This window comes from Furipterus horrens, unplaced genomic scaffold (assembly GCF_987537825.1).
Source record: "Furipterus horrens unplaced genomic scaffold, mFurHor1.1.pri manual_scaffold_3, whole genome shotgun sequence".
In the NCBI taxonomy this organism is placed as follows: Eukaryota; Metazoa; Chordata; class Mammalia; order Chiroptera; family Furipteridae; genus Furipterus; species Furipterus horrens.
In genome coordinates, this window is record NW_028327173.1 from 800,353 (window position 1) to 935,943 (window position 135,591).

The 135,591-nt window shown below is 64.3% G+C and overlaps 3 protein-coding genes across 4 annotated transcripts in view; 2 read left to right on the forward strand and 1 right to left on the reverse strand.

Moving 5' to 3' along the window:
• Positions 1–2,523: 2,523 nt before the first annotated feature.
• PRKCZ (protein kinase C zeta) lies at positions 2,524–68,857 on the forward strand. Of its 2 annotated transcripts, XM_090268472.1 has the most exons (18): positions 2,524–2,689; positions 6,474–6,595; positions 7,409–7,498; positions 8,772–8,822; positions 42,486–42,571; positions 45,411–45,542; positions 46,435–46,516; positions 47,346–47,398; positions 50,153–50,341; positions 52,314–52,411; positions 58,451–58,537; positions 59,758–59,893; positions 59,980–60,067; positions 61,039–61,158; positions 61,551–61,630; positions 61,992–62,081; positions 67,834–67,949; positions 68,065–68,857. In XM_090268472.1, the coding sequence occupies exons 1-18, from the start codon at positions 2,619–2,621 to the stop codon at positions 68,150–68,152; spliced, it is 1,779 nt and encodes a 592-aa protein (XP_090124598.1). In that variant the 5' UTR covers positions 2,524–2,618; the 3' UTR covers positions 68,153–68,857. The 2 variants fall into 2 exon arrangements, with proteins under 2 accessions (XP_090124598.1, XP_090124597.1); XM_090268471.1 differs by lacking the exons at positions 2,524–2,689; positions 6,474–6,595; positions 7,409–7,498; positions 8,772–8,822 and adding an exon at positions 15,020–15,040.
• A 2,155-nt stretch (positions 68,858–71,012) lies between these two features.
• On the reverse strand, positions 71,013–73,936 carry FAAP20 (FA core complex associated protein 20). Its single transcript, XM_090271439.1, has 4 exons — positions 73,850–73,936; positions 73,483–73,624; positions 73,103–73,392; positions 71,013–71,116 (listed from the first exon to the last, which is right to left on the reverse strand). Exons 1-4 carry the CDS (start codon positions 73,909–73,911, stop codon positions 71,044–71,046), a joined length of 567 nt encoding a protein of 188 aa, XP_090127565.1. The 5' UTR covers positions 73,912–73,936; the 3' UTR covers positions 71,013–71,043.
• A 20,105-nt stretch (positions 73,937–94,041) lies between these two features.
• The window catches only part of SKI (SKI proto-oncogene), a 54,960-nt gene continuing 13,410 nt past the window's right edge, over positions 94,042–135,591 (forward strand). Inside the window, 3 exon segments of the mRNA XM_090268473.1 lie at positions 94,042–94,116; positions 94,119–94,538; positions 94,540–95,250. Coding sequence (XP_090124599.1) covers positions 94,042–94,116; positions 94,119–94,538; positions 94,540–95,250 — 1,206 coding nt within the window.

Below are 135,591 nucleotides of genomic sequence, written 5' to 3' on the forward strand. Positions count from 1 at the left end.
CCGCCGGCGGGCGGCCATGGAGCCGTGTGTGCCCCTTGCGGAGGGACAGAGCCGTCACCTACGGGGCGGGGCAGGTGAGCAGGTGGCCCGAGTGGAGTGAGCCAGGATGCGGATGGGGGTAGATGAGGGCAGAAAGAAATGGGGTCCCACGCCCTTTAGGGCCTGTGGACTTTTCCTGAGAATGATGGGCATCATTGGGGGTTTAAACACCAGACAGACAAACACAGACTGACTCATGTTTTAAGGAGATTGGAGGTTGTGGCAAAAATCCCTATGCAGAGGGCGGGGCTGGGACCAGGTGGTCACTGTAGAGGTGGCAGCACACGGCTGGAATCTGGAAGTGTGCCCGTGGGTGCATCTCCCCAGATTTGCAGCTGGAGGGGGAGCAAGGTGTCAGGGGAGGAGGCAAGGGGGCTCCAAGGTTTTCAAGTTGACACCTGGGCAGGTAGGGTTAGCACAACAGAGCTGGAGAAGTGCATGGCAGAGGGAGGGAGGTTAGGGTGAGGGGTGTGTGGGATGGGGACCAGGTGCCGGGGAGCAGTCCGGGCTTGGGCTGGCGTCTGGAGTCAAGCCTGGCTGGAGGAAGCAGATGGGGGGCGGGGCGCAAAGGAGGGCGGAAGAGAGCAGCATTCTAGGGTGAGAGTTTCTAAGGGTGCCTGGCGAAGGTCCATTAAGAAAAAGTCATAGGATTGACCGCTATATTTTCTTATTTATTTATATTAGAGAGAGAAAGACAGACAGAGACATAGAGAGAGACTGAGAGACACAGAGAACCGCTGATTTGTTGTTCCACTTATTCATGCATCATTGGTTGCTTCCTGTCTGTGCCCTGACGCGGGTCGAACCGGCAACCTTGGTGTATCTGGACAACGTTCCAACCCACTGCGCACCTGGCCAGGACGACCCTTGTATTTAAAACACAGCAGTCTGGTGGCGGGGGCGGGGGCTCAGAGGAAGCGGCGGGAGAGGGAGGGTGGAGGCAGGAATGCCGAGGGCTCCTGGGAGGAATTCTGCGGGGAAGAGGAGCCGGATATGGGTGGGGTGGGGGGTGCGGAGCACAGAGGTTATTTTTTTTTAAGAAGGGAGACTCCCCAGCACCTTAAGTAGGTGAGAGGTGGGCTGTCATCAGGTTTCTCTGCGGCCGTCTCTAGGAAGCACGTGGGTTCCAGGACCACGGAGTGTCCAGTCCCTCCAGCGCCTGGCACTCAGGAGGCGCCAGGAAGCGTCTGTGGAATGAAGAGCGAGTGTACGGGCAGTGCTTAAAATTGGCCCGGTGAGGAGGGGTGAAGTCTTGGCAGGGGGTGGAGTCTGGGGTCAGAGGTTGCCAACAGGGTGGGGTAGGGCAGGGGCAGGAGGCGGCAGGGGAATGGTCCAGGGTGGGGGACGGGGTTAGGCAGGTGTGGCAGAGATGAGGGGGCTGCAGACCTGGGTCCCCGTGGCTGCAACCAGGAAGGGGTGGGTTCCTCAGGGACACCCAATCCCACATATGAGCGGAGGGCGCCGAAGATGCAGGTCCCTGGAGGAGGCAGGTGTTCAAAGGCGACTGTCCAGATCAACGCCAAGAAGGACGTGGTGGACTCAGAAATGAAGGTCATGGGCGACCCGGGCAAATGCAGCCAGCCCAGAGGGGGCCGGCCAGCGAGGGTGCACAAGCCTTGCCTGCCGTGGGCCGCTGGGCGGGGACAACCAGCGGAGCCTGAACCCTCTCCGCCGGGGCCTTGGCCGGGGGTCTCTGCTCCCCGAAGCCTCGGTCTCCGCATCTGTAAACTGGCCGGAAAGGGAACGCGCAGTGGTAGCGCTTTGGGGATCGGAGGTCGGAGTTCCTGACCGCACTCGTCCTCAGCGGAGGCTGAGCTCCCTCTGTCCGCCCCTACCCCGGACCGCAGGTCACGAGCGACCCCTCCCCGCTGTCCCCTGGATCGGCCCTCGCCCTGGAATCGCCCGGCTCTGGTTAGCAAAGACGGCTGGAGTTTCGATTCAGTGTATCCGGGCCGGAGAGCTGGCATTTCCACGTCCCCGGGGCACTGCAGCGCGGGAACCCCACTTAGGAACCGCGGGCCCCGGAGCGAACTGCACCGAGTGACCACTAGCAGGCGGGCGGCCCCCTAGTCACCGGACGCCGAGCCGCCGGGGGTTGCCGGGCAGAGCCGGGCCGCACGCGCTCCCATTGGCCGCAGGTGGGCCGCGCCCCGCCCGACAGGTAGTGTCCCCGCGCCGTGCCATTGGGCCTCGGGCGCGGGGTCCCCCGGGGATTGGCCCAGGTGGCGGCCCCGCCTCACCCTCATTGGCCGCAGGTGCCACCGCCCCCGCCCCGGGACCGCCCGCCCCGCCGATTGGCCGCCGGCTGGGTCGGCCATGTTCGGACACCCCCCCCTCCCCTGCGGACCTGACGCCGGACTCCGCGCCCCTGCCCGCCGCGCCCCCGCCGCGCCCCCGCCCTGTCCCGCGCGCCGCTCAAGTTCCGCGCGCGGAGTTGGCCGGGCCGACGCCCCGGGAACCCCGCGCCGCGCGCTGCCTTCCGCGTTCCGCCGCCCGCCCCACCTGGCGCCGGCCGCTCGGGGCTCCGCGCCATGGCCGGAGCGCCCGGGGCGCGGCGCTGACTGCGCCCGGAGCGCGCCATGCCCAGCAGGACGGGCCCCAAGATGGACGGGAGCGGCGGCCGCGTCCGCCTCAAGGCGCACTACGGCGGGTGAGCGGGACGGGGCGGGGTGGCCGCACCACGCCGGCCGTCGGGGACCGTGTCGCCGCTACTGCGGCGGCCACGAGCTCGGGTCTCGGCCGCAGCGCGGAAGCGAGGGGCCAGCGAGGCCCACTCGGGCCTGGGGGCGTCCCGGGAGGTCCTGGCGCACCAGCGCCGAGGGGCGGCCCCGCGAGGGCTCCCTGCGCTCGGCGTGCGCGGGCGCAGCCCCGGGAGTTGTGCTGACACTTTCCCTGGAAAGCGAGCGGGAACCTGCGGGACCCAGCCCTGCAAAGACTGAACTTTTTGCCCGATTATGAAAACTGCAGGCCGACTTCGAAAGGTCCGGCTTTCCCGAAATTCCCCCACGTACCCGGCCGGCGTTCTCCGTTTGAGAAAAGTTGAATGAGCGAGGCGAAGGCCCGGCGTGGGGGCGTGCGGGGCGGGCGCCGGGAGGGCTCGGGCGCGGCACGCCTGCGGCCGGACCTTTCGGACGCGGTGCGCCCGGCGCCGTAGCCTCGACCCGCCGGGCGGTGAAGTGGGGCGGGGGGCGCCGGACGCTGGGCCGCCGCGAAGCCCTGGTGGGGATGGAGGGGCGGGGGACCACGCGCGGTGTCGACACGCTCGAGGGGGGACCACGCGCCTTGGCTGCCCTTCCGTCCACGGTGTTAGTCTCCGGGAGCCCCGAAGTCGGACCTGGCAGCTGCCAGGGGCGCCCCTGCCCGGCGGTGGAGTCGGGGGGAGCGGAACCCCGTCCTGCGGGCGAACGTGCGGGTCTCGCTGTAGCGGGGGTCCGCGAGGGGCGCCCCGGGGCGGCCTCGGGCTCCTGACGTCCTGGGCGTGTCTCGTTTGGGGTCTCTGGTCAGGCCTCTCGTGCCCCGCTGCCATCCTCAGCCGAATGGGCGTTGCTAGGGGGGTGCTGGTGGCCGAGCGGAGGGAGGGAGTGTTTCCGGGGGGACTGGCCAGCGCACCTGCGGAGGTCGGGGGCGCGCTTTCTGGCCTGGAGGGTGGGCGGCGGGTAGAGCTGGCAGGGCCTCAGCCCGACCCTGGGTCCCTGACCCCTCCGAGCGCCGGCGCATCTTGGTTTGCCGCTGGGCAAACTGTGCAGCAGCTACGAGGTCTCGGAGCGGAGTAACCAGGGGCTTTGTAAACATCAGCAGTGACTCTCAGCGAGAGGACGTCCGCACGCAGAGCCGCCTGGGGCGGGCGGGGGCCCGACCGTATGCCGGCGGGCGAAGGAGAGGTCCCCAGGCACTGAGCTCGGGTCCCGACGGGGCTGCAGGCGGGGCGCGGGGGAAGCTCAGCGGACCCCCGGGAGCTGGGGCGAGCCGCCGCCCACCCGTGCCCGCCCTGGCTTTGGCCCCAGGCTTTGGTTACCAGGAGTAACGTGACCTGTTGAGTCTGGTTTCCTCGCGCATGGGGCCACGCCCGCGCGCTTCTCTTGCTTCCCTTCCGACCTCTGCTCTTCCTCCCTGACCTCCCCTCCCGCTTCCGTCTTCCTCTTCCTCCTCTCACACTCCTCCTCTCCCTCCTGATGTCCTCCTTCCTGCCTGGGCTGCCTTGGTTCCGTCCCAGGCGCAGCTCCTCCCTCTCCTCCGTGCCCACTCTCCTGGTTTTGCTCAGGCCTCTCCCAGGGGCCCGAGTGGGGAGACCTAGTCCTCGGAGCATGGCCGTGGCGCTGGACTGGAAAGCAGCCCCCAAGGCCTGCGCCCACTTGTCCAAACCCCGCGGGTCCACGTGAGATTCTGTCTCTGGATGAGCGGGTGCTGGTGCTTCCTCCTTGAAGGAGGCAGTTTGGGGCAGCAGGGCCGGGGGTGAGGGTCAGACACACTGAAGACGCTTAGAAAGGGGTTCTTCAGCTGCCCCCACTGGTGATGGCTTCTTCTGGTTGTCCTTTCCCCTCCCCTAGGGTCTCCCTTCCGCTCCCTGCCCCCTCCCCCCTCCGAGGGCCCGTGACCTCTGGAGCCTGAGTGGGGTCTGCAGCACCTGGGGTGATGCTCGGGGGGTGTGGAACCCTGCTTTGCCGGGCCGAGCTCAGACACCTGCTTTTATAAGGTCATAGAAGGGGCTGCTGGCTCGTCCCTCCTGCTCCAGAGCCTCCATTACCCGGACCTGCTGTGTGTGACCAGCCTGCGCGTCCGGGGAGGGGCGTCCGCAGGCTGCTGGGTGCCGACTCCCCGTCCCCTGCCCCGGGCTCTGTCTTGCTCAGGGGGCCTGCTCGATTCAGGACGGGGGAGAGATTAGGGGGGTGGTCAGGGGTCTCATGTTGGGGGTGGCGGGTGGCGCTGCCCCAGGATGCTGAAGTCGTGCCTGGCTGGGCCAGGGGATGAGGACACCTGGGTGGTCCAGCCTGGCGTTGGTGCCTCTGCAGTGCTGGGGTTTCCGGGGGCAGGCGCCGGCTTCTGCTTGGAGGCAGGACGCAAGGGACGGTCCTGGGCAGGGGGAGGTCCAGAGGGAGGGGCGGCAGACCCTGACTTCCAGAGTTCTTGGGGGCAGGAGGATGGTGGGCACCGGGTCAGATGCCGCGTGTGCCCGGTGCCAGGCCTGGACGGCCCCAGGAAGATGGAGTAGGTAGGGGTGGGGCTTCGCCTCTGGAGCCCCCACCAATGGGCCACGTGCCCCCCGGCGTCTCAGTCTTCTGTCTGCTGAGACGCTGCAGGCTGTGGTGGCGAAGGGCGGGCTAGTCCTGGGGAGTGCAGGGGTTCCTGGGGGCACGTGGTGAGGGTCTCTGCCCCGACGGTGGTGAATTCCAGTGGAAGGGTGGGCAGCTGGCGGCCCTCGGAGTGAGGGAGGCCCTGGGCTGCCTTGCTGAGCCTGGCTGTTGTCTGGGCAGGTCCTGGGTCCTCGTGGCCTGCGGTGTCTTGTCCTGCGGCCAGAGACTGTATAAACCCGTGTTTGGTGGCATTTGGCAGCCAGCAGTGCTGACACCAAGCAGACCCTGCATTTCTGCGGGTTGACGTGTTTCAGAGCCCGATTTCTGGTTTTAGGTTCTGCACTGTCGTGATGTCACATGTGGGTGACTCTTCCCACAGCGTCGGCCTGTGCTCTGGGGCTGTACTTCCCCCTCGGTTCAGGGAAGGTGCGCCCCACCTGAGTCAGCGCCTCCCCTCCCCTCTGGGTCTGGGGGGCAGGACCGGCACTTGGTCCAGGACATGGGGAGAGCGGGAATGTGCCCCTCCCTCCTATCCCTGGGGGTGCCCCCCTGTGCAGGCCAGCCCTGCGCGTGAGCTGGCGTCCCTGAGCCTTCTCCAGCCACCCAGCATCAGCGTCCTGCTTCTGGATAGAAAGATAAAAGGCAGTAGCGTGCTGTGACTTGCTTTTCCAAAAGTAAACGTGCAGGGAGGCAGTGAATGGCCCCTGCTGGGCACCCTTGGGTCCTTACGTTACCCCATTCTACCCCTCCCCGCCAGTCACCACCCCCAGTTTTTCCCCCAGTGCCCCCTTCCGCCTCCGCCCTCCCGAGGGCCTTAGTCCTTTGGACGTGCACTGTCCAGGCTTGGGGACCGTTTGAGGAAGATTGTGTGCTTGACCTTTTGGGCAGGAAGGACAGGCCCCTGGTCCCCGAGCCACTGCTGCCCAGCTTCTGGCAGGGGCGCTTCCCGCTGCTCCCCGCGCCTCCACAATGGGCTCATCCGGGCGCCCGGGCGCAGGGGCCTCTGTGGTGCTCGTTTAACAAAGCCGCGGTGGGTGGTTCTGGGAAACTTCAGTCATTTCGTCAGTGATTTGGCTCATCCATACTCCATGTTGAGTCTGATTCACACGCACCGTGGTGACCGTCCACACCCTCTTTGCCCAGGGACATGCTGATCACCAGCCTGGACGCGGCGACCACCTTCGAAGAGCTCTGCGCGGAAGTGAGAGAGATGTGCAGCCTGCGGCAGGCGCAGCCGCTCACCCTCAAGTGGGTGGACAGCGAAGGTAGCCTGGGTCCCGCCTTGGCCCGTCCGTCCCCGTCTGGGCGTCTGGGTGTCTGGGCTGGCCCGCCCTCCATCCTCCATGGGCAGCTGTGAAGCCAGCACAGCTGCCCCCCGCAGCGGGGGCCGGACGTCTGTCCTGGAAAGAGGCTGGCCACCCGCGGGAGGGGGCCTGGGTGGGTGGGTAGGAGCACTGCAGGGGTCGCAGCCCCCTGGGCCTGTCCTCACCGCCTTGCCTGACTGTCCTTTCTGTTCTTGGAGGTTCTTCCTGGGGGTGGTTAGGAAGCTCCCTCCATCTTCTCAGGGAAAGCGGGCAGGGGCAGTGCAGCTAGGGCCCCCCGCTCCGCTCTGCTCTCTCTGCCTCGGTCTCCGGCTCCCTCCCTGCTTCCTTTCTCTGTCATTCCCACATCCCGGAGAGACCCTCTTCTCCGGGTGACTGTGACTGCAGCTGTCAGCCAAGGATGCAGGGAGCTCCTTCCCATTGGACAGGGACGGGGCCATGTGGCCACTGGGTCTGGGCATGTCTGTGTCCCCTGTCCAGTGATGGACCACTGGGGCCTTTCACTGTGGGCTGGGACTGACCTAGGAAGAACACTTTGGATCTCGCCCAAGCCCGGAAGTTAGCGAGGCTGAGCTCTGCACGCCGCTGTCTCGGGCTGTGGGTGAACTCACCTCCCTTCTGGGGGTGGACTGGTTTCGACACGGGGCCCTGGGCTGGCTGTTCTGGGGCCTCCCCCTGCTCTGGGGGAGTGCACATCGTGTGGACCCCTTTTTCTTAGGCCTGCAGTGGCCTCAGCGATGTGTCTTGCCCACCTAGGTGACCCCTGCACTGTGTCCTCCCAGATGGAGCTGGAGGAGGCTTTCCGCCTGTCCTGTCAGCGCAGGGACGACGGGCTCATCATTCATGGTCAGTGCCACCAGCGGGGCAGGCGGGGTGGGGCGGGGCGGGCAGCAGGGTCCTCCACAGTGGCCCTCTGCGCCCCGGGACGTGGCGTCTTGGCCAGACCAGCCGGGGGATGGGGAGCCACACTGAGGGTGCCGTGTAAGATCATGGGTAGCGGAGAATTTAAGGATGTCGAGTGTAGTGCAGTTTAGATTTTTCTCTCTTGCGTGTTATTAACCCCAATAAACACTGTTTGCCGGTGCGGCTCAGTGGGGAGTGCCGGCCGGCGAACCAAAAAAGGGTTGCCGGTTCCATTCCCGGTCAGGGTGCTTGCCTGGGTTGCGGGCAAAAAACAATACAGCACGTCTTATTAAAAAATAAAACAAAACAAAAGAACAGTAAGGCGCCTTCTCTCTGACAGCAGAAGCCTGGGCTTGCTCAGGCTGGCTCCACTCTCCCGGCCGAGCAGGCAGAGGGGGCCCGTCCACCGCACGGCTCAGGGACTGGCCAGACCGCTGCCCCCGCCCCAGGGCTTCCCAGGTTCGCGGCTCCTCAGCCTGCTGGGCTCAGAGCTGAGGTGTGGGTTCAAACAGTCATCCCAGCACAGTCTTTAACTGGGGGTTTTCACTCCGCGCTCCCCCACCGCCAGGGCTCCGCAGGGCGTCTGGGGCCTCCGGCGCAGCTCCGGAAGCTGTGGCCGACCAGCCACGTGGTGGCCCAGAGTGCGAGACCGGTCAGTGTCTTCTGTCACTTGGCCATTCACGCTGACGCTGGGCTCGGAGTTGGTTAAAACGTCCTGTTTGTGTAGCTCTGTATGGAAACGTGGTCTAGGTCTGAATGCTGACCCCACGCCCTTTATTACTGGGGCGTAAGCACTTTTATGGTGCCTCCCGCAGCCACGGCCACGGAGCTTAAAAATTAACTACTTTCCAGATGAAGGGAAGATTGCTTTATTTTAGTTTTCATACTTCCTAAGCTTCTATTTTAATAGTTTACCGTGGAAGCCCTGGGTGTGTGTGACTCTCCAGTTGTGCGCCCCGAGTACCGAGACAGGGCCAGTGAGCTTCAGGCCTGGGGCCCCAGGGGGACTGTGGGTCTCCCCTCCGTGTGACAACTACTCAGTGCCCTCCGACGGCTTTCCGGGCGTCCCTGTGCCTTCCAAGTCCCGAGCCTGGACCTTCCTGAGCACGTCCCACACGGGTGCACATGCGTGGTCAGCCCCACCCGCCGCCTTCCCGGGACACTGCTCCCGGCGCCAGGCGCACGGCGCTAACGCACGTTCTCTCTCTCCGTGCAGTTTTCCCGAGCATCCCGGAGCAGCCTGGCATGCCTTGCCCCGGAGAGGACAGTGAGTACCGCCCTTCCCTCCGCCTCCTGGCACGTGGCGCGTGGTGTGTGCTGCGACTTGAACTTGGATGTGTTTACTGCGAGGGGAAGGCGGCGTTTTGGGTGGCCTGTGGCGTAGAGCTGTTGACCCCATGAAGACTTAGTGGGCATGAGCAGATGATGGGGCCTCCTCTGGGGTTTCCCCGGGGTGGTGTCCCCGCTTTTTTCTGCATGTCTGTCCTGGTGAGCACGCGGGGCCGCTGGGGAGGGCTGGTGCAGGAGGTCCTGGAAACGCCTGATCTTCCCCAGGAGGGAAGGGCCTAGGTGGGAGCACAGTGTGAGTCATGCACTGGCTGGCAGGGACCATGGGAGCCCCCTCAGCCGCCCCAGCGGGAGTCAGGTGACAAGTGAGACACACGTGTGTCACAGGGTGATGATGAAGCAGAGGTGGGGGAGGGGCAGGGTGCAGCTTGGGATCCGGAGGCTGGGGACCCACACTGAGAAGGCAGTGGCCGGCCGGAGTGGGGCCGTCCGGGGCACACACCTGGCCTGGGAGGAGCAGCTGACATGTGTGTCATTCTCCTGCGAGTGGGACTCGGAGCTGCCAGGAGTCAGGTGAGGGCAGGAGGTTGTGAGGTGGACCTGCACTGGGTTTCTGGAGAGACTCAGGGCAGTGCCGGGTGGCGACCCTGTGACATGGGACCCTTCCTGCTGGAGCCCCAGGTGGCCAGAGGGGGCCTATCGGGTGGCCTCGGAGGCCGGTGGCCGGCACAGGGGTCTCAGGGCCCTCGTCTTCCCCGGGACTGCCCAAGGCCCATGGAAAGGGGCAGGCACCCTGAAATGCAGTGTCACACTGGACAGTTGAAGTGTCTTTTGGTCACATGAAAAGATAAAATGAGAGGGACGCTCCTGCTGGGGGGGGCGAGGTCGTCCCCTCCACTGTGTTCTCTGGGAGGGCGTCCTGTTATTTGCCACCTTCTAGATGGCTTTGACGGTGTGACAGGCTGTCTTCGTGTCCCTGTTCAGAGATGTCTCCAGCAGCCAGTGTAGCCTGGGCGTGGGCCTCGGTACTATCCAGCGTCCTGGAAGCTGGAGCTGGCCGTTAGCTTGGCCCCGGGCCCGGGCCATGCTGGCCCCACCGTCTGCGGCCTGCCCTTCTGTCCTGGCCCTGGCACCGTCCTGCTTTCCCTGTGGCGTCGCTGCCCTGTCCTGGGTCACACGCACACCGGTCTCCTGTGGGGAAGGGTCGTTGGGGTGCGCTCAGGCTCTACTCTGCTGGGGACATGGGGGCCACGGGACGCCAAGGACTTGGGTCACTGCCAGGGTAGAAGTGGGGGTGACTCTCATGCAGGCACAGGAGCCGGGCCATGAGACGCGCAGGGTGGCTTGTAGGCTTCGGCGCGCTGGGCTTTGTGGGACGTGCCCCAGCACCGGCGGGTGGAGGGAGCCGGGGGCTGCCAGCCCGGGAGCGGAGGTGGCTCTCCTGGGAAGGTGTGGCTGCCGCCTGTGTGTGTGTGTGCGTGTGTGTGTCTGGAAATCAGGCGTGGGTTGGGCAGTGGCTGTGGCTCTGCCAATAGGACCGACGTTTTCATCACCCTTAAGCGAGTGACAGGCTGTTCAGTGATGCCTTTCCATGCCCGTGAAGTAGACACAGTGGGTGCACAACACAGCGCTTGTGGAAACGCTGAGGACCAGGCCTCCCACCGAGCGGGCGGTTGTTCCTTGTGTCTTGGAGGACAAGGAGTGCATTAAAGGACGCTCTTCTGTCACCTGGGCTGTCCCCATGTGTGGTGAGTGGCTCTGAAGGCCGGAGCTCCTCATGCCAGCCCCTCTGCATTCACCCTGGGGGGTCTTCCTGGAGGAGGAGGAGGCAGCGGCTGGCTGGGTGGCAGGGCCTGTCACATGGAGTTGGATGCTGACGCTGCAGGCACCAGAAGCCATCCCTCTGTGGGCACTTCTGCCATCGTTCCAGCCCAGACATTCCTCAGGGACTCCTGGTGAGTGGCCACGGGCCTGGGCAGCATGCAGCTGGGCAGGACACCCAAGGGACAGAGGAGTCCTGTCAGCCGGTTCGCTGCCCCCGGCCAGGCCTGTTGGCCTCGCTGTGGTGGAGACGTGGGGTGACTGCCCAGGAAGGGCTGGAAGGAGAATACAAGCCATGGGTCTCGTGGCAGCAGATTCCACCCAAAAGCGTGTGGAGCCCCGCAAGTCACTGGAGCCTGGTGTGGCAGCTCTTGTGTGTTTTGTGTGGTTGGACCTGGCCTGTCTATAGATTGAGCGACAGCGGTGTCCCTGGACTGGGGTTGCCAGGGTTAGACTGGACCCCTGCCTCTGTCCAGAAGGAGGAGCTGTGCAGTGGGTTTGGGTCGGGGCTGGCCAGGGATGGCCATGGGTTGTCGCGGCGGGTCGAGGAGGAAGGGGTCCTCTCCAGGGGCTTGGGGAGACAAGGGCTCACACTGGGCCATAGCAGGGTCCCCAGCCCGGCCCGGCCCGGCCCCAGGCGCCTCACCAGCCTGCCACCTCCACCTTGCTCACGCCCCACCCGCTGGGCCTGGGGCTGCGGCTCTGAAGCTTTGTGTGGTCCCTAGACACGGGCTGGGCTCCAGCCCAGAGAGCAGAGCTGGGTGGGGCAGGGCCTCAGCCAAGGGAACCCACAGGGGCAGCCAGGTGTCGGCTCTGTGCAGCCGTGGTGGCACCAGGGGACAGGCCTGTGAGAGCGTGGCAGGTGGCCGTGTGACGTTCAAGTGGATGCTGCTGCGCTGCTGGGGCCGTGCACCTCTGGGCAGGTGGGCGTGGCTCCCCGTGCCTCAGTTCCCGCTCTGCAAAAGCAGGCTGTGGTCACAGCCGCCTGGTGGGCTGTGTGCGTGGGAACCAAGTTTGGAAGGATCAGGAACGTGCGAAAGGCTTAGTAAGGCCAGCTCGCCACCAGCCACCCCACCCCCAGCTCGGTGACCCAGCGGGAAGCAGGGTACCCCGTCAGGTGCGTTCAGGCCCCCGTCCTCGGCAGTGAGAGGAATAAGCCAAGTGCAGGGGGGCGTGGGGCTCGGGGGGACCAGCTGGTGGAGCAGGGAGCCTGGGACCTGGGGGCTGCGGCCGCCGGGAGCACCTCCCCGCATGGTCCCCTGGTGGTGGAGGGGTGCCTGTCGTCGTACTAAACATCCAGTTTCATTCAGCGCTGTCCCAGATTATTTGCAACTAAGTGGGAAGCTAGTTTCCCACCTACCGTGGGCTCCCTGTAACGTTAGCGACCTGCGGGTGCCGCCTGGGCTCTCTCGCGTCCTGCAGAACCGCGTTTTCGATGGATCGGCGCGTGGGTGGGGGGACAGTGGTTGTGGTGTGAGGCCCGTCCCGTGCGGCTGTTCACGCTGCTTCCTGGGGAAGCCTTGTATGGTCGTGGGGGCACTGTTGTCGCGTGATGGCACAGACTGAGGCGGGGTTGTCGTGTGATGGCACAGACTTAGGCGGGGTTGTCGTGTGATGGCACAGACTTAGGCGGGGTTGTCGTGTGATGGCACAGACTTAGGCGGGGTTGTCGTGTGATGGCACAGACTTAGGCGGGGTTGTCGCGTGATGGCACAGACTGAGGCGGGGTTGTCGCATGATGGCACAGACTTAGGCGGGGTTGTCACGTGATGGCACAGACTTAGGCGGGGTTGTCGTGTGATGGCACAGACTTAGGCGGGGTTGTCGTGTGATGGCACAGACTTAGGCGGGGTTGTCACGTGATGGCACAGACTTAGGCGGGGTTGTCGTGTGATGGCACAGACTTAGGCGGGGTTGTCGTGTGATGGCACAGACTTAGGCGGGGTTGTCGTGTGATGGTACAGACTTAGGCGGGGTTGTCGCGTGATGGCACAGACTGAGGTGGGGTTGTCACGTGATGGCACAGACTGAGGTGGGATTGTCATGTGATGGCACAGACTGAGGTGGGGTTGTCACGTGATGGCACAGACTGAGGTGGGATTGTCATGTGATGGCACAGACTGAGGTGGGATTGTCATGTGATGGCACAGACTGAGGTGGGGTTGTCACGTGATGGCACAGACTGAGGTGGGGTTGTCACGTGATGGTACAGACTGAGGCGGGGTTGTCACATGATGGCACAGACTGGCGGGCTGTTGCTGGCTTTCCTGCAATGGCCCGGACAGTGCACGTCAGGCTCTGTAGGCCGTTGCATCTGTCATGGCCCCTGGGCTGCCGCCACGGTGTGAGAGCGGCCACCACGGAACATAGATGGCGCGCACAGCTGCGCCACATGGGCACGTCACTCGCGAACACTGACGTCGGGTTTTCGTGGTGTTTTCACGTGTCTTGAAACGTTACTATTTTGATTTTATTCAGCAATCAGAACTGTGAAAGCAGTCTTAGCTGTGGGCTGGGAAACCCGTCTGCCTGCGTTTCCGGCAGAGGACACGTGGGGGTCTGCCCCGTGAGCGGGGCCTCTCAGGGTTGCGTGTAGTTTTGTGACTGACAGGCTGTCGCACGCCCAGCCGCTCGCAGGCGAGCTCCCGAGTGACACCTCAGGCCCCACGGTGAGCGTCTGAGGAGCCGGAACCGCACCCGCGCGTGGCCCCGCTCTGCTTAATCTCGGAGGACGCAGGTCTGCGGGCCTGATGCCTGCTCCTCCCCGGTGGGGGCTGGAGGCTCCAGCAGGGACCTCTGCCCATGGTGGTGGCAGGTGTTGGCAGAGGGAGGGGCACAGAGTGCCCTGTCACCCCCCACGCCCCCAGGATGCAGCTGCCATGCTTTGCTGCGTGTGTTCCTGGTTTGAGGAACAGGGGCTGGGTCTCCGGTGCTGCGTGAGGCCTGGGGCCTGGGTTTGGGGGGACACAGCCTGGGTGCAGGGGTCAGGCTGTCCATCGTGGCTGGGGTCTGCTCTGGCTACCTCAGGGTGCGACACAGGTGGTGTGTGAGGCCCTGCGTGGGGTCACAGGGGCCCCTCCCACCCATTCACCCCGTTCTCACCTCTTCTTGTGGGGGGGCGGAGTCCCCCTGGCTGCCCTTCCCGGTGCCCCCCAGAGCAGCAACAACCTCAAAAGGCCCCCTGACCCATCGGTTGGCCAGCTTTTGGCTGGACCCATGGCTTCTGCCCTCCACCTCACGCCCCCCCCCCCACGGCCAAGGCACCTGGCTCAGGCCCTGGAGCATTCTGTCGGGTCGTTCGCGGCCGCTGGAGGCAGGTCAGAGGTCGCTTGCACGTGGGTGGCCGTCCCGGCCGGAGGGCCCCGGCCAGCTGGACCGCGCGCCGCCCTCGCTGGGGCTGAGCTGCCTGCTGTCGGCCGCTGCCGGATCGCAGGACCGGCTGGCCGCGGGGATGCCTGTTTTCACGTGACGTCACCTCCCCGGCATCCAGGCCGTGTTTTAGTTGGTGCCTCAGCTGCCGCTCCAGCTTCCCAGGGGAGCCGGGTACCACCCGGGCCTGAGACATGAGGAGGCAGGGATGTGAGAGGCGGGGGGCTGCCGGCCAGCCTGCCTTCCCATAGCGAGCCCTGCCTGGGAGCCCACCCGCCCATCGTGGGGCCAGGGGCCGAGGGTGCCCGGGGCGTGCGAGGGCAGGAAGATGCCTGTCTGCACTCCCGCGCCCCGTAGAGCATAAAGGCGCCTGTGCGGAGGCGGCGGCGGGGGAGGCGGAGGGGAGGCGGAGAGGACGACGACGGGTGAGTACGGTGCGTCGCTGCCCTGCAGGCCGTGTGCTCACGGGCTGAGCTCTGCCCCAGCCTCCCCGCCGCACAGATGTTTCCAGCACAGACGCGGAGCCGGCCGTGCGGGGGAGAGTGGGGGGGCCCTTGTTTCCGAGGGTGACGGAGGAGCCCAGAGAGCCAGCGACAGAGGCTGGGGCGGGGGGGGGGGCAGCGTGTCTCCCCAGGCAGGGGCTGCGCCGAGGCCTGTCCGCAGGGCTGCCGGCAGGGGATGACCGCATCCTTGTCCGAGCCCCGCAGGGGCCTGGGGGCGGCCCTGCTGTCAGTGGCGGGCCGGGGGCGGGTGCGGGGCCGGCTCCTCGCCCTGCAGTGCTGCGGGTGGCGCGTCCCCGGCCACAGCGTGGAGCGTGCAGCCCAGCGAGGCGGCACCTGCTCCCCCGGCCCAGCCCGCCCCTGGCTCCCATTCCCGCCGCCCCAGCCGGTCCTGGCTCCGGTTTGCATTGACGACAGCGGCGCGGCCGGGGTTGACGTGTGTGGGCTCGCGGGGTCCTCGTAGGCGAAGCGCGCAGGGGCGCCGGGCTCCGCTCTGTGATGGTGGGAGGTAGGCTGCGCGGCGCGGGGCCGGGGCTGGGGCTGCATTGGGGCAGGAGGGGCTGGTGCTTTTCCAGCGTCTGTTCTGCAAGATGTTCCTGTAAAAACACAAACCGCGGCCGGCCACCCCCTCCGGTGGCAGGGGCCGCGCAGACCGGGGTGCTGGGTCCGCTCGGGGCGCAGGGGTACCCTCGTAGCGGGGTGCGCCCCCCCCCCCAGCAGCAGGAGGGCCTGCTCCGAAGCCTGCTGGGTCACAGGGCAGCTCGCTTGTTTGGGGTCCTTGAATTGTGAGATGTGGGCTGTGCTGGGGGCCGTCGGGAGGGGGCAGGGTGGTGGCTGACACGCGTGCTTGCTGGTGGGCAGAGATTCGCTGTGTCATGGTTTCCCCAGGACGTCTTGGCCTCCTCCCTTTTGGGTGATCACGCGCTGGTTGTGTGGGGCTGATGTGAACCTTCTGAGCACAGATACGCTGCCGGGGGCCCAGAGCTGGGACGGGGGACCCAGAGCCTGGACGGGGGACCCAGAGCCGGGATGAGGGACCCAGAGCCTGGATGGGGGACCCAGAGCCGGGACAGGGGACCCAGAGCCAGGACAGGGGACCCAGAGCCTGGACGGGGGACCCAGAGCCGGGACAGGGGACCCAGAGCCGGGACAGGGGACCCAGAACGGGGCCTTGGCTGGGTCTAGTCAGAGCTGTGAACACAGGGCGGGTTGGAGCAGCACCCCCACAAAATACCACCCCCTTCTGCGTTGATGCTGGCAGAGGGGCTGTGGCTTCCTGCGCCCATGTCCTGGTGAAACGCATGTGGATTCACTGCAATCCTGTCCCAGCTCCCAGCCACCAAACAGGCACCTTCACGAGCGCTGCGCTGCCGGCAGCCACCTACGGGGTTGGGCGCTGTCGGCCCGACTGCACGCTTGGGCTGACCCTCCGGACTTTGCCTCTGCGGCCTCCAGGCTGCCTCCGTGGGGGGCAGCAGAGACCCGGTCAGTCCGAACAGGGCGCGCGGTGCGTGATGCCCCTGGCCACCCTGCCATCCAGCGCTGGTCTGCTGGGGCCCCCGCCTGGGTTGTCTGTGGCCCAGTGGAGACCCCCGTTCCCTGAGCTCCCTGCAACGTGGTCGAGGTGAGGCCCTGACCTCCCCGGAGGACCCGCAGACCCGGGTAGTGGCTGTCTCCGTTACCAACTTAGAGCGAGGACACACTGGGCTGGGGCTGTCCGGGAGAGGAGGGACGCTCCAGAATGGCCGCTCCCCAGAGCACCACGCCTGGCCCACGGAGAAGCCTGCGTCCTAGGTCTGTCTCTGGTGTTCACACCTGAAGGACAGAGATGGCCTCCTCCCTCGGCTTTGTGGGAAGGACGTGTCAGAGGCCTGGCCAGTGGATCTGCGCCACGCGCTTGATCACCGGCGTCCTGGGTCTTTGCACGTGCTGTTCCCGCCGCGGCACCCCAGGGCCTGGACACAGCAGGCCACCGTGTTTGCTGCTTGATGGAGGCGGAGATAAAGCTTTGTTCAAAACAACCTGCCTGCCCCTGTTACTCGTCCCACGTTGGTTTTGGTGATGAAGTGAGGGCTATGCCCTGCAGTGTGTTTGGTCACAGCGGTTTGTCTTCAGGACCCTCGTAAATTTGCTGACCCAGGGCACCACATTTAGGGCCGGCTTCTCCTCCCTTTGGTGTCCCGGAGGCCTCAGGCCGATACAGCCCTGTCGTGACCCCGCGGGAGGCCGACCTGGGAGCTGGCGGGTCTGCTGTGCTGATAACAAGTTCCCTCTTCTTTTTGAGTGTGTTCTGCTTTGCGTCACACAGAAGTGACTCCTGACGGGTTTCCCTCACTTTGTGGTTGTATTCTTAGTTTTTAAAGATTGAGAGAGAGCGAGGGAGGGACAGAGGCAGTGACCAGGGCTCAGACCCGCCACCTGGGCGTTTCGGGACAACGCTCTAACCCACCGAGCCACCCGGCCGGGGCCACCAGCCCCTTCTTGGTACTTGTGTCAAAGGTGCTGTCACTGGGGTCTGACAGCCAGGGAGGCCGGCCCAGCTTTGTTTTGTTCCTCAGTCACTGGGCGAACGAGAGCTGCACTCACGAAGCCCGTAGGTGGAGGGACCCGGATTTTGTATGTTACTGTCTTATTTGGTGGTTTGAATGGGTCTGGTCTCTGTAGAGTTTGCTTTTTATAAAGTCTCTCATGTGGGAAGTTCAGAAGGGTTTCATTTGCAGCAGGATGGAGCCTGCCGTGGGCGTGAGGTGGAGGCCTTGCCGAGAGCGGCCCGGCACAGCCCTGGGGGCCCCCGGCCGCCCGCCCCTGTCCGCTCACCTGCGGAGTGGGACTGTCCTAGGCCAGGTGCGGTCCTGTGAGTGCGGGGGCTGGGCTGTTACTGCCAAGTGCTCGCGTGTAGTTTCGTATTTTGAATGTGATTTTGAGTTTGACGTATTTCTCTCTTAAGGTGCTGAGTCACTGCGCGTGGTTTGGAAGAGAACAGGTGTCCCCTCTGTCCCCCCCAGAGGGGCTCACTTCCAGTCGTAGCAGGTTCTTGGTATTTATTTCCAGATTTCTGAACAACGCACTCATGCTGCCCGTTTCTAGGCTTCTCGTCTGCAGTGTTTCTTGGTCCCCTCGTCTCTGGAACATGTTGCTGGCCCTTCCTCTGGCCTCTGCAGGGTCAGGTTGCTGCTCTCTGTTCACTTGCGAAGCGTTTACATTACTGTGGTTTTCTTTCTCAGGGTTTTCTAGAAGGCTTGTTTTAAATTTGCCTGTAATTTTCCCACCAGATGGGCAGCCCCCTCTGTGCTGATGAAATGTCCCTCCTGGTGATGTGGGCCCTCCCCGCGCCGTCCCCCAGGGTCCCCCGCGTCTCCTGGGCCTGCGCCCGCCACCCCTGGCTCCTGCGCCCCTTTCTCGGCTTAATCTCCGGTTAACACACCGCCGGCACGCCTGAGACAGGAGAGTGCCTTAGGTCCGGCCGCGGGCTTGGTGACGGTGAGCGGGCGCGGCAGCTCGGACGAGAAAAGGTTCGCCTCGGCTTCCAGTCGGGTGGGGAAGTCAGAAGACGTTTCGGTTTGTGTGTGCTTCTCCTCCTGCAGGTGCCGCGTACAGCCTTCGGTGCCCCGCGACGGGGCCGGCTGCCTCGGTGCGGTTCCGGCAGCTCCGTCCAGCTGGGGCCTCTTGTCTGTTTCCCATCCCAGTGCTCGTCATTTTCCAGGGCGTAGCTTCAGTTTTCTGTGCAGACCGTTTACTAAGCGTGTGGTCTTGTCGACACTTAGTTTCCGGGAGTTCTCGTGCCTCCAGCCCTTTCACAGTGGAGCCTGCTCCTGCCTCCGAAGCGGAGGCCACACCTTCTAGTTGAGGCGGTTAATTATGGCGCGCGGCCCAGACCAGTAACGTAGTTCCGTAAGTTGTTGAGTACACCTGTGGCTTTAAGGCTTTACGTGTGCAACCCTCCCCTTCCCCACAAGGTGCGTGCGCTGTGGGCTCCACTCTGTGGCGCGATCGGCCCCCCACGGCACAGAGAGGTCATGTCCTTGCCCCAGGCACACGCCCGTGTGCGGCCGCCCCGTCCCAGCGCTCCGCCTGGGTGGCAGGCCCCTGCTCGGCCGCTTGCCAGCCTGTGACCTGGTCCCAGCACGGTCCGCCCTGTGGCTCACACCCTTGTGAACGGAGCGGCCATCGCACATGAGGACTAGTAGGTCAGTGGGGCGCAGCGCCCACCTGCCCCACAGCCAGGACTCAGAGAGGTGTGGACGCCTAACGGGGGCCCGGGGGCATGTGGAGCGGCCTGGTCTCCCCTAATGGTTCTTTGGCCCTTACACAGCTGTTTCCAGTGAGGTCCCCCGCTTCTCGGTTGGTTATGGCCTGGGAGGCTTTCCGCAGCCCAGTGGCCCCGGGTTATGTGTGCACGGGGACAGGCGGGCCCGGGAGCCTGCTGGACGTCCCCGGCCCGGGATCCCTCCTGGCGGCTGGTCCGAGTGCCCCCCAGGCTGAGCCCTCATTCTGCCAGCTGCTTGGGGTAAGGACAGGGATCTTCTCTGTAGAGGTGTGTGGCCCCAACTTCTTGGTCCCCAGAGCCTTTGGGGTCTGGCTCTGCTCAGAGTCCTGGCGACTGGTCGCCCGTTGTCCGGTGACGGAAGTGGTGCAGCCCCTCCTGTTGTGGCCGCTGCTGTGGGTTTGTCAGCGTGTTGTCCTCCGACTGGTCTGGGGAGGAAGCGAGGTAACTGATGCGTCCGTGTTCCCGCTCTGCTCACTAGACACCGAGGCCCCGCTCCGCGGGGGGCTGGTCCCGGGACAGGGCTGCACGGCGGCGCCGGCTCTGCGGGGACCTCGTGGACCAGCATGTCCCGAGGGTGCCTGTCAGCGGGGCCTGAGCACCAGGGCAGAGGCTTGTGTGCCTGACAACGGCGGGGGCTCCGCACGGAGGCCGGTCCTCACACCCCCCCCCCCCCCGTGGGGACGGAGCTGCGGGCCCACGGGCGCTTCCGTAACGCAGGTGTGTGCGCTGTGTTTTAATACGCTGCGTTGTGGAGCGCCGTTGGCTCTGCAGGAACACGGAAAAGACGCTGGGGCCCACGAGTTCCGGCTGTTGATGCCGCGGGTCGGCGTCGGGGCTCATTGGAGTGAACGAGGGGACGTGGGTGTGTCTCTGGCAGCTCAGGGTCTCGCTCTCTCCAGATTTCGTTGGTTTTCCCCTCACGTCCTCGTCATGGGCAGGGCGCAGCGGCCGCGCGGGTCCTCGGGCCCAGAACGGCCCGCTCTCACCCGGACCAGGCTTGCCCTCTGTGCCTCGGCCGCAGCTTTCCTTAGCTGGAGGCGAGGGCAGGGCAGTCAGCCTTCCCGGCAGTTCTGTGCTGGTCGGCGCCCGTCTGTGGACGCGTCCACACTTTTGTGGCCATGACATTCAGGCTGGCGGCCCGGCATGGTGGGTCTGGTTGGTGCTCCAGACCGGATGCCCAGGGCTGCCGGGAGGGTCTCCATGGACGCCTCTGCCTGCTCCGCAGCTGTGTCTGCGCAGAGGGACCCCGTGTGGCGCGTCACAAGGTGTCGTCACACGGGATGTGGGGCTGCCGGTGGCGGCCAGGACAGGCTGGATGAAGTGCGTTTCCAGGCGGCCACTCGGGCAGAGGCAGTGAGTGGGACGGGTGTTCTTCACCTGGGCTGGGAGGAGGGCGGGTGTGCATGGACTGTCACTGACTGTGTGAGAGGCACTGGTTGCTGGGAACGTCCACCACCTGGCTAGCCGGGGAAAGAAAGGAAACCCTGGGCCAGGGACAACATGATGTCCCCAAAGGCAGCATTGGGGACAGAAGCTCAGGAGGGCTCGAGAGATGGCACCGCCCTCCCACTGTCCTCTGGAGATGGGCTCCTCCGTTGGAGAAGGAGGTGACACGGACACCAGGTTCTGGTCAGTTCATCGCTGCAGCTCAGAAGACGCTCTTCCCGGGAGGCTCTGGCTGTCTCCTTCCAAGTGGCGCCTGTGGCGTTCGGTACGGGGCACCTGAGCCAGGTGACAAGCAGCTTTGGGGAAGCAGACAGGAGACGCAGGTGAAGGGACAGTGTCCCCTCCCCGATGGCGCTGCCCCTGCTGCCCCTGCCGTCTGCCCGCCCTCCCCTCCTGTCTCCTCTCCTGTGTCCTGACGGCCGGCGGTGAAGCTCCATCTCAGGTTGTCACACTGCGGGGGCCAGGGCTACGTGCTCTCTCCCCGGGCAGCCTGGAAGCGTGGGTCTGGGCGGGACCCGTGTCGGGCGCCCTTCGAGGACAGAGACTCCAAGCGCAGGTGTGGCGGCTCTGCGTGGCTGTGCAGGCCGGGGCGCCCGCCCCTCCTGCTCCGGGGCAGCCGCCCGGCCCCGTGGCAGCCCATCTGACGGCTCAGGGTTGCCCCAGACTCATGATGATGCCAAAGAGCTTTTTGCACAGGTGGGCTTAACCTGTCAGTATTTCCTGTATTTCACGTTGGAAATAAGAAATATTTATTAGTTTATTCACTTAAAGTTTTAACCCTGTCGCCCTGGCCGAGTGGCGCAGTTGTTTTGGAGTGCCGTCCCGTACACCAGAAGGTGGCGTGTTCGATCCCGGGTCGCGGGCCTACGGGAGGCAGCTGATCGATGTCCCTCTCTCTCCCCGCTCCCCTTCCTCTCTCTCAAACCTACAAACACATCCTTAGGTGAGGATTTTAAAAAATTTTAAGCTAATTACGTGTTACCGTACATAACATCTTTTTAACGAAATGTGACGGTTCTCCAAAATAAAGAAATCGCTGAGTGAGAGGGCGGGGGCGTCTCGGCAGAGCTGTCAGCGGTGGGGCGGGGCGGGCCAGCACCGTCCGCTCTGCCACTGTCGGCAACAGTGCCGGTCCCGACTCCCATGTCCGAGGGCCGTCTAGCATTTTGAAAAGCTTGGCGCATGTTAAGTCTTTCCAGGTAAATGCGGACATTCCTCTTGCATGTTTCTCTAAAACGCGACAAGTGGCCTTTTTTTTTCCTCATTCAAGGACATGCTTATTGATTTTAGAGAGGAAGGAAGAGACAGAGAGAGAGAGAGACACACACACACACACACACATCGATGTGAGAGAGGAATATCCATTGATTGCCTCTCTCGTGGGCTTCAGCTGAGCACTGAACCTGCAGCCCAGGCCTGTGCCCTGACCGGGGTTCAAACCCATAACCTTTTGGTGCGCAGGACGATGCTGCAACCCACTTGGCCACCCAGCCATGGCTGGTGGTCCTTCCGGAAAGGTCTGTGGAACCTGAAACCGTATCAGGGACGTTTTCAGGCTCTGGCTGTACAGTCTCAGCTCGCTGAGCGCGGTGAAACCGTCCGCCCAGCTGGCGGGAGAGAAGGTGCTGGCTCCTCCCTGTGGTGGGAGTGGCTTGCCCTCGCGGCTCCGCTGCAGGGGTCCCCAGACCTCACTGGGCTCGGCCAGTTATACCCGCCCTGTTGTTTTCAGGGGCCCACCTGCCCGCTCTCTGAGCTGGGGAACCTGGACGTGGACGCGAGGGGTCATGGTTGTACTCCGTCACCAAGGGGAGGTCTGGTGGGCCAGGCACTGGAGACAGGATGAGTTTCACAGGTGGCCTGTCTGCGCCCCGAAGTGACCCATGTGAGTCTGCCACCCCCGCTGCCCGTCTCAGTTGTTTGGAGCGCCGTCCCATACAGCGGGGCAGGGGCGGCCGGGTGAGCGCACAGAGGCCCTTCCCGGGGTGTCTGAGCCAGCTTGGGGGGCCCTGGGGCAGGAGGGGAACAGCGTGGCCAGAGGGCAGGAACAGACTCACGGGGTGTGGTGAGCTCGGAGTCGTCAGAGCAGGGCCGGGGGTACGAGGCATCGGGAGAGGCCCCGGGGGTCTGCTGTGGCGTCAGGCCCGCCCTGGCCGTCAGTCAGCCGCACAGCGCGCGTGGCATGCCGTTCATCTCAGGGTCCTGCGCGCGTATGTGGAGGGGAGATGAGGCTGTGTGGCCTCCCGCCCCCGTGGTTTGTGTTGGCCTCCGGGCGGGGTGCGTCCACGCACAGGCTGGAGCGTGACGCGCCTGCAGAAAGCCCGAGTGATGGGACTCTGGGAGCATTTGTGCCGGCAGCTGGCACGCCGCCGAGGAGTGACAGTCCAGTCCCACCTGCGGTCCTCACGCTGGCCAGTGACGGAGCCAGAAGCCCAGCCTTCCGCCACGGCGCCCGGAGCCTCCCCTCCGCCAAACATGTGTTTGTTCATTGTACTTTTTCAGAACACTTTGTTATCTGGAGACGCGCGAGGCCGGCGCCGGCAGAGATGTTGCTCCGGCCGCAGAGCCATTGGGAGGTCAGAGGCCGCTGCTGCCCACGTGCCCTCCCCAGCGTCCTGCAGCCCTGGGGGGTTGTGCCAGGTCCTTGTTGCACCAGCGTGGCTGAGGCGGGTTCTGTCACGTCTGTGCCCATCTTAGCGGGCACGTGCTGTGAGGAGGGGCTGCCCCGCCTTGCGTCTGAAGGCCCTAACGCCGCTGTGGGCTGCGGGCTCTGCGCCGGGTTTGCTGAAATCCATTCCTTCTGCTCCTGGTCCTGAGGCTCGTGTTCTCTCCTGTGTGGCCGGCGGAGCCTTTTTAAGTTGCTCCCTTGTGTGTGTGGTTTTTAAGTTTTTTTATTGACTTTGTGGGGGCGACACTGGTGAGTGAAGTTCCGTGGGTCTGGAGTGGCAGTCCCGTGCTGCACCGTCTGCGTGTTGCGTCCCACGCACTTCTGATGCCTCCCGTCCTGGGAGTGTCCCCCGCTTTCTGGCAGTGGCCTCTAGGACGGTGGGGCCACTCTGATCCCCTGGGACAGGTGTCTCTCCCCGGAGCTACTTTCTTTGGGGGGAAGGAACTTGGAAAGTGGGGTCTGGGGCACCTGCACTCCCAGTCCCGCTCGGCCAGCCTCCCAGGCCCCCCATCTCGTCTTCCTCCTCCCCATCTGGGTGCCCCCAGCCCGCCTGCCGGCTCGCAGGCTGTCCCTGCAGCCCGGACGGAGCAGGTTCAGAGCTGCTGCGCAGGGATAGCAGGGTCCCTCCGGTGGCTTTGTCCTCGGGCACGACTGCGCAGGAAAAGTGGGTGTGGTGGCCAGGTACCAACAGGGGTGCCGTCCTCATGGGGGTCACATGCTGGCCTCGCAGTCGCTCGGGAGCATTCATTTCTGTTTACACTTGGTTTCTGGGGATTTTAATTTAATTTTATTTATGGGTTGTGTAAAATATTTACATAATTCAAAAATAACGACACGGGAGATTCCTGTTCGTGCACCTCCGACCCCACGTGCCCCCTTTCGGCTGGCTTTGGGGCTGATCCCTTCTTCGTTTCTTTCTGTCTCTAAATGTGTGTGTGTGTTTACGTTCTTATTCCTGGATTACCCTTTGCTACTTTCTTACACTCACCTTTTTTAAGGCAGGAATGTGGATATTTACAATGGGAATACAAGCCAAATAAATGGTAAATTCTCAAAGACCAAAGGCATCTCGAAATCCAGGAAAGTAACAATGAAACTCATCACTCAGCAACCCTGTAACACTTTCTCCCCGATACTTCCGGCCGCAAACTCTTTGCCTTCTCATAGGACAGTGTTGCAATATTTTCTGTCGAGAAACCTCAAAGATAATTACGTCAGTCTTCCATATAATACAGTTGTCAAATTTTACTTTTTGGCCATTTAGAAAAGTGTTTTCAGCCTCACAAATGATTGTTGTAGGGTCACATACATTTTTAGGGTTGTTTTTCAAATTTGGGAAGAACCTCTGCTTTGTATCTGGAGGTTGGTGACTGGTGATTGTCATACAAAGCATTTTAGCAGATCAGTAAGACTTTTAAGTGACAGTCACACACCTTTTAATAAGGGTACATTCTGAGAAATTTGTCATTAGCTGATTTCATCGTTGTGCATACATCACAGAGACACACACCTCACCCAAATGGTGCGGCCCCCGCGCACCTGGGCTGCAAACCTGTTCAGCCCATTCGTCACTGCGCCGAATCCTCTAGGCAGTTTGAGGACGGTGGTATTTGCGTATCTGAACGTAGGAAAGCTATGGGGGAAATGCGGTATAAAAAACAGTCCGCCGTCAGTGGAGCCTCCAACTGCACGTGGCTCTGTGAGCCGGTGTGTGACCCCCAGAGGACTCCTTAAAAACAGGAGTGAGTGGTAGCTTGGAGCACTGTTGTCTCCGCGGCCAAGGCTTTGTCCTGGGCTCCATGTCAGAGGTGGGGAGGGCCCAGCACACTGAGAGCTGTCACGTCAGCCCCGTGGACGTGTCCTGAGACGCGAGGTGGGTTCTGCAGCTTCTGTGCCACTCAGGTGACACCCGTGCTGGGAGGGACCCTAACGACACCTTGTGTTTGCGGAAGTTACTTTGGTCTTGTCCCACCATCCACAAAAGTCTGGGGTCACATCACCAAAGGACTGTAACGTGGCCTGTGAGCACGTGTGTCACATCACCTGGACGGTTTATTGTGGAAGGAGCAGGTGAATGACTCAGATGGTTTCCTTCTGAATCCGGCACTCTGGTAAGGGGGGGCTCACCCCCTTCTGTCTGCGGTGGGGGAGCGTCGCCGGGAAGGACCGGCTAAGGAAACAGGCCTTGGCAACAGCTGCGCCAGGAGCCCGCCGGGCCCATCCTGGTCCCTCGGGGCTGAGGGTCTCCGCTGGGAAGGCTGGGCTCGAGGGGGCCGCGCCCGGGCCTGAGGGGCAGGCTGCTGGTGACTGGCACGTGCTGGTGGCCTGGACACAGGGTGTGAAGGCGTCCTTTGTTCTGAGGAGCTGGGCTGTTTGAATAGCAGCTTTCTCCCGCCCGCTGTGTGGTGCAGTGTGTGGTGGGGACGGGACCCTTCTGCAGCTCCGTCGCATCGCTAGGCTGCGTCCTCATCTCCCGGGCCCAGAGTCCGCCTCCCGTGCCTGGTGACCCCGCCCTGCAGGCTGAAGGGGCCTGTCAACAGCCCCCCTGCCACACCCCCATACCTCCCCCCGCTGCTGCTCCCACCCCTCCCCCCACTCATCCCCCGACTTCTCGTGGGTCTGCAGACCCCTCACTGCGCAGCCCTGCCTCTGCGAGGACAGCTCAGGTCAGGGTCCGTGGGCTCCCCTCCCATCCCTGCCACCCCCCCTGAAGGCTCACCCCCTGCACCTTCTCCGCAGCTCCCAGGCTGTGTGACGCCTGTCCCCCGGTGTGGCTTCTACGAGGGTGGGGCCATCTGCTTTGACCTCAGTGTGTCCTCACCGGGTGTTTGCTGGACATCCGTGTGACAGGTGCTGGACGCCTGGCTCCTCACCCCGGCTGCCCCCAGAGGCCCTGGGGCGACCTTGCCGGGTGGCTGTCCCCAGCTATCTGGGTCAGGCCGCACAGCCTTGCGCCGGCCCCAGGTGTCACGTGTGCCGCTTGGCGCCCAGAAGCCGCCATGGCTGCAGCGCCGTCAGCCACTCAGCGTCCCGGGGAGGGGACAGTGGGGACGCCACCTGGGGCGAAGGCAGCACCAGAAAGAAAAGGCTTTGCGCTTTGTAGTTAAAGCAGCATTTCTGGTTGTAAAAGCGACACGTGTGAACCACAGGACATGTGAGACGCGCAGGAACGGTCAGGGACAGGTGTTAGTTGCCCGTGTGGTGCTCCCTGGAGAGCGGCCGTTTTCAAAAGGGCTCTGGCCGCCCACGCTTAGTTAACGCTCCGGGAACATCCACCGGGAGCAGGATGGCATTCCTTCCGGTCATCAGCTGATGGATCCGCATCCTCCCCAGGGCCGGCTGTCCCCTCGCCAGCCCTGTAGACACCCTTCCTGGGAGGAAGTCCTGAGCCCCGTTTACTTCCCTGGTGCAGAACCCCAGAACGATGGTCAAGGGAGAGAAATAAGTAATTTTTATCATTTAAAAATGTCTGAAATAGGTGTGGGGTAGTTATCTGCTGGGAAACGGTATCACATGAAGCTCTGAACTCACTTCTCAATTTAGGATTTAAAGTGGATGGTGTGTGAGTCACCAAAGAGAAGCCTGCCAACTGAGGGGCACAGCCTGAGCGCCGCGCGCCAGGGCCCTGTGTCCAGCATCCAGAGCGTCCCATCTTCCCAGCCGGAAGCTCTGTCCCCGCTGAACACTTAACTCCTCATGCTCCGCCCCTCCCCCAGCCCTGGCACCCAGCCTCCACTTCCTGCCTCTGGGTCTGATCCCCCAGGGACCCCACGTGCGTGGACTCTCACAGCGCATGTCCTCCCGTGTCTGGTCTGACCGGTGTCGCTCAGCAGGACGGCCTCCGGGTGCACCCGCGTTGTAGTGGGTGTCAGAGCTTCCTTTTTAAGGCTGGGGGTGTTCCTTGTCTGTACACACATCAGAGTGTTTACCCATTTGTCCGCTGATGACGCTGGGGGGTTCCCCCTTGGGCTGGGAGTGATGCTACTGTGAACGCGGGGGTGCCCATATCTTTGGGTCCCTGCTTCCGGTTCTGGGGACCCGCCCAGAAGTGGAGCTGCTGGATTACGTGGTTTGTCCTGTTTTCTTTGAGCGGCCGCCACGCCGTTGTCCTCCCTGCCAGCGCCCCTCCGTCCTGCCAGCAGCGCCCCGGGTCCCCGTCTGTCCGAGGCCTCGCGGACGCTGCGGATTCCCAGTAGCAGCCGACCTCGTCGGTGGGAGGGGGCGTCTCCCGGTGGCTCAGGCTGTGCTTTCTTGGGGACCGTGACACTGAGTGGCCTGTGCTGTGCTCACTGGCCACATGCGCATCTTCCGTGGAGAAGGGGCTGGTCACCTACTTTCCTGTTGGGGGGCTGTCCTGGTTGGTGGGAGTGGCGGGCGCATGCTGTGCGCGTGATGTCCTCTCCCAGGCATGGACTCCGGGGTGGCGGGCGACGAGCATTGCGGTGTCGCATGGAGTGCGAGCGAGTGTTTCTTCCTTTTTCGTCTGATATTATCCAAGCCTGTGATCAGGTCGTTTTCATGAAAACGCGCCGATAAGGAGGAGACCTGTCCTGCCAGGAGACGCCTGGAACGCGTGAGGGCCGCTCTGTCCCAGCAGCGGGGCTGTCCCTCCTCGCCCGGCACCTGTCCTGCGGGTCTGCCGGCAGCCGCCCCCAGTACTTCCTCACCCGCCTGTGTCCCACCTCCCCCGGTTCGCTTGGCCATTTTAACGTGGGGCCCCCGCCCCCATGTTTTCCTATGGGAGGCAAATCCCCTTCAGAACAGAACAAGGTAGAGCCATGGGGACAGGACAGCCCGGGCCTCGTGGGGACACAAGAGAAGCCCCAGCTCAGCATGAAGTGGGGAGGCCACCGTCCCCAGGGGGTGCAGGCTGGACACCCACGGGAACAAAGCGCCCACCGCCTGCTCGGCACAGCACCCTGAGGCTTCCGGGGCACACCTGCTGCAGCCCCGGCGAAGGCCACAGGTAAATGGAAACCGGGGCGGGGCGGTGGCAGGCACACTTGAGGCTTTGTGGGTGATTTAGGGTGTAACTTCCCGAGCTTCACAAGGATGCTCTTGCAGGCGAACAAAACCAGCATAATTTATTCGTGGAGCTTAGCTGGTCTGTTTTTTGTTCAAAGGGAGCTTTTATATTTAATTATTTTTAGGCATTAAAGGATGGTTCCTCTGAGGAAGCAGAGGCTGCGCCGTCAAGGTGAGCAGGCAACGGGGCTGCGAGGAGGCCTCCCCCACGCAGAGCGAAGGCGTGCCTGCCCGACTCCTGGCTCTTCCTCCAGCAGACGCCAAGGGGGTGGGCACGGAGGGGTGCACGCGGACCTCCGTCACTGCTGATCCTCAGCCCGGGGGTCCTCTGACTGGCGCTCCTGGGAGGGGCGCAGACCCGGGAGCCCGGACTTGTGCCAGGACAGGCTTGGCTTGTTCGCTGTTCTCGGGGCGCCTTCGGTGCCGGCAGCCCTCCTTGCACTTGGCATGCGTTTCACAGCGTTCAGGCGAAGAACAGTCAGAAAGGCGCTTTAGCTGATACGCATGCAGAGCTTGTGTGTGTGTGTCATCGCCACAGAGGGGGCACTAACAGGGTTTGTCACCGAGCACATCCTTGACGTCACCCAGTGGTATCTGGACTGAGGGACAGGGCACCAGTGTGCACTGAGGGGCTGTGTCTGCAGCCCGTCGCAGTGGCTGGGGGAGCCGGCCTCGGGGCCCGGCCCACGGGCAGCAGCGGAGCGGAGCGGGGCTGCGGAGCGAGGGCTCTGCCCGCCAGGCCTCAGTGGTTCCTGCTCCCGTTCGTCCTGACCGAGGTCTGCTCTCCGCGCTGATGCCCATGCCTCCCCTGGGCCCACCTCGACAGATTGTGTGGAAGGGGCGTGGTGTCCTGGGACCTGGGTGGAGTGGGGTGCAGCCTGCACCCTGGGGCTGCTGCTGCCTGTGAGGAGGTTGTCAGGTGGACATCCGGGAGGTGGCAGAGCCTACAGCACTGGCTGTCCCCTCTTCAGGAGCTGGTGGTCTTAAGAAAGTTCATGCCCCATGGCCCTGATTCCAGCTCATTCTGGGAGGGGCAGAGACCCAGCAACAGCCTGCGAGTAAAGCCCCAGGGGCCAGGCAGGGCCAGGAAGGGCTGAGTCAAGTTTGTCCTGGTGCGGCTGTGGGTTTTCTGGGCCGATGGAGGCTGCCGAAGGTGTAGCAGGTTCCCCTCTCTGCCTCCAGAGTCCCCAGGGAGAAGATGGAGCTACTGGAAGCTGGGCAGGTCCCTCCCTTGCCCTGGGGATCCAGGGTCCAGAGAGGGGCTTCTCATGGAGATGCAGGGCTGGGATGTGTGGGCCTTCAGACCGGTTCCCCAAACTTAGGAGAAGCTTCACGTAAAGAGAAACCCCTCTGCGAAACTGGAAATGTAAGGTGTGCTAAGTGTCAACCCTGGAACCTTCTCTGTGTAGGGAGGGGTGGTGTGCTGACCTGGCTGTGGGGGTGGGGGACAGGTAGGTGTGCACGGTAGAACATGTGTGCACAGTGGGGCGGGTGTGCACAGTGGAGCAGGTGTGCATTGGGGCGGGTGTGCATAGAGCAGGTGTGCACAGTGGGGCAGGTGTGCACGGTGGGGCAGGTGTGCATTGGGGCGGGTGTGTATGGTGGAGCAGGTGTGCACCGGGAAGGTGTGCACAGAGGGGCCAGTGTGCACAGCGGAGCAGGTGTGCATGGCGGGGCAGGTGTGCACGGCGGAGCAGGTGTGCATAGAGCAGGTGTGCATGGCAGGGCAGGTGTGCACGGTGGGGCAGGTGTGCACAGCGGGGCAGGTGTACACAGTGGAGGTGTGCATGGGGGCGGGTGTGCATGGTGGAGCAGGTGTGCACCAGGAAGGTGTGCATGTGGGGCAGGTGTGCACGGCGGAGCAGGTGTGCATAGAGCAGGTGTGCACGCGGAGCAGACGTGGGGGGGCGGGCATGCCTGTTCCTGGAGGTGGTGAGCGGGGCTGTGGGAGCCGGCCGCCGCCTAAGCCTTTCCGAGGGGATAGATGCACTGTGGCCGCGAGGTGGTCAGTGACTCTGCTGACACCAGCCTCCACCCCTGCCCTGAGCGCACTGGTCAGTTTACTACTGAGTCGGGTTTTTCAGCTCCCAACCATCCGGGCAGAACCCAAACGACTGGTTCTGAGACCAGTGACAGAAACCACAGCTGTCCTCTGGCTCCCGGGAAGGCTCCTGGTTCCAGCAGCCTCAAGGACAGGCGGCGGTGCTTTGAACCTAATGACACAGCGCCTTTGTCTGGGCTGCGCCGTGGGCTCTGGGAGGGGCTCTGTCGGAGGAGACGCTCCTGGAGCCACACAGCTCTGGGTGACGTGGAAGCTCTTCATCTCCTGTCACAGAACAAGCATGACCCCCTCCCCCGCCCCGGAGTCGCTGCGACAGGAAATTAGGGAATTACTGCCACATTGTAGCCAGAGGAGGCTCGTGAAGGGCCTGCTGTTTCACTGTCTGAAGTTTTTCTGAAAGTTCTTCCCCGAGCCCTGCTCTCCGGGCGCCGCCGGGCTGGGCGGCTGCCGAGGGAGCGGGACCCCTTGTTCACGAGCAGACGTGCACAGGCAGGTACTTACAGTCCCACGTCGTAATTAATGTCAGTGGCCGGCAGAGCGGAGCCGAGACAGAAACACTGGTTGGGGCGGGTGTGTCTGCTCCCAGGGCCCAGGAGGGCTGGGGGCGGGGCGGCGGGGCTGTGAGGTGCAGCCGCGCAGACGGGGTGACCTGGCTGTGGAAGGTGGGGGCGCAGCTTGTGCCGAGGCCCTGGCGGGTGCGGCCGGGCTGCTTAGAGGCGAGGCTGAGGCCCGGGGGCTGCTCCGGAGCCTCGGTCTGTCGTTGTGCATTTTGTGAGCCTTTGCGCTCATTCGGTGACCTGTTTCCTGGTCCCATCAAGTTCAACGTCAGTTGTCTGTGTCTAGCTAAGTCAGTTTTTGTGCGAGGAGCAGGAATACCCTGAAATACATTTGCAAGACACTGGGTTCAGGACGCCGCGCTGTGTGGGAGGCCCGAGCTCGGGACCGGCGGGCCCAGGGAGCCGTGCCTCCTGGGCGGGACGCAAAGGGCCTGCAGGAACCAGCCTCTTAAACCCGTGAGGTAGGTCTCGTCTTCTCAGCCTTCATCCAGTTAGACACCCCAGTGTCTCCCTAACACTTCAGTAAGGATTGGGGTGGCACAAAAGTTCATTCAGTTTTTTCCGTACGACGGCTCTGGTAGCGCTTAGTTGTCTTTAACTTCATTTGAAACAATTTTGTTAGATTGTTTTGTGACAGCTGCCTTATCAGCGTGCATTTAAAAAAACATCAAAACTGGCGAGTTTCTGTGTAGGCATCTTAATATTGAAGATGGAAGAAAATGTGCGATATCTTCAGCATTTTACGCTTTATTCTTTCAAGAAAGGTAAACATGCAACTGAAACACAAAAATATTTGTTCAGTGTGTGGAGAAGGGGCTGAGACGGATCAAACGCGCGAGAAGGGGTCTGCGAGGTTTCACACTGGAGATAGTTCCCTGGACGACGCTCCTCGGTCGGGTAGGCCCGTCGAAGTTGATCGCGATCAGACCAAGACATTAATCGAGAACAATCAATGCGATACCACACAGGAGAGCCGATAGACTCAAAGTATCCAACTCAATAAAGTTATTGGTGAAAATAAAAAACGTACCTTTTATTTTACGGAAAAAAAAAAAAAACGGACTTTTTGGCCGGCCCGACACAGTAGCTCCTCACATCCTGGCCCCAAAGCAGCAGAGAGACACCCTCGCCCGTGGCTGACCCGTCAGTCCCAGCGCACCTGGCTGTCTTGCTGGGTTTGGCTTGGTTTTGCAGCCGTAGAGGTAGTTTTGCTAAAATTATTACAAAATCTGCCACCTGGAAAACATGCACGTCAAGGGACCGTCTGCAGTAACTGGGGATTCCACGCAGGCAGCACTTCTGTGCTCGCATGACGCTGTCACCCTGCTCACCCGAGGGTCACCAGCTGCCTCTGTCCCCGCCCCCGGCCCCCGACCCGCCGCCCTTCCCTGCTGGCTGTCTCCCTGATCTTCCGGTTTTGCTCCCGGGGCTTTGCCTCTGGGTCTACATACCAGTCCTGTCCTCTCTGAGGACAGCCTCGTCTGGACACTGGCTTCTTGTGTCAGCCCCCGAGGACAAGGATGTGGGTGACAGGGAACTCAGGGGCTGTTTGTAAGCTGACTCCCTCAGGAGCAATAAGCAGGGAAAGCGTGGCCATTGCTCCGGGGACGCGCCGTGGACAGGACTTCTCCCAGCTCAGAGCTCGGGCACCACTGGGGTGAAAAGTGGGCCCTCCTAGGGAGGTGAGTCGGAAAGGTGGGGGGACAGGCACCTCCTCACTGGCCCTGGGAGTGGCCAGGGCGCGCTCCAGGTGGTTCCTTTCAGTTTCAGGGGGACATGAGAGGCTGTCCCCAAGGCGCCATCTGCTTCCTGGAGGCCGAGGGCCCCTGCACGTGCGCCTCACTTCCTGTGTCTGACGTTCTTAAACGAGTGGGACGGTGCGAGGTCACTTGAGTTCATAAAAGACGTTAAAATGCTGCTGCTTTGTGGAGCGACCCCGAGGGGCTCCGGGGCCTGCCCTGCCCCTCCCAGCTGGAGTGCCAGCGTTCCCGGCCTGACTTCCCTGTGGCACCACGGTCACCCTGAGTCTGACTTCAGTGGTGACAGCCAGGGGCTTCCCCGTCCAGCCTAGCCTTAAAAACTCGGGAGGCTTAATTTAGAAGAGGAGCAGGCCCCCTTTTGGTGCTTAATCACTGAAGCTGTTCTGAATCTCAAACGTGATTTATGAAATCTAAAGAGCAAACACCTGGCTAGTCCTCTAACTGGGCGAGGCCGGGCCGCCCTTCCTGCTCTCTCTTCCAGGTGGGACACGCCGACACCCCTCCCCCTGCTCTCCTCGGACCTTGTCCTGAAACCCCTGTGGTGACCTCCCATGGGGGCGCTGACTCGGGCCTCCCCTGCGCCCATCGCTCCGCTTTGACCCAGATTTCTTTCTTAATTTACATTTTTCCTCAGAGCCTGGTGTGGGTTTTTCGAGGCCTGCTGCAAGTGTTCGTTGTGTTTTGTTTGTTTGAGGCAGCCGCAGATTCCTACGAGTGTGGTGTATTATTTTTTTCTTTATTTCAGCTTCGCAGAAGTCTGAATATGCAGCCCCTCCCTGCCTCACTACAGGGCCCAGAAGCAAAGGCGCTTGGCCAGGCGTGGGGCGAGCGCCCCTTCTGGCTGCCCCGGCGCTCAGTCTGCACCGAGAAGGCGGCAGCACTTTAGGCCAGCGGATGACCAGGGGCGAGGCCCTGTAGTGGCTGTGAGGACGGCGTGGAGGGAGCGTGCCCAGGCTCACCTAAAGCAGGACTCTTCCCCCCCACCCCGGTCCCTGGGAGTGAAGTGCGTGCAGGGGTCAGCTCTTCTGGGGTCCCGTTCGGTCTTTTTAGATGAAGTCTTAGCAGAAGGGATTTGGGGTGGGTAGTCATGTGGCCGAGGGCTGGCCAGACCCCTGGGTTCGTCTGGGTGCTGCTTCGGGGCGATGACTGGGTGACGTCAGGAGGGTTTCTTTGAGACACCAAGCAGCCGTGAACAAAATTTCTTCCTCTGGGGTGGACCTGGCTGTGTCCAAGGAGCGGGAGGAGTCCTGAGGGGGACCCTGCACGGCCCCGCGCAGCCCAGGAAGCCAGCGGGGTGAGGGCGGAGGCCCCGTCCCAGCATCCCTCTCTCCGTCTTTTCTGCACTTGGCTCGTTTCTGAGGTTAGAGGGCCAGGCGGTCCCCCACCCGTGGGTGCGTGGCCTGAGGGGCTAGCTTCCCGGCTCAGGTGGTGTGAAAGCCAAAGGGCGGAAATCAGTTTCTTGTTCTTTTAAAGACATTTTTTAATTATGGGATTCGGAGCATCTACCAAAGCAGAGAATTGTGTGGAGCAGCCTCACCCATTCCACCCTTAAGCTCTCGACAGCCCGCGGCCCCTCCCCCAGCGCCACGTCCCCGACAGCATAGCCCCCACAGACGTCCCGGCAGGGCCGCTAGAGGACACGCATCCTGCCTCGCCAAAACAGAAACGAAACTGTTCATCGTCTTGTTTAATGTCACCCAGTAGGTAGCGAGTATTCGTTTCCCCGACTCTCAGTTTGTTAAAAACCAGGTTTGCTTCTGAATCCACAGAGATGAGGCCCTACCAGCAGCTGGCGGTTGCCGGGAGGCCGGAGTCTGGCGCCCTGTCCCTCAGCTCCCGGGGGCTCCGCCGCGGGGCCGGGCACAGTGTCAGCGCTGGCGAGGAGCCGCTGAGCGTGTGCCCTGTCATTGCGTCCCGTGTGTGGCCCATCGAGGCGTGGAGTGCTCCAGCACACAGGACCTCCCGCTGCTGCCCTTCTGGTCCCGCCAGCCCTGCCCCCGCCTCCCCTGACCCCTGCCAGCGGCCCACCTGCTCTCCGTCCCTGAGCGGCTCTGCCACTGGCACCCTCAGGAGGGAGCTCCAGCTCTGCCCCCCATCGGGCGCCTGCGTGGGGCCCCGCTGCCGTTGGTCACACCTGGCGCAGGGGTCCCACCAGCCCCTTGGTGCCCTCGGACCATCAGGAGCAGCGCAGGGAGGGAGGGGTGAAGGAGAGGGTCTGGAGGTGCGTGGCGGCTGCTGCAGGGGCGTCTCAGGAGCTCAGACACGGCCTCCTGGGTCTGTCACCCCAGCCGTCCTGTGAGATGACCGCAGCCCTGCGCCCTGAGGGCAGCCCCCAGCTGCAGGGGTGGGGGGCGGCCCCCATGGGCATGCCCTGAGTGGACGGGGGAGCCCGCGTGCCGGAGCAGCCCCCGTGCTGGGCATGGGCAGACCTGCCGCCATGGCCCATCAAGGTGGGCGGCTGGGGAGCAGGCACCCACAAACGTGCACAGCAGGCAGCATTGCCACAGACCGCAGGAGCAAGGGGGTGATCGGCTGTGCAGGGGGCCTGGCATCTGGGGACATGGGTCAGTGGGTCAGAGCAAAAGGTGGGCATACGTGTCCCCAAGCCGGTTGGGCAGGGGCGGCCGCGTTGACAGCAGAGCCGCCGGGACGCGTGGGTGGGGTGTGGGGTGTGGAGTGCAGATCAGAAGCGGCTGAGATGGCTGTGGCCCGGGAGGTGGCTCTGTCGGCTCAGCCGCCATAGCAGGCCCCGCGGGCCGGTGGCTCCAACGGCAGCCGGTCACTCCTCAGCCCCGTGCAGCGGGGCCCATGCTTGCCGGACCCTCTGACTCCTGACCCGGGGGGTCCAGACCTTTCCCCAAACCTGTTTCCGAGGGTTTATAAACATTTGGCACGTGTGTGTGTCCAGCCTCCTGTCCTGCCATCTGTCCATCTGGAAGTTCCCAAATTTCCACCCAAGTGGAAAAACCCCGTATGGGGCAAAGGACAGGGCGGCCTCCTTTTGGGGCAGCCGGGCGCCCCCTCCACCCACCGGATGTGCCTCTCACTCTGGCGCCGCGGGGGCCGCTGTGTCCGCAGGTGTGTGCGTCCCAGCACCACTGGCCGCAGTTTTCCCTTCTTAGTGGCGCATCAAGCAGGGGTGTCCCTGGCAGTCAGTGAGTGGTCCCTGAGGCTCCATGACGGCCCAGGAGGGTGGCTGGCCTCGGGCGGCGGCACGGTGGGGTACAGACACGTAAACGCACGCGTGTGGCCCTTGCAGCATGCGCCATGTGTGCCGGGGAGTGAGAGGCGGATGGCGGCCACGGAGCCTCTGGACGAGGATGTCCGGGCTGGGAGGACGCGGATGCACTGGGGCTGCCCGGCCAGCTTGTGCCTGAGCGTCCGTGCATGAGGAGCATGTGGCGTAAGAAATGCCTGACTCACCGGACAGAAGTGGGCCTGGCGGATGTTCATTCCTTTCAGAAGCAGGTTTGAAAAACGACATGTAAGAATGATCATGTAGCAGATTACCTTTTTTTTTTAAAAGATTTTATTAATTTTTAGAGAGAGGGGAAGGGAGGGAGGAAGAGGGAGAGAAACATCAATCTGTTCCCTCTCATACACCCCGAGCTGGGACCTGGCCCCCAACCCAGACACGTGCCCTGACGGGGCATCGAACCTGCGACCTTTCAGTTTGCAGGCTGGTGCTCAGTCCACTGAGCCACCCCAGCCAGAGCGCAGGTTTAGCTTTTGAGTGTGGGCCCCAAAAGTTCATCGTAGGGAGCAAATAGAAGAAGCAACGGTGATGGAAAAATAAAAATTTAAAAATAAAAAAAAATTTAAGAATAGAGCAAGTTGGGGCATCAGCTTCCCTCTGTGGAGGCGACCTTACCACGTGGGCCCCTCCATTCCCTGATCCCCTTTCTCGCTTTTTTCTAACTGAAGCGAAGCGTTCCATCAGACGTAGACCCTTTGTCCTGTTGTGGGGTTTCCCGTCCCCCGTCCCTCCCAGCGCCGGGTCCTGGGACGCTCCTCATTTTGGCCGGCGGGGCAGGTGTGCATGGCTTGCCTTCCCTCGCTGACGGCCACGTGGGGCCCGCGTCTGCAGGGCCGCCCAGGCCTCGGCCCGGCCTCAGGTGGGCTGTCGCACAGCGGGGGATCTGGGCCGGTCACCCTTGCGGCTGACGCGCAGCACCCCCTCCGTGCCGGGCTGCGTGCCGCCCGCCCCCGGCCGCGTCCTTCTCACTCTCCAGGGCAGAGCGGGAAGGGTTGCAGTGAGAGCTCTCCGTCCCACTGAAGAAGTGTCCCCTTAACGCAGGCCCTGCTCTCGTGCCCGGGGGGGAGCCTGGCTGTGAGCTGGGTGTCATGGGAGGGAGGGGCACGGTCCTTGTCCCCCTGCGAGCGCCAGGGGCCGCCTCTGTGGTTTCCCGCTGCATCTCAGCGGCCCCCGTCCCACAGAGGAGGGGCCTTCTGCGGGGCCCATGGGGCAGCCGTGCCGCTGTACCCGCAGCAGCGCCACCGTCACCGTCCAGCTTCGCGGGACCTGCTAGCGCCCTGCACCGGAAGCCGTCCCGTTCTGTTTCCCATCTGCTTATGGACGTGGGTGGGAGCAGCGTCCCACGGCGCTCGCTCCTTCCTGCCTGCGTGACCACGCTACCCAGGCGCTGCCCGCAGCACAGACCGGCCTGTCCGGCTCTCCGGGCCTGGGGCATAAGGTCCCCGCCTCTTTTGCAGAAGGCCAGCCGGCACCTTTCCGACCCTGCCTGGGCTCGCCGCCGGGCTCCCAGCCCGTGTCCGCGTCCTTGCACCGCCTCCCAGCTGCCGCGTGTCTGTTTCCCTCTGCGCGTCCCTCCTGCCGCCGTCGCCCATCCCGTCCGCCCGCGCGTGAATCTGCCTCTGGAAGTACTCGCTTCAGTTAGCGAGCCCTCCACACGCAGGGCTCCTATGACTCCTGGGAGGGCTGGAACCTGATTCTTTTCTAAGTGTAGCCCGGTCACTGGTGACTTCCTCTCATTTATCTCTTTTCACATACAGGGACACCTGGGTCCCTCGTGAGCCCGTCGCTCCTGACTGCTCAGTCACACGCACTCATTTCTCGATTGGGTATCAGAGGTGATGTTTGAAAATGGCGGGGCCTGAGTGCTGTGACTGTCCTCGTGAAAAGAATCGGTTTTACTCTGGTGGGTGGCGTGTGAACAGATCACCTGACCCGGCGAAAGCTGGCCTGCCTCTCGTCCCCTCTCTCTGTGACGGAAGCGCCTGCGGGGCTGGGTCGCTGAGCCCGTCTGTGCTTGAGCAGCTGCCCTGCTGGGTCTCCTGGCCTCTCGCCCTGAAGGCTGCCTGCAACCTGGGACTCAGCAGGGCTCTCCCAGGGAAGCCCCGCCCTGGATTTGGGGTCCACCCTCCATGCCCCCTTTCCTGCAGGACCTGGGGAGAGCCCGTAAGCCAGCTGTGGGCTTGCGGGTGCCTGACCTCTCCTCCCTCCAAGGACGGGGCGTCAGCCTAGGCCTGTCCCCACACTGTATCACTTGTCCACTTCCACAGGCTCAGGTGGGGGGTTCGCCTCAGGACGGACACCCCGAGTTTCACTCTTTCTGTTTATCTGTCAATGCGACTCGCACGTTAGGATGTCAGGTGCTGTCGGGGTGAATGACCGTGTTGTGCATGTGAGGCAGACACGGATTTGGGGGGAGTGCTACAGACTGGATGTCTGTATCCCCCCAAACCCTGTATTGACATGATAACCCCCCAGTGGGACGTGTTGGGAGGTGGGGCCTTTGGAATGAGTGTCCATGTAAAGAGAGACCCCAGGCAGCTCCCTGCCAGGACGACAGCGAGAGGGTGCCATCTGCTCCCTGCATTCCCCTGACCTTGCGCCCCAGCCCACAGCACCGTGAACTGTGGGAAGTAACCAGTCGTTCAGGCCCCAGTGGGGACCTTCCTTAGGCCCGGATCTTGGGTCCCCTCAGCTTCTAGACCTTTTTCCTGTGTGGCCCCCAGGAATCAGCAAACATCCAGGGACACGTGGTGGCCCAGCGACATGTCCCTCCCTGGCACCTTCTGTCCTAACTGGCGCCTGGCCTGTGATGCCCCGATGCTGGAGCCCGTCGGTGCGCGGGTGACTTGGCCCGCGTGTCTGTTCCTCGGTGCGTGGCCCGGGACACGTGGTCTGTGACACGTGGTCTGTCCAGGCGGGAGTGGTATGCAGTTTGGAGCACCTCTGTTTGTGCGTGTAAGCGAATCCGTAAAGGGCACAGTGTGGGTTTATTTACGACGAAGTACGTGGAAGTTGCAGTACGTTGCCCCGCAGAATCTTCGTGAAATGTTGGCCAGACAGTTCATTGGCGCGTAACCCGCATTGTGACAGCTCGGTTTCTCTGCGGTAACAATTAGGAAGTCAAACTGTTAGAAACAGCCCCTGCCTCTGAAAACTTCAGGTAGGAATGGCCTTCCTAATGGTCGCTGACAGTCCTGGGTGGCGAGGGGACAGGTGTGAGGAGCCCGTGGGGGCCGGCCGCCCTCCTCCTCTTGCCCCACCCAGGCCCCTTCGTGGCTGGCGGCCCGACAGCTTGGCCTGGAAACACCGTCTCCTTCATCATTGCCACTTTGGTCAAGTGTTTGCCTCGAACGATGCGCCGGTGTTGCACTGTGTCCTGGGGCCACCTGGCGGGAAAGGCAGGCGGCCCCGCCCTCCTGGGGCGCAGGATCCAGCAGCAGCCGCTCCCGGGAGGAAGCTGCCTGGGACCATGCCGGCCCCGTGTGGCAGCAGCACCCTTGCCCGGGGCCCCTGGGGCTCCTCGCCGCCCCATGGCCCTGCTGGGCACTCCCTGTGCGCCGTGTCCCCACCTGTGCGGGGCTGGGCTGGGCTGGGCTGGTCACTGGCAGTGGTCCCTGTCCAGTGACAAGGGAGCCTCGACCGCCGTCCCAGCCCCTCCGACGGTGGCACAGCAGGTGCGTCCCCAGGTCTGGGTGATGCACGGTTTGCCTGGCAGCCTGTTGCTCTCGGCTCAGTTTTTTAAATGTATTTCTTTGCCTGTCAGAGACATCAAGATGCCAGATTGCCATGGAAACGGCTGGTTAAAATTCCCTGCAGCGTCCTAATTATAGTTCCAGCCGAGCAAGGAGCTGCGCAGCGGAGGCTGGGAGGGGAGCCGGTGCGCCCGCAGCCGCCAGGCCTCTGCCGCCGTCCGTGAGCCCCGCGCGGAGTCCGGCCAGCGGGCGGCACGTGTGCTCCCGGGCCCATGGGCACGCGCCTTTGAGCAGATCACTCCGGAGTGACGCTTGGGGCCACATGGACCCAGCGGGCGGGGGGGGGTGTGCAGGGCATGGCCGGGCCACAGGGGCCACAGCGGAGCGGCTGTGCCCACGGCCTGTCCCCGGGAGGCCCTTCCCGCTCACTCACCTGCACAGAGAGCAGTCCAGCCCAGCACCCAGCCACCTGGCGCGCCCACCCCAGGACACCTGCCCCTCGAAAATGCTCCACACTGTCCTTCCTTTTAACTGGGGCTGTCACGTCAGGTCAGGAGAAGGGCTGTGGCTTTCTGAGCAGAAAACCAGCTGCTGAAAATGTGACGGCTGTTGAGCCGATAGCCCGGCAGGCAGGTGGCGCTGTCCGTGGGGCCTTGTGGTTGCGCCCGGTGCGGGGTCAGGGGGGCGGCTGCGGCCAGGACGACCCTGCGTCGGGGGTCTTATTGCAGAACCTGAAGTCTGACTTGTCTTGGGGTTTGTTCGCTGCCAGTGGTGGGGGGGTGACCCACATCCTGCAAGCTGTCAAGGTCCTCAAAGCCAGGGACGTCTGAGAAGCTGTCACACATGCCCCAGAGGAGCCTGAGCGGGGGCGTGACTAAGCAGCATGGCATCCTGGGAGGCCGGTGGGTGAGGAAGAGGACGGCGGGGAAGGCCAAGGAGGTGGGGGTCAGGCGTGGGCGTGGGTGATGGCAGCATGCTGGTCTCGGTGCGTCAGCTGCGACAGGTGCACCTGACACTAAGGTGCCCGAGGCAGGACAGCAGTGCAGCCGGGTGTCTTCCGTCTCCGCCATTTCACGGACAGACGGTGCGCTCTGGGGTCTTAGCAACCCCAGCACGGGGCTGTTGTCCTTCTTAAGTGGAGAACTTTCTCCTCTCACTCGCAGGATGCCCGCCACGGCTCCTCTCGGCGCGTCCGAGCGGCCAGCATGGGGACGTTCGGGGATGGCCAGGGCGACTGGACACGGCGCTGAGATGCTGTGGCAGGGCCTCTGGCCACCGAGGCTTCGGGCCTCCGGGAGTAAAACGCCTTAAACTCTGAGGTTCCCCCTCGGATGACTAACGTCTGCGCTTCCTCCTCAGATGTGCTGTCATTTTGCCTCTCGTGCTGAAGTCCTTATTTTTCGAGGGGACAGATTGACGTGAGGCCGGTGTCTCAGGCAGCTCGGCTGCCATAATGCCCTGGACTTGGCGGTGACACGACGGCCACTCCCTCCTGTCGGCTCCGGAGGCGGGGGCCGTGGTCATGGCGCCAGGGTCTCCTCCCACGCGCAGGCCCCACCTTCCCTGCCCCACGTGTCCTCGGTGGTGGAGGGTGAGGCCCTCCTGTTCTCACGAGGACCCTGTCCCCTCACAGCCCGTCCTCCTGACCTGAGGGGCCCCGTCTCCAAATGCAGCCGCGCGCAGGCCCGGGGCGTCCCCGTGTGAGCGCAGGGGACGCAGACGCTCGGCCCTCACAGCAGGGACCCAGGTTTCGTGGTCATGGACACCGGGGCTCACTGTCGTGCCTGTTGCCCGTCACCCGTGTTCCCTGCTGCCCTGTCCCCTCGCCTTGTCCAGCCTGCTGTGGGCTCCCTAGCGCCCCTTGGCCTCCTCCAGGAAGGCTTTGGGTCTCTGTTTCGGGTGGCTTCCGCCCCACGGGAGGGCTGTTCGGGGGGCGTACGTTTGGACTTTGGCGCGTTGTGGGCTCTGGCGTGTCCCCATTCAGCCAGCCCCGTGTGCTCCGTCGGCCTCTGTCGCTCCACGCCTTCTCCCTCCCTCTGCGGGCACGGTCACTCCTGTGCATGTCAGCAGGGACCCGCCATGGGCCCGGCTTCCCCCAGAACAAGCCAGGGGATGCCCTCTGCCCCCTGGACAGAGGCTCTGGGGGTCACCAGGACTCCTGAGGGTTGAGGGGCAGGTGGACCAGGTGCTGCTACTCCCAGGGGCCTTTGCCTCCGTGGGCCTCAGGCCGGGCCCAGGGACTGAGCCCCCAGGTGCGTGGGGGGCGGCCACCCTGGCTGCTGTCCCTGGGTGTGAACCCTCAAGGGCTGGCCAGGCCACAGGAGCCCTTGCTCCGAGGAGCCGGGCTGGTGGCTTCTGACTCAGGCTCCTGTGAAAGGGGGAGAAGCAGCTTTTGTCAGCGCTGTGACCTGATTCCGGCAGGTTCCAGCCTGAGCCGGTCATTTGCTTGTTTCAAAAACCTTCCCTTACGGTTTCCACATTCGTGTCTCCGGCCCGTCCGCGCCCGAGAGCCGCCACACGGGGCTCCATAAAGGCACAAAGCTGCCCTGTGTCCCGAGGCGCTGCTTTCACACACGCCCGGTTCGGGGGGTTCCGAGACCAAAGCCGGCAGTTCCAGCTCTGGCTTCAGCTCTGGGAGAGGGGCTGTCTCCCGCCTCCCTGGGACTTGAGTGGCTGCGTGCGTGTCCTGAGAGTGGCGTTGGGGACGGGATCCAACATCAGCATTCAGTCTGTTTGCCTTCCTCCTGCCCCCAGATTTGCAGGGCCGGGGGCCTCGGGGGCTCTCGTGTCGGGGACGGGCTGGCAGGACCCATGCGGCAGCCGCTGCCCCTCAGGGAACAGCGAGCTCACGGGTCATCTGCCCCGGGTCCCCAGGTGCAGAGGTGCCTGGTGTCCGTGCCCAATGGACAGGTACCCAGGATGAGTGGGAGAACACGGCGGGTGTAGATGCTCCCAAAGCCAGACCCCGGCAGGCAGGTGGCCGTCCCTGTGGCTGTCCTGGCTGCTGACTGGGGCTCCCCCGTCTGTCCTCTTCATCGAGGCTGTAAGTGGGGCACCATGTAAGGAAAGGCAAATAGGGGGGCAGTGGGGAGCTATGCCCCGAGCCCCTGCCTCTGAGGCCCTGGCCACCCGCCGGGAGCAGCCGTCCTGAAGGCGCTGCGTGTGGGGAGCATGGTCGCAGGCCCTGTGCTGGTTCTTCATGGCTCTCCCGTCTCCCTTCCAGAGTCCATCTACCGCCGCGGTGCCAGAAGATGGAGGAAGCTGTACCGCGCCAACGGCCACCTCTTCCAAGCCAAGCGCTTTAACAGGGTGAGCGTGGCCCCCCTTGGGATGCGGACTCATGGCTAAGTGCTGTGTGCTGAGCGCTGGGTGCTGAGTGCTGGGTGCCGAGTGCTAAGTGCTATGTGCTGGGTGCTGGGTGCCAAGTACTCTGTCCTGAGGGCTGAGTACTCAGTGCTGTGTGCTAAGTGCCCTGTGCTGTGTTCTAAGTGCTGAGGGCTGTGTAATGAGTGCCGTGTGCCAAGTGCTGTGTGCTGAGTGCTGAGTGCCATGTGCCGAGTGCCATGTGCCGAATGCCCAGTGCCGTGTGCCCTGTGCCAAGTGTTCTGTGCCGAGTGCTGTGCCGAGTGCCCTGTGCCGAGTGCTCTGTGCCGAGTGCTGTGCCGAGTGCCCTGTGCCGAGTGCTCTGTGCCAAGTGCCATGTGCCGAGTGCCCTGTGCCGTGTGCCGAGTGCTCTGTGCTGAGTGCCCTGTGCCAAGTGCTGAGTGCCGAGTGCCCTGTGCCGAGTGCCGAGTGCTGAGTGCCCTGTGCTGAGTGTTCTGTGCCGAATGCTCTGTGCCGAGTGCTGTGTGCTGAGTGCCATGTGCCGAGTGCCGTGTGCCGAGTGCCCTGTGCCCTGTGCCGAGTGCTGAGTGCCGTGTGCCGAGTGCCCTGTGCCGAGTGCAGTGTGCCGAGTGCAGTGTGCCGAGTGCTGTGTGCCGAGTGCAGTGTGCCACTTTAAAAGCAAAGAGAAAGGTGAAATGAGCAAGCTGGGCCCTGCTCAGCTCACAGCAGAGAGGCCGTCCTGGCTGGCTTAGAGATGCACTCTCTCCCCGTCACGAATGGGCGTTACAAGGCTTCCGGAGCCATGCGCCCCGTTCCGGCCTTTTCTGGGCGCTGTGCGTGATGAGGGCAGTCTGTGCCTCGGGCACGCTCGGCTGCCGGTCACGTCATCCTTGGTCGAGGTGCTGTCGCTCTGCAGTCCAGCCTGCTTGCACCCTGAAGCAGGACACCAGGATCGTGGTGTGTGCATGGGGTCCCCTAGGCAGGGAGGGTGTCCTGCAGCCCGGGGGCCCCAGGCAGCCCCCGTCGGGGCCACACAAATGGCCCTTCAGCCCAGCATCCACCGCGTCTGGAAGCACGTGGCCTGCGTGGCTCTGTGACCGCCCCGTTCCACAGCGGGAGGGAGGTGCATGCAGGGCCCTCGACGGCCAAGGACCCCAGTGTCCTGGGGCTGCTGGAAAAAGCACCACAAACCAGGGATGTAAAAACAAACTCATCCTCTCAGAGTCTGGAGGCTGGACGCCCACATCAGGGCCGCTCCTCTGATGCCCCGGGGGCTGCTGCCAACCCCTCTGCTCCTGGGCTGTGGCTGCCGCCCCGGCTGTCGTCTGGCCTCTGTCTTGAGCCCCCTTTTCCTCCACATCGGTGTCTGCTCCCGTAAGGACACCAGTCATGATTGGGGCCCATGCCGTCCTGTCTGGCCTCGCTCTGACCGTGCCCACAGATATACTTTATCCAAATAAGGCTGCGTTCTGAGGTTCTGGGTGGACGTGAATTTGGGGGACCCCTTGGGACTGAGTACAGCAACCAGCGTGCTCGCCTGTGGGCCTTTGCCTGTGCTGAGCGCCCTGCCGGCCCCCACGTCCTCGGAGCTCGAGCTCCCTTGTGCGTCCTGTCCCAGCTCTGACAGCCCTTCCCTCAGGAGGCCAGAGGAAGGGTTCGGAGCTCAGCGCCCCACGCTGGCTCTCAGTGAGACGCCGTTTTCTGCCTCGTGGGTCCGAGATGCAGCCCACAGCAAGGCAGGCCGGGGAGGGCCCAGCAGCACGGGCGGCCCAGCCGTTCCCACCTGCAGGTTTTAGGAAGAAAACCCCTTTCTCTGACTGCAGGAAACAGACCCCGATGCTCTTCCTGCCGCCTGCCCACCCGTCCAGCCCTGCTCCCCAGAATCGGCGGACAGAGCGTTTTCCTCCCTACGGAGAAATGGGGACTTGGCAGCAGTGCCCACGCAGCCCGTCCCCTCCCTGATGAGAACCGGGCCCCTCGGTGCAGCTGGCCCCAGCACCACACGGTGTGGGATCGGACCGGTTTTTTCTTAAATGCGCTCAGTCCCGGCCACGGGGGCAGGTGCACCCTTTTCATGCGTCCCCCAGGAGCCGTTTGAGATCTTTCAAGAGAAAGAACGTTGCTAACAACGGCAGAGGAGAGCTGAGGCGTGTAGTGCGTTGCGGCTGGAGAGCAGCCCAGCTGGGCACCGGGCACACGGCAGGAGTGCCCCGCAGCTGAGACGCCGGCTCTGCCCAGGCTGCCGGCCGGTCCTCCTCCCGCACTTGGGGACACTTCACGGTCAGGGCCCGTAGACAGGCTGGCCGGTACCATCCATGTCTAGTTCAGAGCCGTGAGAACAAAGGTGGACCGTTTCCATCTTTAAAAATGCTGAAACGTGCCGCGGTGGTGGCTTGTTGCCCAATAGCAATTCAAAGTGACAGGTCAGGAGGCTCTGCAGGGTCCGTTTCTCCCTCATCGCCATGTGGGTGAGGTGTTTGCATGGGTTCAGGGGCTCCGCACGCCCCTCTTAGCCAGGCTCCCAAGGTCCCCACGGCTGTTGCACACACAGCCTGGCAGGAGCTACGACCGCCCCTCCTCCCTGCAAGCAAGGGGGGTCCTTGTCATCCTTGCCCGGTGCGCTTCCGCTTTGCCCCCCATGCAGAACAGGGCCCCACCCCCTCGTCAGGGATGGACCTGAGAGGGAGCTGCTGAGCTCAGGCGGGGCCTGGTGCCCGGATGTGACCGGGTGACCGGGCCACCTCCTGCCCCAGCTCCATGTCGTCTTCGGAGGGCATCAGTGACGGGGTGTCTGGGCCTCTCACGGCGGCTGTTGTCTCCGCAGAGAGCGTACTGTGGCCAGTGCAGCGAAAGGATATGGGGCCTCGCGAGGCAGGGCTACCGGTGCATCAACTGCAAACTGCTGGTCCATAAGCGCTGCCACGTCCTCGTCCCCCTGACCTGCAAGAGGCATATGGTGAGTGGGGGCCGTCCGCCCGTCGGCTGCGCGCCCGGTGAGCCTGGTCCTCTCGTCCCGGCGGGGTCTGGGCCCCTCTGACGGACGAGACGGGGGTGCCTGTGGGCTGCAGAGTGACGGCCCCGGTCAGCAGGCTGGGGCGGGACCCCTCTTCCCTGGGGGCCCCGTGCCCTCGGCTGCTCCGGGCGAGCTGGGGTTCGTGCTGCCCAGCTGTGGGGGCTGCGGAGGCGAAGACCAGCCCGCGTGCTGTGTGTCGTCGCCACCAGCAGCCTGGCCCTCTGGGGCGCTGTTGGCAGGCGTTTCCTGCGCTGTCCCAGTGTGGGTGGGAAGGACACCTCCGAGTCCGGGTCTCCCCCGACGTTGCTGGAGCACAGGACTGTGAGGGCCCCACACAGACTGGTGCTGGGGTTCCTTTCACGCGTGGCTGGCAAAAACCACAAAGGCATACACACCCTGGGACCCCTGCGTCCACGTGAGCCTCAGAAACAAGGCCAGCCCCATGGCCCAGTTAGTCCCGGGCTGAGGGACACCCACACTGGAGCCCCGGTGACCCCCAGTAGGGAGTGGCCTCCGTTATGACGTCAGCACATGGTACCCCGTGAGCCGGGAGATGGGACTCAGAGTCTGCCTGGCTGCTGGCTGAAGATGCTGCGGTGGGGGGCTGGGGAGGTGATCAGCATCATGTACAAAAGGGCCCCCACCTGAGGCGCTGAGTGGGCACCTGCCTGTGGCATCGCGTAACTTCAGTGCAACAAGGCAGTTTGTATAACGTGCACTCAGATACGTGGAACAACATACGTGTTCTCATAGGTGACTCCTAGCGTCTCCCAGTGTCTCCAGAAGCTGCACTGTAACCCCCTCCGGTCACTCTGTGACGCCCGTCTCTCTGCAGGATTCTGTCATGCCTTCCCAAGAGCCTGCAGTGGATGACAAGGACGACGATGCAGACCTTCCTTCCGAGGAGGCCGATGGCAGTAAGGGCTGCTCCCTCCCGCCTGCTCCCTCCGGGGTTGCTGTCAGCGGGTGCCGCCATGAGTGGGGCAGGGGACCCACTCCGCAGGGCTTCCCCAAGCCCCGGGCAGAGAAGGGCGGGCGGGTGGCCCTGCTGCCATGGCAGCGGGGCCGGGGCTCCTCTGCCAACGTGGGGTGCTCTGCGGGTGTCGGTGACGTAGCCCCCATGCCGGCCCCTTCCGGAGACGGCTGCTGTGCACAGGGCAGGCCGCCGTGTGGCTCTGGGGCTTTTGTGGGATTTGTCTCCGTGGCGGTAGTCTGTTTTTAGTGCTAAGAGGCACTTGGGGGCAGATTTTGATGGCCCAGCTCTGAACTCCCAGTTTGTGGACTAGTACAAGGCCCAGCCTTGAGGTGACAAACAGGAGTTTCGTCCCAGGAGCCCCTGGAGGATGCAATGGGGCCCGGGCCCCTGAGGCTCCTAGCAGAGCCCCTCATACAAAGGAGACGCCTGACAAGTACCCACCCGTCACCCAGCCTCCACCGTCCCCCAGCTCCCCAGCTCACTCACCTCCCCATTAACTTCTGCCCCCCCCATCCGTCTGTCCGTCTGTTCAAGAACAAAGGCTGGAAGGGTAAACACCAAAATCTTACGTGAACAGTTTCGTCTAGATGACTCTGTGGGGAAACCTGTCTCAGACGTAGTCATGGGCGGGGCCCGGGAAGCTGCACTTTCTCGGGCCTGGTTGAGCCAGCGGGGCTGCTGCGTGTGAGCGCCGAGTGCTGCTCTTAGTCCCCGTGTCTGGGGACAGATTCCCGACAACGCCCGTGACGCCCTTTCTTTCTCTTCGTTAGTTCCTTACATTTCCTCCTCCCGGAAGCGCGACAGCGTTAAAGACGATTCGGAGGTGAGTGTGCGGGACGGCTCGTTGGGATTTCCAGTGTCCTTTTCAGAAGTTCAGGGGCTCGGTTCTGGGGATTTTAACATGAGCTGGCGGTTGGGGCCGCTGCTCATCTGGGACGGGGCGGGTGTTGTGGGCACCCAGGCGGCACGTGCAGGCCGGCAGGGCGCACGTCTGCGGAGTCCCTCAGCGGCCTGGCGCAGAGGTCGTCCCTGCCGGCTCAGAGGATGGCGCGAGTGGACGTGGCCAAATGCGAGCCGCTGCTGAGCCTCGGGCTGAGGGCGCGGTGCTCGGGGCATCGTCCCAGCGCTGCAGCCGGGTGAGCGGCCGCCAGCTGAGGCTGTGGGGGCCCGGGTGGCAGGCCTGGGGCGGGGCCTCTCTGACCCGGCTCGCTGCCGCGCAGTGTGGAGACGATCACGCCTTTTCATGAGGATAAACACGTCAAACGTGGGGGTGGGGGCTGGCGCAGGGCTCCAGAAGCACACAGGACCTCCAGACCTCCCCCCAAGACTCCGAAACCCCGGCTCAGGTGCTCTGAGAAGGAGGGAAGGCTGGCCCTGGGGGGAGGGGCTCCCTGGCCTTTCTGTTGTCGGTGGGGCCGGCACCGTGTGTGGTCCCCGGGACAGAGCAGACTGAGGTGCTCCTGGAGTTCACCTGTCCCTGGTTCTCTCAACCCCTGAGTCCACATTCTCAGAGTTCCGGGACCGTCTGCAGCCTGTGACAGGGGTGCCCATCGCTGGGACATGGTGCCTTATGGAGCCACGAGGCCTTGGCGGCCACAGGCACCTCTCCCGTGGGGCCCAGGGCCCTCTGTCTCCGGGGACAAGTGTGTGTGGTGGAGTCGGTCTGTGGGGGCCGTGAGGAGGGGCACCCAGGGTCGTTGCCCCCCACAGCCGGGCCTCACTTGGGGCCCGTCCTTTGTGAGTCCCCCGAGGCTGCTGACCTACGGCCCTCTGGGGTCTGGATCCCCTTTGTGGGTGCTGTCTCCCCGGCACCCTCCTCACCCAGAGGACGGAGCAGGCCCTGGGCCGTTTTCTGAGCTGGACTCTGTCGGGTTGTTTCTTTTGTCTGGCCCTTTAGCCTTTATTTTTTCCGCTGTGTGTTTCCCACACCACCAAGCAGCTCTCCAGTTCTCAGCAGACACTGGCCAGGGTCCCCCAGTCTCACCCAGTTCTGACGCCCACCTGGAGCTAGCGCCAAGCCCCACCTCCGGTGCCAGCTGCCCGTCCAGCTTGTCCCCTGTGCTGTGGCCAATGGACTCCAGGTCGAAGGATCGACGGCCCCCCCTTGGGTTTGACTAACCTGCCGGAGCGGCTCTCGGGCTGAGGCAGTGCACTTGCTGGGTGGCCCGTGTGAAAGGCCCGGCCCCTGGAGGAGCTGCACAGGGTGTGGGGCCGGGTGAGGGGACCCCAGGCGCTCTCCGGGCGTCACTCTCCCCAAATCTCCACACGTTTGTCCACCGCAAGGCCTCTGGGCCCTGTGCTTTTGGGGTATTATTGGGGCTCCCGTCCACAGGCAGGACTGATTCCACTGCTGAGCCCCTCTGTCTCCGCCCCCTGGAGCTTGGGGGCGGGACTGAAGTTCCAGCCCTCCTATCCTGTGGTTCATTTTCCTGGCGACCAGCCCCCATCTTAGGGGATATAGGGGCTTTTCAAAAGTCACCTTATTAGCATAACAAAAGGCGCCTTCTGGCACTTAGGAAATTGCGAGGGTTTTGGGAGCTGTGTTCTGGGACTGGAGGAGGCCACGTGTGTAACGCTCCATAAACCAGTGTCATGGCGTGGTCCTTCCTGCCGGGCGGACCCCCTGCCCCCCACTCTGCTCTTCCCCAGCTCTGGCCAGGAGGTTCAGTGTGGCCTCTGTGGAAGCTCCCGGTGGTAGGGGCCCAGTCACGTGGTACCCCGTGAGCAAGGAGAGGCCACACAGCGGTGTTTTCCGCCTCTGTCCCCAAGACCAGAGACGACAGCTCCACCCGCGCGCTGGCCACAGCTTCCCAAAGTAATCGACAGGCGTCGCATGTAGATTTTCCTCCCTGGTGGCTCCGTCTGCGGGGAGCCGGGCCCACGTAGTTCCCGCCTCTGCCCACCGCCCGTGCCCTTGCCAGGGTAGTTTGCAGGGCAGAAGCGAAGTGTGTTTCAGATCGGGTTGCCCTTCTTCTCCACGTCTGTCCAGTAGCGCCTGTTTCGTCAGCCACGAGCCAGCGATGCCCTGGGGTGCGCACGCCTGTGGCTGCCTCTTCAGCCGCCCTAATGAGGCCGTCCACAGGCGTCCTTACGCCGGGGCTGTGGCCTGTGGACATAAGTAGCTTTCGGGTTTCTGGCTCCTTCCATCAAAAGCTGCACAGTCCTGCCCTGGCTAGTGTGCCTGAGTAGGTTGGGCATTGTCCCGCAAGTCAGAAGGTCGCCGGTTCGATTCCCACTCGGGGCACATGCCGGGTTGTGGGCCAGGTCCCCGGTCGGGGGTGCGCGAGAGGCAGCTGTTTCTCACATGGATGTCTCTCCCTCTCTCTGTCCCTCCCTTTCCCTCTCTCTAGAGATAAAATAAATAAAATTTTTTCATTTTTAAAGCTGGATGGTCCTTCTTGGCTTTACTTCCTGGGTGGGGTGGGGGGCCTTTAAGACGTGGCGTGACGACTTGCAAGCAGACCGGGGTGCGCAGGTGCTCGCCGAGTCCGCCAGCGCCCGCTTCTCAGGCTGGCGGGGCTGCCGCACAGTGTCTGAATCCCGGCCGTTTCCCCCGTCCCCTCTGCCGCCCCCCCAGGACCTCAAGCCGGTCATCGACGGGATGGATGGAATCAAGATTTCTCAGGGGCTGGGGCTGCAGGACTTCGACCTCATCAGGGTCATCGGGCGCGGGAGCTACGCCAAGGTGCTGCTGGTGCGGCTCAAGAAGAACGACCAGGTCTACGCCATGAAGGTGGTGAAGAAGGAGCTGGTGCACGACGACGAGGTGAGCCGCCACGCGGGGGCGGGGGACACGGGGGGCTGTCCCGGGAGTCAGCACCACGGGGGCGCCATGAGAGCGTGTGTCACAGTTCTTCCCGTGGGTCTTGGTTCTGGCCTCACGGGCTTTGTTCCCTCCGTTGAGGTGAGACACGCAAACTGCCCCTGACGGTTTGGAAGCGGTCGCTGCAGTGGCACTCAGCACGTCCCCAGTGTTGTGGCTCTCGCCCCCTCCGGTGCCAGGACGTTTTCATCCCCCAGAAGGAGCCCCGCCCCCTTGTGCATCACAGCACTGCCTGCGTCAGAGCCCCGTTCTCGGCCGAGCAGCGTGGTCACGCCTGTTGATGGACATTTGGGTCGGTTCCACCTTTCGGCCGTTTGTTGTGCGTGGGCTGCTGTGAGCGTACGTGGTCAGGTGTCTGTCTGAGTCCGTTTGTAGTTCTTCCGGGTCTTCGCTCGGGTGGAATCGCTGGCTTGTCAGGTAGCCCCATGTGTGACTCCCTGAGGAGCCACCAGACCGCCTTCCTTCCGCAGCAGCAGCTGAGCCCTCCGGGTTCCCGCCAGCCACGGGCAGGGGTCCCTCTCCCCAGGCATCCTGTCCAGTACCTGGTTTTCGGTTTGGATGAGCGCCGCCCTGGTGGCTGTGAGGCAGCATTGCACTGTGGTTTGGGTTGCGTTGCCATAGTGACTGGTGAGGCTGAGCATCTCTCCAGGAGCTTGTTGGGTTCGCGTACTTGGATCTCTTTCCTTTGCACCCAGATGCAGTTCTGTCCAGAAGCAGAGAAAGGACTGGCGCCCACAGGGCAGTGGCCCTGTGTTGTTAGGCCGCCGCGGGCATGGGCAGAGCGGGGCTGAGCCCGCGTGGCTGCGGGCACAGATGGCCATCTGGTGTCCACGCCGCCGTGCAGCTGGGGACGCGGAGGCCCTGGCAGGGGCGGGCGCTGCCAGTATCCTCGCTCCCAGCCCGCATGTACGTATCAGGTTCTAGACCCCTTCCCTGGGCAGTGGCCAGTGGCAGCGTTAACAGGTTGCATCAGGCCAAGGTTGTGGAACCCCGAGAGCAAAGGCACTCGGGAGAGGGGCTGCTTTGGCTCATCCTGGCGTCCTCATGTCGCCCACTGTGGACAGGAAGTGGGGGTCGGGCTCAGGCGGTCTCTGGAGAAGAGCGCGGCCCTCGGAGGTGGTGAGCAGGCGCTGAGTGTGTGCTTGTGTGCGTGTACGAGAGACTGGCGCCCCGCGGCCGTGGGCCTGGGCCATCAAGGCCACCGGAGGAGCAGTGTCTGGAGGCCCCAAGGAGGTTTGTTCACATCCGAATCCCAGAGCCCAGGACTCAGTCTGGCAGGCAGGATGAGGCCGCTGCATCCGGCGAGAGAGCTGGGCTTGATCTCCACCTGGGAGGGGCGGAGGCGTTGTGGCCACAAGCATCTGGGTGACCGGCTGCCTTTGTGGGACCAACCGCGGGGCCTGGTCAGGAGCCCTGTTGGAGGCCGGCTGGCAGGGCGAGGTGTCGAGCAGAGCTGCCCGGCAGCCCTGCACGAGCAAGGCTGGAGCTGGGGGTCCTCTGCGTGGACAGATGTGGTGGGAACCATTCCACCCCGGGGTCTCCTGGCAGACAGAAGAGCTTTTCCGCAAGTCCAGCTTGGACGGGGGCAGCGCTGGGGGAGTGGAGGGGCTGGGGAGATGTGTGTGGGGCTCGGCGGAATCTGCTTACCCTCCACCCCGGTCTCCTCGTGTCTTAAGAGGGGTACCAACCTCCCACGGTGGCCGTGGGAGCCCTGGAGTAGCACGTGGGGGCTGCAGGCGGGCACACAGCGGCGACAGCGGTGGACACAGCGATGGAGCTGATGGTGGTGAAGGGCGTGTGTTTCTAACTGGCTCTTTCCTTCTCTGCGTGGCCTCCCCGCAGTGGGGGTGCGGCGTCTCCCCCAGGACGCCGAGGAGAGGCCCAGGAGCCTCGGTAACGCTGGTTTCTGCTGCAGGATATCGACTGGGTGCAGACGGAGAAGCACGTGTTCGAGCAAGCCTCCAGCAACCCCTTCCTGGTCGGCCTGCACTCCTGCTTCCAGACGACGAGCAGGTGAGCGAGGGGCTCCTGGCGCTCCGCTGGCGGCCGGCCCGCGCGGCGTGGAAGCTGGGCTGGCGAGCACCGTAGGCCGCCCCCCGTGCGCACATGGGACTTTCGGTGCGTCTGGCCGGCTTCGTTCTCGTTGGCTGGTGTCACGGTAGGTGGATTCCCCGCGTCTGAACCTAAATTATTTACCTCCACTTACAAAACGTGCTGAAAGCATCCCGTGAGTGCCGGCGTTGGGTCGGGTCCCGGGCTGACCCGTGACAGGAGGCGGGTCTGTGCCGTGGGTCTCCTGATTTGTGGAACAGGGCAGTACACCCCGGCGTCTCCGCAGCGCCACGTGCGGCCAAGCTCGGCTGCTCTGAGAAGGTTGGCAACCCCTGGTCCAGGATGTTTCCCACACACTCTGTGCAGAATGTTTTGGCCAGTTTGTTTATTTGAAAAGCTATGGACTGTGTTCTGGGGAGGGTCCTGGAGGGTCTGCCAGGACACCCAGGGGCCGGCGTGTCCTTGTGCTCAGGGCTGACTGTCCCTGAGCAGTTCCACCTCCACGCAGGAAGCCGCTTCCCGCCACGGGAGAGCCCAGCCGTGGGTCAGGCTCACGGCTCGCCCCCGTTTCCCCGGTACTGGCTGGCCCCCGGCATGTCCAACACACCCGGCATTCGCTGGCCTCTCCCCCGAGTCTGTGGTTATCCCCTCCCTGGATCTCACTGATTCTGCCTCCTGAGTGGGTCTCAGACTCCCCCCTCTCCTGTCTGAACCCCACCACAGCCCCCAGGGGTACCCTGTTCCAGGGGGCCCCCGGCTGTCAGCCCCCCCCACGTTGGAGCTAAGACATATTTTGAGAACACGGATCTGAGTGTCTGTCTCCAGCTTCAGAGCTCCTCTGGTTACTTTCCCCATTGCTTCTGGGTACGATTCAGGCTCCTGGATGTGGACCTGGTGGTCGCTGTGACCAGGCTGCACCCTGGTCCCTGCTCGGTCCGACTCGGCCGCTCTGCCTGACAGGGTGGCCCTGTCCTCTGCTCGCCTCCTCTCCGCCCCGGAGCTCGCTGGGAAGGCGACCGTCTCCCGGCCTCTGCTTAGTGCTGACCGCAGTCCCCGGGATTACAGACCCACTCAGGGAGGGCAGCCCACCCCAACCCCCGTCCCTCCTCACCGGACTCCCGAAAAGCACTTGTTCTGGTTTTTGCTGAACTTGTAGGTACGGATGTAAAAGGGGCAGATGTTTCTACCCTGTGTCGCTCGCTGGCGCCCGAGCGCCACACTTTCTGCTCCTGGGCCCAGGGCTCCCGTCCAAGTCCCACGGTCCCGGGCGCGTTGACTTCCACCCAGTGGCTGCTCTGTGGGATCCCGCGTCCTGCGCTGCTGCCTCAAGCTGCCGTCCGGGAAACTCGTTCACAACATTCAGCAGGCGCGATGGGGAGGCCGCGTCGGGGGGTCACGTGACCTGCAGTGTCTCTGTCGGGACCGTCCAGCGGTCACCAACCGAGCTTTGCTGAGCCGGGATCGGGCGTCTTCCCGGCTGCTTTCTTTGCTGTCCGGCCTGTGTGCCACGCGGTGTGAACGCCCCAAGGGCCGGGCTGCGCTGCGGGCTGTAATAGCAGCTGAGGCCGCGTATGCAGGCCTGGTGAGAGAGGGTCATTCTCGTTTATAAAAAAGACTTTTATTTACTTTTAGAGATGGGGGGAGGGAGGGAGAAAGGGAGAGGAACATCCCTGTGTGGTTGCCTCTCACACACCCACAATCAGGCCTGTGCTGAGACTGGGAAGCGAACCTGTGACCCTGTGGTTCGCAGGCCGGCGCTCAGTCCCCTGAGCCGCACCAGCCGGGGTGAGGACAGTCACTTTCTTTGCAGAAATAGAGCGAACGCCTGTCAGGTGTCACTGACTCGCTCGCTAACGAGGGACCAGTAAGGACGTCACAACCAGCCTGAAACAGCTCAAAGCGCCGCTTGCGTCTGGGCCGAGATGGGTTCACGGACGGGTGTGGGCACGCCGGGGGGCAGGGGGGCTGGGTCCCTCCACCAGACGGGCGGTGCTTGTGTGCCTGACCGTGGCTGACGGTCGGGGTTGGGCCGCGGCTGTAGACAGCGAGAGACGGACCGACAAGGCCTGGGCGGGTGCGAGCAGGCAGGGCCCGCGTCCCGGTCGTTCAGAGCTCCTCCCGACGGCCGTGCACGCACCTCCTCTTCCTGGCCGTGCCACCTTGCCCAGGTCCCTGCCCGGGGCCCCAGCTTCCTGCTCTGGGACGGGGCACAGCACGCCTGCCCCCTGCTACGGGGTTAAGTTTACAGCAGATGACGTCGTGGGAGGTGGCGAGGCGGCGGGGGCCGCATCAGCTGCGGGGGCGGGAAGGCGGAGACTGTGGAGTGTGGGCTCCGGGGCGGCCCTGCAGGTGTCAGGGGGGCGTTCCCTTCGCCCCTCGGTGTTGTGAGGGTTTGCCGTGGCCGTTGCTGCGTTTGACAAGCAGGGGCCGGTGACCCTGGAGCTGGGCCTGAGCCCGAGGCCCCCAGTAGGAACCTGGGGACGGGCAGCGAAGCTCCCTGTGAGCCTGGTTGTTCTCCGAAAGGGGATCAGCCTCTCGTTTTCCCTCCCTGACCCGACAGTGCCATCTTGGTCGCTGCGCACGGTGACACGGAGCCTGAGCGCTTCGGTGGGCACTGGGGCCGCCGCACGTGTGCAGATGGTGGCGTCCCATGAAGCCAACCCGTGTCGCGGACAGGCCACACTTCACACCCACGCGGCCACTTCAGTTCCGACTGTTGAGGGAAATGACCCAGAGATGGTGGCTGAAGTCACTATTGTTAGCGGACCCCGCCCCCCCGCCGCCTGGGGACACACGTGTCACGTCGGCACCATCTCAGGTCAGCAGTGGCCGCGGCTGAGCTTTGCCGTTCACAGCCCCCTTCGCTTCGTCCGCCGGATGTGCTGCTCGGTGCCCGTCGCCCTGGGCTGTGCGGCCGAGCTCCGCGGGCCCTGCCCACGTGGACACAGCGCAGCGCGGTCCTCCGTGTCCCTCTGTGCAGAGACGCGCCTTCAGCTGGACAGGGAGGGACCGTGAGGGGGCCACAGCACTGGGGGAGGCCCGCCATGTACAGGGGGCTGGGGTGGGGGCGGCGCATGAGGAAGGAAGCCGGGCAGCCAGTGGAGCAGCGGCCGAGCCCTCCGCTAAGTCTGGGGACAGGAGGAGGTGCGAGCGGGACGGTCACAGCTGCTGGGCAGGGACCCAGGACCTTGACAGGCAGGTGCCGTCCTCCTGGGGAACACAGGGCGTCCGCGACAGTCACAGTCTGAGTGCGGGACAGAGCAGGCGCCGAGTGACAGGCGCGGTCACCTCAGCCTTTGCTCTCCTGACACACGGTGGCGGCGCCGAAGCCCCAGTTCCGCTCGCTTCTCACCGGATTGCCTAGAGCGGGTAAAGCCGAGCCCCAGCCGCCCGGGTTCGGAGCAGGTGTCCGGAGACACGGTCCTGCCATCGGGAAGGCTGGTGAGTGTGTTTTCTTTCTGTCACATGTGGCAGACTGGCAGCCATTGGGAACCATAAAGCCCAGGACAATGAGGGACCCTTGGGGACGCGGCCTCAGTCCCCAGCACCTGGGGGTGCGTCCTCCTGCTGCTGGTGACCACACCCGACAGAAAGGGGCAGGATGAGGTGTTGCTTCCTGAGCCGGGCGGCTGCCTGCCTCGGGACAGGACGTGTCGGGGGCGCATTGCTGGGGCCAGGAGAGCTGCACACGGACACGCTGACCTTGGGCCAGGCCATGGGGCCGCCCTTCCCTCTGCCTCCTGGGCCTTGTGGGTGTCGTCGTTTGACCCTTTGTAGGCGGTAACATTCTCCGCAGCTGCCTCGGCTCCTCCCAGGCGTCGGTCTCTCGGAACCAGCTCTGCTTCGCTGTCGCCCGGTCGGGAGGCTGCGGGGCTTGCGTTCTGTGCGTTCTTTGAGGACCCGGCATTCGCCTTGACCCCAGCTCAGCCGGGTCCCCCGCCCTCACTCACGGGTGTGCTTGGGCTGCTCATCCTGGATGGGGGAATTTGAGGCTGGTCTGCGCCCCCCGCCCTGTAGTGTTTTTGGGTGGCTGAAGCTCCGCCTGGCCCGCTGGGCCACGTCCCCATCTCTGAAGCGCCCTCCAGGGGCTCCAGTCTGTGTCTGGTCCACCTCTGCCCCCACATCCACAGCCAGGGCTCAGGCCGGAGCAGGGCTGGCCGCTGCTCGTCCTCTCTGATCTGTGTGCCCGCTGTGACGAGGGCCCGCCCGTCTTCCCCATCCCGCGTCTGGGAGCGTCTCTCCGAGGTCGACCCGTCTCGCCCACCATGCATCGTCCTTGGGCAGCGTGGAGGTGGCCACCCTGTGTGGTGGGGACGCAAGTGGACATGGGCCCACGTGGGTCTGCTGCCGGCTCTTCCTAGACAGGAGCTGTGTGGCCCCGGAGGAGCTACCCCAGCCCCCTGTGCCCAGGCGGTTGTGCTGGTTCCCGCAGCGCGAGCTCTGCTCTCCCGACCCCAGGAGCTGCGTCCGGATGTCCCAGAACTTCTTCAGCTTCCTCAGGCGCAGTGACAATGCTTCCTCGAAAATGAGTGACATCATGGGCGCATGTGGGGATGACGCCTCTCTCGGGGGGCAGGCTGAGGGGAGCGGTTCCCCCGAACAGGATTCGTGGTGACCAGAAAATGTCCTTCCTGTGTTTTGAAGTGACCTGAGAGTTTGGATACAGGCCTTTTTAGAAAAACATCTGGACTAACTTTCAGGCCTTGGGCCCCTTCCCAGGGTCACAGGCTTAACCGCAGCTGCGCTGAGGACAGCGCCCGGCCCCGAGGCCGCTCCGCCGCCGCCCGGACGTGTGGCTCATCCCAGGGACCGGCGGGCCTTCCGGCAAGGGGCCGGGCGGTGCGCGCAGCCTCTCGCTTGTGGCGAGAAGGCGGCCTGGCCACAGGGGCGTGGACGGGCCACCAGAGACTCTCCAAGCGTGTCCTCTGGAGGCAGGGGCAGAATGAGGCCTGGAGCAGCACGGACAGAGCCTGGGTGGCCCCGGGAACTGGGGTCGCCTCCCTCCCTGACTCCCCGGCAGAGCTGGTGACCTGAGAATCTGAGAGATGCCCTCAGCAGGGTGTTTCTGGGAAATTGTGTGTGAATTTGATTTTGAAAATGCAACCTTATTAAATGCAAGAGAGCGCTTATATGGACAGAAACCACGTGCTAAGTTTCCCGGAGACGTGAAGGGCCCCGTGGCGTCTGGGGGCATCACCAGGCCTCGGTTCTTCAAATCCCGGGACCCCAGTGGCCGCTCGCCAGCTCCCCAGCCTCCCCGCGGCCAATCCCCCTGGGCCTGCCGCTCCATGTTGTCCCCGCACCAGGAGCAGCCCAGAATCCCCCCAGCCCCTCCCTGCCCTGCGCCCTGCCCACTGGCAGCTGCGGCCTCTCCTCGCCACCACCCTCTGGCAATAGGGTGCCCCCTTCACTCCCCACCCGCACGCCCCTCCCTGGGGCCCATCCGGATGCAGTGGCCAGAGCACCTGTCCCAGGGCCCTCGTCGCCCTGTCACCTGGCTCGTCACCTGGTGTTTCCTCAAGTGGGGGGCTGGTCCCCGTTGCTGTCCAGGCTTCTGGTCCTGGGGGGGCCTCCGCTCCCCTGTGGGCCTCTGGCCACCTTTCCAGTCATGAGGCCGACCACGCCGCCGTGGAAACAGGGTGCTGTGGGGTGGAGTGAGGGGGTGAGCACACGGAAGCCGGGGTTCCCAAGTTTTATGGCGTCGGGGTCAGAGCTGGGTGGCAGTGGTCTCGGGCGTCCCCAAGATGATGGGCTCAGGGCTCTGCCCCCCCTCCCCCGCAGACCGCTTTCCCTCTTTCCCTCTGACCCGGGGGCAGGGCAGGTAACCCCAGTCACCTCTTTCTTTGGGCACTCAGGAGGGTTGACGCGGCCGTGAAAGAACACGGCCGTGGGCCTCGAACAGCATCCCCAGCGGGAGCAGCTCCTGGGAGGGCCCTGAGCGTGTCCCAGGAGACGCTGGCCCCCTGCGGTCTCAGCGCCACTGCCCTCTCTCCCGGCCAGGTTGTTCCTGGTCATAGAGTACGTCAATGGCGGGGACCTCATGTTCCACATGCAGAGGCAGCGGAAGCTTCCGGAGGAGCACGCCAGGTGGGTGCGGGGCCTGCCGGGAGGCCAGCAGCGAGGGGCACGACGGGACGCGGTTTGCGGCAAATGTGCGCCCTGCTCTCCCCGGGGCATGACACGTGGCAGAGCCGCTCGGGAGCCGTGAACTCGGGAGGGTCCGCGTGTCGGCCCCGCAGCCCTGGCCCTGCAGAGGCAGCTTCTAGCCTCATCTGGAGAAGCGGGAGCTTCGTGGAGCAGTGCTGCTGTGGTTTTGCCTTTCCTGTTCCCAAAATGGGGGACAGGTTGTCAGTCAACCCCCCAATGGGCGAGGTGGCCGCCCGCTCCCCGGTCTGTTTGGCACGGACGCAGAGCCGGGCGTGCCGGCACCAGCAGAAAGCTACGGCTGTCGCCGGCCTCCATCCGTGGCCGCGGGCGTTTGCTTCCCCGCCCTTGCTCTTTCCTGTTTTCCACAGTTTCCTCTTTCCTCACGAGAAAAAATTCCATGTGGTTTGGAGTCACCTTAGAGCCTTTTGGGAAAAAGGCAGTTAATGAATCACCCACTTTTTCTTTTCCTCAAATTCTGAAGCACACATCACGTCAGACCTGCCATTTGACTTGTTACGGGCACTGCCCAGGGGCATCAGGCGTGTCCCCCTGTCGTGCAGCCGCCCGCCCCGCACACCGGCTGCTCCCTGTCCCTGAGGGCCCGGCTCCTCCCGGGACCCCCTGGGAGGCTCTGTCCTTCGGTGTCTGGCTGGTGGCACCCAGCATGACATCCTGCGGGTGCGTCCGCGTTGTAGCGGGTGTCAGAGCTCCCTTCCTGTCCAAGGCGGAGTCGTGCCCCCTGGTGTGGACGGACCACCTGTGTGGGTCTGTCGTCCACGGACACTGGGCAGTTGCCACGTCCTGGCGCCCGTGAGCAGTGCTGCCGTGCACATGGGGGCGCACGCGTCTCCTCGGGACCCTGCTTTCAGTCCCTTCAGGGACCCCCCGGGAGCGGTGTTGCTGGGTCGTGGCGCCTCCACGTTGCCATCCGCGGGGCCTGCACCACCTCCAGCCAGTGGTGCCCGGGTCCCAGTTTCTCTCTGTCCTCAGTGCGTGTGGGTTTGACGGCGGCCGTGCTGGTGGCTGTGAGGGGCGTCTCCCTGACAACCAGGAGGCTGAGCGTCGTCCCTGGCCCCGTGCTCTCGTCAGCTGGAGGAGAGGGGGCCCCGAGAGGGGGCGGGGGCAGCGCGGTCCCCCACTGACGCCAGGCTGCCCCCCAGGTTCTACGCCGCTGAGATCTGCATCGCTCTCAACTTCTTGCACGAGCGGGGGATCATCTACCGGGACCTGAAGCTGGACAATGTCCTCCTTGACGCCGACGGCCACATCAAGCTAACGGACTACGGCATGTGCAAGGCGAGCGGCCCGGCAGGGACGCGGCCCCCCGGCACGGTCGTGGTGGGACTTGTCCGCCCTCCCCGTAACCGCCTGTGTCCCCACAGGAAGGCCTGGGCCCCGGAGACACCACGAGCACTTTCTGTGGGACCCCGAACTACATCGCCCCCGAAATCCTGCGTGGGGAGGAGTACGGTGAGTGCAGGGCAGAGGGCAGAGCTGGCAGAGGTCGGGGTGGGGGGCTCCAGCAGCTCAGGAGAGGGGCTCGCTGCCGGTCACAGCTGGGCCGCACGCCCCATGAGCCACCTGGCCCCCGCCCCTACCTGAGCCCGTGCAGCCCCCACCCCCACCCCCGTTGTCCCAGGTGTCCCTGGTGGAGGACATGGGACAAGACTCCACTTATCAAGGAGGCCTCAGGGCTGCAAAGGAGGAAAAATGCACAGAGCAGAGACAGACCAGGTTCCCAAGTCAGTGGTGCTGCTGTGACCCGGGACCAGAGCCCCAACATCCCGCAGACGCTGCTGTGCGCCCTGCCCCCCTTCCCCGGCGTGGGAAAGAGGGATCTGCGCGCGTGTGTGTGCTGTTTGTCAGCCATCAGATAGTCCTAAGCGTCGCCTTTGCCGCTAGAATGAGGGGCAGGCAGGATGGGCAGGACCTTCCCTGTCAGATACTGGGGTCTGGGGCCAGAGGACAGACGGCAGGTCGCTGGAGCGCAGGCACAGACGAGACTTTGGGGACAGCCAGCCGGCCACGGGCAGAAGTGCAGAGCCTCCAGCTTCCCCGTCCACTAAAACGCCCTGACAGACTAGCTGTGTTGGAACATGAAGCCAAAACATCGGTGCAGGAGAGTGTCTGGGAGAAAGGGGGTCCCCAGGCCAGAGACGAGGAGGGACAGTGGTCCCACAGGTGGGCGCAGTTGCACCTGTCTGTGTGGTCGCAGGTGCCCCACGCGGAATTCAAGGGCCTGGTGACGACCCAGAAACGGGCACGGGGCCTGGTTGAGGGTTTGTGTCCTTGATGCAGAAAAGCTCTGAGTCGTTAGAAAAGGTCTTCATCCCCCAGGACAGCGGGCAGAGGGAGGCCAGTGCAGGGGAGTCGGGGACGCGTCACACAGCCCAGCGGCAGCCCCAGCGTGATGCACCTGTGCCCCCCCCCGCACCCCCCAGGGTTCAGCGTGGACTGGTGGGCGCTGGGGGTCCTGATGTTCGAGATGATGGCCGGGCGCTCGCCCTTCGACATCATCACTGACAACCCCGACATGAACACCGAGGACTACCTGTTCCAAGGTGACGGTGTGGCCGGGAGGGCCCCAGGCTGGTCCCCGCCCCTGGACCTGTGCCCCCCACCCCCACCCACAGCCCAGGGCACTCCAGCCATGGGCTGGGGACCCCGCTCTTCCCTGTCACCAGGGAGGGCCCGTCCTGATGTCGCCCAGACCCCCTCCTGCCAGGGCCAGGCGCACCCTGGGGGCCGGACCGGGGTGGGCAGCCAGGGCCTTGCCCCCTCCCGGCCCCGTTGGGGCTCCGGGCCTCCGGGACCTCGGCTGTCCCCGTGGCGCCCTCTGGTGGCCATGTGCCGGGCGCCGTGTACATAAGGACACCGGGGGCTCGCTGGGCACGGCAGGCGCGGGGGCCCTGGCGAGGGCCGCGGCTTCTCACGACAGCCTCCACCTCCGCAGTGATCCTGGAGAAGCCCATCCGCATCCCCCGGTTCCTCTCGGTCAAAGCCTCCCACGTCTTGAAAGGATTTTTGAACAAGGTACCCTCGGAGCCACCAGCATGGGCCTCTGCCTGTGGTGCGCGGGGCCCCGGCTTTGTGGGGGGCTGAGGCTGGGGCGCTGCGCTCCCAGGGCCGCCCCGGGGCCCTTCGGGGCGGGTGGGAGCTGCTTCCGATCCCAGTGCGCCCCGCGAGTCCTTGCTTCTTATTCGCACCCGACAGAACAGGATGACGGGAAGTGACCCCGAGACTCACAATGAGGAGGCCGCGGTGCTGGGCCGCGAGTGTGCCGAGGGGCCGGCCTCCCTGCGGCTCAGAGCAGGCGGCGCCCCGCCCAGTGTGGGCTGCAGGCGGGGCTTCTCTGCTCCAGCTGACGTGGCCTTATTCGCACTCTGACCCCTAGGACCCCAAAGAGAGGCTCGGCTGCCGGCCGCAGACTGGATTTTCCGACATCAAGTCTCACGCGTTCTTCCGCAGCATAGACTGGGACCTGGTAACACACCTCAGAACCCGAGCCCCGGCCCCGCGGGCGCCACCCTGGGTGGGGGTCGGAGGTCACATGTGACAGAACAGGGCGACAGAGGACCAGCTCGGTCCCTGGGGACGGTGCTCCTCGGTGACCCTGAGATCGCCGGGTCCCACGGGGAGCCCCGTGGTTCTGTGCGGCGTCACAAGTGGTGGCCGCCCAGGGGAGGGCAGCTCCTCGGCTCTCCTGTCGGCCGGTTTTCCGACGCCTGGCGCCGTCTGGTTCGTGGCAGGCCGTTCGGGCCAGCTTGAGTTTAGCGCTCCGGTTCCTGGTTGTAGGAGAACGGCACCTAGCGTGTTTGAGGAGCATGTGAACAGCTGCAGCTACTGAAACAGAACCGTTAGAACGTGCTGTTTTGGAGAAAAGGTCACATAGCTGATTAAGTGAGCGCTGGACTTGAGCTTGAACCAGATGTGAGGAAAGCGCCTCTGGGCAGACAGGCCACCCTCCTGTCGCTGCCACTGTCAGTGCACAGGACAGTCGTCCGTGCATTCGGGGGCTTCCTGGGACCTGGCCGGGCGAGGGAAGCCCCGCTGAGTGGTGTCACCGCAGAGCCTGAGGTCCCCGCAGCTGGGGCAGGCATGGGCGGCGGCAGAGCACAGGCCACCGGGGAGGAGCTTGCCTCCAGGTTTCTCCCTGAGCCGCGCCACGCCGCGGGCGCACGCAGAAGGGCCTGGACGCTGGCTGCTCTGCAACCCTGTCTGTGCGGCTCGCGCACACGCCCTCAGCTGGGGGCCCACACTCGTCTGTGACCCTTGACCCTGCAAGGTTAGGGTTCTGCCAAGTGCAGCTCCAGCACTGTCATGGCTCCAGCCAGATCATGGACCTTGGGGAGAACCTGGTGGCCGCGGCACCGTGTCCTTGGAAGGTGGCCGTGGGCACGTCTGGGCACTGTGTCCTTGCTGACAGCCTGTCCTTCGTGCAGGCTGAATGCTTTCATGAGTCGGGGTTCAGACCGACGGCCTGGGCGTGACAGCCACGGTGCAGACCCGCCAGGCGGCCTGGGGCATGTGTGGTGAAGAGGAACACGGTCCGGAGCGTGGAGCCTGGGGGACCTGAAGGGGTGTTTCTGGAGGGACGTGGAGACGGGAGGGGCAGAGCGTTCTGACCAAGTGGAGACGGGTACCTCTGCCCTCACAGGCACCCAGGGGCGTTCTGGGTGCTGGACGGCCGGGAACGTCCCCTCCTCGGCCCAGGCCTCACATCTCCCACCTGCCAGGCCCCCTGCTCCCTGAGTGCAGGCAGCTCTGAACGTCACACGATGCGTGTGTCCCTGCCTGAGCATCTGCGCTCAGTGGCCAGGCTTGGGTCTGCTGACTGTGCTTCTGCGTCAGGGTTTCTGGGGGTCTCTGGCCCCAGCAGTGGCGTTCTGCGTGGCATCTGGCTCTGTGCTGAACGCTCTGTGTGCTCCCGGCAAGCAGAGGATGAGGTGGGCCAGCGGGCAGCTCCGGGCCGGCCCGCCTGTGGCTCCCTGAGGCTGTTCTCGGTGTCTCTGCTCCTCTCGGGCCTGGGGTGCTTCCTTCCGCCTCTGGCTGCTGCACCTAAAGCCTCAGCATCTAAATTGTTTGAGGCCCATGGTCTTGTCCACATACCTGGGCCTCTGGTCCCGAACCGCCCCGCTGCCACCGCGGCCCAGGGCAGGGTCTGCAGGTTCCAGGACCCCGTGTTCCCGCTGCCACCCTAGAGGCCCGCCCCAGCAGGTCAGGGCTCTGCCGTGGCCGGCTGTCAGCTCCTGCAGCTCCGTGTCCACTGTGCTCTCGCTGCCTGTCTGCTCTCTGGGGATTTTAGGGAGAAGTTTGCTCTGTGTCCAGATTTCTTTAGCTGTCTTCAGGACGGTGGTTTGGGACAAGGTGTGCTGTCATACCGTGGCTCCACAGCCCCTCAGGGTCCCCAGCACAGCAGGCACGCTCTGCCACAGGCCCCTGCATAGCGGTGCCCCTCCCTGCCCCTGCTTCAGGCATCACTGCAGCACTGAAGGCCGGCCACCATGCAAACTCCCCCTGCCCCTGCCAGCGGCCTCTGTTTTTAAAAAATACTTTATTTTTAGAGAAAGGGGAAGAGAGGGAGAAAGAGAGGGAGAGAAACATCAGTGTGTGGTTGTATCTCACGTGCCCCCAGCTGGGGGGCCTGGCCCACAACCCAGGCCTGCGCCCTGACCGGGAAGTGAACCTGGCGCTCAGTCCACTGAGCCGCACCAGCCAGGGCAGCATCCTCTTCTTAATTTTTTTTTATTTTTATTTTCTTAAATATATTTTATTGATTATGCTGTCAGAGTCGTCCCAATTTTTTTTCCCTTCTCTCCCCTCTGCCTAGTACCCGCCTTCCCTCCAGCAATCCCACCCCCCTTAGTTCATGTCCATGGGTCGTGCATATAAGTTCTTTGGCCTCACCCTTTCCTATATTATTCTCAACTTCCCCCTATCTATTGTGTACCAACTGATTATGCTTCTTAGTCCCTGTACCTTTTCCCCATTTCTCTCCCTCCCCCTCCCAGCTGATAACCCTCCAAATGATCCCTACACCTAGGATTCTGTTCCTGTTCTGCTTTGCTTACTTTTTGTTTTTATTTTTTAGATTCAGTTGTTGATAGTTATGAGTTTGTTGTCATTTTAATGTTCACAGTTTTGATTTTCTTTTTCTTAAATAAGTCCATTTGACATTTCATATAATAATGGCTTGGTGATGGTAAACTCCTTTAACTTTATCTTGTCTGGGAAGCACTTCACCTGCCCTTCCATTCCAAATAACAGCTTTGCTGGATAGAGTAATCCTGGTTGTAGGTCCCTGCTTTTCATCCCCTTGAATACTTCTTGCCAGTCCCTTCTTGCCTGCAAAATTTCTTTTGAGAAATCAGCTGACAGTCTTATAGGCACCCCTTTGTAGGTAACTCTCTGCTTTTCTCTTGCTGCTTTTAAGATTCTCTCTTTATCTTGAACCTTTGGCATTTTAATTATAATGTGTCCTGGTGTGGTCCTCTTTGGGTCTAGCTTGTTTCGGACTCTCTGTGCTTTCTGGACTTGTATGTCTATTTCCTTCGCCAAATTAGGGAGTTTTCCTTCATTATTTTTTCACATAAGCTTTCCATTTCTTTCTCTTCCTCTTCTTCTGGCACCCCTATGATTTGGATGTAGGTATGTTTAAAATTGTCCCAGATGTTCCTAAGCCTTTCCTCTTTTTTTTTTTTTTTCAATCCTTGTTTCCTCATTCTGTACCGGTTGACTTTTTTCTTCCTTCTGTCCCAAATCATTGATTTGAATCCCGATTTCCTTCCCTTTATCATTGGTTTTGTGTGGATTTTCCTTCATTTCACTTAGCATAGTCTTCACTTCTTCCCTTATGCGTTTGCCGTACTCAAGCATATATATCAAGCTTGTGAGCATATTTATCACCAGTGTTTTGAACTCTGCATCTGTTAGGTTGGCTACCTCCTCATCTGTTAGGTTGGCTATCCCCTCATCACTTAGTTCTCCCACTGGAACCTTGATCTGTTCCCCCTTTTGGGCCATACTTCTCTGCCTCCTCATCTTGACAGGCTCCTGTGTGTGTTTGCCTCTGTGTCTTAGGCAGAGCTGTCACACCTGTTACACTGTAAGGGGCGGAGCCTTAGGTATTTGGCAGTGCAGGGCGACCTGTTTCACCACGTTGTGGCACTGTGTGTGGGGGAGGGGTCTGAGAGGGAACAATGCCACTTGCTCAGCACTCGCCCCTTTTCTAGGCACTTCCCCAACTCCCATATGGGACTGGCGCCCCTCTAGCTGCTGCCCTGGCCATCGTTCCAAGAGTGGGTGGGTCTGCGGACCTTTTAGGACTGTGGGGGCCCTTTAAACAAGCGGACTCTGCTGAGAGACCAGCAGTTTCTGCCTCCGACCCAACCCTCACGGGTCTGCACAGTCAGAAGCCATGAGGCTTGATTTTCCCTGGTGCTGGGACCGTGAGCTGTGTGGTCTGGTCTGGTGCTGGGAGCGCTCCCCAGGTGTCCCTCCTGACTTTTTAAAACATGTGACTGCGCTTTCCTCCGACCTGCCACTGCCGCCACCAAACCGTGTCCTCTCCGTCCTGGCTCCGCCCCTCCTGTCTGGATGAGTATTTCTTCTTTGTATCTTTGTTTGTTGGACTTCATGCAGCTTGATTTTCTGGAACTTCTGGTTGTCTCTAGTTTTGAGGCAGTTGTATTCCTTCTTAGTTGTAGAGGGAGACTCAGTGTGTCTTTCTGGGCCTCCATCTTGGCTGGAAGTCCCCAGGATCCTCTTTTAAAAAAAACACAACAGCTATTATTTTCAGAGAGAGGAAGGGAAGGAGAAAGAGAGGGATAGAAATGTCGACCCGTCTCACTTGCGCCCCAACCAGGGATCTGGCCCGCAGTCCAGGCTCGTGCCCTGACCAGGGTCAGAACCAGCGACCTCTCGGTTTGCGGGACGATGTGCAGCCCACAGCGGTCAGGGTCGGGCATCCCCTTTCTGGTGCCCTGCGCATGGCTGAGCGTGGCCTGCACAGAGATGTCCCCGAGGGCAGCACTGAGCCTGTCCCCGGCGTTTTTTGTTGCTGTTGCTCTTGCTGTTTTGCAGTTTATACCTTGTGCTTGACAAGCAGCAATTAGTTCTTAGCACATTCACTGCCGGTCGGGTTTTCGAAGCAGTGACGGGCGGGTGGCCCGGGCCGCACTGCTGAGCCTGGTGTCGCCGTGCGCACCCAGCATCTCCGTCTCCTTCACAGCGTGTCCTGGGTCCCTGAGTGCCCGTCGGGCAGCCTCCTGAGCCTCCTCCGTGGATGGCGACCACAGTCACCGCCTCCCCTGGGGCCTTTCCCGCGGGAGTCCTGCTGCGTGCTGGGGGAAGGGAGGCCTGCCCGCTGCCCTGACTGAGGAAGGCGGAGGTGGCATGGGCCTGGGCCACGTTCCGGGGCGGGGCTTGTACAGCCCCCGGGAGCGCTCAGCTGCACCCCTTCCTGGTCCTCCTGCCCTTTGCTACCATGTCCCTTACAGCAGCCGAGGCCTGAGGCAGGCTGGGTGGGCTAGGACACGCCCCCGTTCCACTTCTTACCGGAAAATGCTGCCCACTGACAGAGGGCGTGGGCCTTGCAAGGAAACAGCCGTGGATGATGGGAACACCTCGTGTCCTGAACACTCCCCCGGCTGCGGGCGACCCGCGCTGCCTGCAGGGGCTGCCATCCCTCTGTGTCCCCTTCCTGGTGTCCTCTCAGTGACAGAAGAGGGACACACCTCCACCCGTGGCCTGGCTCTGGGCACTGCCGGTGACCGGCTGCCACACTGGCTGTGCTCCGTGCCCGCCTGCTCCCGGAACATGCTCGTCCCGTGGTGTCATGTCCTTCCCCAGCTAACCCAGCAGGACCCGTGTGTGTCCTGACAGGTCCCCACAAGCTCCAGCTGTCTCAGTCTCCCTGGCCCTGTGTGTGTTGCTGAGCTGGTCTTCCTGACCACTCGGGGCAATGGCGCATGGGGACGCAGCTGGGGGCGTCTTGGTATCGGCTGGGCCGCCACTGCCCCGTTACTTGGGGCCTTGAGCTGCTTCCACTTCCACTTCCATCTTGGGCGGGGACTTGAGGCCCCGGGGGGCGGGTGTCTGTGGTTTGGCACCTTCCTGGCCGCGCTCAGGGCCCTCGTGTCTCAGGCACGTGGAATCACCAGGCGCCTTCTGGCTGCGGTCTGTGGAGCTGGCTGAGGGGACGCCCAACACTGACGTGACCTCTCGCGTGCCCCCAGCTGGAGAAGAAGCAGGCGCTGCCGCCCTTCCAGCCGCAGATCACCGACGACTACGGCCTGGACAACTTCGACACGCAGTTCACCAGTGAGCCCGTGCAGCTGACCCCCGATGATGAGTAAGCCCAGGGCTGGGGTGGGCGGGGCGCGACGCGGGGACACCCGTCCTGCACAGGGTGTGATGGGAGGGTCGGAGGGCAGCCCTGGAGCTGTGCCCTCTGCCTGTGCCCGCAGGGACGCCCTCAAGAGGATCGACCAGTCCGAGTTCGCAGGGTTCGAGTACATCAACCCGCTGCTGCTCTCCACCGAGGAGGCCGTGTGACGCACGCGCGTGGCCACGCCTGCCAACGGCCGTCCTCCTTCCCCGCAGTGCACGCCCGCGCGCCAGGGAGGACGCTGCTGCCGAGACCGCGCCCGGGCCGCTGGGCGCCTCTCGGGGCAGAGCCGCCTCCCAGCGGCCCGCAGGCAGCTTCGCGCCGGAGGACTTGGCCCCTGGTGCCTGCATCGCGGAGGCCCCGCGGGGACCGCGTCCGAGGGAGACACTGTCCCGCGATTCCGAAGGTGCACACTTTCCACAGAAACAGAACTGACCCGCTCCACCGGGAGACTTCCCTGTAATGCCCTGGGAATAAAGCGTTCGATGGTGTAGACGGCGCCTTGCTGCCTTTGTTCCGCCGGGGCCGGGCCGGCCTCGCACAGGAGCGCAGTGTGTGCGGTGGGCTGGGGACGGGAGTTGAAGTGCCTGCGATGAAGAATTTTTACAAACGTGGAACATTTTCTAAGTCCTGGTAAGTTCCTGTTGTTAACATTTAACAAATATTTTCATACTGAGCACGGAAGTTGCCGTGGAGCCCGCGCTCCGCCCTCCGTCCCCGACGTGCCGCGGCCCCGCCAGCGTGCTGGACGGGGACGCGGAACACTGGTGGGAGAGATCCTAACATGTCGCTCACCAAAGCACCATGGACCAAAAATGAAAAGAAAGAAAGAAAAACTAAATCTGCCTGAAATATATTTCTGAAAACACTAAGTGGTGCCTGCATGATGTCTTGTGTCTCGGATCTGAGTGGGGAGACGTTCCGACCAGGCAGTGATGCTCGGGATTAGAAGGTGTAAGCCGCGTGTGTGACGGCCTCGCTGTCCCGTGAAACCCCGCAGACACCAGCCTCCCCAACCCAGCCTGCCTGTGGCTACCTGCGCAGGGGCACGTGCCACCGGGTCACCCCCATAGGTGAAGGGGCAGCTTGAAGCCCAGATGGAGATTTCTAGAAAGAGGTAAATCACCTGGGTTTTTAAGTCCCTAACACGATAGCTGGGGTGCAAGCGCAGCCAGCAGGCTCCTTAGACACCAAGGCCCTGACCACCCACCACACCCGTCCCTCCTTGGCAGGTGGGGCCCGCTCCCTCCTGTGCGGCTGGCGGTTTGGGCAGATCATGCGGAGAACAGTGAAAAACGAAGGAGTTGCTGCCTGAGCGTTCAGCTCTGCGGGCCTCGGCGCAGCCCCGGGCCCCAGCACACCCACGCGGGCTTCTCAGGGCCCTGGGCGCTAGGACAGGGATGCCAGGCTCTCCGATCCTGTCCCCGTCCCCGTCCCCGAGGTCCCTGGCCCCTGACCCGGGTTGCAGAGCAGCTCTTATGGACCACAGAGACTTCTGTCAACCAGACCCAAATGTCACCAGGAAGACCTGCCTCCAGACCCAGATGCGGGCGCATGGGGTCCGAGAACCATCCCTGGGCCTCAGCAGCTGTGCCATCACTCATGGGCGCTGCGCAGTGCCCCGCCACGCCGGGAGCCGCCCGAGTGCCCTTCGGCCCGTGGGCTGCCTGCTGCGCTGGCTGACGGGCCGCGTCTCCTCTGCAGCCGGGAGGCGTCCAGGTTGAGGCCATTTCAGGGTCGGGGGTCATGATCTGGTGGCTTCTGTGCAGAGCGTGCATGCGACACTGTGCTCACACTGATAGGAGCGTCCCGCGCAGCCGCCTGCCTCACTGGGGGACGAAGGCAGAGGGCGTGTCCGCCCGAGCTGGCCCACAGCCCGTCAGCACACGTGTGGCTGTTCTGTGAGCAGGGCCGTGGCCCAGGGTCCCCGTGGGCTGCTCTGTTCCTGCGCAGCAATTAAACGCCTTCACAGAAATGCTGCTCTCGTTTTCTTTAGGAGGTGGCGAGTCCAGGCAGCACAGCTTTTTGAAGCCACTTTAAAAAATAGACTTTATTAAGCTGTTTGGGTTCACAGCAAAATTGAGGAACAGGTACAGGGACTTCCTGTCTGCTCCCATCACAGTGCTCCCCTGTACAATGACCCCACAGAGGGCACGTGTGTCACAGCAGACACGCCACCATCACCTAGGATCCCCGCTTACCTCTGGGCAGCGCACATCCCGTGGGCATGGACATGTGTCCACTGTGACAGGTGACATACAAGTCTCACGCCTGCACTCCACCTGTCCCCTCTTCCTACCGCCATCCCCACAGCCCTGCCTTTTCCAGACTCAGTACCAGTTACACAGGCTGCGGCCTCGCAGGCCGGCGGCTTTCACTTTGTAACTTTCATTTAAGGTCCCTCCCTGGGTTTTCAGGGCTGATGTGGGGACATTTTCAGAGGAACACGGGGGCATCTGCAATTCACCTTAAGGTTCCGTATCAAACGCCCCACCCGCCGCCAGCGCATGCGGCCGCCGTGGCGTGGCGGGAGAGGGTGTCGGCCTACGCTGGGGCAGAGCCCAGATCACTCCCCGATCCCGGCAGACCCGGGAAGCCGGCCCGAGGCTGAGGCTGTGGCCACCGGGCCCGCCCGCCACCCCCGGCGCTGGGCAGATGCCTGTCCCTGAACTCTGTCCGAGGGAAGGCTGCGGACTGCTGGTCTCCCCTCTGGGACTGACAGCGGCTGCAGAAGGGACACGTGCACCTGGGGGATCGAAACGCGGCTGAGAACTGCGTGGAGTCAGCCTGCCACCTGGATGCAGACGGGCCACCTGGGTGCAGAGGCCCAGTTCAGCCAGAGAAGAGGTCCGCGCCCCGGCCCAAGCCGCCTGCTGAGGGGCTGGTCGGGGTTCTGATGACAGCAAGTCACTGCTGAGCGGAGGCCAAGGCCGGGGTCCCGACGGGAAGGGCCGTGGAGGGAGCCGGTCAGGGACACGCTGCGGAGCACAGCTTCAGCCCTCCCTGGCGGTGCCGGTGCCGGCAGGGCCGTGGTCCCCGCACGGACGGGGCGGGCAGTTCACCACGCCACGTCCTCCGTGCTGCCCGCCAGGCACCGTGCGAGGTGGCTGTCGATGTCCAGCTGGCCCAGCCTGTGAGGAAGAGGAGACGGTCACGCACGGGGAGGGAAGCGCTGCCACATGGAGGAGCACCTGGCCGGAGAAACCCCGCTGACGGTCTTGGGGCCGGTGAGAAGGGAGCAGAGGTCTGGGGGGGGGCCGCACTGACTAGGAAAGGCCGTCCCAGGCCCTGCCCTCAGGTCAGGAGCTCTGAGTGCATCCTGGACACGGGACAGCAGGAGGCCGCGGGGACACGCACTGGTCTGAGTGCGCGGCCGTGGCCTGGCGCCCACTCAGCTTCGGAGTCGTGGCTCCTGGGGCACTCCTCAAAGCCAAGGCTGAGCTGCCTTGCCCACGGCTTCCCCACAGCAGCGGAGAGGCCACCTCAGACCACCCCAAGCACCCTGCAGAACCCCCCCGACGCCCTCGCTGCCCTCAGGGACTCCCAGGGCCATGACCAAATGGCCTGTCCCTCGGGCCACAGGGTTGTAACGCTGAACCTGCAGTGCCTCCCTTTGCTGCAAAGCGCATGCCGAGGGCCACCAGGAGGGACAGGACCGGCCTCTCACCAGGCCAGGCCCACAGCCAACTCCCAGGGCCAGTGCCCTTCCTGAAATTCCGTTTGAGGGGGAGCTGCTCCGACTCCCGGGGCCGAGCCAGTTTTGGTGGCCTTCTGCGGCCTTCTCGGTATTTGCGGACCCCGGCCCGTGTCCTGAAGTCCCTGTAGCCACTCAGCCTATCCTCAGAACCAGCCCCTCCCACGCTGCCTCCAAGGCTGCCGAAGAGTCTCAGGTCTGGACCCAGGCCATCCTGTCCAGCGTTTCCAGGCGGCGCCCCTGGGTGTGGGGGCGCCTCTGAGATCCCTTCCGACCGCCCCCCAGGACAGCACTCAGTCTCGGCCGGACCCGCCTTCTGCAAGTGTCACAACACCCCTGCCTCCCAGTCAGTCTGACACCCAGTGCCCGGGGCTTGGGAGTCGGTACTGCAGCTCAGAGGGACCCCGAACCACCAGCAGAGACGGGAGGCCGGAACCGTACAATGCAGGTCTGCAAATATCCTGCCAGTCCTTCCTCCTGTGGGCACGGCCGGGGACCCTCCCGCCCAGCCCAGCCCATGGGGGCTTCACCGGCACCCAGGCCCCACCTGGGGACAGCCACTGCCGCACCCAGCCAACCCGCTCCAGCTGAAGGGGTGCTGCCTGTGCTGGGGGGCGGGCACAGTGAGACGACAGCCAGGAAGAGCCTTGGTTCTGATGTCCGAGGGGATTTTATCTCAGAACGCGCCATGTCTGACCACCTTCCTGGGCAGGTTTCGTTCTGAATGTTCGGATCACTGGCTTAAAGGGTGTCTCGTCATCAGCTGTGGATTCTGGAACCCACGCCCTGCACCCTCCAGGGCCGTGGCTCATGAGCTCCGGGTCTCCTGGCCACATGAAACCTGGAGCAGGTCCCATTCCAAACCCGCTGTCCATTCACTGTGTCCCACCAAGGTCCCCCCCACCATCCTGGCCCCATGAACCCCACCCACGGCTGTGTCCCCAGCTGTGTGGCACCCAGCCCACACACCGAGCGATTTGAGTTTAACATCTTAACAAAGTTGGATTCCATCCCCTACTTAAAATAAGGTATAAGACACATATTGGGTTTTTTAAAAATATAAAAGGAAAGACCTGTAGAGACAAGTCTTCTATTTTAAGACCTCCAGCCCGCCCCTGAGAAGGCACTGGTGGGGGGACCTCTCGGTGACCCGCAGCCCACCGGGTCGGTCAGGCAGCCCGCTGGGAGCGGGAAGAGCCCCCCGCCCCTGCTGCAGGGCCTGCCGGGGCTCTCGGCCGGTGGGTCCCCACGCCCACACCTGTGCCCTCCGGCTCATCTCCACAGTCACGCCCTCCACCACCTTCGCATGCGGGAGGTCACTCCCAAAGGCCAAAGCCGAGCCCAGGCACCTCGCGGCCTTCCGGAAGGGGCTGGGGTCCCCGAGTGAGAGCCGAAGGGGGAGACCCAGGGCAGGTGCACTCACCCGCGGGCGAAGGCGGCCTGGCACATGGGGCAGCTCTGCAGAGCCTGCCCCCCGGCCACCGCCGGCTGCTCCTGGGCGCCCAGGGCTCCGCCGGGCTCGGGCGCGGCGCATGCTGGCGGGGACCGGGCGGGGGACCCCCGCTGGCCGCCGGCCCCGCGGAGCACCCGGTAGGAGCGGCCGGGGCCCTCTCCTCTCGTCGGGGCGGGCGGGAAGGGCGTCCAGGAGAAGGTCTCGGATCCCACGGTGAAGAGCTCCGGAGACGCGGCGCGCTCGGGGTCCCGCCCGGGCGTCTGCGAAACCGGGTTCGGGCGGGGTCAGCGGCGCCCCGGCCGGAGGTCCCCGGCCCCCAGGCGGCCCCGGCGCGCGCACCCGGCCCCCACCTGGCCCGGGAAAGCGGGCAGCGGCGGCGGCTCTCCGTCCTCGTTCGCGTCCGCGCTCACCGCGCGCAGCAGCTCGGCCCACAAGCGCGCGCGCTCGTCGCCGTCCTGGAGGGACCCCGGGCGGGGGCTCGGGGGCCTGGGGCTGCGAGGGGAGACAGCGGAGGGGAGACCCAGCGGTGGGGCAGGCGCGCAGGGTACGGGGGGCAGCAGGGGGGCCCCCCGGCCGCGGAGGGCAGGACCCGAGGGGGCGTGGGGCGGACGCAGCGGGGAAGCACGTGGGGAAGGACCCCGGCCACAGCCCGCCCGGGGGACCCTGGGCTGTCAACCGCGACCGGCCCCCGGCCCCTGCCCCTGCCCCCGGCCTCACTCGCTCCCCGAGGGCGGCCTCCGGCGGCTCAAACGAAGCCGGGACCTCCGCGCCGCCTCCATCCGCCCCGAGCCCGCGCGTCCGGCGGAAGTGAGCGACCACTTGCCGGGACCCCGCCCCCGGTCTGGCTCCGCCCACAAGGCGGCCCCGCCCCTCCCGGCCCCGCCCCCGGCCCCCACTCTCGGGCCTCCAGGTGGCCTCCCCGCTGTGACACTGTCAGAGCATTCGGTGTCCCGACTCCAACCTTGGGGGAGACGGAGGCCAAGATTCCTTCCTGCAGCACGGAGGTGGGGCCGGGGGAGGCCGAGGGGGGTGGGCATGACCCTCCACCGGGTCCGCCGCGGGCCTGGGGTCTGCAGAGGCCTCGGGGAACTTGGGCAGGAGGTCGCGCTGGGCCGCCCGCCGATCGCCCCCGTTAGAGCCCGGGCGCGCGGGCTCTGCCACCTCCCACCGCGCTGCTGGGACAGCCTGGGCCCCAGCCCCCCCTCTGCAGACCCGCTGGCCTTCCCAGGACGTCCCCGTGTCTTTACAAAAGGGAGGAGCTCGGTTTCATTAACGAAGAAAAACAGAAGCGAGGTGACAAAGTCCAGGTGACCAGCCCAGGTCTTGCGCGGGGCGCCTTGGGCTGCAGGCTCTGAGGGGCTTCTCTGAGTCCCGGCCCAGGCAGCCCACCCAGCGGCCAGGCCACCGGCCACTTGGTGGCAGCAGAGGCCCAGGCACCCGCTGCTGCGCGGACACCGCGGAGCCCTTGCCCAGAGCGCCCAGAGGGGACCCTGGGGCAACTCCACCCGGCTGGGCTATACAGGGGGCTGGTGTCGGGCAGCAGTTCTCGGGGAACACGAGCAGATGTCACTGGGGCGCTGAGACTTCGCCATTTCTGCTTTGGGGCTCTGCTCTGCACCCCGCTTCTGCAGGGGCTCCCTGAGCGCTGCCCAGCCTCCTCACCTCAGCCCCTCTCCACGTCACAGTCCCACCTCCTCCAAGCCCCAAGTCTGGGCACCCCCAGCCCAGGGCCCCCTGCGCGCAGGCCACTCCAGTGAGCGGTCGTCCTCCTAGGACACAGATGGGCCCCCACCCGGCTGCCAGTGCCGACTGCGGGGGGGGGGGGGGCGGGCACTCTCCCACTGTTCCCTGGGCACCCGTCTGCCTGCGCCAGGGACAGATCAAGATGCTGGAGACCCCAGGGGAACAAGACAGGGTCTTGGGCCCCAGAGTCTCCCACCAGCTGGGAGATGCCTCTCCCCTGCGTGGCGCTGCTATAGCAGGAGCGCCTGGGGCCCCTGGACTGGTGACCCAGGCCTGGGCCCGCTCCCGGGTGTGGGGGCGCCCCGCTATGGCACATGGCGGGTGCCAGCTGTCTGAGGACTCCCAAGCAGCTGTGCCTGGGGTTCCCTGACCAGGTCCTGGCGGGTGCTGGCTTCAGGCCTTTCCTGGAAGTGTCACCACACTTCTGCCAGCCGGCCGTGGGGACTTCCAGGAGGAATGGCGCCAGTCCTCCCCAGGACAGAGGGAGGCCCCGCCAGGCCTCAAACAGCCAGTGTGTGCCCGGCGCTTGGCCATGCCAGGGAGCCGTGGGGACAACTGGGTGTGGAGCTGCTGCTCCTAAACGGCCTAGGACGGAGCACCCAGGTCCTGAGCACCCCGGCCACTGGGGCCCCCTCCTCTACAGACCCCCAAGGCCTGTGCCCTGCAGAACAGGAGCGGGAGGCCTCAGCTGGACCCGGGACGCCGCCTGGTAGGAGGGCCGGTGGCCAAGGCACAGAAGGGGCACCTGACCTCCTTTGGCCTTCGCCGCCCCAAAGGGCCTCATTTTCCTTGGCTTCCAGGGGAGGGGACCCCGACCCCCGGCCAGGCCTGTGCCAACCAGTGGAACAGAGGTCCTCCGGGCCCTGGCACTCGGGAGGCGGGACCAGCGCAGCGTGCACATCACGGGGGCTTCTCCTGTCTGGTTTCACCCGGCTGCTGGGGATTCACATCCCCCAGCATCACTGGGACCTGCAGCCTGGGGTGCTTCCCGGGATGACAGAGCTGGGGCCACGCTGAGCCAGGCGCAGCAGGTGCGGGCGCGAGGCAGGAAGCCCCCAGCCCCTCCGCCACTGCTTTCCGACAGCTGCAGCCCCGCCCCGGCCTCCCAGGGACCTCCTGGAGGTGGAAGGGGCTGCTGCGGGCCCTGCAGCCGCCCTCAGCCCAGCAACCCCACTGTCGTGAGGGAGAGGCGGGGGCCCTGGGGAGCCGGAGGGACTTTCAACGTTGAACTTGATGAAGAGGCTCATGCTTTCCAAGCCATCTGCTGCGGTGACAGACACGGAGCTTTATCGGAAAAAATAATTTCTGATCGGGACGATGCTGGCGCTGCCGGAACAAGTCCGTACAGGTCGAGACTCCTGTTTGCGAGGACGACTCCTCGTTCTGCAGGAGGCGCGCTCTCCCTCCCCTGAGGCTGTTAGAGGGGGCAGGGGTCGGCCCACCCTGCGGACGAGGAGCTGCCCAGCCCTGGGCCCTCGCTGTGTGCTCTGGCCTCGTCCCATCCAGACGGTGGTAGATGATGAGCCAGCCCCACTCCAAGGCACCTGGCCCAGAATCAGGGTGCTGTGTGTGGCTGCCTGTCCAGGCCCCATCCCTCCCCGGCACCTTCCTCTCTGAAGGAGCAGGTATCTCAGCCCCTGGCGTCCTCAGAGCCAGGGTGTGAACGGTCTCCTGGCTCCCGTGGTGGGTGGAGGGACAGGTGTGCCTCTGACACAGCAGGGGCCCGGTCCAGAGCTAGCGGGGTGGTCCAGGCCCCACTTTGTTTCCCCACACCCTTCTTTGATTTTAGGGGGTCAGTTCTGCCATCCAGCAGGGTTAAGATGGCTCGGGCAGCAGGACCAGACCCTTCCAACATCCAAGGGAAACCCCAGCAGGCACACGCTGTCAGCTCAGAGGGGGCGGGTGGGGCAGCACCCATTCAGGGCGCCGACCCTGCCCGATTGCCAGGTGAGGGTGGCCCCGAGCACTGGGCGACCTCCTTCCTGGAGCCCAGCCTTCTGAGGCTCCGCCGCACCTGCCTGCTGTGTGTGCCAGGCAGGCCAGCCCGCCCGAAGCCAGGCAGGGGCACCTGCGGGTGTGTGAGTGCCGGGCACACAGGCTGGATTGGATCGGTTGCCGGGGAAACAGTGGAGATCTGAGGGCAGCAGCCATGTGCGGGGCCTCCCAGCGGTGCCGGAACCAGGGGCACCTTCTCACGCTGCAGGGGGTGGGCACCGACGGCCGGGACCGCCAGAGGGCAGCTGGAGGGCAGCGGGCGAACGCCAAGGGCCAGCACAGCCTGAGCCCCAACTCTGGGAGTCAGAAAGCCAAGGGGCAGCTGGGAGGGGGCTGGCGAGAGAGACAGTGGCCACCCGCTGTCTCCTGGAGAGTCACCCTCTCCCAGCATTCGCAGTGAGGTCCCCACCTCTCCCACCCTCCGCGTCTGCTCTCCCTCCCTCAGCCACTTGGTCCTTCTTCTGTCCCCATGTCCCTGGCCCGGGCTGCTGCCCATGCTGGTCTCCTCCCCTGAGGTGGAAGCTCCTGATGACCCCGGGACTCTGCTCTGACCCCCACCCCCCGCACCGAGAAGCCCCACCGGCAGCCCATCGCTCTCCTGGGCTTTCCTGCCCACCCCCGCGGGAATTGAGGGGCTGGGGTGCTGTCTGACTTCCCAGGGGGGTGGCCTGCATGCTGCCCCCCATGGGGACCCCAGAGCCTCAGGGGGCCAGCCGACCAACCCTGAGTGAGAGGGAGGCCACCTCGGGCAGTGTCCTGAAGGAACGTAAGTCCCCCCAAATCCATGTCCTTTCAGAGCCGGCGAAAGCAACCTTACCTGGAAATGGGGTCTTTGCAGGTCAAACCCCCGTGAAGATGGGGCTGTGCTGCATTGTGTGCGGCCCTTGCTGCGGCGTGTGGGGTCCTCGTCTGAAGACGGGTGCTGGACACACGCAGAGACTGGGGTGATAGAGCCATAAGCCAAGGGACACTGGGGCCACCAGGTGCTGGAAGAGGCCGGAAGGAGCCTTGCCTAGACCGTGAGGAGAGCGCTTGGCCCGCGACCTCCGGGCATCACGTGGGGGCTCTGGGGCTTCTCGGAGCCGAGTCGCCGCCCCAAGTGCAGCTTGGAGACCCTGTGCGGCCAGGGCGGGGGCACCTAGGGCTCCTGAACCCACTTCTCTGGCCCCTGTGTCCTGTCGACCGTCCCCCAGTGCTGGGGGGGCTGGGAGGTGGCCCCACAGAGGGCGGGCTCAGCCTCAGCCACCCGCGTCTCCGGGCTGGCAGGGAGGCCTGCATCTCTGCCCCAGAGGAGCAGCTTCGCCCCCCCCCCCCATCCGCCAACTCCTTACAGCCAGGTCTCCACTTCCTGAGACCTCCCCTGTCCCTGCCCCTCTAGGCCCAACCCCGTGGCCCTGGAGCCCCTCGGTGGCACTCCCATTTCTAGGTGGGGGGGGGTCTGGGGTGGAAAGCTCCGTCTCCTTCCCTGAGGGCCTCCTTGGTGTGTGGGGGGGCTGTCCTTGTCCTGGGGCACCTGGCATGCTCCTGGTGTGATCCAGAGGGTGCGGTCTCCAGCAGAGGAGCCCCTGGGACGCCCCGCCTCCCCCTCTTCCCTGCCCCCCGCCCCTCCCCCACCCTCCCCCCTTTCCTCACAGGGCACAGTAGCCACAGCCCCGCTCAGCCCAACAGAGAGCCCGGTCAGGGGTCAGCTGACGCCATCTGACCTCCTTGGCAGTGCGAGGGAAGGTCTCTGGGGCAGGCGTGGTGGGTGCCAGCGGGAGGGGGCCCCTGCCTCCCACGCTTTCCCGCGGGCCAAGCTCCTGGGTCGGGTCACCTGCCTCTCCTCTGGGTGACCTCTGTCCCGTTTTGAGGGGTGATAAGCGACATCCGTCGCTGTCTGAGGCAAACGTCTGAGCCCCCACATTGCAGAGGTTTCAGCCACTGTATCTTCTCACAGAGACACAATGAAGAGGAGAAAGTTTTCTCCTGCCCTGTCCTGCGTGGCTCAGTGGGCACATTGTCCCGTAAACCGAAAGGTCGCCGGTTCGAGTCCCAGTCACGTCACGTACCTGGGCCGCGCTGTCTCTCTCTCGCATCTATGTCTCTCCCCCTTTCCCCCCCCCCAAATCAATAAATGTGTCCTTGGGTGAGGATTAAAAAAAGTTTTCTTCTTACAAAGAGAACGCTAAGGATCCGCCTCTGAGCCTCCTGGGCTCCTTGAGGGCCCCGTGCAACCAAGGGTCACAGGGCCATCAGCCTGGACACAGTGAGGGTCGCCAGCCCCGGGAGAGGATCTCCGTCCCCACTTCCACTTGCCAGGTTCAGGGCAGGCAGCTGGTCGGGGCGTGACGGTCCGTTGTCCAGTCCAAGGCAGCAAGAGGGGGCAGGCAGCCGTCCGCCCAGAGACCCCTCGGCCTCACTGCCAGGACCCTCCAGGAGGCAGAAGCAGCACACGGACCCCCAGACTCCGCTGGCTCCCATCGCCCTGGGCCGGGGCCCCCAGGGGTGCTGAGCTGCTCCTGCCTGCCAGCCCGGCAGCCCCTCCAGCAGCTCCCCGAGGCACCCCCACACTGGCCGGGCCTGCGCTCCCGTCCTGCTGCCCCCAGCCACCCCCTGCGCCCACGCCCGGCCGCCACCTCTGCAGGTCCCTCGAGCACCCTCAGGCCCTCTGGCCCCTCAGAGGAGGAGGTTGGGGAGGAGGAGGAGCAGGAAGCTGGGGAAGCCCCAGAGGTGCGGGAGCACAGGGGGGGCCGGGGAGGGGCCGGGCAGGGCCAGGGACAGGCCTGGGACACGTGACTTGTGGGCCATGCTTCGGAGCCCAGCCCCCACAGGCAGTGGCACCTCCCAGGACAGTGGCACGTCCCCACGCTGCTCCACGGCTTTGAGCCCCCGGGTGGAGCTGCGGAGGGCCCACCAGCGGTCCCACCACGGTGGCTCTGGGGCCCGGGACAGCCCAGCGGTACCTCGCCCCACCGCCAACCCCTTCCTCTGTGGCCCGGGCTTCTCTGTGGCCAAACTCCCCTCACACGGTGCCACCGCGGCTGAGCCAGGCAGTCCCAGAACCACGGCGCGCGGGCGGGGCCCCGCACCCTCCTCCTGTCGGCCCAGCCCGGCACTGGCCACTCACCCCTCCAGGGAGGGCAGCGCAGGACGCTGAGGCCTGGGCTGCCCCTCACCCCCAGCTCGGGCTGGCCGGTGCCCCCAAGGCCCTGCCAGGGCTCCAGGGTCCCCCATTTCTCAGAACCCAGCAGATGGCAGATGCTGAGGCTGTGCCCGGGCCTGAGTCGGCAAACCGCTGGGTCCCCCCGCCCCTGCCCTGTGGGCAGCCCCGCCGGCCAGCAGCTCACCCTGCGTGCTCACTCCGGGGCCTGCGGGGAGCTGACGGCCCCTCGTCCTGGCCCTGGGGCAGTGAGCACCCTGCTGGGGCTGGAGCTGGGGTAAGGGCTGTCCTGCCGCAGCAACGGCCTTGCCGACCAAGCAGCCCGCCCCAGTGGCCCTGCGCCCGGGTCCAGGTAGGGGAGACCAGCCCGGGGTGGGCGGAGGGTAGGGCAGCTCCTCCCAACTCCAGCGCTCAGGTGCCCCCACCGGCTGCTCCCAAGCCCCTGAGGGAGCGGATGTCCCACCCAGGCTGCGCCGCCCAGCTGCCCTCTCAGCACGTGCCGTGGTCAGCTTCCCCAGGCCCACACCCACGGTCCTCTGACGTGCGGCCAGCCACAGTGGTGGGTGTCCCTCGGTGTCCCCAGGCCTGGGTGCCTGTCCTGCTAGCATCACAAGCTTGTGCCTGGCTCATGGGTGACCCTGAAAGGAGCTGCAGTAACCGGCCGCCCTGCATCTCCTAGGTGACACCTTCTTTGAGGGAGATGTACCCTGCTGGGGCCAGTGCTGGGCGGCCTGAGGCACAGGGAGCCAGGCACCCACCGTGCTTCAGGAAGGGTGCTGCTGAGGTCTCCGTCTTCCCTGGGCTTCCACCGGCCCGCAGCTATGGGGACCCCGCAGGGACAAAGAGGGGCCCCAGATGCTGGTTACAGCCCCTTCCCGGAGGACCAGAGCCCAGGGGCCCACAGACTTCCCAGCGTGCCCAGGCCTCGGCGGGAGCAGGTGCTGGCGGGTCCTCTCCGCCCTTGTCCCCGCTGCCTGGCACTTTCAGAACCTGCAGGGCATGGACCTGTGTTGGCAGAGCAAGTGGCAGCCTCGAGGGCAGGGGACACAAACCACCTAAGTGGGCTCCTATAGCCCACAGGGCAGTGTCAGGTGCCGGCCCTGGGGACTCAAACCTCCATGTGGGGACAGCCCTGTCCTGGCCGCAGCCCCATGCCCCCCACACTGGGGCCTCACCTCTGCTCCTGCTTCCCAGGGGACTCAGTCCTCGTGCTGAAGCCTCAGAGCTGCAGGCGGCCGTTCTGTTCACAGCCGCATATGACGTGTGTGTGCCTGTGGTGTGCGCTCGGGATGTGTGTACATGCGACCTGTGTGCATGTGATGCGCACACATGTGATGGGTGTGACGTGTGTACAACGGGATGTGTGGGCACGCTGTGTGCATGTGTGTGACCTGTGCGGCATGCATGTGGCACGTGACACGCACATTCATATGCTGCGCACGTTCAACATGTGTGCATGGTGCGAAGTGGCCTCTGCACATGGCATGTATGCTCACACAATGTGTGCGTGTGTGCATGTGGCATGTGCATGTGATGTGTGTGCATGTGACTGTGCGTGCGTGCGTGCGTGCGTGCGTGTGAGTGTCTTGTGTCCCAGCCCCAGAGCTGGAGCCCGAGGCTTCTACTGACCAGAGCGGGTCCCACAGGGGGAACTGAGGCTGCCCTCAGTGCGATCCCCAGCCCTTTGGCCGCAAACCCCCTGCTCCAGGAGCGGGTGGCCCTGCGGCCTGGCCCTGCGGTCCCCTGGGCCCCCTCCCATCTGCCTTCTGCCTCTCAACTTTGCCCTCTCCCTTCCTCCCTCTCGCCCTCCCTCTCTCGCCCTTCCTGGCAAGCAGATTGCAATCCAAACCTGTTGTTCACTTCAACCCTGCAGTTGTCCACCAGCTCTTCCAAGTTAAATATTACTCATGGGGATGAGGGCCCGCTGGGCAGCGCGCGGCCTGGAGGTGGGCGATCTGTGGAGGGGACCCTCCCGGCGGCTGCTGTGGGCCGCTGGGCGTGGGGCTGGGTGACCGGCCCTGCACCAGCCTCGGGTCCCACCCTTCAAAGTCGCCTGTGTGCTTAACCCCTGCCCTTCAGCCAGAGTGGGAAGGACAGCGGGCAGCGGGTCCCGGGCTGGCAGGGAGGGGCCGCGGGGCCCGTCGGCCGGTCGCTCTAGCCCTGGGCCAGGCCGGGGGTGGGACTGGGAACAGCACGTTCAGAAAAATGGCCTCATCTGTTTCGAATCGATTCCTCACTTGGCCTCAGTTTTCCCAGCACGGAAGTGGAGGCACGCGGGCCTGTTTGCTGCCCTTTCCGCCCCCTCGGGGAGCCCACCCCGGCCTGCCAGCGTGGGTGTGGTTCTGGGGCCTCCCGGGCTCAGAGCAGCCCCCACACTCCCCGCCCCGGGGCTGAACCACAGGCTCCTACCGCCCCACGGTCCTGTCACAGCCCTGCCCCCAACCCGGCTGCGTGGACCCTGCTCCCACCCCACCCCCGCCCCTCTCCCCGTCAGGGACCCCCTCAGCATCTGGCCCCCGCCGCCTCCCTCTGCTCGCTCTTCCTCAGAGCATCTCCCGCCTCATCCTGCACTTGGGACCTGCCTGTGCCCGAGGACGGAGGACGGGAAGGCCCTGCCGCGTGCCCCTGCTGGTTGCAGGGAAGCCTGTGCACAGCTTGGTGGGATCAACTCCATTCGCCTGCCCCGGGGGCCCGCCCTTGGCGCAGTCCCTCAGGCCACAGCCCCACAGGGCAGCGCACGCCCGCGACCTGAGCTCAGACCCAAAGGGTCCAGAGGGAGGGGCAGGGACAGGAGCCCGCGCCTCGCATAAACACCCAGGAGCAGGGCGGGGACAGAGGCCCACGAGGCAGACGAGGCTGCCTGCAGGTAGTGGCGACATGCCAGGCCCCTGTCCCTTCCTGCTCTCTGCCCCGCGAGACCTTGTCAAAGTAGGCGTTTAACTGGGCCCACCATGGCCACCTCTCTGCTAGCCCCCTGCCCCTGAGGAGCAGGGCTGTCTGACCCGCCAGCCACGGGCCCACTCCCCCAGGGCCGCCCCAGGCACCAAGCCCCGCACACGCCAGGCCCTGCGCCCCAGAACAGGGAGCCTCCTGCAAGCGGGGCCAGTCGAAAGGCCCCCCGGTCCAGCCCGCCTTGCTCTCCGCACACCTCTTGGGGCGCGAGTCTGTGTGGGCTCGGGAGACAGGCCGCCCACCTGCCTGCCTCGTGCCCAGACCTGTGAGTGCGCCTGCCCCTGCCAGAGGGAGGCGAGTTGGGACTTTGTGCCTGAAATCCAGCAGGAAGGCAGGAATGTGAGCCTCGCAAGCACCTTCTGGGAGCAGAGACTGCAGCTAGTGAGACATCTGCTCAGTGTCTTCTTTGCCCTTCTGGATGCTGGCAGGATGGCGCGTGGCCCTGACCCTCGGCCTGGCCCGCGCTGGGGGGTGGGGGGGCCCAGTCCCCCACAGAGCCACAACTCTGCCTGCTCTCCTCCCTCCGACCCCAGACCATGTGTGTCTGCTTCCAGGCCCAGAGGTGGCAGTTTATTTAATCACGTGGCGTGGTGGAAGGAGCAGGCTCTGCTCGGGGACGGGACCCCAGCTCCCACGGGCAGGGTGGCAGGCCTCCACAAGCACTCCTGACCAGGCGGGGACCCGCTCTCCCAGCACATGAGCCTGCCCTGCAAGGCTCTGCAAAGCCTTCTCAGCAATGTCAGCGAAGGTCCGCGCCCCCATCAGTGCAAGCACGGGGCGGGGGAGGGTGCTTCTGCGGGAAAAGGACCCGCCCTGCCCCCACGCCCGTCACTGGCAGCCCCCGCAACCCTGAGTGTCCCCATCCTTGGTTTAGGCTGAGGGCCAGGACAGTGAAGTGTCGCCCAGCCAGAGACACAGCCTGGTGACCAACTTTGAGAGGCCCGCAGCCCCGCCTTGTCCAGTGGCCTGGTCAGGACGGAAGCACGGGGGGAACGGCGCACGGCAGGCCTGGACCTGGCCGCCTGCGTGCAGGAGAGCAGCAGCCTTGGCCCGCGCGTGCAACAGCCTCCACCCAGGGGCCAGCGGCCACGCGCACTGCGGCCACCACTTCAAGCCCCTGCCACCGTCATCCATCTGATGCAGACGGACCGCGGCCCCGGCAGTCCACGAGGAGGGCTGGCGCGTCCGGCCCCTGCCTCCCCCTGCCAAGGCCTTCGGAAGCTCCCACAGGGCAGCCAGCGGGGTGGGGGTCCTGAGCGGGAGCGGGGGTGGGGGTGGGGTGGCGGGGCGGCTCCTGGGCCTGTGCCTTCTGCCCGGGGCTCCAGCATGGCCGCTCCCGGGGTGCAAAGAAGGGGGATGCTGCATGCAGGCCCCGCGCTGGGCAGCGGGGCAGGGAGGGAGGGAGGGCAGCAGCCCAGGGCGGCCCGCGGCAGCCGGGGCCGTGCCTCCAGGCCTGGGCGCAGGAAAGGGAAAGGTGACGTCATTGCTGCCTGGAATCTGCTGTTTGGAGGCGTCGCCATGGAGACCGGAAGGCTCAGGGTGGGTAAAAATAGCAAACCCAAGAGGGTGTAAGTTCCAAGAACAGAGTCTCTGTAAAGAAAGGAAAGCTCAGGCTTGTTTCTGGTGGGGCCAGAGGCCTCAGCGCGCGAGTCCGCGGGAGGGGCCTCGGGGTTTCTGGCTCCGCTGCCTCACGCTGGCACGAGGTTCCCTGTCCCTGCCGCCTGGGAGCTTTGTCCCCAGGCGGGGTGTGGCTGGCGTGCCAGGCTCCTGCCAGGAGCCGTCTGGAAGTCCGGCGCGCGTGGGCTTCCTTTAGGCGGGGCGGGGAGAGGTCCGCACGGGAGGCTCCCCCCACTTTTCCAGCACAGAGAGGAAGCGGAGCCACCGGCCATCACGGCCTCAGAACCTCCACGGGGTTCTGCCCTGTCCCGGCTCCTGAGAACCCTGCCCCCCCAACTGGCTTTCCTTCCAGGTCCCGAGGTGACTGTCCGGCTGCCGCCAGCTCCGCGAAAGACACGACACGCGGTCTGCACGTCCCTTCAGCAGTGTCCTCTGGGTGTCGACGGTGTCCTCACGGGTCACCCTCAGTCCCAAGCCACAGAAATGGGGCAGGAGGTCCCTGGGCCCCCTTTCCCCGAGGCCAAGGACAGACAGAGCACGCTCAGTCCTGGGGTCCCCCTGCAGCTGTGAGCTGTGCCCTGAAACAGTGCTGTCCTCTTCCCTGGGGTCCTCTGCTCTGACCAAAGTGGGGTCTGGCTGTAATCCTCCTGAGGGCGCGAGTCCTGGCTGAAACCTGGGTGACCAAGTGCCCTCAGGCCAGCGGGGGAGGCCCCCAGTGTCAAGACAAGAAAACCACCCCCAACCCAGACAGTGACTGTCAACAGCAAGTGCCCCTGGGGCCCGGCAGGTACCAGCCTCCCTTGCTGACCCAGGCCGGTGTGGGGTGGGTCTCTGCCCGCTGCCCCCGGGGGCGTTTCCTGGGGTGTCAGGAGGGAGCCACCCTCCTCAGGGTGGTGGAGTGGGGACCTGGGTGGGACAGCTTCCCCCAGACACACAGGGTGGGGGGCTGGGGGTGCCCTGGGAGCGCAGCCCAGACCCCCGGGGTGTGTGGCGCTTGGAGGGGGGGGGGAGTGGAGCCTGAGGGGGGAATAGCTCACATGCCTTATGTAACCAGTGAGCTCACCGCCTCGCCTGCCAGGAGTGACGGCAGGAGGGCGGGAGGGGGCCGCTGGGCCTGGGGCCGGGGAGCCTGTTCCCCCTGCGCCCCGCGCGGCCCGTTGCTGGCCGGACCCTGACGCCCAAGCTAGGCCTCCCCCGGGTCACCCAAGACCCTCTGGGGAGCAGCTGGAAGCCTCAGGGTGGGCGCTTCCGCCCTCTGCTCTCCTGCTTCCCACCCCACGCCTGCCCCTCAGCCGCTGGAGGGGGGGGTGCGGCTCAGAGCAGGGCCTCTCCCTCCCTGCCACCGGCCCTGCCCCCACCAGAAAGCCTCCTTCCCCCTGGGGTGTGGCACCCCCTCCTCCTCTGTGACAGGCCCAAACCCCAAGGCCAGCCGGCCAGCCTCTGTCTCAAGAGGTGCGACCTCAGGCCCAGTGAGGGAAGGCGCTTCGAGGGGGTGCAGTGGGGCTCCCGCCAGCTCTCAGGCCAGAGGGTCCCAGGGCAGTGTGGCTGGGCCACATGGGAAGCCCGGGGGTGACTGACCCCGCCCCGGATGGGCTGGGGTGGGGGGCGCGGGCTCCTCTGTCAGACCTGCCTTAGGTCACTCCCCAGGGAAGTGCGTGGGCCGCTGACAAGAAGGACCACGCTGGCAGTGGCAAAAACTCGGGTGGGGGGCCAAAGGGGCCGAGGACAGTGCCAGGCGGCAGCGTGGGGTGGACCCTGCTCCCAGGATCTCGGACAGAGGGGAGGTGGCTGGAGGAGCCCTGGGCCCAAGAGCGGGGGTGGGACCGAGCGCCCGTGCTGCGGAGAGAGGCAAACGTGGGGAGGGAGGGGACAGCCATGGAGGGCGGCCTCCTCCATAAAACTGGAAGATGGATCTCGTGGGAGGTTTTAGGGTCACTGGGGTCAGTTCTCAGAGCCCCCCTGACTCCCGCCCTGCTGCAGTGGCTTCACCTGGCCGCCCGGAGCCTGGGCCGTCCTGCTATGATCGGAGAAGGCAGGGCCCGTGACTTTGCTGGCGTGGCTGGTGCCCGGGCCGCTGCACTTCTGACCATAGGCCCAACTGCTGTCACCGCCGGGCCCTGGGGGCCGTCTTTGAAAGGAGCAGGTGGAAAACGTCAGTTGGGCAAGGACCGGCCCTGATGCCCCACTCGTGTCCCTGCGCCCACCTGGTGGCATTTGGCAATGTGTGCAGGACGGGGCAAGAGCAGGGTGCCCAGGCTTTGGCGCCCTCTGCCCCACACCCCTGCCCTGCGCTTTACACAGAGGACGGACCTCTGGCCGTGGGGGCCCGGCTGGCCCAGGGCTATAGGGTACAGGCAGGAGGCAGCCACTCTTTGATCGGCAGGCCGTGGCCAGAGCCCTGGGCAGGCCGTGGCCAGCAAGGTGCACATTCCAGAGCCGCACAGGGCGCTTCAGGGCCAGGGTCCTGCGGGTGCGCTGCAGGCTCTCTCTGCCTTCCCACCAGCTGAGGACGCATCCCAGAGCCAGGCTCGGAGCCCCGGGCAGGCTGAGGCCCACATGCCCCCTACCCACCCTGGTCCTGCTGCTGCTCCTTAACCGCAAGGCGCCCTTTGCCGGACTCGCAGGGGGCTGGGCCCGAGTCTCCGGGGAAAGGGGCTCCAGAGTCAGCCTGGCCTCACTGGCGAGCCCCCTCCCACTCTGGGGCGGGGGGGGTCAAGCAATCATCTGGCCCAGGGACAGCCCAGTGCCCGGCCTGGGTCCCAGGAGGCTGGGCGGCATGTCTGGCTGGCAGTGCCACGGAGCTGTGGGAGGCACCTGGACAGTTCCATGTGGCACAGAAAAGGAGCCCGTTTCGGCCTCCTCCCCTTTCCAGGGGGTCGGCTCTGGGGCCGCAGCTGTGGGGGACGGGAGGACTTAAGGTGCAGAGCAAGGCAGTCATCCTGCTGTCAGACCAGCGCCTGCAGCAGCGTGCTGGCCCCGGCCCCGGCCCCCAGGGTGACAATAGTGGGACCCCTGTGCCCAGGACCCAGCCTTTGGCTTGGCTTCCCGGGCGTGACGCCTACGGACCCCACGAGGCAGGTCTCGGCTCCGTGCTGGGCAGCCACACACCCTCGGCCACGTGGGTCATGTAGCCCTTGTGCGGGCCACGCGGCTGACCCCACAGAAGGTCCTGTTGGGGAGGGAGGGTCTCTCCTGGCCAGAATGGTCCAAAATACACAACAGTGAAGGTCAACAAAACTGAAAGCAGCGTTTTTCAAAAACTAGAAAATGCAGGTCAGCACAAAGAAGAAATTAAAAATATCTGTAGTTCCCTCGCTCGGCAAAAACCACTTTCTTGTTCCCTGATACACGCACCACAGGCTGTAAAAACCTAAGTGCCGCCTCGGCTGCCTCGGGATTGTGATCAGGGTATTTTCATCACCATCCAACTTAAACGTTTTGCAGTTCCATTTTGATTCCTTCTCCAATCGATGACTCGTTCGAAGTATGTTCTTTAACGTCCCAGACTGCGCTGTTTTGCGGTGGGAATGTCAGTTTATTTTCCTTTGTTATTTATTTTTAGTTTAGAATTCTGGTCTGTTTGTTTTAATTCTTACCAAAGAAAGATACACAGATTTAAAAAAAAACAAAAACAAAATAACAGAAAGAGCCCAGAGGGTGAGCATCCCTGCGACAAGCCTGCCGCGCCCCCGTGCCCTCCCGACTCTGGCCGGGCGCCCCGGCTGCAGCCTCTCCGTTCCTGCAGCCGCGCTCGTCTGATCCTCCCCGTGTTTCTAAACAACGAGCTCCCGCCTCCGTCCCGCTGGCGACCTGTCCTGGACGCTGCGAGCCGTCTGGCCTCTCACCCAGCACCCTCACCCCCACCCTACTCCCTTCACCCATCTTCCCCAACGCGGCATTTCATCATTTCGGGTGTTTACACGGTTCCGACTGTGTAAATATTGTTCACTGCTGGGCCACACCGTGGGCTCTGCTGAGGGGCCCGCTTTGTTTTTCCTGGACTTGTTTGCCTTGCTTTAGTTTTTCCTCTGCTGGCTTCTCTCTGTGCCTGCAGCTCATCCCGCCCCCCTCTCCCGGCTCTCGTGCCGACTTTGACCTCACCGGACACATCCTGTCCCCCACTGGCCCCCGCTGTCCTCCCGTCCTGGTCCGGCTGGCTGCTCTCTGGGCCCCGCCTTCGTCCCCTCCACAGACTGAACAGCCCCTTCTCAGCTCGCGCTGTCGTGACGCCAGCCCAGGGCCAGTCCTGTTTCAGAAAGGGCCTGTGACCTGCCCTCCGCCCCGGCAGGTGCGAGGCCGCCCCTCCTGCGCCTGCTCACCTGTGGCCCACGCGCCAGCCGGTCTCCTTCCTGGGCCGCTGCCTTCCTGGGGCCTCTGCACAGGACGTGGCAAGAGCGTCCCTGAGTTCTCTGGCCAGCGTTGTGAGGGTCGAGGAAGGGACAGCTCCTTGCCATGGGGCTTGGGGCCGCAGCAGATGCTCCAGGTGTCCTGCTGTGTCCCAAGGGCAGGACTCTCCGTAGCCTCTGCTGGGCCTCCTCCCCAGGACATCCTTAAAGGTGCATCTGTGTGTTCCCACAGTGCCCAGCTCACAGGGAACTTTCGAGAACCGTACTGGAACTGCCCCTGCCCCCAGCATCTGGCAGGTAACGCTGACATGGCGGGTGTCCTGTGACGCCCTAGACAAGGACGCTGTTCGACAGCCACAGCACCAGGTCCCCGCCGGGGCTGCTGCTATCTGATCACCAGACCACGTCCCGGGCTTTCTGGCTGCTCCATCGGTGCCCTTTGTAGTAACGAGGTCCAGCCTGGGCCCGCACGTGGCACCGAGCCTTCCTGTCTGTTTAATCTCCATTGGTCCAGAACATTCCTCGACCATTCCCTGGCCGCAAGACCCTGACACTTTTGGAGGGTTCTGGGTCTGTCCTGTACAAAGTCCCTCTGTGTGGGTGTCTGAGGTTTCGTCATGGTCAGAGGCAAGTTGTGCCTCTTCGGCCGGAGGGCCACAGGAGTGACGTGCGGGACGGGACTGTGATTGGCCCAGCAATGGGGGGGGGGGGGGTCCACTCTGATTGCTCAGTGATAGTGGTGTCTGCCTGTGTCTCCCCCGGGGCCTCGCTCCCCTTCCCTCTGTGATTCATGGGAGCAGCTCTAAAACCGTGCAAAGGGCCTGTTTCTCATCAGAATCTCAACTTACGAATACGTTAAACAATACTTCAATCAGCATGGACTTACGGGTTCCCATTTTGTTCCTTGGTTCTGATCACTGACTACCCGCGGGGCCCCTGAGGGTGGCTCTGTGTCCTTTTGCCCCTCCCTGTCATGCTTGGAGCCCTTCCGTACTTCCCGGCACAGGGACACGGTCCAGACCTGCTGTGGACTCTCCCTGCCCCAGCCCTGGGACCAGCCGTTTCTCTAAAGAGCTGCGGTTCCTTTTGGCAGAGGATGGAATTTAGAAACCAAGATGCGGGCTCTTGGTGTGCTCACTGCTGCTGGGGTGCTGCCTCCCGCAGGGCCTCTTGATGGACAGAGCTACCGACGACGCAGGGGTTTGTACAAACACACTCATGCCTGCAGCTTTTCTACTTGCTTAGACGTATTAAAATGCATTAATCGCGAATTCCGACCCGACTCGCCTGTCCCCTCCCGTGTGTGAATTTGTGCCAGCAGGAAGCCCCGCTCTCCTCTGCAGCTGGCTCAATCCTGTCTGCAGTCCGCTTCCCCGCCCCAGCAGCTGCGCCCCTACGCGCTGCGCCCCGGAACGCAGCTTCAGGAGCTGGAGGGCGCGCCATGCATGCCCGCGTCCCGCCCCCATCCCCTGCCCCCGGCTGTGTGTGCTGGGATTGCCTCCTAAGTCTTTTCTACATTTTTATCAAGGTCATGTTACTTGAGAAAATTTGTTTCAACTTTCCAGTTTTAAGACAACATCTGAGCACTTTCCTGATGATGGGCATTTGCGCTTGGCTGCAGCCAGGTGTCTCCTGCTCCCCGCGGGGCAGGCAGGAGGGGCGGTGGGGAGCTGGGAGGGCCAAGCCGGCCTCCCAGGGCAAGCTGTCTGTTGGGGTCTCTCTGAAGGGCCTGCCGATCTGAGCCTCCCAGCCCACTTTCCCCGCTGCCTTGGAGCTTCTCCCGAGGCAAGGGGCCCCCATCATCGCCAACATCCTCGCCTCTCTGGTCCTGGAGCACTGCTGGCTCCGCGGCCAGCTCCCAGCCCCTGGAAGCCTCCTCAGGACCTGCAGGATCTCGCTCCACGGCCAGAGTTGCCTGTTCTATGCTCATCGTGATAGGAGATGGAACCACGTGGGGAGAATGTGACTGACCCCAGAACTGGGCCCGTGCCCGCAGGGTGTGAGCTCCACGTGCTCATCGGGTGAGCATACACACGCAAGACCAGCTGCCCACACCCATCAGCTGGGCGAGGGCCGGGCCCCGGCTCAGCTCCCAGCGTGCCTGTGGTTGTGCCCTGGACCCTCCACCTGCTGGCACGGTGCCTGGCCCATGGTCGCAGGACAGCGGGAGAAGAGGGCCACCGGCCACAGCAGCTGCTGGGATGGGCTGCAGGGAGGAAGGCCAGCGGGTGGGGGCAGCACCCTCATGAGGCTCAGGCTCAGAAGCAGACAGGGCCTGGCCCGCTCAGCGTAGACACCGCTGCCCGGGTCCTGGGTGGGTGAAAAGGGCTCGGCCGCTCCCAGGAGCTCCAGCCCCTTACAGAAGACCTCAACCTGCACCGAGGGGCAGATGTTTTTGAGACCAGCCAATGCCCCTTTCTGCATCTCAGGGCCCCTCATCCCTCGCCTGTCCCCCACCACACACCCTGCACAGCCACGTTGGCTTCACTCTGGACTCTGCTGCTGTGTGCAAGTGTGGGCCCCCCGGGCGGGCTCTCCTTGGAGCCTCCAAAGCCAGAAGGTGCAGAGGGAAGGGGAGCAGGGGAGCCGGCATGGCCCGCTGCGGGTAGGTAGTGCCTGGCGGCCGAAGGAGCAGGAGGAATTCCTCGCGTGGCCAGAAGCCCTTCCCAGCCGGCCCTCTGTTCGCTCAACAGACCCCTTCTTTCAATCCCAGGGTGCCCAGGCCGGCCGTACGGAGTTCAGATCCACACGGAAGGAACTGATGTTCTCGGGGGCAATGCACCTTTAGTCCAAGTATGGGCCAGGAGACGGTTTCCGAAAACAAGCGAGTTCCTTTTCTTTGGTATTGAAATACCCCTTTTCCTAGCCTTCCTGTGCTCAAGCTCAGTGAAGCCTTGTGAGGGGGCTGCTGCACGTTGGGGGGCCGGGAGGGACGACAGGGACAGATGGTCCCCAGGGCACAGGTGAAGGCACGGGGGGGGGGGGGGGGGCTCACCTCTGCGGTGGGAGCACTGCACTGAGTCTCAGACCCCCCTCCCCCAGCGGGTGTCCCAGCCCTGAGGGTGTGCAGTCACACACCCGCTCTAGCCGCCTCTGCAGACACCTGCCCGCACCTCTAGGCCTGGCAGAGGTGCCCGGTCAGCTCCCGGGACAGGCGCTGCCCCCAGAAGCGCTGGTTTGGGATCCGGTCCTGCTTCTGCTGGGGAGGCAAAAGCAGTAGGTGGCAGGTTGAAGGTCACTAGGGCTGAAGTGGGGGGGGGCACCCCCCCACGTCTGCCCAGCACCTCATTCCACAGAGAAAAAGGTGCTTCCGCCCCGCTCCGCTGGCCCGTCCTTCTGCCCTCACTCCGGTTCAGAGCAGCCAGGACTGCTGCCCCGATTTCAAGTCCGCATCCCCAGGCCTCTGCTGGGCTCGGCCTCCTCGGGGGGCCACCCAGTTCGGGTCTCTGGCCTCCCAGCAGGCGCTTTCTGTGTCTCTCCACGGCACAGCCAGTATGGGGAGGGACAGGCAGCGGGGTCTCCCTCTGGCCGCATTCTCCCCCCGAGAGGCACGCAGGGCCCGGGCACGGGGCACAGCTCCTGGACGCGGGGCCACCCGTGCCCGGGGACACGGCCCCTCCCCTGGAGCCGCGGTCCCGCCCTGGGACCCCTGGCACGGCCGGGAGGTGAAGCTGCTGCCGGTGGCCCCGCGGTGCAGGGTCAGGGCGTGGTGGGTGCTGCTTGCCCATCACCCCGGTGCACCAGGAGGAGGCCCGGAGATCGCTCGGGGTTCGTGTCCCGTGTGGGGTCCCCGGGGGGTTCTGCCCTAACCCGTTAGCAGCCCGCATTGTGTTTCGTGGGTGGCATCCTTGTCCTAAGTGGGACTTAGGGTCACGCTGCTTGGCGTCCCCGTCCTGTGTGGGGGTCTTAGGTCGCGCTGTGCCATCGCTCTCGTGCGTGCGGACCCTCAGCGCGCTGCGTCCCCGTCGTGGAGGGGGCCGCGAGGCGTGCGCTGGGGCTGTGCGGTGCGGTCCCGCCCGCTTCTCAGCAGGTTTGCGGTTGTGGCGGGGCCGCGTGTGGGTTTCTGGGACCCGGCGTCGGCGGCGGAGGGACGGGAGCCCTCGCAGCCGCTCAGGAAGCGGCCCTGGCCGGAAAGGGGGCCCCCGGCGCCGCCGCCGCCGCCGCCGCCCCCCCACGCCCCCGCCGAGCGGCCTTCCGGAGGGCGGGGCCAAGAGAAGCCGAGCAGGGTCGAGCCCCGGGTGGGCGGAGCCGAGCGGAGCCGAGCGGCGCCGAGTCCCAGGCGGGTGGAGCCGAGCTGAGCCGAGAGGCGCCGAGTGGGGTCGGAGCGGAGCCGAATCCTGGGCGGACGGGCCCGAGTCCCAGGCGGATAGGCCCGAGCGAAGCCGAGCGCGGCCGAGCGCCCCGAGCGCGGGCAGGGGGAGAGCGGCGTTCCTGGAAGAGCCGGCGGCGGGGCGGTCGCATTCCTGGCCGGCGCTCGGTTGAGGCGGACGCGCGGCCCAGACGGCGCGCGGGGAGGGGCGCCGGCGCGGGGCGGGGCGCGGGGCGGGGCGGCGGCGTGAGCTCAGCGCCGGGCACTCAGTCCGAGCCGGAGCGAGCCGCCGGGAGGATGTACGCCGAGCCCCGCGCCGCCGCCACCGCCGCGCTCTGAGGGCCGCCTCACAGGCACTCCGCCGCCCCGGAAGCCGCGCGGGCGGGGGGCAGGCGGGCCGGGCAGCCGGCGCGGGCGGCGGGGTGGGCGCGGGCCGGGCCGGGGCGGCCGGCGGCGGGCGCGACGCGGCCGGCCAGCGCCGCCGGGACGAGCCGGGCGGGCGCCGCGCGGTGGGAGGAGCGGGGCGGCGGCGGCGGCGGCGGCGGCGCGCCTCGCGAGGACGGCCCGGCGGGCCCCGCGCCCGCGCCCCCGCTCCTCCCGGGCCCCTTGGCCTCGGCCACCGCGGCGATTCGCGCCTCGCGGCGCCGGCACCTGCCCGCGCGCCCCCCGCGAGCCCCGGGCCCGCGAGCGTTGGCGTTGGCGTTGGCGGCGCGCGCCGGGGCATGCCCCGCGCCTAGGGCCCGGGGGGCGCGCGGGGGGCGCGCGGGGGGCCCGGGCGGCGGCGGCGGGCGCGGCGCGGGGCGCGTGGATGTGGCGCCGGGCCCGGGCGGCGGCGGGCTCCAACGGCGGGACCCCTTCGCCCCGCCCGCCTTCCCCTTCGCGCCCCCGGGCGAAGCCGAGGCCGCGGCCGTGATCGGCCGGGAGCCGGCGGCGGCGGCGGGGGGCGGCCGGGGCCGGGGCCGGGGCCGCCGCCGGGGCGCGCGGGGCGGCGGCGGGGGCCGCGGGGGTCCCGGCGCCCGGGAGCGGGAGCGGCCCGGGGAGCCTGAGCGCACCATGGAGGCGGCGGCCGGCGGTCGCGGCGGCTTCCAGCCGCACCCAGGGCTGCAGAAGACGCTGGAGCAGTTCCACCTGAGCTCCATGAGCTCGCTGGGCGGCCCGGCAGCCTTCTCGGCGCGCTGGGCGCAGGAGGCCTACAAGAAGGAGAGCGCCAAGGAGGCGGCGGCCGTGCCCGCGCCGGTGCCCGCGGCCGCCGAGCCGCCGCCGGTGCTGCACCTGCCCGCCATCCAGCCGCCCCCGCCCGTGCTGCCCGGGCCCCTTCTTCATGCCGTCCGACCGCTCCACCGAGCGCTGCGAGACCGTCCTGGAGGGCGAGACCATCTCGTGCTTCGTGGTGGGCGGCGAGAAGCGCCTGTGCCTCCCGCAGATCCTCAACTCGGTGCTGCGCGACTTCTCGCTGCAGCAGATCAACTCGGTGTGCGACGAGCTGCACATCTACTGCTCGCGCTGCACGGCCGACCAGCTGGAGATCCTCAAAGTCATGGGCATCCTGCCCTTCTCGGCGCCCTCGTGCGGGCTCATCACCAAGACGGACGCGGAGCGCCTGTGCAACGCGCTGCTGTACGGGGGCGCCTACCCGCCGCCCTGCAAGAAGGAGCTGGCCGCCGGCCTGGCGCTGGGCCTGGAGCTCGGCGAGCGCAGCCTGCGCGTGTACCACGAGTGCTTCGGCAAGTGCAAGGGGCTGCTGCTGCCGGAGCTCTACAGCAGCCCCAGCGCGGCCTGCATCCAGTGCCTCGACTGCCGCCTGCTGTACCCGCCGCACAAGTTCGTGGTGCACTCGCACAAGGCGCTGGAGAACCGGACCTGCCACTGGGGCTTCGACTCGGCCAACTGGCGGGCCTACATCCTGCTGAGCCAGGACTACACGGGCAAGGAGGAGCAGGCGCGCCTGGGCCGCTGCCTGGACGACGTGAAGGAGAAGTTCGACTACGGCAACAAGTACAAGCGGCGGGCGCCCCGGGTGAGTGGCCCCCGCGGGCCCCGCGGCGGTGGTGGGAGGGGCAGGCCCGCGCGAGGGTGGGGACCCTCTCCGCCCGGCCGGGCCCCGGGCTCTGTCTCGGCAGGCCGGGACCTGCGCTGCCGCCTCCCCGCGCCTCTCAGGGTTTCGCTTTGTTTCCAGGGAAAGCAGGGCAGCTCCGAGGCCCTGCTGACGGGGCTGCGGCTCGGGAGGAAGGCCCTCCCCCTGCCCAGCCCCCAGGACGGGCCAGCCTGGCCGGTGTGGGGGGCCCAGCCCGCTGGCTGAGAGGGGGCGGGGGGGGGCAGGCCTCAGGCCGCAGACACCCCCGCCCGGAGCCCTGGGAAGTTAGTTCTGGGCCGGGCCCAGGCTGCAGGCTCAGGCCCAGGCCTTCCTTGGGTGCCCGAGGGAGTGTCCAGACCAGGCGGGGGCAAAGGGCACACTCCCTTCACCGCGAAGCTCCCGGGCTCGCAGCCAGAGGGGGGCCAGCGTGTGGTCCCAGCAGAGAGCGTTTGGCCAGGCGGAGCCCTTTGTGCCGGGAAGTCTGGGGAGACACAGTAAAAATGAGGCGAGGGGCCCAGGCGCCAGGGGCAGGGGGCCGGGACTTGGGGACTCTGGCTCTGTACGTGTCCCTGGACCTTCCAGGGAGTGACTTCAGTGTCCCCCATGTGAGGGCGAGGGGCACTGAGCCCAGGGCCCCGAGTTGGGGTGGCCCACGGCTCGTGATTTGTTTTGGACCCGCCCGCTTCCTTCTCCCTCTCGCTGAAACGCTGGAGGGCGCCGGGGGCAGGGAGTGCCCGCCCGGCTCTGTCGTCTGCCTGGCTGGGGGCGTCCGCGGCCCAGGCAGCTCCCTGGCCACCAGGCCTGGCCACCAGCCGCTGGGGTCCTCACCACCTTCTCATGGCGTCCGCTCCTCCCCAAGTGTCTGAAACTTTCCTTTTCAACATCAGGCTTGTTCCATTGCACACGCAGAGCACTGCCCTGCCTCGGCTATTCTTGGGAGGCCTAATTAATTCAGCTATTGCATCAAACTTCTTTTTCTGAATCTGTGAATAGAGGCTCCCGCCCGATTTTCTCTGGGCGCCCCTCCAGCAGAATGTCAGTCTTGGGGAGTGGAGGAGGGGCCGGGGAGGAGGAGGGCCTGTTGCCTGTGCTTGGAGGGGCCGCTGCGTGTGCGTGCGTGCGTGCGTGTGCACGCCTGTGCCTGTGTTCGGTGGTGTCCCGCCCGTGGCCAGGCCAGCGCCTAGGTGGCGGGAGGGTCTGAGTGGACGCCATGTGGTGGGGTGATGCTGGTGGGCAGGCTGGTAGCAGGGCCCTTCCCTTCGGACAGGGAGTTGGCTCTGGGGACATGATGGGCACTCCCTGAGAGTTGGGGGCCCCTCTGTTTGTGGCGGCTGTACCCTGGGGAGCCCCGTGTGCAGGGCGGTGGGTTCTGGCAGACTGGAGCTGGTGGGCGAGGCCGGGCAGGACCTGCCCAGTGGACAGCAGAGGGTCTCCTCCGGCAGGGTGTGTCCGTGTCTGGGTCCCAGCCTGGGTCATGTGTGCGTTTGTGGTCTCTTGTCTTCCTGGGGTTCGCTTTTCGTCACCTCTGCAGACTGAGGTCCAGGCGCCCTGGTAGGAGGCCATTCGGTTCTGGACCCAGGTGTCCTGAGGCTCAGGGAAGGCCCAGCTGGAGCGCACAGGCCCAGGTGCTGCCCAGGGACAGGGTAGGACAGTCCCCTAAGTCATAGTCACAGTGAAGGAGCCAAGGATCGCTGTCAGTCGGGCCATTTCAGTAGATGGGCAGCACTGCCCCCTCTCCAGCGGTCTCCCAGAGCTGCTCAGAAGGTTTGTGTGCTGACTTAAAAGTTTCCATGTGGTTGGGGCCTCCAGGCCTAAGAGGCAGTCCAGGTCTGTCCTCACAGGCGGCCGGGGCCTGTGGCCTAGTGTGCCCCCTTCCGACCTCAGCACCGCCCGGCTGGCTGTCTATCCCGCACCTCCGGAGCTGCTGGTGGCGTTGCCCCTCGGGGGCCTTCCTGTCAGACTGGTCCCTGTCCTGCCTTGGCTGGGCCGGCACCGTGGCGAGTTTTGGGGTGCGTGGTCCCCTTTAAAGTTCCCAGCACAGCCATGTACTTGTGTGTCTACATGAGACACCGTGTGAGAAGGAGGGTCGGGGAGCGCACAGCTGCCCAGACCCCGCTTGTTGCGGAAGGAGCTGCCTGGGAGGGACCCCCCCCCCCCCCCCCCGCCAGCGCCCTGCCTGTCTGTTAGCTCCTCCCGTTTGCCTCCTGACAGCGTGTTCACAGGATGTGTTTTGATTTCTTTACTTCCTTTGTAACTTGACTTAATATTATTTTTAAAAAGATTTTATTTATTTGTTTTTACAGAGGGGGGAAGGGAGGGAGAAAGAGGGAGGGAAACATCAGTGTGTGGTTGCCTCTCGTGCGCCCCCAACCGGGGACCTGGCCCACAACCCAGGCCTGTGCCCTGATGGGAGTGAGCCTGCGACGCTTTGGTTCGCAGGCCGGCGCTCGTCCACTGAGCCCCACCGGCCGGGCCTTTGTCTTAGCGCTTCTGATGTGCTGATGGTGAGGGCAGAAGGCAACAAGAACATGCTCTTTGCAGGGGGCACGGCTCCCCTGGGGCAGGGGCTCTGGTGAGGGCGAGGTGAGCTGAAGTGCGTCCCGCGTGCTGGCGGCCAGGGCGCCGCCAGGTCTCCTTCCGGAGGGACACTCCGTGGCGCGCCTGGGCCACTGCTGGAGGGAGGTGCTGGTGATGGCTGCGGGGCGCTGACCCCCAGTGGCCTTCGCTTGCCCTGCCTTGCCTGCGGTCCCGCCTCGGTGGGCTGGCCATCCCTGTGGTTGCCCCGGCGTGGGACTGGGTGTGGGACAGGTGCCACCTCCGCACCTTGAGACCCCGTGAAGGTGGAGTGTCTCGTGCCGGCTGGCAGCCCACCTTGGTGGTGCCACTGATGGAACGGGGTCCCAGTGCCCCCGGCCGCTGTCCACTGCTGCCCACAGCGGGAGGCCGGGCCCGGAGCCGCCCCGCAGCCTTACCTGGCGCCTCGCTGGCTGCCCGCCCTTGGGCCTGCCGCACAGCGGCGCCCTGCCTCAGTGCCCGCACGTGGCCGTGGGCGTCTCCTTTCTTTCGGGCGTTTAGGTGCTGGTGTCACGGGGGGCCGGCGGGTTGGTGCTGCTGCTGGCACACGTGGCGAGGAGCGGGGCGTTGGCGCAGTCGGCTCTGCCCCCCGCCCCCGGGCCCGTCTGAGGGCTTTGGAACTCAGTCGGGCTGATGTTCAGTAGCACAGGTGCTGCCAGTCCTAGGGGAGGTGATGGCGCTGCCCGGGTGAGGCTGCGGTCCCTTGCTAGGTAACCAGGCCTTCCTTCGGGGGGACAGTGGGGTATTCTGCTACTTGGGGCCCCAGCAGAGCTCTGTGTTCAAGAACCAGGCTCCTTGAGGGGCCGCCTGTGGTTCTGTGCTCCGGTTCTCAGACTGGAGACGCTGCACCTCTGCCCTTCGGACGCCTGAGCGCTGGAGACGCGCCCTTGTCCCCGTGGCTGCAGCGCGCTGGGGGCCGGAGGCCTGATGACCCCGCGATGGCTGTGTGGATTCCTAGCAAGGAGATGGCTTCCCCCGCGTCCCCTGGCGACGTCCCCGACCAGCACCGAGTTTCCCCGAGGCCGGGACCTGGGCAGGGGTCAGCGTTGAGGAGCCTTGAGTGTCCTGACGCCTGTCGTGGAACAGCTGCCGCTTCCCTGGGTGCAGCGGCCGGGGCGGGGACCCTGGCCTGGGGCCCCTCTCTGAGCGTGGTGCGCTTTGCTCTGGGAGCTGAGGTTCCCACGGGGAGGAGCGGCCTCAGCAGCGTGCCTCTGGGCTGGGCACACCGGACGGCACACTTCCTCCGGGAGCCGCCACGGGTGGCTGCACTCACCCCGGCCGTCAGGACTGGGCAGAGGTTTAGAGGGTCGGCTGTCCCTTTGTCGTCTTGTTTGCTCTGTGTCTGTGGCGTTGCTGGTGACTTCCTGGCTCCAGACGCTCGGCCGAGAAGGTGGGCGCCACCTTAGGTGACGCTCTGAGGTGAGGCCGCCCCTGCTGCGGGCGGGGGACCGGCGTCTCTGAGTCAGTGTGGCCGTCGGGGAAAGGCCCAGAGCGGGCGGTCGGGGGGCAGTCGCCGGAGTGAGGCCTCTGCTTTGTGCCTGCACCCTGGCGCCGGCCGTGGGTGCCAGCGCGGCGTGGGGCCCTCGGTGTGTCTGCACGAGCAGACCCGCACCCGGGTGGCTCTCCAGGAATGGCCCACCTGCCCGTTCCAGAACCTTCTTTGGACCGCCGGCCTTCCGGAGGTTCCCTGGTCCGGGCATCTTGCTTGGGGGCAGCAGGGTTACCGAAGGGCCCACCTCTTCCCTGCTGCTCGCGGGGCTCCGGGGGCGAGGTCACTGCCCGTGGCGCCTGGGCGCCTCAGCCTCCGGCAGCGTCGTGCGGGGTGGCGGGCGGGGCAGGCGGGCAGGGCGCGAGGAAGTCTGGAGCGGGTGGCCCCGGCCCGTCTGCGCCCCGAGCACCGGGCACTTCCGGGCCTGCGTCCTGGCCGGAGGTCGCCGCGGCCAGACGCTGTTGCACGGGCAGCAGTGATGTGTCTCTTTCTAAGGATTGCGAAAGCGAGGGAGGGTTTCTCTGCTGAGAGAGTTATGCAAGTTTCAACTGAAATGTTGTTTAAAAGTTTCTTTGTTTGGAGTCAAAATACAGAGGCTGAGTTATATCCTTAAGATCTGAGAGGGCTGGGGGGGGCGCTTTTAATTCTCCCTGAGGGCCTGCCCCCTGCGGGCGGGCACTGCGGCGGCAGCAGGAGATGGAGGAGCCCGGCAGCTCACGTGGGTGAGGCGGCCCAGACGCGGGGGGCGGGCAGGCCTGGCCGGAGCTGCAGCGGGAACAGGAAGTCATTGCTCCGGAGTGGGCAGGGAGGTGGGGGGGGCGCCGGGCCATCAGCCTTGGGTCAGAGCCGCGGAGGGTGGTGGGAGTGGAGGGGCCCAGGGACACCAGGCGGGGCTCATTCAGGGGACTCAGTCCACTCAGGAAGCACATCGCGCAGCCCCAGGGTGGGCGATGGAGGGAGACAGCTCTGGTGCCTTCTCTCTGGACAGAAAATCGGGTTCCCTGAGAGCCCCACTCCCAGAGCAGCCAGGCCTGCGCCAGGCTGCTGTCCCAGGCGGCACCGCCGGAGTGCCTGGTTCGGGGGGGCCGCGCTGGGGGGCCAGGGGCCTCCACCTCGGGGGTCACTCACTGCCTCTTGTGTGTCTGGGCCCAGACGCAGGTGTGAATTTTAAACGAGGCGGTGGGGACCAGAATGTGGAGCACCTGCTGGGTGGGGGTAGCCCGCCTGGGTCCAGGGCCCGCAGAAGGCACCTGTTACCTGTGTGCGGGGGGTTCGGGGAGGGAGGCGGGGGCGGTGTCTCAGCCTGAGCCCAGGAGAGGACTCAGGCTCTGTCTTGGTGTTTGGCACTCGGGTCTTCTCTGATTTTACTTGGGTGACATAAAGATTCAAAGAAAGCCGTAACTTCTGGGTTATGTAGCTGCTGATAAGAACTCAGGAAGTCTCGGCGGACTCTGGGCGCGCAGCCCGCAGCGGTCTGGGCTCCCCCGCGACGGGGTGGCTGTGGTGGTGCTGTGGGCTCCCCGGGGTGTGGGGATGGGGGTGGCCACAGCTGGGTCCCTGCTTCCGGGCCCCGAATGCACACCTGCCGAGGAACTCATGAGCATGCAGTGGTCGCTGTCAGGCCTTGTGGGCAGCTCTGCTCACACGGCTGCGACAGGAAAGGGGGCTCCGCTCTCGGGACGCGGCCAAGGCTGCGCTTTGAAGAAGGCGGCTCGCTCAAGACAGTGAGGGGCCCTTCGAGCCCGCGGCCACGCGGCTCTGCCTGCTGAGCAGTGGCGGCGCCGAGGTGGCCCTATGTGGCCGAGCCTGCCGTTCTGCCCGCCCAGACCTGGCATCCCCTGGGACGCTGGCTGGCTGCCATTTTTGTTGAGAACCGGCCTCCTGCTTGTTGCAGAGAAACGGGGTGGTGGGCAGCGGTGGCCGGAGGTCGGCTCGGGGCCACAGGCACAGAATGCAAGGTGATGGGCGCCCTGGTCAGAGCTTCCGCCGTGCTGAAGGCTAGCGAAGCCTGGGCCGTCAGAGGGCCAGGGTGCCCACGGGGCTCTGGCGTGGCCCTTCGCCTCCTAACTCAACCCCTGAGCCCACGTGCGAAGGGGTGACAGTCCCCGGAGGCACTGGAGCTGTGCGCCCCCAACCTCTGGATCCAAACTGCCACTGGGGGTGGCACGAAGTTGCTGGGCTGACCATGCCAAGAGCACATTGGGGGTGGCGGTGAGTGCACGTTGGGGGCACCCAGCAGGTGTTGGATTGTCCCGTGGGCCCACATTGGCCTCCCTCTGCCCCAGGTTGTCGCAGCAACCAGTTGGGAGTGACGTGATGCCTGGGGTGTAACCTGGAGCCATGGTCCCCTCTGTACCCCACTCTTCCCAGCCAGGAGGGGGTTCTGCCAGGCCTGTCCTGGGCCCTGCAGTCCTGTGCACTCTGAGGGAGCAGCGTGTTGCGGGAGGTGTCACGTTCCCACAGGGCTAAGGGCTGTCAGGAAATGGCCCCAATACCAGGGCACCCCGCCATTCCTATGGGCGAGCGCGGCCACACCTGGCATTGACAGGCGGCCGGCTCTGGTGGCCTGCAGGAACCTCGGATGGAGGGCTGGCAGCTCCATCACCCTGGGAACCAGCATCCCCTGTGTGGTCCAGCCTGTTTGCTGTCACCTCGGCATTCCGTCCATTATCCCAGCCCCGTGGCACTGTTTGGGGGCTCAGGCTGGTGGGTGGGCAAGGCAGCCACATGGAAGCAGCGGTGAGGGGGGCCAGGGCCAGGCTTCACCCTCCTCCAGCTTGTGGGCGCTGGGGCGCTCGCTCTCCAGACCCACCTTTGTCTCCACGCGGACCCGGAGCTTGTGGAAGGAATGCGTCTGTGCACCGCGGCGCGCGTGGCCCTCTTGCTCGTGGTGGGGCTCGTGGTTCTGCCTGAGGCTCCCTGTGGCCCTCGTGGTCCCACAGGGCTGTAGCCGTGGGCGCAACGTCATGCCCTTTGCTGTCCTCGAGGCTTCACAGCTGCTCTCTGCTGCACTTGCCACCAGAGCCGCACGCGGCTGCTAGCCCACGCAGCGTCCTGTGCAGGGCTGGGCGCCTCGCGCCGGGGCACGGGCCCACAGTGCTGGGGACGGCGGGTCCTCGTGTGGGCGCTGCGCCAGGACTGATGCAGAAGCCCGAAACACTGGCGCTGCCTGGGCCGGGTCTGTGCAGCCCTGGGCTCCTGTGCCCAAGGGCAAGGCCACGTGTGCTGGCTGGCGCGCGTGTGCTTTTGCAGAAGGTGAGCAGAAGAGCCGGGATGGACGGGCCGTCAGGCTGCGCTGCTGGGGATGCTGCGGCCACACTCCCAGGAGGAGGACAGGGCGTCAGTGGTTCTGGGACCCACTGGGGAGGTTGAGGCAGGTGTGCTGGGCGGCGGGAAGGGACTGTCATCACATTGGGCCACAGTGGGATCTCGGGCCGGGGTAGGTAGCCGTGCCTGCTGGGGTGGGGACCCCTTGCCTGGGGTCAAGCTTCTGGCACCCCAGACTCGCCCGGCCCTCCCTGCTGCCGCTCCCTTCCCAAGGTTACAACCAATTTGCCCAAATCATTAAAAAAATTACACTCCCAAGTTGAATGATATGCAAATGTAGTCAATTAAGCGAGGGGATTTTAATTAGCAGTTTAAGTTCATGTGTGAAGTGCCTTGCCTTAATTACTTGACAGTTTTGTTGTAAATTTGCTAGGTTTTTTTTTGCAGAACTATCAAAACTGTGATTTTTTTTATAACATCCTCGTACGCGGTACGTGTTGCCCAGCTTGCCTGGCCCCGGTCGGTCTCATCTCAGTTCATAAAGGTCTTCGAACTGTGAAAACGAGGTGGTCGCGCGGCTCAGCGAGTTAAACTCTGCTGGTTCCCAGAGCGGGGCTGGCGCAGCCCTGGGCTCCGGGGGGGTGGGGGGCGACGGGGGGACTTCCCAGCCAGGCGGGGCCTCTCCCAGCTTGGGGCCAGCAGCCCATGGCAGTGGTCCGGCTGGCAGATCTGCCAGGAGGCGCCCGGAATGGAGGTTGGGGAAGGCCTTGGCCTGTGGGACCATAGGGGAGCGGCAGCCACAGAGCCAGCCCCAGGGAGTGGCATGGTGAGGCCCCCCTCTTGTGGGCCTCGGTCCCCGGTCCCTGCTGCAGGCTGGGCACTTCCGAATCTCGATGTTCCTTCTTGGCCACGCAGAGGAAGCCTCCCCTGCTGCCTCCCCCAGCCGGAGCGCATGGCAGAGTGCGGGCAGGGATCCTGCGGCAGCGCGGCCGGGTGGCACCCCCATTGGACTCGGGGGGGAGAGTTGGGGTGGTCTCGGGTTGTGGGGCCTCTGTGGGTCTCCACCCTGGTTTAATTGCCTGCCTGGCCTGATGCCGCTCGCGCTATTCTGTGTTCTTAGGTGAGCGTTTGCATCTGAAGTGTGGTTTCTGTGCTGGGACGTGTCCTCTGTGACAGAGCTGCCCCCTTGTTTCCCTTGGTGAGCCCTGGAGGCTGAGGACAGCAGCCGGGCCAGCCCTGTCCGTGGCCCCCACTTCTGGGACCCTGCAAGCAGGTGGGAGAGGCACCAGGGCCTGGGGGACTGGGACAGGGGCAGCGCTGCCCAGTGCTCGCAGGGTGGCCGGCGCTGGGGCTGCCTCCCCTCCGAGGACACTGGGGCTAAAGCCAGGACGCTGGGGGCCACAGGCAAGGTCTCGCTGGCCCGCGCTGGCCCTCCGCGCGGCACAGATGGCCCGAGTCCCCTGCACCCACCCCTGCTGGGGCCAGTGTCGCTGTGACGCACCTGTGGGTGCCTAGTGTCGTGTCGTGAGGGGACCTGCCAAGCTGGCACTGAACGAAGCAGGGCCTCGATGATGAGCCCGGTGCCCTGTCCAGCGACTGTGGGGCCTCAGTCGTCCCCTCCCGCTGACCCTTCCCTCCTGTGTTGTGGGGAGGCTGTGACTTTCCTAGAGCCGGTCCCAGGCGCCGTCTGACTTCACATGAGTGTTCCGGTATCTGTCGCATGCCCAAGGGATTGTGTGGTACCATAACCATGGTGCCATGACGTGCCTAGTGAAGCCGGTGGGCATGGTGGGTTCCTTGGGGCCCCTCAGACCACGTGTGGACCCCCCACCTCAGAAATGGCCTTTCCGTGGCTGCTCTGCAGGGTCTGGGGCCTTCTGTGCATGTGTGCCTGCGTGTGCACATGTGCGTTTGCATATACACGCCTGCGTGTGCGCATGTCCACACTGGTTTCCGGTCTTCTGTGGTACTGAGGGTCTGGGGTTTACTTAGCGTCCGGGGCGTTGGCGTGTGTTGTTATCACCAGTGACGGACGCCTCACAGACTTCTGCCGAGGCAGCGTGTGGCCGTGCGGGCCACCGCGCCCAGGGCCTCCTGGGGCCTGGACCTGTCTCCCAGCACGCGTGTGGGGGCTGCGTCCGCTGTGTCCGTCTGCCTGGCTCAGCGCAGGGCTCTGTGGCTCCAGGGTGCCGGCCACGCGTGGTGGCCCGGCCCGTCCCTGCGTGGGCGCCATGAGCCTTGTGTCTGGAGCATGGGAGCGGACGGCAGGGTCGCGCTGAACTGGTTCAGAAGCGGTGGCCCTGGCTGGCCGCGCTTGGCCGGGGGCTGGAGCCTGAGGCCCCGGTGGCTGGGCTCGGGTGTGGCTGTGGTGGTAGGTGCGGGCCGTTCCCTGTGGAAGACGGGGCGGGTCAGGCTGCGGCCCTCTCGTCTTACTGGGTCACGCACACAGCAGGCAGATGTGTGTCTCTTGGGCAGCTCAGATCACGTGGGCGACTGGGTTTGCGCTGGAGTCTGTGTGTGTGTAAAAACCAGCTCTCGCGGTGATGCCGCCAGACAGCCACGGTGAGTTCCGAGTGTGCAGTCCCGTGTGGGGCGCCAGCCGTGTGTTGCCATCACTTTCACAGCGGGCTCCGACCCCCAAAAGGCATAGGCCCTTCTGAACAGTCTTGATTTTACGTGTTACCAACATTTTTTCTAAACGCTGGTCCAGTTACACGCCTGGAGGGTTGTTAGAAGCCACTGTCTTGCTGCCTGCGCATGACCTTACGTTACTATCGTTCAGAAAGCACGCTCCCACTGTCCTGCAGCCGACACCACTGCCATCTCCAGAACTTCCCATCTTCCCGAACTGCGCCTCTGGCCCTGTGGGACACTCCGCCCCTCCCCAAGCCCCGGCACTGCTGTCTCCTTCCTGGCTCTGGGTCTGATCCTCCAGGGACCTCACGTGTGTGGACTCACCCAGCGCATGTCCTTCCGTGTCTGGTCTGGCTGGTGTCACTCAGCAAGACGTCCTCCAGGTGCATCCGCGTTGTAGCAGGTGTCAGAGCTTCACTCTTTTAAAAAGCTGAATAATATTCCATTCTGTGTGCGTGTGTGTGTGTGTGTGTGTGTGTGTGTGTGACGTTTTGTGTATCCATTCAGCCACCCGCTGTGGGCAGGGCTGCCAGGGACGTGGACGTGGGGCGCCTGGAGTGGAGCTGTGGGTCATGAGGTGACTGTTGAGTGTTGGGAGGCGCCACCGCTCTGCTTTTTGTCCTGTCAGTACGAGGTCACATCTCCACCTGCTGTGCATGGGTTCTCATTTCTCATGCCTGGCTGACACCTGTTTGTTTGTTTTTTGATTTATTTTTTATTGATTTTAGGCAGAGCTCTTCCACTTACTGATGCGTCATCGGTTGAGTCTTGCATGTGCCCTGACTGGGGGTCGAACCCGCACCTTTGGCGTAGCGGTCAGCGCTTTAACCAGCTGAGCTACTGGGCTGGGCGGTTTTTTTTTCCTGGTGGCCATCCTGGTGGGTGTGAGGTGGGACCTCACTGTGGTCTGTGGTGTTGGGTGTCTTGTCACATGTGTGCTGGCCACACGAGTGGCTCCACTGGGGAATCACCTAGTCGAGTCCTTTGTGGGTTGTTGAGCTGGGCTGTTCTGTTCTGTTCAGTGTAGGAATTCTCTGTGTGTCGTAGGTATTAACCCGGTCCTGTGTGGTATTTGTCTACCGCATGTCACAGTGCGGGTGTCTGTCTCCTGACAGAAGTCAGGCTGTGGGATGTCCCAGACAAGAGCGTCCCTGGGCAGGAGACCCATCTTTTTAGAAGGAGACCCCATGCGCCCTGGCCCATGCCTGCTGGAGGCGGCGGTGACCTGCTGGGGCGAGGGGCAGCCGGCAGCCTGGGGCCTCATGGGGGAAGCGGGGCGGCATCCGCCTGAGCCGGGTGTTTCCTGTCCTGGAGCCCCTACTGTGTGCTTGGCCTGTGGCTGCCCAGAGAGCACCACCGGGGTCGCAGGGTCCGGCGGGGGACGGGGGCTGCCTTTGCCTCCTGGGGAGGCTTGTGCAAGAGCCGCAGCATGTACGTGTGTGTGCCCAGCCTCAGGCTCCAGGGGGGGCCTGCCAGCCTTCTGCACTTGCTTCCCTTCGGTCTCTGTCCTGCCGGTTTCTGGAGAGAGTTCTTTAAACGGGAATGAAGGAAGGGTGGGCTCAGGGAAAGGGGTGCCTCTCTCCACATAGGCCGCGCCCCTCTGTTTCTAGTCTTAGCACCGAACGTGTTCTGCCCAGAGCACCGGGACACCCACCCTTGCCCTGGGGCGGCTGGACCCTGACTCCTCCTTGAGAATGGCAGGAGGGGAGCCCAGGGCTGCTCCTGGGGGTTGGGGGGCGGCCTGCAGCCCAGTCCCGCTGGACGTGGGGAGAGTTGGGAGCTCGGGGAGCACGTGCCGGGATGCGGCCACCTTTCTTCCTCCCTCGGCCTCTGGACGCCACACCTCCCGTCCTTCTCACGTGGCCTTTCAGGCCCAGGCCTGTCGTCAGCCACGATTTGCACTAGGTTGGCTCAGTTGGTCACAGGAGGCCGTGGCGACAGGCGGCTGCGTGCCGCTGAGCTCCGGCCCCTTGTGGGGAGGCGAGTGCCCAAGCGCCCATGGCCCTCAGGCTCGAGGGGAAGTCGGGTCCCTTCCCCCGGCCTGCAGAGCCGGGCCCGCTGCCTCTCAGGGGCTGGGGCCGGGGCCGGGACAGGCGGTGCCCACGCTGCCCCGCCTGAGCCGATGACTCAGCCCCACCGCCATTTCCGTTATTTCGTTTCCAAACACCCGTCTCGCCTCCTGCCTCTGTGCACCCGGGCCCAGGAGGGCGACCCCGGCTGGGGGCACCCCCACCCCTGCTTCCGTCCGGCTTTGTCTCGGCTGTTGAATATTAATGAGGGGCTGGGGTATGAGGGCCGCACCCCCCCACCTCCTCCCTTCAGCTCCTGAAAGGAGGGGCCACGATTTTTGTCTTGCAAAACTGCCGGGGCCCCACCTGCTGGGTGGCGGTGACTCCAGGGTTTGGTGTGCAGAGGACGGCCTGGGCGTGGGGGCCTCGCTGCGGGGCTCAGGAGAGAGGGTGCAGCCCTTGCGCATGTTCTCTGCGGCTGCAAGCGAGGCCGAAATCACTGTCTCCGGCTCTGATTTTTGACCTCCTTCCTTCCCCATCGCGTCTGCGCAAACAGTAGATGGTGTAACGTTTGGCATTTCTGGCCAAGGAGAAGTTTCTAAAAGGTTGGGAGGCAGCACAGCCTAGCGTAGGAGTGTGGACGCCCAGGGCGGGACCCCAGCTCCGCCACGTCCTCACTCTGGGTCTTGGGTCACGTCGCACCCCCAGCCTTGGTCCCCGTCTGTAGAAGTTGGTGATTCGTGTGCTGATCCCTGTACGGATGACGGTGATGGTGCCGGTGCCCTCTCTCCTGACGAGCTGTGTCCTCCAGCGGGTGCCTGCCAGGGCCACGTGCGGGCACGTGAGGTGGGCGCTGTGGTCCCCCCCACAGGACGGACAGGTGCTGAGTGGGTCCCGGGGTGGTGCCAGCAGCTGGCGGGCGCCCTCTGAGGCCCCAGTGGCTGACTGCTCTGGGTGGGGTCCGCAGTGCGGCGTGGGATGGCGCCTCTGGTCCTGTCGTAGGTGGGCCCACGGGGGCCCAGCCTCCCTTCTGGGGACTCTGTGAGCACCTCTAGGCTGATGACGTCACAGTCTCTTGGACCGGGCGCGGGCCAGGCGTGCGCAGGTGGGTGGTTGTGCGGACAGCTGTGCCAGTGAGTTGGTGGCTGTGACAAGCTTAGGGAGTCATTTGTCTGCCAAGTTTCGGCCTTCAGACGACGCCGAGGCCGGACGGAAAGCCAGCATGCTGTTTCAGAGCAAGGCCGGTGGGACCTGTTTTCGAGCAGGACAGATTTTGGTAATTCTTCAGGCAGTGATTTTGGTAAATGAGCGACAGTGGTGGGCCCCTTACCCACAGCCTGAACGGAGTGAAAGTGAGCCCGGGGCAGTTCTTACCAGGAAAGGGAGGTCTTTTCAGAAAACACGCTCAGAGGGGCTCGGGCTCCCGGCCTGCGGATGGGGGGTGTGGCTGGAAGTTGCGGAGAGCAGAGCCGGTGCCACAGGCTCACGGGCCTGACTCCCAGCGTCCCGAGCCTTCGCGGGTCCGGGGTGGGGCTTCTCAGCCCTCGGGCCCTGGTGGGCCCAGGCCCACAAGCACCCCAGATTCCGGCGTCGTTGGGCCGGAGAGCGGAAGTGGGACCCAAGCTCTGTGTGGATGCCCAGGGCTCATTACAGTTTGGGAAATGGTTCCTTAGAGGGGGCTGCCGCACGTTCAGTGTGGGGGTGTCCGGCCACCTGCTTCACGGAAAGCCCTGCATGTGGCTCAGATGTGGAGGGGGTTCTTTTTCCCGCACAAACCACTGGAGGCTCAGGCGTGGCCCTTGGTGGGCCATCCCCAGGCACCTGATGTGTGTTCTCGGCATGTTTCCTTGCGTGTTCCCTGGTGTGGGGTGGACTGTCACCCCAGCTGCCTCTCCTAACAGTCGTGGCAAAGCTGCCCAAAAGCTGCCATCTGGACCCAGGCGGCTCTCACCTCACCTGAGCGTGTGTGTCCTTTGGCCACCGCGTGCGACCCCCTGGGGCCTCCGCAGCCTGGCCCCCTTGCGGCCGTCCCACCCGGCCCTTTAACAGCAGCTTGTCTCTGCCCAGGACCCAGCAGGCGTGCCCCTCAGTGGGACCGTCTTTGTCCCCGAGCCCTCCCCCCCAGGTCCCTCACTGCTGTTGGGCCTTCATGACCCGCTGCGTCTCGGGGCGGGGCCTGCAGTCGGGGTGGGGAGGCAGGGGGTCATTTGGGAGGGAGCCCAGCGGCGCCCCCCCCCCCCCCCGTTCTCCCCAGCACTCTGGGCCATGAGGCGTAGTTGCCCCCTCCCCGGTGACTTTGATCTCGCTCGTGGGTGGGGTCTGCCTTTTCCCTCCCTGGCTAATAAGTAATCCGTGGGGAGACTTTAGACTTTGTCAGCATCCTGTCCCCGTGAACTTCCTCCCAGGGGCTTCAGCGTCCCTCGTGGTCCTGCCTGACCTGGTTAGACGGGTGTTGGTGTGTGTGTCCTCCCCGCTCTGTCCTGCAGCTCATGTCGCAGTTTTCCAGCCGAGTCCGTCACAGGTTGTCGTCCATTTTTGTCATCATTCGGATGCCTGAGTTGTCCCTGTTTGGGCCACCTACTGGGACTTGGTCCCTCCTGATAGCTTTTCCTGGAGGACCCCAACCCCTCATACCTCAAGGAAGCGTGTGGGGCCTGTCCTTCCTGAACTGGTCACCGTGAGGGAACCAGATCACCATGGTGGCTCAGACTGATCGATTTGCCAGCCCTACACATGGACACACCCTTCTCTCTGGGGGTTGGGTCACAGCAAGCGGCAGCCACTGATGGTAGCTGATGGCAAAGCATTTTCCACATGTGAACGTTGGCTCCACGTCTCGTCATGGGTCATTCATGGACACTGGGCCTCCCCCTTCCACCTGTAGGTCCCCGGTCTCCTGGCTCTGAGGCCTCCCACGCACTGTGCTGTCTCTGACCACAGCGGGGCTGCAGCCTCAGCCAGAACCGTGTCTGTCCCAGGGAGGATGCGTGTTTGGAGAGCAGTGGCTGCCACTTTAGCTTCTGGAGGTCTTTTGTGCCCTGCAGGGGTCAGTGGGCTCTTGGCAGTTGCCCTGTGGCAGCCAGGGGTTGCCGCCCCCAATTCCGAGGCCTGTACTGGGCACACACAGCCTTGCAAGAAGCACCCTGTGCGTGGGGCCCTTCCTGGCACCATGTGGGGTCCCTAGGAGTCATGATGCCCTGCCCCGGCCGATGGCTTTTGTCCGCTGCTGACTGTAAAGGAATGCCAAGACACTAAGCAAAAGGCAAGCACCTCTGTGACCTGTGGCTGCAGAGGGCATGAAGGGTGTGTGACGTGGCCACCTTGCTTTCAGGCCTTGTGGGCATGGGCCGTGAGCCCCCAGAGGTCCAGGCCTGAGTACCATGGCCCCTCTGAGGCTGGGCCAAGGCGCTGCTCAATTCTTCCGGGAGAGCGCACGGTGGCTGCCCTGTGTCAGCGGGCGGTGAGAGTGCCGAGTCTCACGGGGAGAGACCGAGGACCACCTGCTGGGAATGGGCACCTCCTGGCGGGACTGGTGAACGTTGCCTCAGCTGCTCCGTCGGGTTCAGTGCACTGCATACACCGTACCCAGTGGGACCTGCAGCATGTGGATGTGGGCCGAGACTACCATCCCAACCCTAGTCTTCACGTTGGCAAGAGTTGGTGTTCTGGGTCCTGGGGTCACCGAGCCCTGGGGGTCTCATTCTCCCCAGAGGAGGGTCCTGCAGCGGCGTCTGTGCTTGGTGTGATATGCCCTTTGTTCCCCACCCCCAGCGACGGCCCCCCGTTGAGCGGTCGAGGATGTTGTCAGCCTGGTCTGACTCAGGACGGGCACACACATGTGAGCCCCATCCCCAACACATGTGCGTTTGTTTTTATCTTTTTATCCAAGATTTTATTTATTTTTAGAGAGAAGGGAAGGGAGGGAGAAAGAGAGGGAGAACAACATGGATTGGTTGTCTCTAGCACATCCCCAACCAGGGACCAAACCCATAATCCAGGCCTGTGCCCCAACCAGGAATCCAACCACCAACCTTTTGCTATCAGGACAAGGCCCAACCCATTGAGCCACCCCGGTCAGGGCGGAATCTGCCTTTGATGCCACCTTCGGACAACACCTATGCACTCGGTGTGGCTCCCAGGACCCCCGGCTGGATGCTGATGGCCTCGTGGGCCCCAGATTGTCCCCTCCAAGGCCCACTCCTGGGGCTTGCTCACCTGCACAGCCAGCCTAGGCTGTCCCAGGCGAGGTCTGCTCTGTGCTGGTGGTCCTTTGTGCCATGGATCAGTGTGGACATTGTGGGCAGAGTATCTGCTGCTGGAGGAGAAGGCTCTCCTCTTCCAGACACTCCACGCTCACGAACCATGGCCTGCTGCGATCTCAGCTCTGCAGGGTTTGTTCTCGCTGAGAAGCCATCCCAGGCCCTGTGTGGGCCCAACCACGGACACCACCTTGTTGGCGTGGCCATTCCACTCTCCTGGGAGGGGGACATGGTCATTGGCACCCATCCACTCCCTTGCTTGTCAGCCAAAGAAGGGCCTCTCCCAGGGGTGCCAGGAGCAAAGCCCACCGGCCTGTCTGGGCTGCTGGGAGGCCCCAGCTGTGGTGGGGGAGGCCTGGCCACCGCACCGCGTCCCGAGTGTCCGCGTGCCTTCATGGGCCTGGGGCTACCCGGAGCTGTGCTGCTGGGTCGCAGTTTCATGTGCCCTGGCATATCCATTAGTGGCCTCTGGCTGCGTCCAGGAGGGTGGCTGTCTTTCCCTGAGCCCTTTTGATACACGTGGGAGTTGCCTGTAGATTCCAAAGCTTCTAGAAGGTTCACCATATAGCTAGGCTGTAGCTTAGCTGGATGCACCCACTTGGAATGTGGCCTGTGTCCCTCCTGCTACAGCACACAGGTCCTGCCCTCAGGCTGACCCCTCTGCCCTGAGGTGAGGCACGGTGGACTGTGAGCCTGGTGACAGGGCTGTCCCGTGTTGGTGCTGATGGCAGCAGCTGGCCCAGGCCCTCCTGCGTCGCCCACACCCCTGTCTGCTCGCTGCCTGCCTGTCCTCCAAGCGGCCCTGCGGCCATGTGCTGCGTCCCGGGACCTCCACGCTGCGCTCCAGTCCTGTTCACGTGTCTGTGTGGCATCTTTTCTCTCTGATTTTCTCGGCGCTCGTCTGGACATGCTGGAGACACACCCGCCGCTGGCCTGCCCTGTGGGCGCTCCCAGCCTCCGCCGCTCCCTCGGGGGCCAGGCGGGGGGACTCGGGCTGTGGCCAGGCATTTGCAGGTGGGATGGGGACGTCCTGCGTCGGCACAGCTGTGGCAGCTCTTCCTTCTCCAGACGCCGGCTCCTTTATTTGGAGTTCGAGGGTTTGATCTTTGTTCGTATCGAGATGCGGGTGTTCTCTTCACTTTTTATTGTCATTTAAGGCGCCGGTGGACAAGGTCTGTGGCTAAAGGGCTAAAGGCACACACCAGGCGTCCCGCCCGCTCCTCCGCGCTTGTCCTCAGGCAGGAGCTTCCTGTTGCTCATTGCGTCTCCGTGTGGTGACCCCCATGTTTCCATGTCACCTGCGCTGCTGCTTCCTGTGGGCTGTGCCGGCGGCCTGTCCAGGCCTGGTCACATGCTGTGCCTCAGGCGGACACGTCCATCCTGTGTGCTGATGCTTACGGCTGGGGGTGTGTCCACCCTGCTCTGCCTGGGGTCCCGCCGTTCTGACGTCACTTCCTGTCTGCTCTGCCCGGGTTCCCGCCGTTCTGACGTCACTTCCTGTCTGCTCTGCCCGGGTTCCCGCCGTTCTGACCTCACTTCCTGTCTGCTCTGCCCGGTCCCGCCGTTCTGACGTCACTTCCCTTTGGCCCAGTGCCCTAGAGGTGGTCGCGGTCTGGGTTCCTGCCCGCGTGTGGTGGTGTCTGCGGCCTGGGCCCCGCACAGCGCTCTCCCCCGGGAGGCCAATGCGCGGGCCGGGGGTGTGGCCTCCGGCGCTGTGCTTGCTGCCCTGAGGCTCTTGCCCGCGGTGGAGGCGTGTCGGGGTGTTCTGGCTCGCCTTCGCTCCGGAGGGCCTTCTGGCTGCGTGGCCCTCTGGGTGTCCGGCCGGGCGCCCCGGGCCGCCTCTGTCTGTGTCTGGGTGCTGCTTGGGGCAGTGTCCTCGGCTTTGGCACCTAACCCTCTTTCTGCCTGTTCCATGGTCCCGTTATTACCTCCAAGGCTCCCTCTCTTACTCTCGTTCTGGTTTCTTTCAACGTGTCTTTCTCTTCTTCCTTTTCTTTTCTCCCTTCCCTCCCTCCCTCCTTCCTTCCTTTCTGAGAGGGAAAGGGAGAGAGACATCGATGTGTGGGAGAAACACCGATCGGCCGCCTCTCACACGCCCGCTACCCAGGCCTGTGCCCCGACTGGGAATGAACCGGCGACCCTTTGGTTCCCAGGCTGAACCCGCCAGGCCCGTCTCGTTCTGTTAGGGGAGCAGGCGCCCGCTGTTGTTCCCCTGCGGTGTCTCACCTTGTCCGCAGGGCTCCTGACCACGTGTTTTCTGCAGTTTCTTCTTTTGGTTTCCCTCGAAGTTCTTGGGTTTGTTTGGATTTTGACTTTGGGGGCAGCTCTCTCCATGTGGGTGGATCTTGATCATCTGGTCCCTCACCAGCGGGGCCACCAGGAGTCCAGCTCTGCCCCCGATGCAGGCTTGCTCCCGTGAGCCCTCCGCGCCTCCCGAGTGACCCCACGCGGTCCCTGGGAGTTGCTCTGCAGCTGCCGGGCGCCTCCCACCACCTCCCACCCTCGCGTGGCTCGCAGAGCAGGGGTTTTGGCGATTTTTGAGAGCAGAAGGGAGTTGTAGTATTTTTGCTTTTCTTTCCTCGGGAGGCATTTTATTATGTTTTCCCGCTCTTTCTCTGGGCTTGCAGAGGGTATTAGCGTTTTCACCTTAGAAAAGGAAGGGCCTAAGGAGCTGCTTTAAAAAAGAAACCACAGTAATGGCAGTTCCTTGTGACTTCAACCAGAAGCATCCCTCAGATAAACAGGATGTGTGTTCTTGGAACGTCTGACCTCACGCGAACGGGTGTGCGCCGTGCGTGTGCACGCCCTCGAAGGCCCTCACGTGCAGTGTCTGCGCCAGAACATGATCTTGACTGCTGTTCGGAGGAGTGACTCGGGCCCTTGTCCTGAGGCTTCAGTCATCCCCAGAGAGGGACCGAGTTCCAGACTCCGCGGAGTCGGGGAGAACGGCCGCTGCGCCGCTGCAGAGTGGGTTCTAAACGGGCTGAAAGCTGGTGCCCAGGAGGTGGAGAGCCAGCGACAGCCCTGGGCTAACGGGGGCGTGTCCCGGGGAGCCGCGCTTCCCTTTCTCCTCCCTGTGAGTGTTTTCCCACGCGGACTCTTAGTCAGCAGACAGAGCTTCATCCGAGACCGCGGAAGGCCAGGGCTGCCTTCTGGGGACTGCGGTCCACGCCTCTTTCCTGTTAAATGCTCTTCATTTTTGGCGCTGGGTCAGTCTGTCACTCTTGCTGGGTTTCCTAGACTTGCGGTTCTTAAACTTGAGCCTCAGAATTCTTGTCGTTTTTTTCCTCCAGATTTTATCTACTTTTAGACAGAGGGGAAGGCAGGGAGAAAGAGAGGGAGAGAAACAGTGTGTGGCTGCCTCTCACACGCCCCCAACTGGGGACCTGGCCCACAACCCAGGCCTGTGCCCTGACCGGGAATCAAACCGCAACCCTTTGGTTTGCAGGCTGGCTCTCAACCCATTTAGCCACCCACATCAGCCAGGGCTTCAGAATTCTTAAAACGACCAACTTCTGGGTCCCATCCCCGGAGTGGGGGAGTCGTGGGCCTGAGATGGGTCCGGAGAACTTGATTTCTAATAGCATTGCAGGTGCCGCTGCTGGTGGCACCGCAGCCCCTCCCTGGTCTGCAGCTCTTGGCCACAGCCAGCCCCCACCTGTTCGTGTCAGTCCGGTCTTACTGGCCCTCGGCCCTCCACTTGTTCCTGTCGCCGGGGGTGGCCTTCGCACGAGGCCCACAGAGCCCAAGGCGCCTGTGCTCCGGTCCTTGGCAGGAAGAGCTGTCGCTGCTGTGTGTCTGTGTGCCTTTTTCAGAGGGAAATAATGTGTTTGGAACCACCACATGAGAAATGGTGGCCTTATGCTGCGACCTGACATTTGTCACTGAGCTGTGGACATAGATTAAAGCTACAGAACAAACGAATCCTGGCAGATAAAGGGTCCATGTCGGATTATTGCTGTATAGTTGTTTTTAGAAGCATAGTGGACCTAATGAGCTGCACACCGAGAGTGCTGGTTGGTAATTTGACAAACGTCTACACGTGTAAAACTGTCACTACTGTCGAGATAAGGAACCTGTCCAGCACCCACAGGTGTCCCTGTGCCCCTGGCAATCCGGCCCCAGCCCTGCCTGCAGGCGGCCACTGATGGGCCTCCGGTCACTGTAGGCTGGTTGGCCTTCTCTGGAGCTTCACAGGGGCCCTGGCTCTGGTCTGGTTTCTTCTGCTCAGCACTGGGACTTTGAAATCCTTGCCGTGGTGGTGTGTGTTGGTCCCCTGCCCCTGTTCCTGCTGGGCAGTGTTCCGTTGTATGGATTTGCCACAGTTTTGTTTGTCCGCTTGTTCACCTGTTGAGGCGACGGACTCACTCCAGTTCTTGGCAGTCACGGACAGCTGCTGTGAGCATTGCGTACAAGCTTTCGCGGGGCGTACGGGCTGGGCCGTGGACTTACATGTGTGTCTGAAGTTTTAGAAATGCCAAGGTATCTCCCAAACCACTTACCCCAATGCCATTCCCGCACGCCCCCGCCGCACGTGCTGCGGGCCGTCTTCCAGCTTCGGTGCGTCCGTGGGTGTGCGGCGGCACCTCCCTGCGGGGCCCTTGGCCTTTCCCTCAGGACTTGCACGCTGGGCGTCTTGACGTGTGTATATCTGTCACCCGTCACCTGTGGGATAGCGTCTGTCCAGATGTTTGCCCGTTATTTTAAATTGAGTTGTCTCACTGTTGAGTTTTAAGTTCTTCACAGATTCCGGCTGCCAGTTCCTTTCACGTTCGTATTTTGCGAAAACTTTCTCCCTGGTTGTGGCATGTTTTTCTCTTCCCTTAACAGCGACTTTTGAAGAGTAGGGTTCTAAAATGTGATCAACTCCAGTTTGTCAGGGTGTCCTTTTGGGTTGGGCTTTTGGTGTCCAGCTGAGAAACCCTTGCCTGACCCGAGGTCACAGGGTGATCTCCTGGCTGTCTTCTGGAGGTCACCTCAAGGTTTGCCACAGGGCCGCGGTCTGGCTGGGGCTGCCGTGCGCGGGAGGCCAGGTGCGCGCCCCGCTCTGCTCCCGGTGCGGTGTCGCGGGCCCTCGACGCTCAGCGCAGAAACCGCTCCTTGTCCGCTGGCCTCTGCGCTTTTGTCGAAACCAGTTACCCGCAGGCATGCGGGCTTCTTTCTGGCTCAGCTCCGTTCAGTCCGTCTGTCTGTCTTTGTGTCAGCACTTGGTGTCTTTATAACTATTTCATCGTTGGAGTCAGGTGCCGTTAGCTCACCAGCTCTGTGCAGTTCTGGCTCCTCTGGGGCTCTACGTTCCCATACGGATTTCAGAATCAGTTTCTCAATTTCTAGGGGGGGCGAATCTTGTTGAAATTTTGATTGGGGTTGAATTGGATTATAGATTAGTTTGAGAAGAACTGCTCTAAACAATGCTGAGTTTCTCAGCCCATGACTAAGGCACAGGTATTCTTGGCTTGATGGGGCTTCACAGGTCTGTTCTTGACAAGTTGAAGGCAAGACCCTCCACCAGTGAACAGACTGCACTCCTGGGGTCTGGAGCCAAACCCAGCGGCCCCACGTGCGCCTGCCCAGCCCTCCGTGTGCTGAGTTGTTTTTAATTTCAGCAACACTAGAGTTTCCAGTGCAGTCTTCGGTATCTTTTGTCGGACTTACTGACTTACCGTTTTTTCAAAGACTACTTATTTATTTTTTAGCGAGGAAAAGGGAGAGGGAAAGAGAGGGAGAGAAACATCCCTGTGTGGTTGCCTCTCGTGCCCCCAGCCGGGGACCAGACCTGCCGCCCAGGCCTGCGCCCTGACTGGAATCGAGCCTGTGATGTTCAGGTTGGTGGAAGGACGCCCAAGCCCCTGAGCCACACTGGTCAGCGCTGACTTATCGTTTTCTAAAAAGTTTTTTTTCTTTCTTCTGCTGTTACCACATGCAGTGCGGTTTGGAAGTGTTGAGCCTTAATTAAAAGTTGGTAGCACGGTTAGGTTTTGAGTGGTGATCTTGCGTCCTGCGACCTTGCACCCGACTTACTGGCTCTGGAGGCTGTTTTATCGATTCGGTCAGGTGCTCTGCACGGATGATGATGTCATCTGCGAGTAAGGGCCGTCCTGTCACTTCCTGTCCAGTCCCGATGCCCCCCGTCTGTGTTGCCCGAGTGTGGAGGTGGGCTCTGTGCTGAGCGGGACTGGGGAGTCCGAGTGCCCCTGATGGTGGGGGGAGGGGGCGCGTGGCTGTGAGACTGGGGAGCCCCGCGGTCCTAGGTCCCGCTCGCTCCAACCAGGCACGGCTCCCGCGCTGCTGGCGTGCCTCTCCTCTAGCTCGTTAACACGGTGAGCCGCAGTGGCTGGCCCTGAATGCCAGCCCGCCCTGCGCCCCGGGCACAGTGAGGGGTGTGTCAGCCTTCGATGTCGAGCTGGACTTGGAGAAAGGTGTGTGTGTTGTTGTCTCTGCACTGCTGCACCGAAGATGGGGCGGGACGGCGGCCCGTGGTGCTTGTGGGGTGCTGGGTTTCGGCCTCCTGGTGACGTCCGCTCCGGGGGCTGTTGGGGAGTGTCCCCTCCGCTTACGTTTCCCCCCAGAAGAACCGTCTCTTTCACGTGCATGGCGGCACTCCTTGCAGGAGCAGGGACTGTTTTTAAGGACACGGGGCTCTTCAGGTTACGTGTTCCCGCTCGAGAGTTGTTTGTTTTTACGAGTGATGGCCTCGCTCGTCGGCCCTGCCGACTGGGCTGCACGGGGCTGCCGGTCGCAGCTCCCGGTCCTCTGGCCGCAGACACCGGCGAGGCCGGCCCGCCCCCGCCGCGCCGTCTCCCTTTGCTGCTGGCTGGTCCTCTCAGCACCAGTCCTGGCTGCAATGATTTTTTCCCTGACTTTTCTGTTTTCTGTTTCATAGATTTGTGTTTTGTTCTTTCTATTTCCCGTTATTTGGCTCACTGTAGGTTGAATTTGTCCTTTTTCTGGTTTTTGAAGTTGGAAGCCAAGTCATTTAGATGAGACTCTTTTTTTTCCCGAATACAAACATTTGGTTTTCTCCTAAGTGCTGTTGTAGGGGCATCCCCCACGTTCCGATACGTTGTGTTTTTATTTTCATTCATTTCAAAACGCGGCTGACCCTCGAACACGGCTTTGACATGTGTGGGTCCGCTTGTGTGCAGTTCTTTTCAGTGAACACTGGGAACGTCTTTTCTCTTCCTTACGGTTTTCTGACTGATGCTGTCTCCTCTCCCCCTGCCGTCGCGGTGAGAACCCGGGACGTCACACAGACTGCACGTGTGTTACCTGACTGCGACATCGGCCGGCCTCCCGGTCCACAGGACACTGTGAGTCGTTCAGTTCTGGGGAGTCAAGGCTGACACGCGGGTGCTCGGCTCTGCATGGGGTGCACCCCGACACCCGCAGGCTCAGAGGTCAGCTGCGCTTTGCCATTGCTTTCTGGCCGCACAAGGCCCGTTTGCGCCCGCGGTGCCGTTGTCTTGGCCGGTGTCTCTGTGCCCGAGGAGAGCCTGGGTTGGGTGGCGTCTGGTACGCACACCGCGCAGGCCACGTCGTCGCTGGTGGTGTTTAGATCCACGTCCTGGCTGACGGGAGAGCGGTGACATTGTCTGTTGTCATTGCAGGTCTGCTTCACGTATTTTGTAGCTTTGTTTGTAGGAACATCAGTGTTTATGGGTTTTGTGGCTGGTTTTTTATGGTTATTCCTTGACCCTTTTATTCTGAAATTTCCCTCATCCCCGATTCACACTCTTTGCTCTGAAGTGCCCTTTGTCTGGACCTGACGGAGCTGTTGCAGCTTCTTGGGCTGTGTGACTGTGGCCTATCTCTGTCTGTCTTTCCATGCTCGCCTGTGGACGTCTTCATGTCCAGGATGGGGACCTGCGCTGCACGTTCTCCTACCCAGTCTGGTCACCTCTGCCCTTTAATTGGGTGTCGCTACCATGACCATTTAATGTGATTGTTGAGCTTAGGTTTGAGTCTTTTTTTTTTTTTTTAAGACTTTATTTTTAGAGAGAGGGAGAGAAACATCAGTGTGTGGTTGCCTCTCACATGTCCCCAACCGGGGACCTGGCCCGCAGCCCAGGCCTGTGCCCCGACTGGGAATCGAACCAGCGACCCTTTGTTTCGCAGGTTGGCGCTCAGTCCACTGAGCTGCACCTTTTTAGTGGTTTTCTGCTTTCTTTGGGTTAACCTTGGTGGCTTATTTGTTACTCTCGCTGTCCTTGCTTCCATGGTTCCTCTGGGCTTTCGGGGGACACCTTTATACTTCCCTTCGTCACCAGCTGGCACTTCTTTGGTGTAAACGCCATGGAAGAGTCTCCTTCCTTCCCTCACAGCTGTTTGGGATCGGCGCTCTTCCCGTCACAGGTCGTGGTCCTCGGGTATGTCCTTGTTTGAGTAACAGTTGCTTTCTAAAGGCACGTAAGAAGAAAAGACCTGCTGCAGTTATTTTCTCCCTCCTGCACATCCTTTCGTGTAGGCAGTCGGTTTCCCCTGGCGGGGTTTCCGTCCGCCTGAAGGGTCCTGCAGCCCTCCATGTTAGCGGGGGCCTGCCGGGGGCGAGGAGCTCTGTGGGTCTGAAGGGTCTCCCCACCTTGTTGGAGAGAGACTTGCGGCAGGTTCAGGAGTCCCGGTTGGCTGTGTTTTCTCCAGAGGCGGTGGTTGGCTGTCCTTCCAGCTCCTCTGCACGGGACGTCAGGATTTCTGCGTTGCCACGGGTTTGGACGGTGTGCTTTGCTGTAGGTTTCTTTAGGTTGCATGTGTGTGTGGTTTATGGTTCTCGTTGAGTCTCCCCTGCCCCCGCCTCCTCTGCTTCCGCCACTTGCCCATGTGTCAGGCTGCTCAGAGGGGCCCCGGGCCAGCTGCTGCTCGGCCCTCTGGGCTGCGTCCTGTCCCTCTGCTCACACTAACCGGCTCGTGCCAGCCTGCCGTCCCCCCAGTGCCGTTTTCTCTCTGCAGGCTGGATGGAATCCTGTTGTGTCTTGTGTCTCTGCTCGACCCTGTGAGTGCGTGAGGTGTGGTTTTCTGGGCAGTTTTAATGTCCTCAGCGAAATCACGTCTGGCAATTCTGGTGTGTTTCAGCGGACGGATGAGTCTCCTCGGTGCAGTTCGTCTTTCTTGCTTCCTGTTTGGGTGCTGGACGGTTCTGTGTTCCCGTAAATGTCCTCAAGCTCTGTCCTGGGGCGCAGCTGAGTTACTCAGAGGTAGCTGACCCTTTCAGGTTTGTTCTGTGATTTCTAGGTGTTTAGAACTGCTTCTGGGGCTAAGTGCTCCCCTTTCCTGTGGCAGAGCCTTCCTGAGTAGCCAGCGCCCCTGACTTCGGAGGTTTTCCAATCTGCCTGGAGGGGACCGGGGGCTGTGCCCAGCAGGGTGTGAGCCCAGGCCCTTCCCTGCGTCCCTCTCATGGGTCTTTCCTGCCTGGAGCAGGTTCCTCTCCTGCCAGCCTGGCACTCCCCTCTGCGGCGCGTCCTGTGACCTCTGGGCGTCGGCCGCACCCTCTGCTGTAGCTGGCGGGCGCCCTCCCTGGCCGCAGCGAGGGCGGGAGAAGGGCTCGCCGTGACTGCCTCGTCTCCGGGGGATCACCGTCCTCGCCTCCTGGGCCCGGCGCCTTCTCTGGGCCGCACTGTTCCGGGCGGGGCGGGGCGGGGCTGTGGCCCCCACACGGTGCTGACTCGGAGCTTCTCTGCTCAGGCCTCTGTTCACGGGCGCACGGCCGACGAGAGCGGACCTGAGTGGTGGCGGCTGCGGCGGCGGAGGGGCCCAGCACCGGCAGAGGCTCCCGGCGGGTGCAACCCTGGGTTTGGGGACCAGGCACCACACACACAGCGTAAAAGTAACTCCAGACTTGGAGTGACAGGTCCCCGGGGGGTGACCGAGGCTTCAGCAAGGAAGGGGAGCAGATGCGGCTCCGGGCGGGGGCTGGAGGAGCTGCTGGGCTGTGCTGCCGGGCACGCCCACGTGAGCGGCGCGCTCCTCCTGGCAGTGACTCGTGTTGGGGACGTGTTCGTTGCTGCCTCAGCTTCAGCGGGAGCTGGTGACGAACGACGCGCCGTGATTCTGACTGTCCAGGCTCACGGCCGCATCGAGCCAGCGCTCGTCGGGTGGGGCCACGGGCCTGGCGCGCCGCAGGTGCGGGTGGTGCTGCCGTGGGGCGCCGGGGCCACTGAGGCCGCGGCCTGGGCAGAGACGGCACCAAGGGCGTCCGTTTGCCGGCATTCCCGACGGCGTGGTCCCTTCCGAGCGAGGGGGCGGCTGCCTGGGGGCCCCATGGGGACGGGCAGCCCGGTGAGCGTGGCCGTGTCCTCCCCTGTGGGCCGTCGTCACACCAAGCACCGCCTTCATCTGGAGCCTCTCGTGGGCTGCAGGCTGGTCAAGGCTTTGGGACGCAGCCAGGCCCGAGGTCAGGGCTGTGTTCTCAAGAGGCGCCTTGGCGTGGGGGCCTGAGGGGCCATGCTGGGCGTGAGACGTGGGCCCAGGCCGTGGCCGGAGCACCATAGAAGGCTCGTTCCAAGGAGGGGCACCCCTGGGTGGCTCTCGGCGTCTCAGCTTGGTCCTGGGCTTGTGTCAGGGACACGCTGGGCCTGGGAGTTCAGGGGCCAGGCTGTGTCTTGGTCTCCGTGCTTCTAAGAAGTTGCCGGTCCCAGGCACTCGGTGCTGCGCCTGACGAGCTCCCGGCGCCCGGTCCCGTGCTGGGCCACCACACTGCTTGTCCGGGGGCCCGGACGGAGCGCCTGCGGGTGGGGCAGGGCGGTGGTGGTGGGCAGGCCAGGGGAGTGCAGTGGCGTCACTCACCGGCGCGGGTGGAGGAGCAACCTCTTGGCCCGTCCCCGTCACCTGCTGGGCTGGGGGAGCAGCTGGGCTGCGGGTGCTCTCGGTGCCTGTGCGTGGACCTCCCACGGCTGCCGCACCTGGGCCAGTCACTGCTGGTGCGTGGGGGCAGGGGTGCTCTCTCTGGAAGAGCCTGTCGGGGTCAGAGGCCGGGTGGCACTATGGGGACCATTGTCATTTCTTCTCCTGTGCCCCGTGTAGCAGGTTGTGGCTCTTTTGGTTCTCACGTGAGCGGGTCTGGAAGATGCTGGACGCTGCCTGGTGGCCTGCACCAGCCCCTCCCAGGCTCAGGGGTGTGGCCACAGGTCCAGGGCTCTGTCCCCATTTACGAGAGGTCAGGCGGTCACAGTGGGTGATGAGGCCTGCAGGCCCCAGGCCGCCATCTGGCGATTGTAAAGCAGGCAATCCACATGGGAGGGGGTGGGGAGGCGAAGCACAGACGGCCAGGCCGCCCTCCTCGCTCCCGCAGACACCTTTGGGGCCCTTTTCGCTGGTGTCTGTGCGAGGGTGAAAAGTTCAGGGTGTCCCAGCTCCAAAGGGAGCTGGGGGTGGGGCAGAGTGGCTTTTCTTTCCTCTGGGTGCCTGGATTCCAGGGTGGCCAGCCAGGCCCGGGCCATTGTTGGGAATCTCTGCATGTCCCGAGCAGGCCAGCGTGCCAGTCTGGGGCTTCAGAGAAACTCAGGTTCACAGGAGCCCTCCCACGCCACCACCCCTGCCTGCGCTGCGTGGGCTCACTGTTCGCGGCAGCCGGCACCGTGGGGGACGGGAGTGTGAGGGCCACAGGGACATTGCCCTCATTGTGGTCAGTGGCCCTGCCCACCCTTCGGCAGGTTCCCGAAGGCTCCCGTGGCAGCTGTGGCTGTTGGGGAGCTGGAGGGACACAGCCTCCCCAGACCACACCCCCCCGGCACCTGGCCGCCTGCATGGCCCACGAGGCCCCTCGAGAGCACCCTTCAGGAGGGCCTCTTCAGGGTCCCGGCATGCAGCTTCCCCGGGCTGAGGGGAGGCCTGGGCCGAGGGCTCTGTGCTACTGCCCCACAGAAGCCTATTCCTGCCAGTGGCTGGCCCTCACCGCCCCTGTGGGCCCCTGGGCAGGGATCCGCCCTGTCCCTAGGGGCTCCTGGGTGTTTGCCCAGCCCGTGGGGACTTGGGGACCCTGCAGTGCCCTATTCCTGGCTGCAGGGCCAGGAAGTGTTGACGTTTGTGCTTATGATCCGGAGAGGCCGTCCCGGGGCAGGGACTGCCTGGCCCGGTTTCCCGGAAGCCCCTTCCTAAGGGAGGACCTGACCGCCAGGACAGCAGGCAGCGTTCCCAGATGAAAGCGGGGCCGAGGGGCGGCGCCAGTCCTGTGTTCTTGTTTCTGCTTCTCCGGGCCCCCCGTGGGCAGGTGCAGGGCCACAGTGCCTGGGCCTTGGGAAGGGCTCGGCCTGGCTTCTGGGGACACTCCGCCTCCCAGCCACCTCCTGCTGCAGGCATGGGTCCTGCCCAGATGCAGGGGTCGAAAGGTCACTGCCCTGACTTTTATTGCTCTCCCTCGAGTTCTCACGACCCCTCGCCCTCCGCGGGGACAGGGCAGGACCAGAGCTTTGACGAGGGCCTTTCAGAGGATGAGAACCCACTGAAAGGTCTGAATCGAAAGTCACCGAGGTGGGCTGTTCCAACAGCCTGGAGCTGCTGTTAAAAACCAGCGGAAACATACATGCGCGTCTGGGTCTGGGGCAGATGGGAACCGTGAGCTGGTGCCGTCTTTTCTGGAGTGGAGTGGGGGGGGTGGCAGGCACTGTCCTGGACCCCCGGTCTGTGCGGGATGCTGCAGCGGGGCACCCTGTCTGCGGTCCCTGGGGCCGGTGGGCAGGGATGGGCGCCTGCTGGCAGGCCGGAAGCCCCAGGTGCCTTCAAGATGGCGGGGTTGGGGGGGCGGTGAGTTTGAGTTTGCGTCTTCGCGTTGTGACCGCTTGCCCCCACGCCCTGAGACTGAACACAGCCACGTTGTAAACGTCGCCCTGGATGCCAGTAGTAATGACACGTTTACCGAGACCGAGCTTCCCTGCTGCTGGTTAGCACGTGGGCCACAGCGTCAGAGGCTCCTGCCCGGCCGCCGTGTCCCAGGTCGGTCTCTCTGGGCCCTGCAGCAGGTCGCAGGACCTGGCGGGCACCTTTGTGCACAGCACCGGGCCCTCACCCCACAACCCTGCGAGGCTGCGGTGCCTTTGACAGGCCTCTCCTGCGGACAGGTCAGGGGGCAGGAGCACCAGGTCTCTGGTGGGGGCTTCTGCGACCGCCTGACATCACCCACTATGCGGGGACACCCGTGCTGCCTGCGTGAATGTCCGTCTTGAGCTTGCTCTTCCCAGGTGACCTGGGGCCACCTGGCCCTTTTCCCTGCGCGTCCAGGGGACCAGCTCGGGAGGCCGGTGTGCTGGGCTGGGGGGCCCGTGGTACAGGGTCCTGGCGTCCGTCTGTGGGTGAGGGCGAAGGGTCCTAGAGACGCCTTGTGCTGAGCAGCCAGGCAGGGGGCAAGCGGGAGGGGCCCCTGCGGTTCTAACCTTGCTCTGCGCCAGGGTTGGGACCGGAGTCCCTGCTGACCACCCGCACCCTCGCTGTTGGTTAGATTGCAGTCTAATTTGTGGCACCCGCTGCGCGGATGGTTTTGGCGGCTGGGAGAGCATGTCGGGGGACGTGTGGGCCCCGCGGGAATGGCTGCTGTTCCCACCGGGTCTGCACTGCGGCTTGGCCAGGCCCCCGCAGGGCGCCCGCGAGGTGGGGTACGAGTGGGGCCCGGGCTATGTCTCAGGGCCCTCAACCTGAGCGCACGGCCTGAGGGTCTGGACAGGGGGGTCTGGCGGGAGGGGCCAGAGGGACTGTGGCCAAGAAACATGCCGGGTGGACCCCACTCTGGTGGCCACGCATGTTCAGGGTAGGGGCAGCCCCAGCGCTTGGTGCTCCAGGGTAGGGTGCGCAGAGCTGCAGGAACGGTGGGGGCCGTCATGTGGCCGTGGGGAAGGGCACGGCTGCCCTCAGGTGGCCCCATCTTCGGGCCACGTGGTGTCACTCCCTGGACGTAGTGCGGCTGAGGTGGCGGGCGGCCCTGGTTTGTGGGGTCCCAAGGGTGTTCTAGAAGCACAGGGCGGGCATGGCTCCCACGCCTCCGTCCTGCCCCGCAGCCCGCGTCGGCCCCTCCGCCTGCTTTCTGCCTGCTGGGAGCAGGTCGGCGCTCCCTCGCACTTTTGTTCTGGCTCCTCCTGTGAACTTGAGTGTTGCTCAGCGGAGCCTCTGAGGCACTCCCGTGGACTCGCTGTAGATGAGCGCTGTGTGCGCACGTCCTGCCGTGGGCTCACGTGACTCCTGAGTTCCATGTCCACACCGTGGCTGTGTGTGTTCTGGCATGCGGCCACCCTGTCCCCAACACGGTGACACCTGGCCACGTGGACCCCTATGATGTGTCCCTGCTCTTCCTGGGCGTGGTGCTGCGGTTCTGGTGCACTTTGTGGCCCGTGGCTCTCCAGTGTCCCTCCTGGGCCTGCTGCCGCCACCGCCCCCTCCCAGGAGGAGGAGCCACACGGGGCGGGGGGGACACTGAGGTTGTCCTGAGGCCCCTGTGAGTAAAGGGCTGAGAGGCTGTGACAGCAGGTTCTGCGCTGCCTTGCCTTGAGGCTGCTGCAGAGGGGTGAACTGTGCGGGGCTGCAGGCCGGGCGAGGGGTGGCTGCGGGGAACCGGTGGCTGAGTTCTCGGTCCTAAATGGGGGCGGGGGGGGGGTCTGTGACATGATCTGGGCGAGGCCTGGCCAGGATGGTGGGCAGCTCTGCCCTTTGTCTCAGCAACCCTCAGCCCTGGGGCAGGGGTTGGGGGGGGGGTTGTTGCTTCTAGAAACATTCTACTGTGTCTTTAACTTAAATGCCGGAAGGAAGTTCCCCAGGGGGCTTGGTGGGGGTGGGGCCAGAGCAGTCTCAGGCCAGTGGCCTCCGCTCCTGGCTCCTTGGGGGAGCCCCACGCAGGCTCCCTGGGGGCACACCGCCACCCCCCCGCCGGGCAGGGGTCTCTGTGGGCCTGGGAGGGCGTTGGGGCTGGGCCCCAGGGTCAGCCGGGCACCCTGTGCTCTCAGGGCTCTGGGCCGAGGGACCGGGTCTTGCTTTCCCAGCTTCCCTGTTGCTCTCTGGGATGGGGGTGGGGCTGCTCTGTCGGGGAGCCCTTGCCCAGGCTGTGTCTGCCCTGGTGGGGGGGGCACTCGGGCCCCTGAAGCCGCCTCGGCCACTCTGCCCACAGCCCAGCCCAGGGTCCCCGATCGGTCACACCCTGAGCTTCCTAGAGGGAAGTGGCCTTGCTCCACCGGCGCCCCAGTGCTGGGGGCAGGACGCAGCCCCAGGGCAACGAGAGGACCCCTTCTCTGCTGCCGTCACAGGCCCTGTTCTGCGTCCAAAGGAAGGGCAAAGGCCAGGGGACAGAAGGGAGTCTGTCTAGGCCTGGGGACCCTGGCGGGAGGCTGCCACACTGGACAGGCTGTGCCTGCTGGGCTCTGTGCCCCCGCTCCTCCTGACGCGCCCCCAGCTGCCCCCTCCCAGAGCTCTGCCAGGAGGGGGACACGCTGGGGGGCAGGGCAGGGAACCGCAGACACCTCCGAAGGGCCGCCTGCGAGTCTTGAATCCCTGGTTGTTTTCTTTCAGTAGCTCTAGTTAGTGTGGCCGAGTTCAAGGGGAGAAGAGGAGAAGCCTGCTCTGTAGCCCCAGTCCTGACACCCCAGGGTTTTCTCTCTCGTTCTGCAGCTGCGGGCATCCCCGGTCCCTGGGTCTCCTGACAGGTTTGTCTGGGTCTTGGGCCCTGTGCTCTCTGCTGCCCCAGCAGGGACAGCCGTGGGGACCCCCTGCCCCAGACAGTGCCGCCATTTCTCTCCTTGGGGGCTTGGAGGGTCTCAGTTTGACTGGTGGGACGTGTTCTGTTTAGGAGGCTATTTTAGACTATTAGACACGTAGGACTCCTGGGAGCACGTGCCCTTCTGTCTTGTCCAGTGCTCACATCCCTGGCTTTGACCAGCGCGCTCTCCTCACGACGGCTTCCAGGGAGGCTGTGATTCGGCCACGCATGACAATAACGTGCGTGTATGTGCACCGCCTGCTCTGCGGCTTCAGTCTGCGGACGGGAGCGCCCGGTGGCGCTGTCCTGGCCGTCCCCACGCGGCTTGTGCTTCCTGCCTCAGGGCCCAAGGTGGCTGCTAGAGCCACGCCTTCACGCCCACACGCCAGTCCTGGCTCACAGGACAGGGTGGCGCCATGGGGCCGCACCGACACGCCGGAGGGCCGGCAGGTGAGTGCGGTGTGCCCCACGCAGGTCCGCCCGGCCTGGCTGTTGCTGCCCTCCTGGGTCAGGCCCAGTGGCCTTTCTAGGGCACCCTGCGCATTTGAGGTTCCGGCACCCGAGCGAGGTGCAGGCCCAGGGGGTGAGCGCCGGCGTCATACTGTAACAGAGCCCACGTTAGTCAGGGGCCCGACTGCCCGCCGCCAGAATCCTAACTCTGAATACCAGAGTTTGGTGAAAAGAAAAAGAATTGTTTATTTGCACATGGTTCTGCCTCCCCCTCCCAGACCTGGCCAGTCTTAGGAAAGTCAGAAACCCCGTTTCCCTACTTCCCAGGCACAGCTCAGCTTTACCAGCGGCTGCCAATCACTCAGTTCTGATTGGGGAGGTCCTTTCTGTGCTGTGGTGCCCTCCAGCTCTCAATGCAGGACCGCCTGGATTCTCGGCCTCCTTGGAAACTGCCTTCTTCCTGCAAACCGCGTGGATCTCCTCTTCTTCTCAAAGCAGCCTGGCGAGAGCTTCTTAAAGCCGCCTGGAGACCCCTGCTCCAAGCCAGATGGAGGGAGCCCACAAGAGCCCGAGAGTGAGGGCATGAGGGCCAGAGAGAGCCAGAGCCAGCCCAAAATGTCCACAGCTGCTTCTCTCTTCCTCCTGCCTCCTCTCTCCCCCTGCGTCCTCTCACTCCGTGGGTCTTGCAAACAGTCCTGACCATTCACAGAACCCTACGCAGGCTCTGTCCGCTTCTTCCGTACCCGCCCACAGTCCAAGACCCCTCCCGTCTTCCTGAGTCTTGGAAGTAAAGCGGATCTTTGCAACAATGTATCCAGCCACTAGCCCCAGGCACTCAAGGGCATCCTGAAAGCTGCTTCCTGCTCCCTCTCTCCCAGCCGCAAACTCTGGGGTTTGTTTTTGGACTCCCCTGTTTCTGTAACAATCCCTCTGGGAGACGGTCCTCCTTACCTGCCAGGACCCCGCCCCCAGGCTGCCTGCGCTGCCCTCCTGTTGGGAGGAAGGCCCTCGGGGCTCTGCCTGCCGTGGCTCCTGGCCGCTGCAGGTCTGCGGGAGCCTCTAGGCCGCCCAACGAGAGGCTGGTGAGGCAGGTTTGGGTTTGGGTGGGCGCTCAGTGGGTGCCACGCAGCCCCGGAGTCTGGTGGCATGGCCCTCTCTGTCCTGCTCGTCCCCATGCCCCCCAACAGGGCACCCGTCTGTCTGAGCATTGGCCCCACAGAGCCCCAGGTGTCCGCGGGGTCAGCCTGACCTTGGGGTTAGGGACCATGATGTGTCTAAGCCAGTCTGAGTGGGGCTTCCGGTCACTGTGGTCAGATGTTCCCCTCCCTGTTGGGAGGCAGAGACGACCCAGGCCTCCCGAGAGCTGCTTGGGACCTCTGTGTTCCCAACGCCCGGAAGCTGAGGGCCCGGGACTGGGGTCACCACCCCCACCGCCACAAAGCTGTGGCCTGCACTGGCCCTGGGGCTGAGGGCCAGCACTCTGAGACACCCATGTCCTCCTGATGGCCTCAGGTGGATGCACCCACGGGCCCTCCCTCGGGCTTTGCTGTACCCCAGAGCTACATGGATGTGTGATGCAGCCCAGGCTCTTGTGACCCGGTCCCCGGGGGATGTGCCACACCAGCTGGGTCCCTCCCAAGGCCGGCGTCCTGACTGACCGTGATCAGAACCTGGTGGAAGCCCTAGCCTTCCTGACTTTAGTCCGACTCGGATAGGGAGGTGCGGGGGAGAGCGCACGGCCTGTCCTGGAGGACCCAGGGCTGCACCTGGATGGAGAAGGGCCGCCCCCACGTGTCTGTGCCACGCCTGTGCGCGCGGCGTCAGTGGCCAGTGGCTGGGCCGGCACCGAACACCTTCCTGCCTGCCGACGCCTGTGTCCTGGAGGGCCCTCCACCAGGCTGGCTGTCCTGCTTTTCAGACCGGGTTCTGAAACCCCATTTTGGGGGTGAATGCAATCTGGAGGACCCCCCCACACACACACACCTGCCCGCCACCTGGGTGGTAGTTCCTTCCTGCTGCACCTCCGTGGGGTCCCGAGGGCCTGGAAGGCACCCCGGAGGGAGGAAAGCCACAGGGAGAGCCCCGCCCTCACAGACCTTCCCTGGGCACCGTGTCTCCCTTCCCCCACGCCCAGGCCCTGGGCGCTAGCTGAGGGGGAGGGGGCTGGGGGTGAGTGGGGTTGGGGCCAGCCCCCTCCCCGTTCTTGCTGCCTCTTCTCTGGTCTTGCCAAGAATGCCGGGAAATCAGGGGGAGGGGACACAGGAAATGCCTCCTTCCCTCTAAGGACAGCTCCAGCTGCAGTGGAGGGGGCTGGGGGAGGGGCGGGCACTCGGGAAGCTGTCTCCCCCTGCCCCCCACCAAGGCAAACCCGCCCGTCCCCGCCCTGCACACAGAAAGCCTTTCTCCCTGGCTCTGGCCTCTGCGTCCCCGAGGGCCCGCTGGCCAGCGGCTGCTGCTGGTGGGCAGGGTCCCTGAGCACCGGGCGGCGGGGGCTTTTCCACAGCAGATGAAGTGGTGCCCCCTCTCAGCAGTCGGGAAGCACCTCCAAGAGCTCGCCGTGGTCCCTCCCCCAGGAGCCCACCCTCAGCCTCCTGTTTGTGGCAGGAGCCGGGCCTTCAGGGGATGAGACTTCTCTGGACAGGCCCCTGGCTCCTCGCCCCGCTGGTGGCTTTTCGGTGGCTCCCTCCAAGGTGCCCCAGGGAGGCCACGTTGTTCCGACCCCCCCCACGGGCGCCTGTTACAAACATAACCCCAGTTGGAAGGACCACTGAGGAGACGGGCCGCGGTTGAGGTATTTACAAAGTAAAACAGGAGACCCCATCCCGATTAGGCCATTTGAACCCCAGTCTCAGAGTGAGCATCAGGGTGGGGTGGGCCTGTCTCTGCTGTGACCTCGTCCTTGCGCGCAGAGCAGCGGTGGCAGGAGGTGGCCACATCGCTGCCAGCCGTGGGTGGGGTTCCAGCCCCCGGGGCCTGGGGAGGGGGCTGCTGGCCACCGTCCCTGTCTGCCCAGGAGGAGGGACAGTGGGGCCTGTTCTCACTCCCCAGGTGAGCCCCTGGTCTGCCAAGACGTGTCCTGGAAGAACCTGCCCTGGCATGGCAGGGGGTCCAGTCCTCAGCTGTCCCCCTGGTGCAGGGACTTCACCCGGACACGCCTGGCAGCCTGGGGGAGACCCCTGGACCCCTGAGCCCAGGCTGCCTCCAGCTGCCAGGCCTGCCTCTTGCCAGGGTTGGGGGCTGGGGGCCTGAGCCTGACCTTGGGCGCTCGGCTGTGAGGGGGCGATGGGGTCTGCAGACCAGCTGGCTGGGTTCCGGGCCGTGGAGAGCTCTGCGGTGCAGAGATGGGTCGTAGTTTAAAGGACAGGGTTCCGGATGGAGGGTGGGGGGTCAGTGATTCCAGGGGCGCGGCCTTGGGCCTGCCTCCGCTGCTCCCAGGTGGCAGAGCCGTGCCCCCCACCCCCCGCCCCGAGAGGTCATGTTCGAAGCGTCGGAGCCTCGCCCGGTCCCACTCAGGCCCCTGCTGCACGCTCAGCCCTGCTCTCCTTGGGTCCCTGGGGGCCAGCGGGCACCTCCCAGCCACAGGTCGGGGCCTGGCGGGACCCTGCGCCCCCCTCACCAGCAGCGACCGCCTCCGACAGGACGGGTTTGCAGTCCCGTCTGTCACGCTGTCAGTGCTCAGGAGCAACAGACATTTTGTGCAGCGCGTCCTCTCGGCTTCACTGGGGGATGTTCCGGAACCACTGTGGGGGCCCTGCCTCCCTGTGCGCCGCTTGGCGCTGGCTTCGGGCCCCAGCTCCGAGTCCCACGTTCAGAATGCGGTCACATCCTTGGGGACCTGTGGGCTATCTTCCAGCCCAGGCACGGGGACCGACCGGGGTGGCTCCGCTGGTCCCTTGTCACCCTCGAGCTGAGCTGCCCTGCAGCCCAGCGCCCCGCCCTCCGCGTCCATGCCGCTGGCTCGAGCGGGCCCGCTCAGTGTTGTGTCGGTTTCTATGGAGAGAAAACAGCCAGGGCGGCCGCGGCTCGGGAGGCGGAGGCGCCAGGAAGCAAAACAGACCCGTGTGTGGGCGGGGCCGGCCGCCCGTTTCCACTTCCTGGCCGGGAAGTGGGCGAGTGTCCCGGCCTGTGCTCAGCTGCCTGGTCGGCCGGGCCGGGCTCCCAGCCGCAGCGGGGCCCTGGGCCGCCCAGCCTGGGAGACCAGCCTCGGAGCGCACAGCGGGGCAGAGGCCGCTGTCCACGGTGACGGCGGGTCCGGGCCTTGCTTCCGTTCTGCACACACCTCCCCTGTGACCCCGCCTGCCGTGCCTGCGCGGCCCCGGCCTCCCTGCTGGGCACAGGTGCCCCTGGGCGCTCTCAGGGCTGTTGGCAGGGGTGGGCATGGCTGCCGCTGCGAAAGTGAAGGCTGCAACCTTGTCACCCTGCGCATCACAGCTGCCTCCTTTCGGTCACCTGTCCAGCGGTTCACTCCTGAGAGCCTCCCCCAGGGGAACCCAGGCCCCGACCTGGCACGTCCCTGGCCAAGAGCACGACCCTCGGCAGGTTCCCAAGGCCGCCGTGCTGTGCCCACTCCCTCCGCTCCTCCGTCGGCGGCGTCTTCAGCATAGTCCAGGTCGCCCTGGCAGACGACACAGCTCTGTGTGACGGCGGCCGTGGCCTCTGGGGGCCGCCGCTGTCCTCCCCTTGCCCCAGTCTTGCTGGTTCTGTGCACCGCCCCCACCCCAACAGACTTCCTCGTAAAGTACCGTTTCATCGAAGACAAAGTTATCGGGGATGCCAGGGCGGCACCGGCAGAGCCTTCGGCCCTGTGGGCGGCTGGGTCGTCCCCACAGCCAGCGCTGGGCTCGGAGCGGTGAGCGGAGGGAGGCCCGGCCTCCTGCCGCCTGGAGCCGCAGGGCCACGTCCTGGAGGCGCTCGGCCCCGTGCAGGTCTGGGGACCGTGCAGGCAGGCCGTGTGTCCCTGCCAGGTGGATGCCACTTGGGGGTGTTTGTGTCCAGAGCATGGAGCCCAGAGCTGGCGGCGCTCCTGCATGAGCCCACCCTCCCTCTGACGGGGTCTCCCTGAGTGGGACTGGGTGAGGGCCACAGACCACGTCCTGGCAGGACTTCACCTCGCCCTCCCGCTGCCTTTTCCGAAGTCCCCTGTGTGGTTCTGCCCAGTGAGTTGCCTGCACGGTCAGCACTGGCACGGTGGTCAGGCGGGTGGGGTGTCACTGTCTGCTGTGTGTCCCCCGGGGTGCTCAGAGGAGGGGGCGGGGACTCCAGTGCCCTGCAGTTCCTTCACTGGAGTGATGGGGCGGGATGCAGGACTGAGTGTGGCACTCGGGTCCAGGCTTGGAGGTCTTGTCCTTGGACCCCTCCCCAAAACCCACCACCCAGCCTAGCTGCACACGCATCTGTCTCCTGCCCGTTGAGACTCAGGGCTGCACGGGTTGTGACATGGCCTCCCTCCTGGGCGGGGTGCACCTCTGTCACCCTGGGACGCCGGCTGCCAGGCTCCTCCCCTTCCTCCTCTCTTCCCACATCCCTTCCTGGGCTCCCCACACCCCCACGTCTCATTATAATTGAGCTGTTATGCATAATTCATCACAGGGCGCGTGCGGAGCCTTTGTGCTGGAAGAGGCTTGGACGCGGGGAGGCTTTCCGTGTGGAGACTTGGCACGCCCAGGCCTGCCAGCGGGGACGGGTGGCCGGGGAGATGGCGCCCGGGGAGGTTCGTGGCCAGGGATGCAACCCCTGTGTTGGGTCAGGTGTCCTCGGGGTACAAGACTGAGCATGGGCCCCCAGTCGCTGCTCTGGGCCCCCTGTGTCCACTCTCAGCTTAGGCCTGGGAGGCTGCCAGCTCTGGGACCCTTGTTGGCTTGGGATTTGGTGTTTGGAGGCACAGGGAGGAGGCAGGAGCCGCCAGCTGAGTCTGCGTTGGGCGCATCTGGGGTTCAGCAGCACCTGGCCCGTGGCCTGTACCCGTGTGACCAGACAGTGGGGAAGCAGGAAGACTCTTCCACTGAGGACCTGTCCTAGTGCCACCCGCGAGCCTCCCCTGCCGTCCTGGCTGGGGCTTCGGCCGAAAGAACTGTTTCTACCCGTAGCTCCGTGCAGGGCCTTGCTGGGCCCCTGGGGTTGGGGCAGAGCTAACGGCCCCGAGGTCCTCGTCAGCCCCGCTCGGGCCGCACTGCATGCCCACACCCGCCGCCGGCCTCCCGGGGCCTCTTGCTTCCGATGGATGACACACACGGTGCGTGTCGTTGCACACGTGCACATGCTACACGCATGGGCGCTGGCACGGACGCAAGCCCGGAGATCTGTATGTGCCCGAGCGTGGCAGTTGTTGCTGTGAGTCACGCACGAGCCCGGCCTTCATCCTCCACTCAGGGCCAGGGGACGGCAGTGGGTGTGAGGCGGGGTCTGAGGAGAGCGGCCACGGGCCCCCGGGTCCCCGCCCAGGTTGTGCAGGAGCCCCGGTGTGGGCCCTTCAGAGAGTCCTGCAGCGACAGAGCACACGTTCCAAGGGCGCTGCAGGCATCTGGGCCCAGTGGGAGGGTGGGACACAGGTGACCGTGGCATTTCTGCTGCTTCCAGCGTCGGGCTGCGTGCGCCCCACCTGTGCAGCCAGGAGTCCCTGGGAGAGTCATGGCATCGCAGGAAAGCTCCTCGTCAGATGGGGCCCTGGGACTTGGGGTCCCTACCTGAAGCAGCGCCAGCACCCCCGAGCCTGGGGAGCACTTTGTGCCCAAGGCTTGTTGTGGGAGTTGTCCTTCCTGGGGGCTTCGGCAGGCAGGGGCATGGCTGTCAGGCGGTGTTCTCGCGGGCGGTGAGGCCTTCTCTTCTGTTCAGGCCGGTGCTCAGTCAGCTGGCCTTCCCGGAACGCGCCACGGTCTCCGGCCTGCGTCCCTGGTTCCCTCTGCAGCTTCCGTCCCGTCTGAGCGGAGCAGGTGCTGGGCTCCCGTGAGCCGCCCTCCCCGCCGCTGGCCAGTGGGCGCTGAGGAAGGACCCTCCTGCTCACCGGCCCCGCAGCAACCACTGGCTTTTCAAAACGGCTTTATCTTGGTGTTCTGGGCGTGTGTTTAAGTCCTTTTAGTTACTTCCCAGTGGCTGAAAGGAGAAGAAAGAGATTCCCTCCCCTTCGTCCACCTGGTTCTCTGGTTCTAAAAGGGAGGGTGTGTGGGGTGGGGGAGGGCCTGGTGGCAGGAGGGACAGTGGCAGAGAGGGGCACAAAGACCTCTGCAGGCAGGATGGACACCCACTGTCTCCGCGGCATCCATTTCCTGTTCGTTGTGGCTCTGTGGCCGCCTCCCCCGGGGCCGTGAGTGGTACGGCGGCCCCCCACATTCGAGGGTTCCTTTGTGTTCAGACACATGGGGGCTGCTGGGCCATCTCGAGAGAGCCCCCAGCCACTTGGTACTTCTGGGGGTGCAGCCCAGGAGCCCCTCCTATGTGGGGCAGCCTGGAAAGGACCGTGCTAAGTGGCCTCTGAGGGTTAAGAGGAGGTTTCCTCAGAAAAGCGGGAAAGGAGCAGGAGAAAAGCAGTACTTAATTTTTTTAAATTTTTTTTTATTTTTATTATTACAGTTGTCCCACTCCCCCCCCCCGCCCCCCATGGCTCCCCCTAATTTTTTAAAAAATCCGAGTGACTTTAAAATTGCTGTTTCCACTTCATTCTGGAGTTTGGGGTGGTTTTGCACATTTAATCAGCTTCCTTTGTACCACAGTGGTCGGAAAGTAGGTTAACTTCAGCTAAGCCGACACGGCACAGGAACTGCCACGTGGGCAGTTCCGAGGGCACCGTAAAAATAGCTGTGTGGTTTCCAGGCCGGGGGCACATACTTCCCGGGACAAACCTAGGGCCTGGGCGACGTCCCACAGCAAGAGATCCCGGCAAAGAGGGACGGTTGCGATGGGCGACATGTCCCCGTCACGGACGTGCCCGCTCTGCCTGTCCTCACG

What these genes read in the sequence shown, in the direction of transcription:
- PRKCZ (XM_090268472.1), top strand. Translation starts at nt 2,619, where the DNA reads ATGCCCAGCAGGACGGGCCCCAAGATGGACGGGAGCGGCGGCCGCGTC. An exon ending in CGACGGGCTCATCATTCATG is followed by an intron (nt 7,499 to 8,771) that starts GTCAGTGCCACC and finishes CTCTCCGTGCAG; the next exon opens with TTTTCCCGAGCATCCCGGAG. An exon ending in TGCTTCCAGACGACGAGCAG is followed by an intron (nt 52,412 to 58,450) that starts GTGAGCGAGGGG and finishes TCTCCCGGCCAG; the next exon opens with GTTGTTCCTGGTCATAGAGT.
- FAAP20 (XM_090271439.1), bottom strand. Translation starts at nt 73,911, where the DNA reads ATGGAGGCGGCGCGGAGGTCCCGGCTTCGTTTGAGCCGCCGGAGGCCG. An exon ending in AGGCCGCCCTCGGGGAGCGA is followed by an intron (nt 73,625 to 73,849) that starts GTGAGGCCGGGG and finishes CTCCCCTCGCAG; the next exon opens with CCCCAGGCCCCCGAGCCCCC. An exon ending in CAGGCCGCCTTCGCCCGCGG is followed by an intron (nt 71,117 to 73,102) that starts GTGAGTGCACCT and finishes TCTTCCTCACAG; the next exon opens with GCTGGGCCAGCTGGACATCG.